The sequence below is a fragment of the Macaca nemestrina genome, chromosome 16 (genome assembly GCF_043159975.1).
Source record: "Macaca nemestrina isolate mMacNem1 chromosome 16, mMacNem.hap1, whole genome shotgun sequence".
NCBI lineage: Eukaryota > Metazoa > Chordata > Mammalia > Primates > Cercopithecidae > Macaca > Macaca nemestrina.
In genome coordinates this window covers 99,143,726-99,287,904 of record NC_092140.1, presented here as the reverse complement: position 1 = coordinate 99,287,904, position 144,179 = coordinate 99,143,726, and the positions used below count along the sequence as shown (strand labels likewise).

The following is a 144,179-nucleotide window of genomic DNA, read 5'->3' as shown; positions in this document are numbered from 1 at the left end:
CAACAAAGCTTAATTGAGCCCAACTGTGCCAGGCTTGGAATCCAGTGAGCCAAACACCAGCCTCAGTTCCCCATCCTGATCCTGTGGTGGAGGTGGGGGTGGGGGCAATGCAGAAAGACACAGCCAAGGTGTGAACCAGGGCAGACACATGAAGATGGAGAAAAGACAGGAGGGGCTGTGGACAGGACTTGCTCCCGTATTGAAGCGAGTGGACTTAAGAATGTCACCAGGTGGGAGACAGAGCCTGAACACAAAGCTTAACCCCGTGCTTCCAGGTTCTCTGACCCAGTTTCCTATGTATAAAACAGAGACCATGGTTGTGATGATTCATTAAAGTGCCAAGACAAGGCTAGCCACCGGAAGTGCTCCAAGAAGTCAAGACATACACAGGAGGCTACTCTGGACCAGCAGGCAAGACCTCCAGGGGCATCGCTGCAGCCCAGAAAAGACCGGAGTCAGCCTGGCAGAGCCGCAGAGGGCGTGTAGGAGGCTCTGCCCCACCCTTGTGCTCCCATCACTGGTCATTTATCAACCCCTCCACTGTATTTTCAGGCTGGAGCACCCTGCTGTCCGGCAGCCTCCCCTCCCCTCTGCCGTGGGTCTGGCTGGGAGAGGTACCTGAACTCCGCTGGCAACCCAGGGCTCAGGTGAGGAGGGGAAGGCGCTGTGATGGAGCAGGAGTTGCTGGGGAGAGCTGGCCCCCGGGGGTGGCCCCCAGAGCAGTGCGGTGGGCTCCTGTCACTGTGGGGCAGAATGCTGGCTGAGCTCATCTTTCTCTGGAGCGCACGTTCCTATCAGTGGGTGGAGGGAGTGGGAGAGGGTCCACTTTCCCTTTTCTACTAACTTAGTCATTGAAGAGGTGGCTCAGTCCTAGCTCTGAGTCCTGCTGCTTGGGGGGGAGCGGTGGGCCACAGAGGCGAGGACAGGACGCGCCCAGGGCTGGCTTCACTGCTGTAGCCCCGGCCTGAGGTCCCACCGCGGCCTCCTTCGCACAAGCAGGCCTCTTTCTCAGGCCCCCTGCCTCTCGTCCCTTTCCAGGGAGCCTGGGAACTGGCAGACACCCACCCCACCGGTGGGGGGTTGAGGGAGGCGCTGTGCCAGTCCCTATCTCAGGCTCATTTACCTGATGCCTCCCTCTGCCGGGGTTCTACTGGGGAGAAGCACTTGGTGCCCTTGGGCTCCGCCTCTCTGCTTAACCGGGTGTCTACTGAGATTTTTATTGTCTGATTCCTTTCACCTGCTCCTTCTCAGAGACCCAGGCAATATCCTAATCATCTCTTTCAGACTTCTCCTTCTTCCTCTACCAGGAGGGATATTTTCCCCCTTTCTAGGAGGTAGTCTCTCTTCTGACTCCTATCCTGCTTCCCTTCTATAACAGGTTTTACGGTAATACTCTATGTTCACACTGGTGAAGTTTGTCCTTGTCCTATAAAGGGAAGCTTTTTATATAAAACTTTTCTCTATCATTGAAGTCTAGCTTTCAATAGTACCGTTTCTTTGTGGCCTGAAGAGTCTCCAAATGGAGATTCAAAATGCATGGTGATTTCTTTCTTCAAGGTAGTATGCACCCTTCCTCTCTACCCCTTCCCCATCACCAGTAAATTCCACTGATTCAATATGTGAGCAGCCACAGAACAATAACTAATTTGTGTGGCATTAAAAATTCATCAGTCAGCCGGGCGCGGTGGCTCACGCCTGTAATCCCAGCACTTTGGGGGGCAGAGGCGGGTGGATCACGAGGTCTGGAGATCGAGACCATCCTGTCCAACATGGTGAAACCCCGTCTCTACTAAAAATACAAAAATTAGCTGGGTATGGTGGTGCATGCTTGCAATCCCAGCTACTTGGGAGGCTGAGGCAGGAGAATCACTTGAACCCAGGAGGCGGGCGTTGCAGTGAGCCGAGATCGCACCACTGCTCTCCAGCCTGGTGACAGAGCGAGACTCCGTCTCAAAAAAAAAACCAAACAACCAAAATTTAAAAACACCAGTCTAATATGGTCCTACACACACTATTCCTATTACACAAACAACTGACACATTATGTGGCAGTTGGAATGACAGGGCCACAGTTTCTAGGTCCTGGTCTTGGTGGGTTAGGGCAGGTGTAACGTAGGGCACGTCCACTGAGCAGCTGAGACAATGGAAATGGAATTCTCACCGTTACGGAAGCTGGGAATCCAAGGTGAAGGCCAGCAGACTCGGCTCCCGGTGAGAGCCTGTTTCCTGGCTTGTAATCTTATCACTGTGACCTCCCATGTTGGAAAAGGACCAGAGAGCTCTGTGGGGTCCTTTTCATAATGGCACTAATCCCATTATCAAGGCTCCACCCTGAGGATCAAATCGCCTCCCAGAGGCCCCACCTCCTCATATCATCACATTGGGATCAGAGATTCGACATAAGAAGTTGGGGAATACAGACATTCAGTCCATAGCAGTCCTAGACCCAAGACAGCAGGCAAAGTCCATTTAGGTAACAGCCTATGGATTGCTTTTCCTTTGTGCTGAGTTTAAGTAGAGCTTAAGCTGCTGTCCCTGCAGTATCTGGGGTCATTGTTGCTGTCAGGAGGGACACAGCCAGAGGTGTGGAGATAATCCAGAGGGAAGTGAGGCCAGCCCTGGGAAGAAGAGCTATCAACAGCATCTATCCCTTAGAAGGGAGGCAGCCCTGGCAGAAATGTTTTCTGCGTGGCTGAGATGGGGCGTTTTCACAGCTTGTTAACAAAGGCTGAATTCTGCTGGGGGAAGGGGGCGGGGACAGAATGAGGACGAGATTAGAAAGGGGTTCAGCCTGTAAACAGAGCCAGACTCAGTCTGCTCTGCTGTCTAAGCTCTGCTTCCCCCTGAGGGCTGAGAGTTCTCTAATGCAGGGGCCCGAGAGGAAGCAGGGCTCATGGATTTCAGCAGATCACAGACAGCGGGACTCTGGGAAGTGTAAGCACAGACAGGTGGCAACACCAGACACAGAACCAGGCGGCAACACTGAGGGCCAGCCAGAGCTGAGGCTGGTCCTGGGCTGTGGGCTGGGGACACAGAGGTCCTTCCACCCCTTCACTCACAGGCTCGCTTCCACCCTGCAGACTCACGAGCCTTCCTCGGAGGGTGACGCCTGGCACAAAGCCTCAGCACCCACAGACCCTGCCGGCCCACTCGCCTCAGCAAGGGGCCACATTCACAGTTTCTAAAGGGCTTCCGCCCCCTTCCTCATTGGGGTCCACGGGGCAGGTATTTTTAAGTCAGTGTAGAGGTGACAGAATTGGGATTCCGAGGGGTTGAGTGGTTCACATGTCCAGCGTGTGGGAGACTCAGGACCCACATTGGCATATCCTCCGGGCACCCTGGCTGTTGCGTGCCCAGGAACCCAGGTATTTGGATGAAGGGTTCAAACCCAGGTTCTGAGTGAAGCCCAGTGCCCGCCCCACCCCTGCCCCAGCGCCTACCCATGGGCCCACACCTCTGCCTCTCTCTAGCTTGCTCCTTCGTCCTCACTCCCAGCATCATGTTAGGCTTGGGTGACTCCTGGCCGGAGGGCTCACTCACAAAGCCCCGCCGATGTTCAGGGCTGCAGAGGCCGCCCTTGGAGGCTCTGGCTGGTGATATTCCTTATCCGGGATCCATTCACATTTTTCTCACCGCAGTCAACCACTGGGTAGGAAGAAAACATATGTAGCTGGGCATTCAGTCAACTCTGTAGAAACGCTGGGGGCAAGGACCACATCTCAATTCTCGTATGCCCAAGTCCTTACCACAAGGCGTGAGCCCTACAAATACCATTACTGCATCAATGTGGCACCAAACCCAAGTTGCTGTGGTGAGGCTGGGTAGGTAATACGGGAACTTCCCACATGTATTCACTTTTAACTGATAGAGATCATGAAATAAAACTACTAAAAGTACAGGACAGCAACTTTGTAAATTGAAACACCAAAGCAAAGATTGTATGGGTTTTGTAACAATGTAAGATTATAATTATTCTGGAACACGAAAAATAAAAATAAAGCTGTGGGTGCTGTGGCATAATTCAGCTGACCTGACATTTCATTTGTACCATCCCAGGAAGAAACCCATCCCCACCGTGGGCTCCAACCTAGTAACTCTTCCCATAAGGGACCCCAAGACATGACATCCTTGGCCCCTGAGACTAAGGATGGAGCTTGGAACCTGGTGTTGGCTCTCCAGGGAGAAGCTGCTGGATTATTTGCTCTCTCCTATCCTTAGCCAGTCAACACTGACCTCGGCAACAGAGACAGGGCTTATTAGGGCTTAGGTTATTCCTCTCCCCAGAGCTTCCTTAGCGCGCTGCTCATCCGTAGACATTCCTCCCTAACACTTTTGAATTTAATTCCATTCTCTTTTCAGAGAGAGAGAGAAACTGTGAGTGAGTGAAAATGTAATTTTAAATAAATTGTGCAATTAGGCAATGCTTGTCTTCATGCAGCATCTGCCTGGACCAGCTGGTTAGCCGTCTGATTGAAGTGACCCAGAAGCATCTCTGTCATTTCTGCAATTTTTATCAACCAAAATTTGGCATCTGGGTTCCTTGCTACAAAGTCTGTAGAGAGAGCACCTAGGGAACCCTGAGTTGGCCCAGGCCTCTCTCTGGCTTGCAGCTCTGCCTCCAGCCTTGCTCATCTGCCGACGCTGAGGAGTTCAGCTTCCAGGCTCAGGGACATACAGGTCCCAGGCTCACTTTTTAGTCTATGAATTTACGTATTCAGCGTGTAACCCATGCAGAACCGATGTGGCTTCTCAGAACACCCCCTTAACAGGTCACCAACCAGGACGGAACCCATCCTTCAGTCCCCTATGACTTGCCTTGCTCAGTTTGCTCCCCTCCCCCGTGAACCCCAAGGTCACAGCACCCCCGGGGTCCTGCCGCCTCCTCTCCTGGCCTCAGCCAGGTCTGCTCACTCATGTCTTTGATCTCCATGAACAAAGCTGGGGAGGCTTCAGATCACCCTAGTGGAAGAGCGAATAAAGCTGACCCTCACTGGTCTGGCCTCAGTGTTAAGCACATACAGGACAATGGAATCTTTTATACCGCCAAGAGTGACTTCTCATATAACTCCCGTGTGTCTTTAGACTAAAAATGTCTCTGTCGCTTTTTGTCCCTTTTAAGTCGTATTACAAAGGACTCCCTCCCTGTGCAGTGCAAAATCAATATCTATCTGCCTCTAGAAGGGGGTTAGTCTATGCTGAGCCACAGGAAGAAGGTAAGCGGGGACAGAAAACCAAACCAAACCGGCCCACCGCACTTACTGGCCCACTGGCCCATCCTGCTGACTCCATCCCCTACATGTTTCTGGAATCCCCTCTCATCTGCCCATCCCCACAGCACCATCCCATTCCAGGCTATGGGGGGACTACGGAGCTACCAAAACCTTGACTGCCAATGCTGCTGCTGCCAGCACCGCTAAGAAAGGCCACCAACTGGTCTACCCTACTACCAGTTTGCCACCATTTAAAGTGCAGGTGTGCCGTGAGCAATTGCGGCTGCCTGCCTGTTGCTCTGGGAACATGAAGCTGAGGCTCTGCGCCTCGGAGAGGCTGCCTCCTGCCTTCTCCTCTCAGGAATTCTGGCTGCCTTTCGGTCCTAGGTCACAACATGCCAGTCCCTCCTTTATAGAGGCTCTGCCTGGAGTCTTCCAGCCCTCCATCTTCGCTGGCTAGATGACCCTTCAATTCTCCCAATCTCTTGCCAGTGCTCTAGGATGAGTTCTCCCACCACCATGCCACAGGATGAGGCTTAGCGTGTAGTCAATGTGCAGTAAAATATTAGTTGAATGAGTAAATTTTTCTGGCACTGTTTCTCCACCAAATTTACAGCTCGGTCATGCCAGTTTGGCTGAGCCCCTGATTCTTAGCTGAGCTTTGGCCCATCCCCCTCCCCAAGGAGCTAAGATCCATCCTTTGTTTCTCTGGGTTCCTGGAATTCACTGTATTTCAGAGGCTCTGGGAGGAACGCATGTAGTCTTCTTACCTTGTAGACTGTCAGTCTCATCACCAAGTTGCCTCTTTCTCTTCACCCCTCCAGGCACTGGCTGGCAAGATGAACTGTCTAAGATGGTTAATGAAGGCAGTGACATACTCCTGGAGAGGTAGGCTTTAACGTTTGATACTAATGACAGGAGTTGTGTGGCTTGGCTGTGTCCGGCCTGAAAGCAAGACTGAGGGAGAGAGGGAGCCTGAGACAGCAAGCTGGAAGTTGGACTCTAGTGCAGGCCAGGACAGAACAGGCTGGGCCCAGCGAGGGCCAGCTGGTGGGACCTTACTGGTGGTGGAGGGTCTGCAAGGCTGCACTGGCACAGTGGCGGTTTTCCCTTCAAAGCCCCGGAATAGAAGGAGGGGTGGGACAGAACATTCCAACACATGGGGAAGAACACAGAGGCAGAACGGCCATCCCAGTGTGGGAGGGCTGAGAGTCTATTATTAGGTTGGTGCAAAAGAAATTGAAAATAATGGCCCAAATCGCAATTACTTTTACACCAATAGAAATGTGTACTTAGAAATGGGTGAAGATGCTCTCAGAGCAGGGGTTTCCACTTTGATTGCACATTGGAATCACCTGAAGAGCTTTAAAAATACTGATACCTGGGTCCCACTCCCAGAAATTCAAATGCAATTGGCCTGGATTGTGACCTGGAGTTGGTATCCTTTTTCTTTCTTTTTTTTTTTTTCTGAGATGGAGTCTCGCTCTGTCGCCCAGGCTGGAATGCTGTGGCGGGATCTCGGCTCACTGCAATCTCCACCTCCCGGGTTCACTCCGTGCTCCTGCATCAGCCTCCCAAATAGCTGGAACTACAGGCACCCACTAGCATGCCCAGCTACTTTTTTGTATTTTTAGTAGAGACGGGGTTTCACCGTCTTTGCCAGGATGGTCTCGATCTCCTGACCTCGTGATCCACCCGCCCCGGCCTCCCAAAGTGCTGGGATTACAGGCGTCAGCCACTGCGCCCGGCCTGGAGTCGGTATTTTTTAAAGCTCCCCTGGTCATTCTAACGTGAGGCCAAGGTTGAGAACCACTGGCTCAGAGGACAAAGGTAATTAAGCCTGGCGTAGACTTGGGGGAAGTGAAAGATAGTGGCAGCTGTGCCAGGAAGATATACCCGAAATGACTGCAGTCTGTGGGTTCTTAAAACATGAATCAGATATTGTCAACAAAATCTTATTTAAATGTCCCTCAGGTATCTTAAAGCAGCCCTGTAGTTGGAAAGAATTGAACACTCCCCTAATTTTCTTATTTAGTAGGCTGAGATTTGTATTGATCAGTCATTCTTTTCTCATGACATACAGATAGAAAGTGATGGACAGCTTAATCCCCCAGGATTTAAGACTGCAGAATCAGACTTCAGCTGAGCACTCATCATTCTTAAACTCATTGCAAAACAAGTTTGTTTGAAATGCCAACTCCCCAAACCCCATGCCTAAAGATTTAAAGACAATGAGTGTGTGTGGGGCCTGGACTAGGCATGTCTAACAAACTCCCCAGGTAATAGTGTGACAAATCTGTGGCCCCACATTGAGAAATGCTGATTTAAGATCTGGGGTGAAGGCTTAATGTATTTGGTTTTCTTAAGAGCATTCTAATCTATCATATAAGCACCCGGTGTAAAGAGTATTTACAATGTAATGGAAGCTGGAGTGAAGAAAATCAATTCTTAGTGCTGTGATGTAAGTGTGTGTCTAGAACGAGCACAGAGGATGTCCTATTAGGTACATCCTCACACATTACCAGACAGATGCTGGCACCTGTGTGCATAGCTCAGGCCTGTCAGGAAGCATTTTACACCCCATAGTTCCAGGTACCCTAATGTCTGCAGTGCTTTCAGAAACACTGGAAGCACCTAAGAGCTTTCCACCTGTGAGGCGAGCATGGAGCAGCTGGCATGCTTCACCTGGGGTCCATGCCATCCGAGAGAGACACTGCATAATTTGGGGTACCCCATGAATACACCCTGATACAGCTTGGCTGTGTCCCCACCCAAATCTCATCTTGAATTCCCACGTGTTGTGGGAGGGACCCAGTGGGAGGTGATTGAATTATGAGGGCCGGTCTTTCCCCTGCTGTTCTCGTGATTGGTATGCACACATCTAAGTGAAGAGACAACCTGAACAGGCTAAGTGTGAGCAATATGGCTGTTTATTTGCTCAGGTGCGAACAGGCTGAGTCCAAAAAGAGTCAGCAAAGGGTGGTGGGAGTGGAACTGGTTTTATGGGCTTGGGGTAGATAGTGGAAAGTTACAGGTCAGGACAGTTTTTTTGGGCAGGGGAAGAATGTCACAAGGCGCATAATCACGAGGTGGGGGGAGGTCACGAGGCATGATATCACAAGGTCGATTGATGAGTTAGGGTAGGGCAGGAACATTTCACGATGGTGGAATGTTGCAAGGTCTGTAAATCAGTTAAGGCAGGAACTAGCTGCTTCTTCTTCTTTAGTGGTTCTCCTGTTGCTCCTGGCTTTGTGACTCCAGGAGGCCTGTATGTGTGGGTCACAGGGTCACAATGGCTCAATCATAGTGTAGCCTGTTGAGAGGATCTTACAGTGATCATGAATTAATCTCATGAGACCTGTTGGTTTTATAAGAAGTTTCCGTGCACGATCTCTCTCTTTGCCTGCTGCCCTCCATGTAAGACATGACTTGCTTCTCCTTGCTTTCCACCATGATTGTGAGGCCTCTCCAACCACATGGAACTGTGACTCCATTAAACCTCTTTCTTTTGTAAATTGCCCAGTCTCGGGTATGTCCTTATCAGTAGCGTGAAAACAAACTAATACACACCCTCATCACACCAAGGTTACCAAGCCAACTAAAATGGTGGGAACCCGTTCATAGTCCCTCCTGTACAGCCCCACAATAAAGTGAAAGCAGTAACAGATCTGCTTCGGGGAAGAATCCCACTCCTGAGGTTTCCCTGTTTCCAGTTAGGGATTTGCTTTCTGCAAATACTGTTTTCACTGGCGATCATTTAGCCCTAAGTATTGGAAGAGAGCACGTATGATGCATGGTCCTGAGCCCAAATGTGTTGGACTAAAGGGAGGGGGAAAAGAACAGTAATGAGATTCAACTGAGGGGCATGGGTGGTCAGCCCCAGTGAGCCCCAGCAAGCGATTTCTCTTGGCACCTCACTATTTTCTCCTGGAAAAGATTCATGCTGCCTGCTGCTGCCTGCCCTGTCCCATCAGGGTTAAGGAGATAACACTGACCAAGTGTCCAGGCTTGATGTCAGAGATAACTCTGTTAACATTTGAGGAATGGCCAACAGTTTTCCAAATGGCCGTATCATTTTTTTTCTTTTGAGACAGGGTTTCACTCTGTCATTGTACAGCAGATCCACCTGACAGTATTCACTTAAGAAACGAGAGCTGCCACATGGAGGTTGCTGGCATTGAGGGTGCTAAGTGAAAATGCCATATAAACTCCATGCTTTTCACAAGCGGTTGCTGTTCTCCTGTCCAGCCTGCCAACACAGATCTGCCCTGTGAATACATTCCCTCAAACAAACCCTACATTTTGTCCACTGGCTGTGGTTCTCTTCTTCAGCCTTGTCAACCTTGTGCCATCCCTACTGAAATTAATAGGAGTCATCAAGACCGTTGCCCAGGCTGGAGCACAGTGGTGCAGTCATGGCTGACTACAGCCTTGAACTCCTCCTGCTTCAACCTCTTGAATAGCTAGGACTACCTTTTTTTTTTTTTTTTTTTTTTTTTTTTTAGAGACAGAGTAATGCTATGTTGCCCAGGCTGCTCTTAAACTCCTAGCCTCAAGCAATCCTCCTGCCTCAGCCTCCCAAAGTGCTGGGATTACAGGCGTGAGCCACTGCACCCAGCCTGGCTGCACCATTTTCTATTCCCAGCAGCTGTAAATGAGGGTTCTGATTTCTCCACGTCCTCACCAGCCCTTATTACTCTGCACTGGAGAGCAGAAGCCTCATGGTGTCCTCCAAGCAACCATTTGCAAAAGTTTTCAGCTGTTGGCTGACTACAGTGGAGACCAGAAAACGAGCTGTACAAAAAAGAAGATCTTTGCTGATGCCAAAACTCTTGTTGAAATATCGAAAGACCATGACAATGCAGAAAAATCTCTTTATGAGCAAACTGCAGCTCTCAAGAGCAGTTCAAGTTATCAGCTTTGAGATTCATAATGAGCAAGTACTGAGAACAAATGTTGAGGGCTAAAGAGTTAGCTAAAAAGAAGGCTGACCTTGGTATAATCATGAAATTTAACAAACAACATTCCAAGGTATTACAAGCCCACGTTGACCTGATAACTGAAATAGCAGCAGTAATGAGGAACGCCACTGAGATTGGTGAGCATCAGGGTTGCATGAGATAGGAAAAAAAAAATTCAGCTTAAACAGAAAATCGATGATTTGAGAGAAATCCTTCAAATAAGGAAGATCATGATCTCAATCAGCCCACATAAATGATGCTCTCAAAAGCTGGTTTTTGAAAATGCATAAACAATGGACATAGAATTTATTCTTATTAAAAGATCATCTAAAAATAATTTAGTAGGTGAGTAGATGAGAAGCTATCACAATGGCATCACAGGGTACCTTCTTCGAAGAAATGTCTGCTCATATCCTTTGCCCATTCTTAGAGTGGCATATGATTTTAAAGAAATTTTAAAGACACAGATTCTGTTATTCCACTCGTTAATTGATTGAGTCGGCCAGCCCAGGCATCTTTTGGAGCTGTGTCACAGAAGTTTCCAGCTCTTCTCAGGCTCAGATCACTTGGGGAAAAAAAAATCTTCTTGTTATTGAGTTGTAACCATTCTTTACATATTCTAGACCCAAATCCCTTATCGGATAGGTGATTTGCAAATCTTTTCTCTGAGTCTGTGTCTTGTCTTGTCACTTTCTTGATGATGTGGTTTCAAGTGGAAATGTTTTTAATTTTGATGAAGTGCAATTTATCCACTTCTTTTGTTGCTTATATGTGTGGTGTTATAGTTAAGACTGACCTGGGATCATTAAGATTTTCATTTATGTTTTACGATTTTAGCTCATACCTTTGGGTCTATGACCTATTTGAGTTAATTTTGTATATGCCATGAGATAAGGGTCTAACTTCATTCTTCTGCATGTGAATATCCAGTTGTTTGAAAAAACTATTCTTTCCTCATTGGATTGTCTTGACATCTTTGTCAAAAATAAATTTCCTGCAAATTTCCAGGATTTATTTTTGAACCTCTGGTTCTAGTCCATTGATAGGTTTATCCTATGCCAAGGCTACATTGTCTTGATTACTATAGCTTTATAGTTTTGAAATCAGGAAGTTTAAGTCCTTTAACTCTGGTCTTCCTCAAGATTGCTTCAGCTATTCAAGGTCCATATGAATTTTAGGATCAGCCTGGCAATTTCTACAGGAATAACCAGCTAGAATTTTGAATCCGCAGATCAATTTGGAGAATATTGCCATTTTACCAGTATTAAGCCTCCGCATCCCAGCTCTGGTAGATTCATTTAATTACATCTATTTATCATCAGTCACCAATTGCCTCAAGGAAGGACACAAAAGTGAAATCCACAGTTTTTACCTTCTCTACATTTAGGTTGCAGCACCAGAAAATGCAAAGGTGTCATTGGATAACATAAACAGATTATGTTGCCTCAGTTTTCTTAAGATATTTGAAAAGATTCTTTGAAAATCGTCAGACTTTTTTTTTTTTTAGATGGAATCTCACTCTGTTGCCCAGACTGGAGTGCACTGGCACAATCTCCACTTGCTGCAATCTCTGCCTCCCAGGTTCAAGCGATTCTCCTTCCTCAGTCTCCCGAATAACTGGGATCACAGGTGCCTGCCACCATGCCCAGCTAATTTTTGTAATTGTTTTAGTAGAGACAGGGTTTCACCATGTTGGCCAGGCTGGTCTCGAACTCCTGACCTCAGGTCATCCACCCGCCGCAGCCTCCCAAAGTGCTGGGATTACAGGCAGGAGCCACCGTGCCCATCCAGACTTTTAATCTTTTCTATCAGTTTGGGAGTTCGTTTGTTTGTTGGCTTTAGTTTCCATCAGTGCCTGCTATTGTGCTAGTTTTCAGTATGAAAGCCTGTTTATACAGACATACTCTGGCTGTCCTCAGCGACTGACAATGGAAAATCACTAGAACTCTAGTAGGACAGTGTCAAAGATCAAAGTGTGTCTATTTTAATTTTTTCTCTAGGCATTGTGGTGCTTGTTACTAGACTGTTACAGGTCAATGTTTGTGGCTCCAAGGAGAAAATTGCTTTCCCTGGAAACTCACTGGCCCTGAACATAAATGGAAGCTTGCTGGAATGAGGCAGATGACTCCAACAGAGGTTGAGAGCATGAGTCCATTTCATAACTGCACTTTGAGGAGCCAGGGAGGTGGTGGGAACTGGCACATAGCACAGTCAAGATCATTGCTCTTTCCTTTGCCTTAGTAAAACAAGACCCTGAGATACAGAAGGTACAAATTTGGTTTAATTTGCTAGAGCCACAGTTACTAACAAACACCATCGGGAGGTGCTGATTTGTGTCTTGACCTTACCAATGTTGGCTCACACAATCATAGACCATCCTCCCTGGGACACTTCCTTCCCAAAAGTAAACCATGTTAGAATTCTTAGAATGGGAACTTCTTACCTGGGCTTTGCTCTGGGAGCCCTCGTCTCCTTCCGTTTCTTAGCCAGGAAGCCCTGGGGCAACACTGCCTGTTGGAGAGAAGCCTCCCTCTGTGGTCCACGGGGAGAGCTTGGCAAAAAGACAGCAAGACGGTGAATTAATAAAGCACTGTAGGCCATGTCTGTGGCCTTTAGAAGGAAGAGAACAGAGCCTCCCAGGGGCAGAGTCTGAGTTCCTTTGTTAAAGATTCTTGGTTCTGCTCCAATCTGAGCAGATTCTAGTCTCAGTCTGAGCTGAATGTTTGGGATCCAGCCACAGACATCTTCTTGAGTATTTTTAAATGTTCGAATCCATCACAGTGACCAGATATGTTGCCGACATAGTGATAGATGACACAGGGTGGTTACTTTCTTTTGCTCTCTGAAAGCAGAATCTAGGAAGAAAGGCTAAGGTGGTCAGGGGAAGTTTGGGGGTCAGAAGGCTGGGGTCTGCCTGCCCATTGCCACCTCAGTTCTACCCATGGCAACTCAACTGCAGTTTCCAAGGAGGGAGCAGCAGCCTACGGAGGAACCGCAGACCCTCCAAAGTTGGCAGGGGTTAGGTGGGCAGGCGTCCCGACAGGGGTGAGAAGTGGAATGGTTTCTAAAAGGAGATCACTTTGAAATTTTACTGGAGTAGAAATATCGATAATAAATACCCTTTCAGCTGCCAACCTGTAATCTGGGCATTAATTGAATCAACTTCCATTTTAATTGCCACCTTCGTTTTCATAAAACCAATAGTTATTTAGAAAGGACCAGATTATTCAATATGTAGTGAGCAATTTCCAGGCACTGAGTAAGAGTGAGGAACAAGAGGAGTAGTCATAGCCCTCAGTAGCTGATATGTGTCTAAGGTAGAGAGGCACTAAAAAACAGAAATGAATAAGGAATGTAAATTTAGGTGGAGATATAAGAAAAAAGGCAGAGGTAGGAAGTCAAGAGCACCACAGCCAGGGTGGTGAAACTAGAAGGGGAAGAACTTGTCTTTACTGAGATCCTCTATTGAGGTGACTTATGTGGAATATGTCATTACATCCCTGTGGACGATGTATTCCTGTCCTCAGAGCACACACAGCAGAACTGAGGCTCTGAGAGGCCAGGGTAACTGCCCAGTAAATTCAGGGTCAGCGGACTCCGAAGCCTGCGTTCTTCCCATAATCCTGCCTCGCAACACCACTCTCTAGCCCCTTTACTCTGTAGGCGGTCCCTGAATGAGCGTGTGGGAAGCAGAAACCCAGAGACCTCCACAGCGCTGTGTGTGGAAAACCCTCTCTGTGTATGTCTTCAATGTGGAAGGAATTGCATGAAGATGGGCTGCAAACCCGGATTCCAAAGGGAAGTGAGGGAGTAAGACCTTGTCCCAAGGCCATGGGCCCAGGGAGACGCCCTGCCTGGTTCTTCAATCCTAGTGGAAGACATTCCTAGCCAAGGAGTTCATGAATTTTTTCTGCAGGTGAAGCTCACCCCCATGGCCTCCCAGCCAGACAGTGGCTCGCAGCCTCCCAGCCGCCACCATCACACCCTGTGAGCTGCTGCTATTTTTAAACTCCTCTTTTCTGTGCCCTTTTCCTCTGACAGGTGAAGAATTGCCATCATTTCAGCACTGAATAACATTCATTATTCGTTATCTGTGATGAAAGACCTTATTTACTACCTGGGTACTCCCTCCTCCAAAACCATGCCGAGGCAACCTTGTTAATACCAAGAAGGAATCAGTGCTGTTTGGTACTTGTAGACACGTGCAAATCAATGAAGAATGGGTTTCTATGTTTAGTCGGGGGGAAGGGCTCTGCTGGGGACATTTTTGAAGCCAGTCCACAGTTTGGGGCTGTGGATCAGTGCACAAGAAAGAATCAGTTTTCAAAATTCTCTAAGCCTGTCACATTAGCAGCTTGGATTGTCCTCAGCGTCTTGAACACAGTTGTCAAGTACAGGCAGTGACTTCACAGGACAATAAATGCTATTTAGCTTCATGTGCAAAGTTTGTTAACTGACTTGTGCAGAAGAAAGTCACATCCCCTGGCTGGGAGCAGTGGCTCACACCTGTAATCCCAGCACTTTGGGAGGCAGAGGCAGGAGGATTGCTTGAGGCCAGGAGCTCAAGGTCAGCCTGAGGAACATAGTGAGACCTCTGTCTCTGGAGAAATAAAAAAAGTAAAAATTAGCAGAGTGTGGTGGCTTGCACCTGTAGTCCCGGCTATGCGGGGGAATCACTTGAGCCCAGAAGTTTGAGGCTGCAGTGAGCTAGGATCTCACCACTGTACTCCAGCCTGCGCAACAGAGTGAGACCCTGTCTCTTAAAAAGAAAATTAAGAAAAAAAGAAAGTTCCATCCCTGAGAGGTCTCCAGCTCCAGCCTCCACTATATATTTGAGCAGTTTCCTCGTGCCCATCACCAGCATGGCACAAACCCAGCTGCCATCCAGTAAGCGTGTGTGAGAGCTTCAAGAGCTCCTGTAGCCAAGACAGAGGGAAGATGTCCACCAGGGAACCGACAGTGCTCTGTGGCCAGCGTGGGCAGCCCTGGAGGCGCCCTTGCTGCGGTCACCTGGGGCCTGATTTGAACACTGGGCCCCACTGCTAAGTCTGGTCTCTGATTAGTTCTCCTTACTGCTCCAGGTGTCCTCTCTCTGCCCAGGATTCGTTTCCATACAAATAAATGGCTGACATCAGCTTTCATCACCCTGGAGCCCAGGGGCACTTGTCTGGGGCTTGGCAGAGCAGCCTGCACTTCCAATAGAGAAGTGTACTCCCAGGCATGGGGTCACAGCAGGGCATGGTAGGGAGTGGTCCCTGAAACTGTGACTACCCTCCTGCCTGGGGACAAGTACAGCTGCGGAGGAGGCTCCGTCCAAGAGGACCCAAACCTGGGGATGTTCCGACTCTGCCTCTTCTCTTCAGCCTGATCTTGCATCTCAAAATAGCACTCTCATCTGCCGGCTTCCCAGGCTTGATCTAACAATGCAGAAACAGATTTGAACTTCACACACTGTGCTTTTGTGTTTGCCAGCTTCAGAAATAGTACAGGCGGGAAACAGCTAGCAGAAAGAGGCCCAGTTCTTCCATAATCCGTGTTTAGTCTCAGCGTCCGTGCTAGCCCTTCCCTTCTCACAGATGACCCTGACGGGGACGTGGCTGCCTTCATCCTCCATGTGCCAAGGGCCGTGGTGAGTGCTGTGGACTGAGAAAGCCTGTTGGGGAGTGTGATGCTGCCCGTTCAGCCCAGCAGCGAGTGGTGAGGGAGAGAGGTGGCTGCCCTGTGAATGCCCTGGGAACCCTGAACCGAATCGAGGACCCAGGGCCCCAGCACAGAGCCAACTGGAGGACTGCAAACACACTGGCAGGTGTGCATAGCACAGAAAAAAGCAAACTGCAAACCATAACTCACCAGGGTGAAACAAAATGTGCCACCTTCATCTCTTCTGCAGACAATGCCCTATAAGGCGAGGGATCGCTTGCCACGGTGTGAAGGTCAAACCTATGCCTGCCACAGTGTGTCCAGGGAAGATAATCTCAAAAGCAGAGGCAGCAAGATGATTTGGGAATCGTGTTCACTTTGCACGTGGATCATGTGTTTCCATAAGATAAAAATGAGCTGAGGCCAGGTGCGGTGGCTCACGCCTGTAATCCGAGCACTTTTGGAGGCCGAGGCGGGCAGATCACTTGAAGTCAGAAGTTCGAGACCAGCCTGGCCAACATGGTGAAACCCCGTCTCTACTAAAAACACAAAAATTAGCTGGGCATGGTGGTGCGCGCCTGTAATCCCAGCTACTTGGGAGGCTGAGGCAGGAGAATTGCTTGAACCTGGGAGGCAGAGGTTGCAGTGAGCCAAGATCACACCCACTGCACTCCAGCCTGGGCAACAGAGCAAGAGTCTGTCTCAAAAAAAGAAAAAAAAAAAGGAATTGTTTGGGCCTGCTCTGTAAAACACTAATGTGATTATTTCCATTTCCATATCCAGAAATACAACCCCAATGTTAATAAATATCTGTTCATTAAGAGTTGTTTTTTAATAACATAACCCCCAAGGTCCTGTTGCTTGTTGCTACACATTTAGGTGCAAACATCTGCTGCTGGCAGGTGTGCCCGGGCCATGCAAATGAGCCATGGTCCTGTGTGTTCTCCTGCTGCCTGAACACGCTGCTGTCTCCAAGGCTGTCACTACTACACCATCAGGATTCTGGGGCTGTTGGTCTCGTGGCGGCATCAGCAGCCTACAGGAGAGGGCAAGAGGACACGCTGAGCCCTGCATTGTTTTCTGGAGGGAAACTGTTCCTGTGTCCTTCTGCTTCATTCCATGGATACTGCCTGCCCTGCTTCTATGGTCCATGTCCGGGAATGGGTGAACACTGGGCATTTGCCCATTTGACTATAGCAGTAACAGCCAATATTTCTAGAGCTCTTATGACTGTTAGTGCCTTTATTAATTCACTTAACCCTCAACACCATTTGTTTTTGTTTTTAGATGAGGAATCTCGCTCTATCACCCAGGCTGGCCACCACACTCAGCTATTTTTTTTTTTTTTTTTTTTGTAGAGACAGGGTCTGACTTTGTTGCCCAGACTAGTCTTGAACTCCTGGGCTCAAGCAATCATCCTGCCTCAGCCTTGCAAAGTGCTGGGATTACAGGAGTGAGCCGCTGTGCCTGGCCCCCTCAACATTATTTCACAGCTGTAATCATCACCTCCATTTTTCAGACAAGGAAACTGAGGCTTAGCGAGGTCAGATGACTTGTCCACAGCGATAAAAAGGGATGGAGCTGGATAGGGCCAAGGCTGCCTGACCCTAAAGCCCACCACATCACCACTGCGCCCTGGCTTTCTGGAGTAGGCGCAGAGAAGAGCAGGAAGTGCTAGTGTATAGGCAAGATGCTCATGAAGCCTTGAACCCTTACCTGGCCCATGGCCTCCTTCAAGGAACGTGACCACAGGTGGTTTTCCTACTCCAAGTTGTTATGGCATGCACTGTGTGTCAATCAAACTGAGTTCTGCTTCCCTGACTGCAGCCAATGGGCCACCAAGCTCTGTGAGGTCAGGACAGTGCCTCTTACCTGTTGGTGAAGCTCCAGTACCTAGCACATAGTAGGTGCTCAATAAATATCTGTTGAATAAATAAATGAATCCGAAATTGGTGCCCATGCCTAAGGCAGTCAAGTCTGGGTTATAAAAATGTGATGCCAACAGTCTCTGTTGTGGCCCAACGCAGAGCTTTACCTAACAGATGCTTTGCACGGGGTGGCAACAAACTGGCCTCATCAGATCTTTGGAAAGTATGGAGGCCACAAAAGCACACTCCATGAAGCCTGTCATGCATCCCGGGCTGGAAACCCAGAGGGACAGTGCAGCTCAGGAGCTGATGCCCTGTGCCACTAGGTTCCTGGAATCTTCACTACACCCCCAGCATCAAAGGTGAGCTGGGCCTTTCTCAGCCTACCATCCCCAAGAACTTACCCCGATCTGTCAGGGAAGGTTTTTTAATTCCAGGTTGCTTTGATTTGAATATCTGAGTCCCTCCAGAATTCGTGTGTTGAAATCCTGACCTCATGAGGTGATGGTGTTGGGAGGTGGAGCCTTTGGGAGGTGATCAAATCATAAAGGTAGAACCCTCATACTTGGGGTTAGTGCCCTCCCTGTAAGAGAGACCCTAGATAGCTCCCTTGCCCCTTCTGCCACATGAGGACACAATGAGAAGATGAACAAATGAAACAGAAATTGGTGTCCAAGCCTAAGGCAGATGAGTCTGGGTTGTAAAAACATAATGCCAACAGTCTCTGTTGTGGCCCAATGCAAAGCTTTACCTAACTCTTCTATCAACCAGAAAGCAGCCTCTCACCATTCTCTCAATCTGCTGGCACCTTGATCTTGAACTTCTCAGACTCCAGAACTGAGCAATTAATTTCTGTTGTTTACACCACCCAGTCTAAGATCTTTTTTGTTATAGCAGCCCGAACAGACTAAGACACAGAAGGACCAAGTGTTCCCACAGAAGAGAGTGGGGAAAGCAGGGTCTTCCTGGTCCACATGCTTCTTTCTTTCTCCAGTTGGTCAAAAGGATCCCGCAGAGGCCTCTTCTGCCCCAGAAGCCCTATGTATGTGGTGAAGTGGGGGTGACTGCCTCTTCTTTGACTCACAGGGAAGCAGGAATGTGGCAGAGAAGCAAGTGACATCTTTAAGGACGAAAGGAGAGAGAGGCATTATAGTTCAAAACATCACTCCATCCTTACCTATGTGGGAAATACCCTCACAGTCACTCACACAGCAAAGCGGGTGTCTCTGTGTTCATGTTCATGTAAGGCCATGTGGTCTCTCAATCTTGAGATGTGGGAACCACAGGAGAAAACCAGGCTATGAAGGCAAAAAAAAAAAAAAAGGTAACATTTAACAAAAATGTTAAATACAAGTTAAGCTAATGCACAATTTGTGACCCACTTAGACATGCTATGACCTAGTGATTTTTTTAAAGCTTTTATCAGAGTTGGCAAATTCCCACAAATATTAGGCTCAGACAATTTAGCTTCATATTTCAGAATAATGCGTCTGTGATTAACACCCTGGACTTCTTCACGTTATTGATTCCCTGGGCCTGATGTGGCCAGCAAGCATACCAGGGATCACAAGGTCATTTTCTAACTTGCCCTGAGCCTATTGTTTTTGTGGTTATTGCCATCTGCTGCTATTGTTATTGCTATTGTTGTTACTGGATCTCACACGCAGTCTGGAGCTAAACGTAAAGTCTCATCCTGCAGGCATCATTTCATGCGACTGCCACAGTCTTCTCCCAAGGATAAGCTGTAATGTCACTTCCCGTGGCCGGCTGGCCTACAAAAGCCTACTGTCATTCTGTCATTGGTTTTGCCCAGGGTCGGCACAGGGGGATGGGTAACACTGCAGCCCAGACATGCAGCAGCTTTGCAGTGTTTCTCCCTCACAGAGCCCAGGCAAATCCCATCAAGAATATGGTTGTGAATGTGCACCCAAATTAAAGGCTGGAGAAATAATTTCGTGTTGTGACTGTAGCATTAGCAGCAAATGAAATAACTACCCTGTGCATGCTCTAATTCTGTTTTTCAAGATGTTGAAGATTTAAGTATAAAAGTGTGGTTGTGCCCGTAGCTGGGAAGGCAGAGGGGTTTAGTCTTCAAGTCAGCTCTGAGATTGAGTGATGGCTGCCTGGAGATCCCATTGAGAGTTATTGTCAGGCTGGGTCCAGAGGTGGCAGCCAAGAGCTCAGGATTGATTAGTCATGTCTGCCATGGGAGCAGGAGTGGGGACAGTGGGATTGATGTGTAATTTATTTTGCCAACTTGGTTTATAATGCAGATTCTATTATGTGCCCTGTGACTTCCTCTCCCCATTCTCTTTATGAAAATGTTTCAAAGACTTTCCTCACTGAATTCTTAGTCACTAATCATTCCCATCATTCCCACAAAGTGAAGAGAAGTCAGCAAAAGGACCAAGGAAAGCTGGCTATATCTGGGATTGAGTGAAATTCCTCAGTGGGCTCATGCTGGTCACACAAAAGGACAGCATGACATGTTGAGACAGCACAAGCTTTACACTTGAATCCTGACATTACTAGCTCAGTGGCCTTGAGAAGGTTACTGAGTCTCAGATTCTTCATCTCTAACATGGAGCCAACAATTCCTACCTTCCTGGATAGTTGTGAAAATAAGAACTCGCCTATATAAAGTTCAGGGAATTATGTTGAGTCCTCTGGAGACAGCAAGACTATGAATGGTTGTAGAATGGGGAGCTCTGGTTCGTAGAAGCTTCTGGTTAAGTGAGTCTCACTGCCATCACTCAATAACATGCCATCATGGGAAGAACCACAGAATAGAGTCAGAAGACATGAGCACACACTACAGCTTAGCTACTTCCCAAGGGGGCACCCTAGGAAACTGACCTCTCTCGGCTCCAGGGTGCACAAGTCTGTGTTCTGTGAAACAAAGTTAATAATAACGCAGCCACCATTAGGGCGATTTTGACCTTAAACCATACTTATGAAAGTGCCTGGCTCACAGTGGTTGCTCAAAAATAATATATCAAATCTTCAATTTCTTTTAACTTTTATTTGGAAAAACAGATTTTTTTTTTAGAACAGTTTCAGGTTTACCAAAAAAATTGAGAAGCTAGTACAGAGAGTTCCCACATACTCCACCCACAGTTTCCCCTGTTATTAACATCTTACACTGGTGTGGTATATCTGTTACAATTAACGATCAAATATTGATACATTATTAACGAAAGCCCATAGTTCATTCAGATTTGTTTTTTTCCTAATGTCCTTCTGTTCTGGGACCTCAGACAAAATCCTACATTACATTTAGTCATTATGTCTCCTTAGGCTCCTCTGGGCTGTGACAGTTTCTCAACATTTCTTTGTTTTTGACAACTTTGAGAGTCTTGAGGAGTTCGGATTAGTGTTTTGTAAGACGTCCCTTTATTAGAATTTGTCTGATTTCTGTTGTGATTAGACTGGGGTTATGGGCTTAGGAGATGAAAACCACAAAGATAAAGTACCATCCTCATCACATCATAGTAAGGATAGATGCATGATTTATCATTATTCATATTGACCTTGATCACCTGACTGAGAGAATATCTTAGTCCATTTGTACTGCTATTAAAAATACCTTAAACGGCCGGGCCCGGTGGCTCACGCCTATAATCCCAGCACTTTGAGAGGCCGAGGCGGGCAGATCACCTGAGGTCTGGAGTTCAAGACCAGCATGATCAACATGGAGAGACCCTGTCTCTACTAAAAATACAAAATTAGCCAGGCATGGTGGCTTATGCCTGTAATCCCAGCTACTCGGGAAGCTGAGGCAGAAGAATCGCTTGAATCTGGGAGACGGAGGTTGTAGTGAGCTGAAATCGTGCCATTGCACTCTAGCCTGGACAACAAGAGCAAAACTCCATCTAAAAATAATAATAAAAATAAAAACTTAGACCGAGTAAATTATAAGAACAGAAATCTGCTTTGCGGTTCTGGAGGCTGAGAAGTCCAAGATCAAGGAGCCAACTGAATCAGTGTCTGGTGAGGGCTGCGCTTGGCTTCCAAGGTAGTGACTGTTGCTGTGTCCTCGCATGGCAGAAGGCGGAAGGGCGAAAGGCACTATGGCACGCCCCCAAACCTCTTTTATAAGAATACATAGTTATACATGTAACAATGGTGGTTTGCTGCACCCGTCAACCCATCATCTAGGTTTTATGCACCACATGCAGTGGGTATTTTTCCTAATGCTCTCCCTCCCCTTTCCCCGCTACCCTTCGACAGGCCTCGGTGTGTGACGTTCCCCTCCCTGTGTCCATGTGTTCTCATTTTTCAACTTCTACTTATGAGTGAGAACATGCGGTGTTTGGTTTTCTGTTCCTGTGTTAGTTTGCTGAGGATGATGGTTTCCAGCTTCATCCATATCCCTGCAAAGGACATGAACTCATTTTTATGGCTGCAACAGGCACCTTTCCTTGGCAGCATCCACCAGGGAAGATATGCCTTGTCCCCGTCTGCATCTCTCTGCAGGCTCTGGGGCTGCCACAGTTCCTTGAGCCTCACTGTCTTCTCCTAGAACAAGGAATATGCACAAATAGACAAGCCATGGGAAAGGACTTTCCACTCTTATCAACTGCGGTGCCAATGCTAGGGGTGTGCCTGTCAAGGAGGGGATACCTGTCCTTCCTTTGTGTGTCATTCTGTGCAGCCGCAGAACCAATCTAGGACCATGGGTCCCCCTTTACGGTCTCTCGTCCCACATACCTGGGTGGGACTCCAGCTCTAAGCTCACTGCGTGATCTCAGACAGGCACTGCAAATTTCTTAAATACCAGTTTCCTCATTTGAAATATTAGAATAGGTCAGTGTTGTCATAAATATTATAAATGTCAGAATGATTCAAGATTAGAAATAGCATTCTACATGTGTGAGACATCTGGCCCCTCACGCACACCTGCTAACTTGTTGCTTTCACTGTTAATATCACCCTGACTCCCAGCTGAGAAGCATGGCTGCTGTTCCGGCCGCCGTAAAAGGGCTGTCCTTTGGAGGGAAGGATTTTCAGGGAAGGCACCTCATCCACATCCCCTGGCAGCCCCCTGAGGAGTGACATTCCCCTGCCTCAATTCACCTGGGCCACCTGCAATTCTGAGCCCTCTCACACACTCTTCCCTTATGGCCATGGTGGACCCAGGACAAGTGTTATTGTTATGATGGGCCGCTTGCTCAGGTGGGGAAATGGGGCCTTCTGCTGACAGTGGCAGAGCCAAGACCCAGACTCCAGAACCTCCGGCTCCCGCCCCGAGACCCTTCCTCTTCTCCAGCCTGGCTCTCCCTGTTTCCATGAGTCATATTTAGTAGCAGCTTTGGGGGTTTGGTTAACAGAATCATGAATCTTACCTCTTCTGTCTATAGTCTCAGAGAGTATAACATAACGAAAGTGGAAAGAAAAGCTGCCAAATCCCAGTGCAGAGAGGGTTTCGTGGCTTCCTTGTGTTGGTTCACTTCTGTGTCACAGCAGCCCTGTGCCTCTTGCCAAGAGTAAGACTGAAATTGATCCAGACACAGCCTAGATGTCAGGTCCCCTGTTCCTGATAGCCAGAGCAATGAGCTTCTGTTTTCCCGGGAGAGCAGCCTCCTAGACCCTGGACACTTAGTCTCTTGTTAGGTGTTGGGATTTGATGTTTTCTCTCCAGCACTTCATGTCTCAGCATCAGCCCCATTGACTCATGCCCCAGGGCTCCCAGTGGAATCATCTGGGTCTGTTCCTGTTAACAGCCCTCTTGAGCAGCGGGGTGTGCAGGAGATGGCCAAAGGGGAACTGCATAGACCCCTGCGAACTAGGAGATACACCACTATAGGGTCAATGTGGTGGCTTTGAAGGACATGGTAGAGACACATCTCCAACCACAGGCCACCCAGAGCAAGACCTGCCCACAAGAAGTTGTGGAGCACTTGCCATGTGCCCCATATGTATTAGATAATTTGCAAGGGGCAAACCTGCCTGCTTTTGTGGGGTAAAACACACTTACTTGAAATTCTGTACAAGTTTAGTGTACAATACATACTAGAAATACATACTTAAAGTTCATTTATAGAGTATAGACCAGAGGGGACTCAAGAATTGTGAAGGGTCTGAGACTTGACCCTGCTTTTCAGCCAATGAGTTAGCCTGCCACCGTTTCATGGATGTCAGTGGAAGACACAAGACTCCTAGGTCAGAGACCATAGACTGTTACCGCAGAGCAAGAAGCACGAGCTTACCGTTTGCATCAGATCCTTTTGCCCCGCAAAGTGCAAAGTTCATGGGGGCGGGGCAGGTGTGGTGTGCACAGAGTGGATCTTTTTCACAGGTCAGGAGCCCTGTGCTTATGGAACCTCCAATCTTATAAGGGGGCTGCAAGCAAACTTGCCTAACTGCCCCAGAAGGAGACTTTATCATACTGGTCACTAAAGAAATCTGCTTTGTGTCGCTATACAAACATCCTTGAAAACGTGTCCAGAACAAAGACCATGAGTGCCCTACTCGTAAGAGACCTATGGAGAATGGCAGAGTTGGGATTACAGATTACAGAATTGCAGAATTATCTCCCAAGGAGATATAAAAATCTTCAAACAAGCAGTTATAAATTGAGGAAGACTTCACCTAACTGAAAGGAGGGAGGCACTTCCAGATTCTTGAGGAGATACGCTGTGATTTCTCTCCCAGCACTTTCCCTTTCTGCATCTGTTTAACTTCATGTCAGGAATCCGTGGGTAGAGATTTCTTGAGCACACAGCCAAGGGAGGAGGTACTGCTCAAAGGATATTGGGTGGAAGAGGGGAATCAGCTGGAAGGCGTCGCTATCTTGAAAGTGATCCGAGAGGTGGCTGGAAAATCTGCTGGGGCAAAGGTCATTAAGGGGTCTCCCGCAGACTTGCTCATGCAGGAAGTGAGGGAGGAATTGAGCCAAGAAATGCCCTTGCAGGAATGGAAGCTCTGTTCCCCATTCCCCCCATTCTGTGGGAAGCCTAGAGTGGTGATGCCAAGGGTCATGATCCCAGTCAGTCATCAGCTGTCTGAACTAACAGAGAGGTGTGAGATCCCGAGGAGAAAACAATTCGAAAGCCCTGCATCTTTAGACTTTAAGAACACTCTGTGATTCCAAGGAAGTTCTGCTTTTTCCATAAGGAGGAGAGAAACCAACAGAGCAGCACGTTCCCTTTGAATTCACAGGATGAGGTGTTTCTGGAGCTTATGTACCCAACATTGTGCCAGGAGGCGCAAGATACTACCAGATAAAAAGGATACATTTCTCTGCAGCATCAACTTTTTATCCACCCACTCATTCGTTTATTCAGCAATGAATGTATTCGTGATTTGACAATCAATTCACTCAACATATGCTAAATTCACATTAATTTTTTTCAAACACTCCTATGGACGTTAAAAATATTTCCCAGTAGTTCATGTCTTCATTTATTTATTTGTTCAGCAAAACTTTTATCAAGCAACTGCTATGCACAAAACGTGGTTCTAGGTAAGCAAAGAAATGAGTAAGATAATTTTAGGAAGGGATAAATGTAAAGAAGATAAAAGTGACCAGGCACGGTGGCTCACACCTGTAATCCCAGCATTTTGGGAGGCTGAGGAGGGTGGATCACCTGAGGTCAGGGGTTCGAGACCAGCCTGGCCAATATGGTGAAACCCTCTCCCTACTAAAAATAAAAATAAATTAGTTGGGCATGGTGGCAGAAGACTGTAATCCCAGCTACTCGGGAGGCTGAGGCAGGAGAATCGCTTGAACCCAACAGGCAGTGGTTGCAGTGGGCCGAGATGGCACCATTGCACTCCAGCCTGGGCAACAAGAGTGAAACTCCGTCTCAAAAAAAAGAAAAGAAAAGAAAAAGAAAAAAGACAAGACTTACCCATCAACCGGCAAATTTCTCCTCTTCCTCTCAGCCCAAACCCAGGACTTTTGATTGGATGCAACATTTTAAATTCACGTGTACCTTTGTACTCAATCTGTCTGCCCAGGCACATGGCAGTTTGGGGGTAAGAGTTAGCAAAGAGCAGAAGGAGAAACCAGCCACACATATCACTGCCAAGGAATACTTGTTGAAACCTACCATGTGCAAAGTGTAAGAGATGAAAGAGAAGCATCTCTTGGAGATGCATCTGACCTCCTGGAACAAGTGGTCTGAGTAGAGACGCAGGGAAGAGGCATCCAAGATGACATCCCGGGCTCCTACAGTCCTCATCCTCCAGGCAATGAGTGCAGCACTGTGGATGGGTGGCCAGGCTGGTGCAAGGCAGCTGAGGGTCAGAATCACAGCAGGGAGTGGACCCACAGCCTGCTTGCCCAGTGAGCACCAACCCCCATGTGGTCACCAGAGCAGACCCATAGAACCCTCCCAGGAGGCGAGGCCTGACTGGAAGGGGTGGACACCACCACCTGCTCCGTGGTGCCAGGCCACAGCTCCAAGCTCACCAGGCCAGCCATGCCAGGTCGAGGCACAGGCCCAGCCTCCATCTGTGTCAACCACATCTACGCATTGTTCGCTCCCTAATTTGTTTCTCATTGTTCTCTCCCTAATGAGTCCTTTCTAGCCTGCTAAAGGGCCTAAATTATTATTTTACTTTTCCAGGAAAATTGCACACAATTTTGTGAGTACACTGAGGCATGTTCGGCATTCCCTTGTAACATTCCCAGGCAAGGAGGCTGAACCATGCTGGGTTTCTGGGTCTGAAACACTCATCTATCAGCTGAGCTTTCAGCAAAGAGTGCGGCAGCCACCTGGCACTCTTGAGTTCTCACCTGCTTGTTCTCTGTGTTAGTCTTGATTTGTGGTTGCAAATAACAAAAACCCACTCTTGTTAGTTTATGCAAAACAGGAATTTATTGGAAGGGTGTCAAGCAACTCACAGAATTGAAAGGGAGTAGCCAGAACCAAGGGAGGCTACGTGGCCACCACAATGGCCAAATTCACACAGGATGCGAGTCTGGCGTGGGCACGATGGCTGCTGCCACTGCTGGGCCTGCCGCTGCCTCCACCACCACTGCCATTGGCACGAATTCCAAGAGGTCCCCTACATCTCTGCATCACTCAGGCCAGATGCAAAGCCCAGGTGGGAGCATGTGGTTGGACAGGAGAGGTTCATGTGATTGTGCTCAGAGTGTCCTACCCCGGACTGCTGTTCCCAAACATCAGAAGGGCTTTGAGACATTGAGCTCCAGAAAATATAACGAATGTCCACTGCAGTCACTGAATGCTGTAGGGATGTTGGGAAAAATCTTTTAACCACTTTGTGCCTCAAGTTTGTCCTCAGCAAAGATTCAATAAATTGAAATGGCATGTTTTGAAAATATAAACCAGTAAGAAACAACCTGATTACAACATGAGGAGAAATTAGCATGGGCTGAAATGACTTGAAACGGCACACGTGGAAAGGTGTGCTAGTGCACCTGGATGGACGGCTACCTCTCAACCTGGGATGGGTCACAGCCACAGGGACGCACTCCGACAACCAGACCACGGACACTGGCCCCCAAGAGATCAGCCAGGTACTGGAGTTACCAGACGCGGATCTTTAAATAACCACGGTTCAAATATTAAAGGAACTCAATGAAATGATGGGAAATTTCAGCAGCAAACTGGCAAGTAATTTTTAAAATGATGACTACAGTAATTGTCATTAAAATTCAATGGCTAGATTTAGCAGGAGATGACATAGTCTTTAAGAATTAGTCGAAAATATCAAAGAAAATATCCAGACTGAAGCATGGAGAGAAAAAAGATAGAAAACAGAGACAAGAACATAAGAGACATATGGGACGCAGCAAAAAAGGTTTAAAATATGCGTAGGTGGAATCCCAGAAGGAGAAGGAAACGTTAACGAAGAAAAGACAATATTTAAAGAGATATTTAAAACAGATTAAAGACATCAAAGCCATAGATTTGGCAATAATAGGAACTTCAAGCAGGAGAAATGTAAAGAAAATGAAATTGAGGCATATTGTAATAAAGGTGCTGAGAACTAAAAATGAATAGAAAATCTTAAAAGGAAACCAGTTGTTGGGGAGAGAGTATATTACAATCAAAAGGAGAACAGTAAGACTGACCACTAACTTTTACCAGAAATAATAAAAGACATGAAATCATATCTTCAAAGTGCTGGAAGAAAATAACTGACAACATTTTACAGCCACCAAAAATATTCTTCAAATATTAAGGTGAACTAAAAATATTTCCAGACAACAAAACCTGAGATAATATGTTACCAGCACACACATACTAAAAAATGTTTTTTAGACAAAAAAAAAAAAATGATCTCAGTGAAAGCATGGAAATGTAGGAAGAAATAAAGAACACTGTAAAGTGTAAATATTATAGTAGATAAATCTAAATTAATACTAAATTAGTGCTGACCGTGTACATAGTAATAATATTAATGTTTTGTAGAGTTTTAAATAGAAAGAGAAGTTATAAAGCAATAATAGTACTTAAGGCAGGAGGAAAGAACTTAAAATGGCATAAAGTCCTTAAATTTCCCGGGAAGTGGTAAAAGACCTAATTTATCTTAGATTGTAATAAGTCAAGGATGCATGCTGTAATCTCTTGGGTTAAAAAATTATCTAACAAGCTAATAGAGAAGTAAAAGAAAGAGCAATTAGAAGACAAGATGTAAAAGAAAAGGAACATAAAACAATCAATAGAAAACAAGTAGTAAGATAGATTTGAGCAAAAATTACCAGTAATTACAATAAATGTAAACAAACTTTATAAAGAGTCCAATTAAAAGATCAATTTTTTTCAAAATGGATTTAAAAAGAAATAACTACATACTGTGTATAAGAGATACTCCTTAAATACAAGGTTGAAGAAAGTTTGAAAGTGGAAGAATGAAAAAAATATAACTGGTAAAATGAACAACAGGAACTTGAAGTCAGATTTAAGGAAGACCTTCCTAACATTAAAGAAAGACATTGGAATGAGCTATTGTGGAATGTTTCTTGGATGTATTTAAGAATAAAAGAAAACTCTCATTCACCTTCCAGAAACAGAAAGCTAGTCTTCCTGTCTGTCCATGTTTCTACACTATGCCTGGGAAGAACATGGTTGGTCAGTAAATAATAAGTAATTCATTATCGGAAATTGATTAGTCATTTGTCATATGCCCGTTCATACTGCATCCCCAAGACGTATAATTAAGAAAATACCACCTGGAAAAGTCCAATTTTCAAGTCAGTCATAGCACCTTTCCTCCCTACCAATATCCGCTGGCCCTTCTAGCCCTGACCTTTTCATTTTTGAAATATTCTACCACCTGACCTGGATTAGTATTAAGGCTGCCTAAATCTCTGGCCAAGAGTGATCTTTTTCTATCTGTGACCCTGTTCCATCCTTGGGTTTCTAGTCCAACAGTGGTTGTCATAGTTATTACCCTCCTCAGTGTCGGGGAAGGTCCCCTCCCATTGCCCACCACCCCCCCCACCCCCCCACCCCCCCACCCCCACCTTTCTCTGGCTTGTGTTTTTCAGCCATTTTATAACCCTGTTCCTTGGCTTGATCCCAGGGCCTTGAGTTGATGAAATTCTGATTTCTCCTTGAGGATCATATCTCAAACTCTGCAAATATGTCAAAGGTCTAACAATTGTTAAATCCAAGTGATGACTAAAAGGGTGCCCATTGTACCCTCTCTACCCTCCCTATTCTCTTCACTTCTCTGTGCGTTTACAATGACTTCAAAGAGCTATGATCAGGCCACAGCACTCCAGCCTGGGTGACCAAGCGAGACCCTGTCTCAAAAACAAAAACAAAACAAAACAGAAGCAGAAGCAGAAGAAGAGCGAAGAGCATCCCCTAACAGGGCTGTTTTGAGAATCAGAGAAGGAATAAAAGCTTCTTACCTCACGGCTCCACCCAAAGTCATTCATTATTGGTCATTAATAATTGTTTCTCAGCTGGGCATGGTGTCAGGTGCACCTGTAGTCCTAGCTACCTGGGAGGCTGAGGCTGGAGGATGCTTCCGCCCATGAGTTCGAGGCCAGCCTGGGCATCATAGAGACACCACATCTCCAAATACAAACATACATACATATACATATGTTGTTTCTCAACTCGTTTCCCAGTCCTTTCACTGAGGGCAGAATATTAACAATTAAAGGGTGAGACTGAGATCAAAGAGTTACAGGCTTTTAAAGTGGGCATAATAGATCAGTGCGGAAGGTTGTATCCCGGAGTCTATTTACTTTTCCTCAAGATCCGGAAGCCTGAGTCCCCGCCCAAGCGGCTAAGAGGCGGGCTTTGGGCGCCCTCTAGCGGTGATCGGTGGTAACCGTTCCCTACTTAGCGGCTGAGCCATAAGTTGAAAATGCATTTATAATGATGGAGGAATGCCCATGATGTCATTTTCCAGAATCGAGGAAGGAGTTTTCGGTTTTGAGGGCCTCCTTCCCGAGAACCGCGGGTACCCTGCCAGCCTTGTGCTGACCACCACTCTGTAGAACAGCTCAGAGCAGCACAGCTTGCAGACAAAAGCCACAGCATGGCTGGGTGGGCAGTAGGCACTTCGGGACCTTATGGGGATTTCCGCTGAAATTACATTCTTTGAAAATGTGATAGTGATGGCAGATGCTGGTCTTTTCTGGAATCTTTTTCATTAGCTCAGGGCAATGAATCTATCCTACATAGACTGGCAAGTTGGCCATAATCCCTGCTAAAAAGGGTGGCACGGGATGCCCACACAGGCTGTTTAGAGCAAGAGACAGTGAGCGAATGCCAATGGGAAATATAATAATAATAATAACAGCAGCAAGTACTGACTCTTCACTGTATGCCATGCCCTGTATTCAGCACTTGATATGGATTTTCTCATTTACTTCTCACAACCACTATATCAGGTCAGCACATTATTAGCCCCACTTTACAGATGAAAACACTGAGGTAGAGAGAGGGCAAGTAACTTGCCCTAAGTCACATGCCTTTAGGTGGCAGGACTGGCACCTGAATCCAGCTCTCCCTGGCTGAAATGCATTGTGGCAATCATTGTGCCTCTTTTAACTGACATTTTTTCTCACTCTCAAATTTCCTATTACAATAATCCCGGAAGAAAGAAAATGTCCATCCTGAAAGGCTCCATGTTGACGGATCTCAATGCCGCGGCTGGGGTGTAGCAGCCAGGAGCTGGCCTTCCACATCAGGATTCCTGAGGTTGGATTCCGGTCAGGTGGCCTGGGGCAAGCAGCCAAGGTTTCTGAACCTCAGTTTGCTTATATATAAAAAGAGGTTGACAATACCTTCCCCAAAGGATTGGTGGGTGGATTCAATGAATTACCATGTGGGGTTCACAGTGCACACTCAGTAATTGGCAGGCATTAGTAACGGCAGTGTCACAAGCAATGCCCTGCAGCCAACACTGCAAAAAGACAAGTTCGGCCGGGTGCAGTAGCTCACGTCTGCAATCCCAGCACTTTGGGAGGCCAAGGCGGATGGATCACTTGAGGTCAGGAGTTCGAGACCAGCTTGGCCAATGTGATGAAACTCTGTCACTATAAAAAGTACAAAAATTAGCTTGAGAGGGTGGCATGCGCCTGTAGTCCCAGCGACTCAGGAGGTTGAGGCAGGAGAATCACTTGAACCCAGAAGGTGGAGGTTGCAGTAAGCTGAGATTGCACCATTGCACTCCAGGCTGGGAGGCGGAGTGAAATTGTGTCAAAAAAAAAAAAAAAAAAAAAAAAAGACAAGTCCGAGTTAACGGTTGAACAACAAGATGCCCTCATATGCAGAGCCAGCTTCCCTCTGTCCTTAAAGAGAGGTTCCCGTTCAGAGATAAACTAACAGGAAGTTGCAGTGGCCCAGTCTCAGCAGGCATGGAAAGAGGCATGAGGCCAGGGGCAAGCGGTGGCCAGCTGTGGAGACCCGTGTCAAATAACCGAAGCAAGGATACATCAGACTCTCATATGCGGTGGCCTGCAATCAAGGGAGCTCCTGTTATAGCCATGGGTCCTGGGGGTCTCAACAGGGCAATGACTGTTGAGGGGTATAAATGTCAAATCTTTTTCCAGGTCAGGGGCCTGGAGCAGCAGTGGCTTACAGAGTTGACATATATAGTTGCACAGTCTGTGCGCTGCAAAGTCACCCAGCTGAGCGGAGACTCAGAGCTGACATTTGGCATATGCCATACTTCAAGCCAGGCCCCCTGGCAGGAGTCAACACTGGACCTGGAGGAAGAGGCCCCTTTATTTAACAGTTCTGACCAAAGGGTCATTAAAATTTGCACAAAAAAAGACAAGTGCTATGAGAGTCCCTGGAGGCCTAACAGACTGGGGTTCTCCCAGACAGTCAGCCACTCTGTGGGGCCTGGCTGTTGAAGGAACATCACCCTTGTGTCCCATGGTGAGAGGGGCTGTACAGGAGATGTGGGCAGAAAGACAGGACCATGAGGACTGTGGGAATCGCAGACTGTGGATGAATAAATGCCTACAAGACAAGAAACGAAAAACTCTACAGAGATCAGTCCCCTCCTCACGAGCAAAGTACAGCTGCAATGTGACAACTCCCATAACAAATAGAAAAATACTGTGCCCAGGAGACCAGGGGGAAGGAAGCAAACTGCCGGCCTGGGTTAGTGCTCCTGAGACCAGCACCAGCTCAGGATGTTTCCTTCCAGAAATGTGCGGCCCCAGCCCTCCTGAGAGCCCCGAGCCATAGGCTAACGTGACCCCAGACCTAGGATTGCTGGCGGAAAAGGAGGCCTACTCCCTGGCAGGCTGGGGCAGGTGACAGCAGGCCTCACTCAGTCACCAGCGGAGGAAAGCAGGGCCATGTGGTCTTGAGGGGGCCACGCTGCCCGGGGCTCAAGACCACACTATGCTGTGGGCCCCACATTCCAGCCTCAGGTTCCTCTTCCACAAACGAAAACAAGGGTGATATCCACTTTAAGGGGGGGTTTTAGAGATTTGACATAAATGTCTAAATTCTGGTGAACACATAGCACATGACAGCCATTGTCCTGCAGGTAGGTGCCCGCCTCGTGCCCATCACCATCTAGTAAAACAGTTCAGAGCAGCACCACCTTGCAGGGAATGGCCACAGCGTGGCTGAGGGGGCAGTGGGCATTTCAGGACCTAACAGGGGTTTCTAATGGAATTACATTCTCTGAAGATGTGGTAGTGATGGCACACGCCACACTCCAAGCCAGGCCCCCAGTCGGAGTCCATGTTCGACCTGGAGGAATGAGCCCTGGGAAGTCAGTATTGGCTTGTGAGACCATGCAGGCCTCTGTACCTAAGCGGGCTTACAAATTGTGAAATATCTGCTTCTGCTCTAGACTGAATGTTTGTGCCCCCACAGATTCACATATCAGAACCTAACCTCAGGCCAGGCGCGGTGGCTCAAGCCTGTAATCCCAGCACTTTGGGAAGCCGAGACGGGCGGATCACGAGGTCACAAGATCAAGACCATCCTAGCTAACATGGTGAAACCCCGTCTCTACTAAAAAAATACAAAAAACTAGCCGGGCAAGGTGGCGGGCGCCTGTAGTCCCACCTACTCCGGAGGCTGAGGCAGGAGAATGGCTTGAACCTGGGAGGCGGAGCTTTCAGTGAGCTGAGATCCGGCCACTGCACTCCAGCCTGGGCCACAGAGTGAGACTCCGTCTCAAAAAAAAAAAAAAAAAAAAAAAAAAGAACCTAACCTCAGTGTGTTGGTGATTGGAAGGTGCAGCCTTTGGGAGGTGATTAGGCCATGAACGTGGAGCCCTCGTGAATGAGACTAGTACCCACATAAAGGAGACCCCAAAGAGCTCCCGCAGCCCTCCCGCCCCGCGAGGACACAGTGAGAAGGCGCCATCTATGAGCCAGAAAACAGCTTCTCCCCAGACGCCGAGTCTGCTGGTACCTTGATCTTGGACTTCCAGCCTCCAGAACTGTGAGGAATAAACGCTCGTTGTTGAGGCCACCTGGTCCACGGCATTTTTGCCGTAGCCCAAATGGACTAAGACACCTTCTTTGGCGTAAACACTGATAAAGCCAGGGCATCACATGAAAAACAAAGCTCAGGCAGCCACGATTTGCCTGTGGACTATGTGAACTTAACAGAGTGCAGATGTTGGGGGGCAGGAGGGTACCCTTGGCATTGAAAGGCCGCTAACACTTGGTACTCAGCATGAACCGCTGACTTCCTTTACGTGTTCCTCCAGGAACCTCGCATTACAAAACGGGGCAGGTATTTCCCTGAAGCCCAAGGGAGGCGGCCAAGTCAGGGGCACAAGAGCAGACAGAGGTAAGAGTTTTGCTGAAGCACGAGACCCTGGGGTCAGCGGCCAGCATAGGCTTGAGATTGGCACAGGACCAGTACTGAACAGGCTAGAGACACTCATGTGTGCCAGCCTGGAGCAAGGCTTGAAAGTCAATTCACTTATTCCCCACTGTGGTGTTGGTCTCTCTGAGCACAGTAACTTGATCTCTTAGATGGTCACATAAAGCTAGAATACAGGCTGGAGGCCGTGTATATGCAAGAGCCAGTGTGGATTTGGCGTGCAAGGGTGCATGAGGGTGTCAGAGCTGCTGAGGCTCCAGTCACAGCCATTTCTGCCCCCACTTCTGGGAGGGACCGTGGCTTAGTGCTGTCGTTTGAATATTTGACCCTCCAAACTTCATGTTGATATTTGATCCCCAGTGTTGAAAGTAGGGCCTGGTGGGAGGTGTTTGGGTCATGAGGGTGGATCTCTCATACATGGCTTAGTGCCGTTCTCTTGGTAATGAGTCAGTTCTCACTCTATTTGCTCCCACAAGAGCTGCTTGTTAAAAAGAGCCTGGCACCTCCCTGCTTCCTCTTGCTGCCTCTGTCTCTATGTGATATTTGTACACGCAGCTCTCCTTCACCTTCTGCCATGAATAGAAGCAGCCTGAGGCCCTCACATTGAAGCAGATGCTTGCGCCATGTTTCTTGTACAGGCTGCAGAACCATATGCCAAATAAACCTCTTTTCTTTATAAATGATCAGTCTTAGGTATTCCTTTATAGCAACACAAACAGACTAAGAGAGAAAATTAGTACCAGGAGTGGGGTGTTGCTATAAAGACACCTGAAAATGTAGAAGTAGTTTTGGAACTGGGTAATGGGCAGAGGTTGGAAGAGTTTGGAGGGCTCAGAAGACAGGAAGACAGAGGAAAGTTTGTAACTTCTTAGGGATTAATTAAGTCATTATGACCAAAATGCTTATAGAAATACAAATAGTAAAGGCCACACTCCAAAATTTTGGGAGGCCAAGGTGGACAGATCCCTTGAGCCCAGGAGTTCAAGACCAGCCTGGGCAACATGGCAAAACCCCATCTCTACCAAAAAAAAAAAAAAAATAGCTGAATGTGGTGGCATGTGCCTGTAGTCCAAGCTAGTTGGAAGGCTGAGGTGGTAGGATTGATTACTTAAGCCTGGGAGACAGAGGTTGCAGTGAGCCAAGATTGTCCACTGCACTCCAGCATGGGTGACAGAATGAGACCTTGTCTCAAAAAAAGTAAAAAATTGGTTGAGCGCAGTGGCTCACGCCTGTAATCCCAGCACTTTGGGAGACTGAGGCGGGCGGATCACTAGGTCAGGAGATTGAGACCATCCTGGCTAATATGGTGAAACACTGACTCTACTAAAAATGCAAAAACTTAGCTGGGCGGGGTGGCACACGTCTATGGTCCCAGCTACTCAGGAAGCTGAGGCAGGAGAATTACTTGAACCCGGGAAGCAGAGGTTGCAGTGAGCTGAGATGGCAGAATTATTTTGGGGGACAGGCCCAGGGTGCTGCTGTCCTGTGCTGCCTTGAGTTACTAATACTGCTCTTCATATCCAGGCCACTCTGGTTCCCATTGTGGCTCAAACAACCTCAGGTTATGTTCTGGCCACCACTCTGAAGGGCACAAGCTGTAAGCCTTGGAAGCTTCCATTGACGTTAGTCTGCAAACTCACAGGATGCACAAATGGTGGAGGCTTGGTGGCTTCTACCTAGATTTCAGAGGATATGTCTGAAAGCCTGGGTACACAAACAGAAGCCTATCGTAGGGAGGGGGCCCCACAGAGAGACTCTACTAGGGCAGTGCTTAGGGAAAATGTGGGGGCAGGTGGAGCCCCCACACAGAGTCCCCACTGGGACACTGCCTAGAGGAACTGTGGGAATGGGGCTGCCAATCTACCATTGTCAGAAGTAACTTGAGGCCCTACCTGGAAATGCTAAAGGCACTCAACTGCAACCCGTGAGAGCAGCCACAGGGCATGTGCCCAGAAAAGCAAGGGGACCAGGCCATGCAAGGCCTTGGGAGCCCACTCCTCACACCACTGTGCCCAGGGGCATGGCGTCAAAGGAGATTATTTTTAAGCTTTAAGGTTGAATGTCTGCCCTGCTGGGTTTCAGACTTGCCTGGGGCCTATTCCCCTTTTCTTTTGGCTGATTTCTCCATTTTGGAATAGGAGTGTCTATCCAACGCCTGCACCACTATTGTGTCTTGGAAGTAAATAACTTGATTTTGATTTAATAGGCTCACAGTTGTAAGGGACTTGCCTTGAGTCTCAGAGGAGGCTTTGAACTTTGACTTTTGAGTTAATGCTGAAATGAACTAAGACTTTGGGGAATATTGGGAAGAAATGATGGTATTGTGCATGTGAGAAGGACATGAGATTTGAGGTGCCAAGGGCAGAATGCTATAGTTTGGATGTTTATCTCTCCAAATCTCACGTTGAAATTTGTTCTCCAATGTTGGAGGTGAGGCCTAATGGGAAGTATTTGGGTCACAGAGACAGATCCCTCATGAATGTCTTGGTGCTGTCCTCACAGTGCTAAGTGAGTTCTTGCTCTATTAACTCCCATGAGAGCTGGTTGTTAAGAGAGCCTGACATGTCCCTGCTCTCTCTCTCTCTCTCTTTCTCTCTCTAGCTTCCTCTCTCACCATGTGATCTCTGCAGACCCCAGTGCTTCCCCTTCCACCGTAAGTGGAGGCATCCTGAGTTCCTCACCAGAGGCAGATACTGGCGCCATGCTTCTTGTACAGCCTGCAGAACTGTGAGCCAAATAAACCCCTTTTCTTTATAAATTATCCAGCCTCAAGTATTCCTTTATAGCAACAAAAATGGACTAAAACACTTAGCAACCAAGACTACTTTTCACTGGGGCTCTTTCAGGTTCTACTCCTGCCTCACCAGGTCCCACTGGGCCTCCTTTAGGAGAAGCTTCTCCCACCAGCTCCCATCCCACTAGGAGTTCAAAAAAATGGCCAAAGCTTTCAGGGGACTCAGGACCTGCAGTATCACACACAAGGCCACTCAATGATCTCTCATCTGAATAGGCCCCAACACAACCAGCTCCCCCCACACCATCACAGGATCCAAGCCTGCCCACTCTGCAAACTTCTTGCTCTCTCTGAGGAGGATGCTGATTGGCCTCTGAGCTGTTTGAGTGTGGAGTCTTATGATTTAGAAGGCAGTTTCTGCTTTATTCCACTGCTGTAGCCTCTGCCAATAATGGGCCACTATTGAGAGATGACAGGCCTCTGACAAGTACCATTGTTTTTTCATATAAGTTCATGTGAAAATAGCTTCATATTCTAAACTGACATAGAGTCACCTTAGGTAACTAAACTAACTTGCTCCGTGAACAGTAACAGTCAGTGCTGGGCTTTTGTTCATTCCGTTGTTCCCTATTGTTCCATGGAAGCAAATGTTGTCCACTAAACCCTTCTCTTCTCCTTGGGCACACAATTGGATTATGTTTCCCAGCCTCCAGTGGTTAGGGTGGTCATGTGACTGGGTTCCAGCCTGGCCCATGAAACCTTCCTGCCTGTGGGTCTCTGTGCTCTTTCCCCTTCTGCCAGCTCATAAAAACGAGCATGAAAATGATGTGCAGAAGATGGGGAAGCCACTAGATTGATGATCCTGGGACCCTGAATCACTACCTGGAAGAGAATCCTTCTCTGATCTGGAAACCAGTTGTAAAGTAGTTCATCATGTACTGGTTACCACCTTGTCTAAGTCCAGTGAGCCAGAACACACACATATGCAACAAGGCACGTGAAGCAGATTTATGACGTGCAGACAGGCAGCAAGGGACAAAAGAGCATAGGATTCATTGTGAGCCAGACCTTATATTAATTAGTCCATCCTCACACTGCTATGAAGAACTACCTAAGACTGGGCAATTTACAAAGAAAAGAGGTTTAATTGACTCAAAGTTCTGCTGCTGTAGAGGAGGCACAGCTGGGGAGGCCTCAGGAGAGAGAGAGAGAGAGGGAAGAGGGAAGTGCCACACACTTTTTTTTAACTTTAGATTCCAGGATACAAGTGCAGAATGCGTAGGTTTGTTGCACAGGTATACGTGTGCCATGGTGGTTTGCTGCATCTATCAACCCATTGTCTAGGTTTTAAGCCCTGCATGCATTAGCTATTTGTCCTAATGCTATCCCTCCCCTTGCCCCCCACCCCCCGACTGGCCCTGGTGTGTTTTGTTCCTCTCCCTGTGTCTGTGTGTTCTCACTGTTCAACTCCCACTTATGAGTGGGAATATGTGGTGTTTGGTTTTCTGTTCCCATGTTAGTTTGCTGAAAATGACGGTTTCCAGCTTCATCTATGTCCCTGCAAAGGACATGAACTAATTCCCTTTCATGTCTGCATAGTATTCCATGGTGTATATGTACCACATTTTCTTTATCTAGTCTATCATTGATGGGCATTTGGGTTGGTTCCATGTCTTTGCTATTGTATATAGTGCTACAGTAAGCATATGTGTGCATGTGTCTTTATAGTAGAATGATTTATAGTCCTTTGGGTACCATTTGACCCAGCAATCCCATTATTGGGTATATAGTCACACACTTTTAAACCATCAGAATTCATGAGACCTCACTCACTATCGCAAGAACAGCAAGGGGGAAATCCACTCCCAGGAAGCAATCACCTCCCACCAGGACCCTCCCCCAACATTGGGAATTACAATTCAACATGAGATTTGGGTGGGGACACAGAGCCAAACCATATCAGGCTTCCAAGGCTCAAGAAAGCTGTCCAAGGTGGATGGATTCTCAACTGTGCATGTCTTACTTGCATCACAGCTGAGGGACCCCCAAAAGGCAGCCTGCCCTGGGTTAAAGAGCTCAGGGGCACATGACCCACTGGGCTAAAACCTTGAGGGGCATCCTGTTTCCAGGGGAGAGAGAATCAAAGCCTTGGCTGCCCCAGGCATTTCCTCTCTAACTCAAGATGTTACATTTTCTAGGAGGAACAGGAACAAGGATCAGGCTGTTTGGGGCAGCCCATCTCAGGATGTTGTATTCTAGGCATATTCTACAGTTATTCTCGAGAACTGCAAGTATGAAAGGGGGAAGAACTGGGTCAGAAATATCCTGCAGCAATTTTGGACCTCAAAAGTCAGAAATACACTTCCAAACTTCCAGCCAGATGTAGTGTCTCACACCTGCAATCCCAGCACTTTTGCAGGCTGAGGCTGAAGGATTGCTTGAGGTCAGGAGTTCGAGATGAGCCTGGTCAACAGAGAAAGACCCCATCTCTACAAAACTTAAAAAAAAAAAAAAAAATTAGCCAAGGCCAGGCGCAGTGACTCATGCCTGTTATCCAAGCACTTTAGGAGCCCAAGATAGGCGGCTCACTTGAGCCAGGTGTTGGATACCAGTCTGGCCAACATAGCAAAACCCCATCTCTACTAAAAATACAAAAATTAGCTGGGCATGGTGACTTGAGCCTGTAGTTCCTGCTACTTGGGAGGCTGAAGCACAAGAATCGCTTGAACCTGGGAGGCAGAGGTTGCAGTGAGCCAAGATCATGCCACTGCACTCCAGCCTGGGGTAACAGAGTGAGATTCTATCCCAAAAATAAAAAATAAAAAATAAATCAGCCAGGAATTGTGGTGCATGCCTATAGTCCCAGCTGCTCAGAAGGCTGAGGCAGGAGGATCGCTTGAACCCAAGAGTTCAAGTCTGCAGCAAGCTATAATCTTGTTACTGCCCTCCAGCCTACCCAGGTGACAGAGCAACACTTCATCTCAAAAAAAAAAAAAAAGAGGAAGAAATTTTTATCACTTTTGAACCATGGCATTTGGGGGGTTATTTCTAATAGTAGTTGGCATTGCTCTTAGTAACACACATATTCAGACAGGAAACATTTGCTGAACACTTGTGTTCCAGGCCCTGGCCTGAGCACAGGAATTAAAAAGTAAATAACACATAATCCCTGTCCTCAAGAAGTTAATGGTCTAGTAGGAAACACAGTCAAGTCAGCATCTCACAGTTCAAATTATTCTGCTGCCGTTACCAAGTAGATTCCATTCTAAATCGTAAGACAACGCTCAGACAGCCCCTCACAGAAAGTGGTCAGAGAACAGTGATTTGCTAGTCTCCTGGCCAATTGCCCAATGCCCAACTTCTCCCCTACAGAAATACTGAGTTCGTCTTATCACTTCTCTGCAGAACTTGCAGAACTTTTCCCCAGTATATGGGACAAACTTTAAAATTCTGAGCCTTGATTTTTCAAGAGCCCACAACATGGGGCTAACCTGTGTGACCCAAATGACAGGCAAAGCCTTCTTGACACTAGACCGAGATGAGATGGGCTCAGACCCCCAATTCCATATTGTGTGGATGTCCAGAGCCCTCCTGGGGATGTCTGTGAGCTCCTAGGCACCCTAGTTCTTAGGGCCACTTCTTCACCCAAGGCTTCAGCTTCCACGGTCTGTCACAGATCCCATTAACCTAGATGGGAACCTAAGCTTCCCCTCAACTCCTGCAAAAACTCCTCTCACGAAGCATCTGGGTTTGGGGTAGAAAGGGACCACAGAAGGACTTGTATCACAGCGATGGAAATCATTCCATACTGAATATCAAATGCCCATTTGGAAATGTCTTTTGCCTGCTGTGTCGCCGGAAAATTCCCACCAGAACTCCCTTTACAACATAGGACCTTGACCTCTGCATTCCCCTGGCCCCTTATGGACTCCAGAATTTATTGTGTTGTCAAAGTACAGGAATCCTCTGTCAAAGACTGGGTAGGGCCTTGAAACTCAAGTTCAGGAAACATGTCCTATTTTTCTGTTTTTCTACCGTGACATACTATGTTTTCTGAGACAAATGAACATAGGAAACGGTTTACTGTGGTACACAAAATAATTGGCTCCCAAAGATGTCCACAACAGAATCCCTGGATCCTATTAATATGCTGCATTACATGGCAAAGGGTAAATGAGATGAGATGAGGGTGTTCTAAAATTGTGATGATGGTTGCACAACTCTGTGAATGTAAGAGCTAAAACCCACTCAACTGTACACTCTAAATGGGTGAATTCAATGGCATATGAATTATATCTCAATGAAGCAGTTATGAAGAAGAGAAAGCAGGAAGAGGAGGAGAAAAGGAAGGAAGGAAAGAAAGGGAGGAAGAAAGAAAGGAGAGAGATTCCTGCCCAAAAGACCTTCTTAAACTAAAGACAATTGGAGAACGCACTCTAGACTTAGATGTGTCTTCACTGTGTCCGTGGGTAGGATGAACAGTAATTAACCCTCCTGCCAATGTCCCCTGCCACAACTTCCTCTGAGCAGCAGGGTCTGGGACGGGCAAAGGGAACAAGGACTGTATCTGCCATGGCCTCTGTCACTTCAAGTCAATTCTGACTCTAGCCCCACAGTAGTATAAAGGACTTTTGATAGAGCGTGACTTTTTACCTGCCATTGACCAGAAATGGATCCCTGTGTAGCCCTGTGTACACAAATTCTTAATCCTAGCTTTAGGATTAAGTTGCTATTGGTACAAATAGCCACAAGATGACAGTGTTGTCCTACCCAAATTCTTAACACACGGCCCTGTCCTCAGCTCCTCTTCACAAGAGGTGTAAATGAAGTGATTCTAGTTTCCTGCCCCTCTGAAAACAGTAGGTTTGAGTTGTATTTGAATCTTTTTTTTTTTTTTTTTTTTTTTTTTGAGAAGGAGTTTCGCTCTTGTTGCCCAGGCTGGAGTGCAATGGCACGAGCTCGGCTCACTGTAACCTCCACCTCCCGGATTCAAGCAACTCTCCTGCCTCAGCCTCCCGAGTAGCTGTGATAATAAGCATGTGCCACCATGCCCAGCTAATTTTTTGTATTTAGTAGAGACAGCGTTTCACCATGTTGGCCAGGCTGGTCTCGAACTCCTGACCTCAGATGATCCACCCGCCTCGGCCTCTCAAAGTGCTGGGATTACAGGCGTGCTCTACCACACCTGGCCATGAATCAATTATTATAAAATAACTATTAAGGTATTAGTTAAATGAGAAGGAATTATGTTCAAGATTAAACAGCCCTTCTTTATTAAATCTTCTTACCAAAAATGTGATGGGAAAACTGTTCAAGAATGAAAGCAAAGATTGCATTTTGATGGTTTCAACAGAAAAATGGATAAGCATGATATGGTTCATACATACAATGGAACATGATTCAGCCTTAAAAAGGAAGGAAATTCTGATACATCCTACAACATGGGTGAACCTTGAGGACATCATGCTAAATTAAATAAGCTAGTGCAAAAGGAAAAATACTGTATGATTCTACTCATATGAGGTATTTACAGTAGCCAAATTCGTAGAGACAGAAAGTAGAATGGCGTTGCCAGGGACTGGGGGAAAGAGTGGGGAGTTGTTTAACAAGGGCTGTTTCAGTTTTGCAAGATGAAAGAGTTCTGTAGATAGTGGTGATGGTGCGAATGTACTGAATGTCACTGATGCACACAAAATGGTTAAAATTGGTAAAGTTTATGTGATGTATATTTTACCACGAATTTTAAAAGTAAGTTACTTTTATAAATTTTCAAAATCACGTTTTGGGGGAGCATTGAAAAGTCCTCAGATGAGATGGTCAGTCCCAGAATGAGGCAGAGGGGAGGAGGGTGTCTGGGGAAGGGGAGCACAAGCCCACCAGCCCAAGACGTGCCTCCCCACCGTCTGCTGACCCTTCTCCTCTCGAAGCCTCTGGCCGCCCCGCTGCTCAGCAGTTCAGATCCCGGTGGCTGAGGGCCACTCTGGGTGAGTACAGGAGTCACCAAAATTCACACTTGGGTAGTGGCTTGAACCAAAAGGTGCTGAGAGCTTCCATTAGGACTGACCTCTGGAATGTGCCCTTCACCAGGCCTGCGTCCACCCCACTGCTGTCCTCCGGATGAAAACTAGCAGTTAGGTCTACGGGGTGAGGCTTCCATCGAGAGCTTTTATTCCCTCTGGCACTGTTGTCAGAACGGACAACACCCCTCGCCCTTACCCTCTGGAAGCTCAGGGTGGTCCCTCCAGTGTCTCTAGGCCCTGGAGTCACACACTGGCCTCTCCAGGCTCAATGGCCCCTGGGGCCCTGTAGAAAGAAGGCAGGCTCTGCAGTCAGGGTGACCTTTCTCAGCTGCAATTTCGATTTCCCCTGAGGAAGGCCCCAAGGAATCCAGGGCTGTGTAAGGAATCTCGGCCCTTCATGCTGGAAGCCAGGATTAAGAATTCCTACACACAGGACTGCCTAGATCCATGTCTAGTCAAGGGCAGGTAGAAAGGCACACTCTATCAAAAGTATCAACCAGGCCCAATGGCACGCGCCTGTACTCCCAGATTCTTAGGAGGCTGAGTTGGGAGGATCACTGAGCCCATGGGGTGAGGCTACTGTGAGCTGTGATCATGCCACTGCACTCCAGCCTGAGTGACAGTGAGACTCCATCTCAAAAAAGAAACAAGTATTTTCATTATTTTGTACTGTGGGGGGCGGGGTGGCAAAGTCTGTGTGTGGTGGTGGTGGATTTGGGACGGCGATTGTCCACAGCAGAGGTGAAGCCACTGTGCAGAGGGAAAGATCTCTGCCAGATGCACCAGCACACAGCACACCACACACTCTCACACTTGCACACATGCACCACTGGTCATTGTTAAATCGATGTGATTAAAATGTGCACGGACAGGCCAGGCGCGGTGGTTCACGTCTGTAATCCCAGCACTTTAGGAGGCCAAGGCGGGCAGATCACAAGGTCAGGAGTTCGAGACCAGCCTGACTAACATGGTGAAACCCCACCTCCACTAAAAATACAAAAATTAGGTGGGTGTAGTGGCGGGCACCTGTAATCCCAGCTACTTGGGAGGCTGAGGCAGGAGAATCACTTGAACCCAGGAGGTGGAGGTTGCAGTGAGCTGAGATCACGCCACTGCACTCCAGCCTGGGCAACAGAGCAAGACTCTGTCTCAAAAAAAAAAAAAAAAAAGTGTGCGCAGACAATATAGAAAGCCCCCGAGGAGCAGATGTTTGCAGCCTCTGTGAAACTATCTGGTATAGAAGCTGTCCTGTTTTTCTCTGGGAACAATGATGTCACAACTCGGCAGAAGCACCTCCAACAGAAGCCGAATCAGAGACCCGGGGAGGCCTGTGCAAAATACTCTTCTCCCAGGCAGGTCCCAGCCCAGGCTACCGTTAATATGTAAACACCGAGAGCTAGAATTACCAGGAGGCAAAGGGAAAGACAGCTAATTAGATAAACCTTCGTGCTTACAACCCCATTAGTTAATTAAATGATCACTTTACTGTGTAGAAAGTGAGCTGTCAGACTAATCCAAGTGTTACCAGCTTTATGGGGTCCGTGGGCCCTTTACAAGCTTCCTCTGCTCCCAAGTGTCAAATTGGGGCTGTATTGATAGATAAAAGGAACATCGAGCTGCTCTGATTGCAGCCTTTCCCTTCGATATCTTTATACTGTGCTATAAAAGCCTATTATACTTCATTTAAATAGTGAAAATTGTTGACATCTCTTTCAATTGCTAATCTTTAGGAAACAATGAATGGAATATTATTTGAAAGGAATAAAGTGCTCACTTTATTGGAGAGTAGTAAAAATCTAATAGTTGGCAAAACAATATGGTGTTTACTCTTCAAGATAGTTGGGTTTATTAGCTTAAGCGATTGAGAGCATTTTACAGTCAGCCTCAGCCCTCTCGTGTTTAGGTTTTACTTGGGTTAGAGCACCCGAGGTTTTATTTGTTGTTGTTGTTTTCCTTTGCTTTCTTTTTTTCTTTGCTCTTTCTTTCTCCCCTCCTCCCACCTGGAAAAAGATCAAAGCTGACACTTTTAAGGAACCCGTTAGCAAATATGCCATATATTCATTGAGCCAAAAAAAGATCCTGCAAGTGAAAAACATGTTTTGTCAGATGCTAAGTCCTTCATGGGCAGAATGTTCTGAAATGAGAACTCACCAGGGCAGGAGGCCAGGAGCTCAGAAGTGTTACGGGGTCTGGGAGCCAGGGCAGTGGATCTGTGAGTACACACTGCCCTGACCCCACCCCACAGCATGCACACGCACACGCACACACCCCACCACTGGAGGGGAGGGCCCGAGGCTGAGTTAGAGCTTCTGTCCAGCCCCAAGAAGGCTCTGGGTCACCTGTGTCCCCCTGCTCAGCACACAGGGCCCACCTGCCTGCGTCCTCCACCTTCTGGCATCCCAGGAGGGCAAGGACTTTAGCACTTGGTACATTATTCAGTTCCGTCCTGGGAGCCCGGGAGGAAGCTTAGCACCCAGGTGTTTAATAAGCACTTCTAGAATGAGGTAGGGAGTAAGGAGACACTGAACCAGAGAAAGCGTGACTTTTCACATCTGAGACTCAAGGTTCTTGGTTTTCACACACAGGGTCAGGTATCAGGGGCTCAGCCAGCAGTCCCCCAATCTGAGCACATGAATGCTGCGGCACACTCCCTGTCTGGGAAGGCCTGGGGAAGGGCTCCAGGAAACACACTTTGTTGTTGTTGTTGTTGTTGTTGAGATAGAGTCTCGCTCTGTTGCCAGGCTGGAGTGCAGTGACGCGACCTTGGCTCACTGCAACCTCCGCCTCCCGGGTTCAAGCGATTCTTTGGCTTCAGCCTCCCAAGTAGCTAGGACTACAGACATGCGCCACCACGCCCAGCTGATTTTTGTGTTTTTAGTAGAGACGAAGTTTCACCACGTTGACCAGGATGGTCTCGATCTCTCGACCTCATGGTTCACCCGCCTCAGCCTCCCAAAGTGCTGGGATTACCGACGTGAACCACCACGCTCAGCCAAAACACACTTTAAACAAGCACACCACCCAGCTGCAAATGCTCAAATAGCTTGGTTTCAGCAGAGGCTACTTTTCTCCCATCGCGAGGTGCAGAAAGGCTGAGGCGCAGCTCCACCTGGGATTTCCTGCCGCCAGGCTGTGGGTTCCAGGAAGGCCTGGCCAGGACCCTAAATCTTTGCCATCTTTGCCTCTAGTGGCCCTGCAGGTCTCGAATCAGGAATAAAGACCACAGCACTACTGCACACAGAGGTGAAGCCCAGGTGACAGGCTGGGCCAGCTCCTGCTCATGCACCCTGTTGCTAGGGATTGTGAAACAGGCAGGGGCGACCGGCCCCATGCCAGCCCAGCGGTCTAAATGTTCCAAAGGTGACAAGGCCCAAGGCAGGGCCTCTTGTATAAGCCCCCATGAATCTGATCACTCACGCCAAGAGAAGCTGCTTATCTCTTGAACTTTCAGCCTGCTAATTCCAACCAAGGTACATATCACTTAGCTTTGGGCAATAAAAAGAAAAAAAAAAAAAGCGTGTTTATCTGCTGTAGCTAAACCCGGTCTCTCCCAGATGACTCTGCTGTAGAGCTATTTCCTTGTTCTCCAAGTTCCAGTTTCTGTAGTCAAGGCCAGCCAAAGAGCATGGCTCACCCAATGGCCTGAGAACTTGACCAGCCCAAAGGCCCTGAGCCCTGTTACCCAGAGGCCCCGTGCAAGATCACAGCCAAGGTCACGAGCTGGTGTTCAGGAGGCCGTTGGCTCCCAGGCCCTCCATCCCATAAATAATGGGTTGCTGGTCAACCAGAATTCAAAAGAGGTTGATGTTATCCAAGTAAACCCCTTCTTGGAGTCAGATAGGGCCTTCGGGGTGTCTGGAAAGACTAGAGCCCAAAGAAGCCTCCGCCTGACCCTGCGTTAGGACCTAGAGTCCCAGTGGCACAGGCCAGTCCTGAACCAGCCCACGACACCCCAGCTGCTACCATCTCTTCCCTGCCCGGGGTCCTGGGATCTGCACCGCCATGCAGGGGAAATGGGTCGGCAACACGCGGAATGTCTGTGCTTCCCCGTGGCCCTGGAGAGAAGGGGTCAGATGGAGAATGAGCCAGCTTTTGGCAGACACAGGGACTCAATGTTCCGGAGCTCTGCCCCTCACCAGGAGTCCATTCCAGGCCCAAGGCAGCTCACCTTGGCTCTCTTTGGTTTTGCCATTGACAGAGGCTTGGATCAGCTGTGGACATGTGGGAAGAGTGGGGTAGGGACAAGGGCATCGCACTGGCTATTCCTTAGCACAGCAACCCCAGAGGTGCGTCCTCAGAGAGGAGGTGCCCCCACGGCCGCACCATCCAAGGGACAACCCTCTCCGCTCAGCCCTCGTGCCAACTCTCACCTTGGTCATAGGCGGACAAGGTCCCCGCAGATCCTTGTGTGTGAAGCGAGTCTCGTTGCTGGGATGGAGCTGCTCAGATACAGGCTACCACCCAGAGTCCCCCCTTGCAGTGTGGCACCGACCACAGTCATCTTTTAGGAACATGTCAGTGCTTGAGGTGCCTCTGCTGAACCGTGGTTTGGCAGTTTTACTTTCTCTAGAAGCAGCATGATTGGGCAACAGGTGAGACTGTCTGCAGAAAGCCGAGGCCCTACCAGGGCATCTAGAAAAAAGGGTTGGTTTTCAGAGCACCCGAAACAGCAGGCTTTAGGTGCCCAGGGCCCCGACCCTAGAGAGATCTGGGGACTAGAATGGGTGATGGGCTGGGAATGCGGCCCGGGGCTACCTGTCCCTGTTCCCACCCCCGGGCACCAGGCGGTCCCAGCATGTGGACTCCCACCTGACTGTGCCCTGCCGTAAGGAGAAGGGAAGGGAGGGGGGCCTCCCGCACAGATTTCTTTGGCCCAGTGGCACATCTCATTGTCTCCTCACTCAGCATCCACTGAAGGCTCAGATACTGCGGGGCATTAATGATGCTGTAAGGTAATAAGGCCAGACGCTGCTCGCTGCTCCTGCGAGAGCAAGCACTTGATAAAAGGGAGATTTACAGCCACATCCATCAACTTAATTATCTTTTACTAGAGTTTAAACTTAGTAGTAATCCTAATCTCTATTTAGTACGGTTTACAGGATCTATGGACACTTTACAATCTTCCTCTATTGGCAAGTGTCAAATTATGGCAATATTGATAAAACGGTGAAGTAAATGGGAGGTGAGACAACTCCAGAACCAGCTAATATGCATTTTACTGCACTGTAAAAGCCTATGACTCTCCGATTTCAGATGAAAATTTGTAGCCAATAATCAGAGCTGATAATGTTTCGGAAACAATTCTATGGGTCATAAAAGTCCCTTTCGTGGCGTTCTACAACACGGACCTGACCGTGAGTAGTGGGGAGCGTGGGGCCTGAGCAGGCTCCCTCCTGATGGCCTGCTGCCCCGGCCAAGGGCAGGGCTCGGGGACTTTGATGCCCTTCCACAGGAAAGGGTGCTGGGCCACCCCGACCCCGAGCCACCCCACTGACCTGCTTCTAGCCACCTGTGTGGGTTCCTCTTGGGAAGAGATGGTTTTCCAGAGGACCTCACAGGAAATGGCCTGCTACACTTTCCAGGGGATAGCAGAAAGGAGCAGCTGGACCGGTTGCCTCTGGACTGTCTCCGGCCAGCTAGGTAGCCACCGAGAGGGGATCTTAGGGCTCTAATATTATGGCTTTGAGCCCAGTATACCCAAAAAGAACCAGTGCCTTCACAGAAGTCACTCTATTCCTTTCTAAGCCACTAACCTTTTGCAGTTGGCCCTATCCATTTTCCCTAACACCGTTTGACTGGTGTTCAGTTCAGACTTTCTCTATCTGGAAAACAGTGTCAAAATCGTTGATGCTTCCTGACTTGAGTTACTTGGTACTAAGACCATGGTGCACACCAAGGCAAATGTGCGGTTTTCAAACAGACGTTCCCTCTGGGACTGAGGGGCTGTCCTCAGAGACCTTTGCTGGTTCTGGGGGAAGGAGCCTGTGGTGGTGCCTCCCTCTCAGCCCCTAGGACCTCTCCAGGGCCATGTCACTTGGAGGTTCTGGGACTGACTCAGCCTCCAGGGCCTCAGCACTGGGGGCAGGGCTGCCTCGAGCCCACGTGGTGACTTGGTAGCTCTAGGAAAACGTCCCTTTTCTTGAGGTGGATGTTGCCTGTGGCCACACACGCCTTGATCACCTGGGCTGGAGGGCAGGCCTCCCTCGCACCACCCTTGGCGGAAGCTCTGGCTCCAGCCTCTCTCCAGACGCCGAGTGTCTCAGTGCAGAAAGTCTGGCTTGGAGTCTAGTCCAGAGCCCCCAGCATGGCTGTTGGCTCCCTGGGTCTGTTTTTCCTTTTCTTTTCCAAAATGCTGCTTTTTCCAGGTATCTTCTCCTCTCTAAAGCTTTCCAAGCCTGATCCAGTCCGAAGCTGGTCCTTCAGTCCCTGTGACAACCCCCACAGCAGCACTGGGAAGCATTTACAGAACAAGGGTGCGCTTTCACCTTCCCACACAGAGTTAGAAAATGGAGCCCTGGCCCCCAGCCATGCCTGGAGCTGGGAGACGGGGTGTGTTTCTAAGCCCCAGATTGTCACTATTTGTGCACTCGTGGCTGGATTCAGGTGCTGGAGCCTGAGGTCAAAGAGGCATCTGGGGAGACAATGGCATTTTACAGAGCAAGGGTCCAGATTAGAGCACGGGGTGGGGAGCACGTGGCATGATCCCTGACTCATGGCTCCAGAGCCACCACTACCACGCAATCCGTCCATTTGAGGGAGGGGAGCAATGCCAAATCAATTAGAGTGCTATCTGGTATTCTCACCTGAATGGGGATTAGTTTATCAACTGGCTTTCCAAGAGGCCCCAGGGCACATGGCAGGTGCATTAAAGGGAGATGAATGGAGGGGAAAAGAGCCTGCCTTGCCAAAGAAGGCCGCCCTGGTGGAAGGCGGGGTAGGTAGGGGGAGGTACGCGAGCACCACCACAGAGAAAACTCAGGATGCTCAGGGAAAGGGGAGACCCTCCGAAAATGGGGAGAAGGAGCTCTGAGAGGCAGAAACACAGGCTAAGGAGGCAGAACCATATTCGCAAATGTCCTTGGGATCTGCTTTACAATCTGCCCAGGACAACAGGGGGGACTATAAAGTAGCTCCTTAATATTTTATTTTGCTGAGGACAGATTCCGGCAGTGTCACGAGTTGCCTGGATGCATGCATTATCACTGCCAGAATATTTCTGATATCCTCAAAGTCATTCCTGAAACAGGTGGAGGCCTCAGGGTCCATCCATCTGGCCTGACACCGACTGGGTGGCAAGGAAGGCCAGGGGCCAGGTGAGTTGCAGAGAAAGCTCCGGCAAAGTGAAGGATTTCTGGAAAGTCAGAGAAACTTCTTTTAACTCACGAGAGAATCTTTCCCTTTGTCTCTCTGTCTCTAAAAAAAAAAAGAAAAAAAAAGCATTTTAGTGATAAGAAAGTTTCCAATTTCCACTCAACATGAGACATATTAAAAGAACATTCTCAAAGATTGTCAAGTCAATTGTAGTTAAAAGTCAACAATGGCTGGAAATAAAGTCAATATAATTTCTCTACCTGAAAATATAAGTGTTCTAGAGATGATTTATTTGATTTATTTGGCCATAAATTATTTCCATGCACAGGTATTTCCTTATTTTCATTGTATGTATTTTAAAATTAGTGTCATTTGTATGAACAGAATAGGTGTTGAAGTGCTTATTTTCAGAACTTAAATATATACATTTAAAACATATATATGTTTAAAAATCAGGGTACCCAGGGAAAAGGAAGACCCTCTGAATGGGGAGAAGGGAGCTTTGAGAGGCAGAAACACAGAGGGAAGGAAGCAGTGTCCTTGTCTTCCCAAGTGTCCTTGGCGTCTGCTTGACAACCTGATCCCGAGGAAGTATGTCCCATTATCAGTGGAAACTGGATACTTTCTTATCACTTAGAATCCTTTTTTTAAAAAGAGACAAATCATTTTTATAAATGTACAATGTACATAAAAAAATAAGCATCTAAAACTGCCACCATGAGGGTGGGCTAGCCGTTGGCTTCAGGGGCAGGGATAGCTCAGGAGCCCCAGTTGGTTTCACAAATGATACAAGGAACAAAGGGCTCCTGGCATGGGGAGAAAAAGGCGTCCATCAAGCCAATTTGTTTGCCTGTGTGCAAGGAGGCAAGAAGTCATTTGGGGATTCCGCCCTATCTTATCCACCCTATCTTATCAGGTGGTAAATCTGTCCTTTGATCTTGTCAACAATGTGGAAAGTTGGAGACAGCTGCCACCACCCCTGGTCAGCAGTGCCTCACCAACCCTCATAAAACATTTATGAAACCTGTAATAAACGGGCTGATAAGGAAGAGGGCTCAAGATTTCAAAAGTCAGCAGCTCCACAGAAAATGCCCTTCTCTACCGTCAAGGTTTCTCTATTTGAAGAGCAAACACAAACCATCAATTCCCACTGGCCATAAAGTTTCTGAGCAAAGAGTTTCACCAAACCTTGAGATTAGCAGAATTTGTTTGGAGTCTTACCCATGTTCAGAAACAACCTTCCCTCCCCTTCCCGAAATTCTCCACGTGGAAAAGGGCATAGAGGGCTGGGATGAGAAGAATGCAGTCAGGGAGAAATAAAGAGCCATTTGATGCCCCAAAGTAAACGACTATTCTATGATTGAGTCTGGAAAAGAGAAGAAGACATGGCATTTTAGTAGCACATTGTAAAATATAACTTTGGACTTATTTAAACTTCTGCTTTGTTTTCTGGGAAAATCAACTGAGCTCTCTGAGTTTAGCAGAAGTAGACAGAGGCCTAACCATGTCCCCACTCTCTGGGAATTTTCTCAGTTGACCTTCCGGGACAAGTGTCAGAGGAGTCGAGCGGCTTAAACCAGAGGCCTTAGAAAATGGGGAAATAAGGAAAGCCTTGAGAGCAGGGTGACCGGACAGCCTTCAGGGAAATGCTAATATGCTTCAGGGCAGTGAATGTGGCTGCTGGCAGACCACAGTAGAAGGAGGTGCACTACACGCATCTGTTGCATGAGGAATAGGTGAGCCAGAGAAAGTATGGATGACGCTACAGGCAAGCAAGCAAAGATAAACAGTGCATGCGCTGAGGGAGAGAAACCAGAGGAAATGTACATTCCATACCAGCACACTTTGATCTAGTACCTTGCTTTCAAGATGATAAAAGGCAACAAAAGCAAAGGATCATAGAACTGATTGGGGGAAAAAATTCCAGGTCTTTCATCTCTTCTGCCCCCAGCAAACCAGTAGCCAATTAAAGAAAAAGAAAGACAAGCACCCTCAAGGCAGCCTAATGAGCAAACCCTAGAGGCCGAGCAGCTCCCCTGCGTAGAAAGCCTCTCTCCTGAACATGCCCATGCTAGCAAATGTTTTCCTGCATCCTTCTCAGAGAGCACCTTCAGGGATGCTCATCTCCTCTCTCTCTCTGTCCTCCACACTTGCCTCATTGCCCAAAAAAAAGGAAATCCTCATGAACCCTTACACACCGGCCCCTGAGCTGTGTGGAGTGCCCTGTGTTTCTCTGTGTGTTTTCCATGTCAATTTTTCTGTGTTCGGGAGGGTGACTGACCCTGTAAGGTGGCTGCCTGAGCACCCTTTGGGCACCTGGAGCTGATGAGAAGGGTGGTCCAGGGAATAGTGCTAAAAGGTGGGGACTGGGGGAGCTCCTGCCTGCATGATCAGGTCATGCACTTGCCCAGCAATGCCCACGAGAGAGCTCCAAGGACAGGTGGGTGGAGGGAGACTCTATGGATAGGTAAGGTGGGCTCCATGGACAGGTGAGATCCATGGGCGGGGAGTGCTCCATGGGGAGTGGGGGGTGCTCCATGGGTGGGGGTGTGCTCCATGGGGAGGTGGGGGTGCTCCATAGGGAGGTGGGGGGGTGCTCCATGGGGAGTGGGGGGTGCTCCATTGGTGGGGTGATGCTCCGTGGGGAGTGGGGGGTGCTCCACAGGTGGGGGTGTGCTCTATGGGGAGATGAGGGGTGCTCCATGGGCAGGCGGTTGGGTTCCATGAGCAGGTGGGGGGTGCTCCATGGACATATGGGGCAGGCTCCGTGGGTGGGTGGGCTCCATGGGCAGATAAGCTCCATGGCTAAGTGGGTTGGGCTCCATAGGTAGGTGGGCTCCATGAGCCGGTGGGCAGATGGGCAAGTGGGCAGGTCGGGAGGGCTCCATGGGCAGGCGAGATCCAGCGGGCCTCAGTGTTGAGGTCACTGGGGCTGAGGATGCACCTGGGCAAGTAGAAACAGCAGACATGAGGCTCAACTGTCACTGGGGACCAAGGACAAGCAGCTGGGGGTGTTGAAGGTGTCCCAAAGTGCTGGTCTTCAGCGTCAGCCAACAGTGGTTTGGCAAAGAGCCTCCAAGTTAGGGGACAGGCATGGACTCAACCTACAAGATGTAGGACCCCTTTAATTAATAGGCCATGTTATTTAGGTTTGTATCTGAAGTGTATCTAAGAACCCAAGTGGTTCTTAGACCAGGGACTGGAGCCTGTTTTCATGGGGAATCCAGCCCAAGGAAGCATCAGTGTTTCAGGAAACACCATCAGGTGGGCCATTTCCTGTCCACCGCGGCCTCTGGGCCAGGACTCCAGTGCTGTGAGCTACCACCCTGAGGAGAGGGCGGTGCTGGTCCCTCAGAAAGGGCTGTAGGGGAGACAAGATGAGAAGTTCTGGGCACAGCAGCCCCTGCAGCACAGGCACACAGTCTCCTGTTACCCAGGGCAGGGCCCCAGCGTCCTCCACAAGTCAAGAGGCCACGAAGCATGGAGTTCCAAAGCACAAGCCTCTATCAACTGCCTGGATTCTACACCCAGCTCTTGCACTTACGACCTTGAACATTCAATTCTGCACCCCAGTTCTCTCATCTGTAAATTGAGGGTCATGATGTATGTGTGACATTTAGAGATTCCACAGTGGTTAGCCGTCGTCATTATTGTCACGGGGTGGCACCAGCACTTTTGCTGTATTACTGCTCTGAATAAATAGCTGGTGATTTTCATGTGCTTTGCATGTTCACAGACTATTCCGTGTGAAGCCTGGTTTTTGCCCTGAAGTCTGGCGTTTCCTGTTGCTTCTCTTCCACGCTTATATTTTCAGCCTAGATCTCTTACACACAGCAACTTGCTTTCCTGTGGTCTTCACATTCAACAATCACAAAACACACATGAAGTGGGTGTGGTTATTATTCCCATCTGATGGGCAAGGCTGCCGAGGTGTGCGGTGTCCAGCATTTCAGGGCACGGCTAGTCAAGGGTGGGACCCTGAGCCTGATCTCTGAGGCTCTGACTGCTGACTCCACTCTGACCTGACCGAATGGGACGCTCAGAGGAGAGGCTGGGTAGGGGGAGACCCAAAGGCAGGGATGGTGGTGAGAGGGAGAGCAGGTGCTGTTACAGCAGGTGTAAACTGGAACAAAGGACACCTTAGTTAAGAGTAACAAGACCCAAGACTGAATCGCAGACCAAGGCCAAGGGCGGCAAAATTGCCATGAGGTTATGGCTGGATCCTCTTTGCAGTCAGGGCAGGGCTGGTCAGCATGAGCCTCCAGAGGCCGAGCCACGTCACGTCACTCCTCTTCTGTGTCCCATCCTCACCCAGACATTTCTGTCCCCAACTCACCACCCAGCCCCAGCATGGCACCCTGCCTTCCTTCCACACCAGTGTGGGAGTCCATACTCAGGCATGCCTTGTGGGCTTCCAAAAGTGACATTGGCCATCTGCACACCTGTGTTTTCAGCAGCATTATGTCCAATAGCGGAGCAGGAGAAGTAACCCAAGTGCCCATCAAAGGACGAATGAATCAACAGAATGTGGGACATGCACACAGTGGGATGTCATTTCTTAAAAAGGAAGGAAATCCTGGCAGATACTACTGCATGGATGAAATCTGAGAACATTATGCTAAGTGAAATAAGCCAGCCACAGAAAGACAAATATTGTATAATTTCATTTATATGAGGACCCTAGACTAGTCACATTCACTCACACAGAAAGTAGAGTGCTCTTTGCCAGGGCCTGGAAGAGAGAGGGATGGGAAGTCATTGTTTAATGGGAACAGAGTTCCAGTGGTGTAAGATAGAGCTCTGGAGATGATGATTGTAATGGTTGCACAACAATGTGAATGTACTTAATGCCACTGAGCTGCACACTTAAAAGGATTAAGGTTGTAAGTTTCACATTATGTGTATTTTATCACAATTTTTAAGAAAAATGTTTGGATGTTGGGTCCCGACCCCTTTAAACACAGCAGGCTCCACTGTCTGCCCTCTGGGGAAGATTGGCAGCAGGTCTCTCCCAGGACCCTGAAGGCACCCCGTCTCCCTTCACAGCCACCTGCTTGCCAAGGTCAGCATGCTGGCGCAGGGCTGCTTCTCCCCCAAGGAAGGGCATCCTTTCCTGGTTGGTGCAAAGATGCCACCTGTGCCCCCAGTCCCTTGCCCATGGGCAGCCTGCCCGGAAGGGAGCCTTCGTCAATTCCCATGAGGGCGGGCCTGCACGTCTGCTTCCTCCCTACTCGGCTGGGAGCCGCCCAGAGCAAGCGCCATTCTCGTTTCCCTCTGTATCCCCAGCTGCTCCCGCAGAGCCTTGCACACAGCTCATGCTTAAAAGACCCTTGTGGAAGGAAGAAGAGAAGGAAGCCAGGGAATGAGGGAGGGAGAGAGAGGAATGGAGAGGTCGGTAGAAAGGATGGATGGAGGGGAGATACAACAATAGCAACGGGTATCAATCTCCACTTTACGTGCATAGACACGGCCTGAGAACGGGCCGGCCATGAAAGCTGGGGTTTTATTTTAGGACTTCATGTCTCCTTTCCGTTATCTCACTACCCAGAATCCCAAAAGCTGTGATGGACTAGGAGGGTGCCCAGATCCCCAGGTGCCTGTCCTGACGTGGTGGCCTCAGGGCGCGGCTGCCCCTCTGTGGCCAATGACCCTGGCAAATATCCCAGTGGCGTATTGGGAGGTTTAGACCTTCCAAATACCTTTGCTACCCGCCAGTGCCCACTGGGGCCTGCAGAGAGGCCACTCCCCTCTGCCCCTCAATTGCTTCTTGACATTGTATTTATTTATTTACTTATTTATTTTATATTTTTAAAAATTTTTTGTAGAGACAGGATCTTGCTGTATTGCCCAGGCTGGTCTTGAACTCCTGGCCTCACCCGATCTTCCCACCTCAGCCTCCCAAAGTATTGGGATTCCAGGTGGGAGCCACCATGCTTGGGCTATTTTTTGTTTGTTTGTTTTTTAATTTTTTGTGTCTTGACATCTTAGGCAAGAAATTCAGAAGCCCCTCTCAGAGGCCAAGGTAGACAAAGTGTGCTCCCCTCCCTTGCTGCTTCCCTGCACCTCCCCACTCCCAGGGAGCCTCTTGGGGCCACCCTCCCACCCCACATTGGTTCCTGCTATCTACGGACTGCTCCTAGGCAATACTGCGGCTCGGGTCAGGCCGAGGGGAGCTGTGTGGACCTGCTGGGGAGCAGGGAGTTTCCAAGCTCAGTGCCCCTGCTGTTTGCTCACCTGTCATTTCAGCTTTGTGACAAGCCTGACATGAAAAGGGGAGAGGGCACATTTTTGGCAGGAGAGGTAATTCATCGGAAGGCTGCTGGTGATAAACATGCCCGTTGGGTGTTCGCTTGCAGCCCTGGGCCTGCCACGTGGCCAGTCCCCTGTTAATGCATAACCAGTGAGTGCCACTCTTGGACAGGTGCACAGACCTGGCTATACCCCAGGCCCTTGCTTCCCACTCCTGATGAGAGCTTTGGAGTAGAATTAGGTAAGAAGAGGTTATTAGCCATACAGACACAGGCCTGGAAGTGCTCGAAGGCTGTGCGTGTCCCAGAGAGCAGTCTTGGGAAGAGTTGAAGAATAGTAGCTCATTCAGACAACAGGTAATTGGTTGAAATAAGTTTCTAAATGGCACCAAACCCAGAGTGAACTTGATGGCTGGAGGGGGTGGGAGCAGGTTTTCTCCAGAAAACCTTTTCTTGAAATATACATACAGAAAAGTACACAAATCACAAGTGTACGGCTTGATAAATTCCCACCAAGTGAACCTGCCCATGTAACCTGTACCTGTTTTTAGATTTAAAAACAGAGGGCTGGGTGCAGTGGCTCATACCTGTAATCCCAGCACTTTGGGAGGCCGAGGTGGGCGGATCACAAGGTCAGGAGATCAAGACCATCCTGGCTAACACGGTGAAACGTCATCTCTACTAAAAATACAAAAAAATTAGCCAGGCATGGTGGCAGGCGCCTGTAGTCCCAGCTGCTGGGGAGGCTGAGGCAGCAGAATGGCGTGAACCTCGGAGGCGGAGCTTGCCGTGAGCTGAGATCGCGCCACTGCTCTCCAGCCTGGGTGACAGAGCGAGACTCCATCTCAAAAAACAACAACAAAAAAAAAACAGAGCATGGCCAACACCCCAGAAACCCCTTTCTACCCAACTCAGGTAACACCATCCTGACTCCAAAAACCACAGTTAAGCGTTGCCTGTTTTGAGATTTCATGTAAACAGCGTCGTATAGCAAGTTCTCTTTTGTGTCCGCTGCTCTTGTTCAGCGTGATGCAGGAGGGGCTCGTCCGTGTGGCTGCTCATGGTTGTAGCTCATTCACTCTCACTGCTGAGTGGTATTCCAGAGAGAGAGACAGAGAGAGAGACAGAGAGAGAGAGAGAGAGAGAGTCTCACTCTCACTCTGTTGCCCAGGCTGGAGTGAGTGTAGTGGCACAATCACAGCTCACTGCCACTCTTTCTAACTCCTGTGCTCAAGCAATCCTCCCACCTCAGTCCCCAGAGTAACTGGGTCTACAGGTGCACCCCACCACACTTGGCTACTTTTTTTTTATTTTTTTGTAGAGACAGGGTCTTGTTATATTGCCCAGGGAGGTGAGCTCTCAAACCACTGGGCTCAAGTAATCCTCCCACCTCAGCCTCCCAAAGTGCTGGGATTACAGGCATGAACTACTGTACCTGGACTGCCCACTCTACTATTAATGGATGTGTAGGTGGCTTACAATGAGTAAAATACACGTGCATGTACTTTTAGTACATACTTAGTTTTCATTTACCACAGAGTGTGAACGGCCTTCTGGAACTTCTCACAGGGCGGGGAAATCTTGAACCACAACACAGCTTGCTATGCACACGTCACACTGGGAATCAGCTGGTTTCGCGTTCCCTGGTCTGATGCTTAGATTGGTCTGGGCAGGGAAACCCAGGCAATACACATGGACTGGGCCAACTGCAACGCACGCATTTCTGTTGTATGCACACTGGGATTTGGGACAGGCTGGACACGATGGGGTCTGCAAGGTTCTTTTTCTCGCTGAGTTAGGCAAGCCATGAATACGAAAAGGGAATGCTTGTATAGTATCGACTTTTCCTTAATGAAAATAGATATAAACGCAGGGAGAGAAAGAGATAACATGCTACTAAAATGCAGGCCAATGGCTCTTAAAAATATCACAGCTCCCAGCAAGTGGGTCGTAAATGTGGCTGGCAGAGACGACGTGCGTAGGGGGGCAGGTGGAATGCAGGGTTTGGGAGAGTGTTCAATGCAAGCAGGATGGTTGGGAGAAGGGTGCAGGCACTGGTGTTGCTGGGCTGAGCTGAGTCACTCGTTCCCCAAGGACCCTGTCTGCCAGCAGGAAGTGCCAGATGGGGAGGCACTCAGCAAGTGATTGAGGACAAGCAGAGCACCACCGCCAGCCCCTCTGCAGCATGACTGCACCCCAAAGGGTGCTGCTAGAGGCTGAGGAGGGTTCACCTGAGCCTCCATCTCTCCATCTCTGGAACCTCCCTCACCTTTCCATGCAATAAGCAGAGTGACTTCCCCATTCCACATGCGTTGCCTCGCTCTTCTGGCCCAGCCCAACCTCTAAGCCTTGGACCAGGAAATGTGAAACCAGTTGATGTGCACCTATAAAGTTGTGTTATGGTTCAAGACTTCCTCACTTCACGAAAAGTTCCATAAAGGCCCTCCTCATTCCATGTTAAATGAAAAATGAGCAAGTGCCCACGAGGAAGGGTGCCTCTTTTTAAAAATATTACCATGATAGCTGGGCAAGGTGGCATGCTCCTGTAGTCCCAGTTATTCGGGAGGCTGAGGTGGGAGGATGGCTTGACGACAGGAGTTTGAGTCTGCAGTGTGCTATAACAGCGTCTGTGAATGGCCACTGCACTCCAACCAGGGCAGCATAGCAAGACCCCATCACACACACACACACACACACACACACACAAACACACACACACACAGATACACACACACACAGATGTGTCTCACCCTCAGCTAAATCCAAATACTCATGGCGATGTTAGTATCACTCAAAGCAGCCCAGAAAAGGGGAAACAGCAGCTCCCTGGAAGGTTAGCTGTTCTACTAAGAAGCCGCCAACTTTCCTCATATCCATCTTAACCTTTCACTTTGCTTTTCTAAATGAGAACGGGCCTTGTGGCCACTGGGAAAAGCAGAAAAGCCCAGGAAATTAATATCACCATGAATATCTGGATTTCGCTGAAGGTCAGAAGAAATGGGTGGCAGAAGAAAGAGAAAAAGAAACACTGACAGATGGAATCCCTTCAGAGGCGGAATCCCTGCCAGGCCACTTTAAGTATTAAGAAAAGTGATCAGGTGGCAGAGCAATCCATGGAGGCTTCAGACTGATGCCCAGTGACAGCTGACTGCAAGCAAAGTCAAAGTGGTTGAGGCCGCTTTAATATACTCCGGATTCACGAGTCCAGTTTAAATACTCCCTATTCACATCCAATTTAAACCTGCATCCCCTGCGTGGGCAATGGATGTAAACGCTGAGAGAGCCAAAGCTAAGTGTGGCCCCCTGCCAGGCCAGCTGCTCCCTCTGTTCTCAGCAGCTTTCACTGGCCCTGGGAAGGTTCCAATCTCGGCTCCCACTGGCGGGGAAAGACCGCCCCACTCCTGGCATGGGGGAGGCCCTGGAGCTCTCCTTTCCTCCTGAAGGCCCACGCAGCGCAGCCACTGGGGAAGGCAGGGAAGCCCAAGAAAAGCCCATTCTGGTCGAGAAAAGCAAAGTGAAAGGTTAAGGTGGATATGAGGCAAGCTGGCGGCTTCTTGGTAGAACCTAATCTCCGGGGAGGTGCTGTTTCCCCTTTCTGGGCTGCCTTGAGTGCGATTGACAAGTCAACTTGGCCCCATCCGCTCCCTGACTGAATTTACCCTGATTCTCTCCGGAACGCAGGACCCAGCACCTCTACAGATGCATCTCCCCTGACAGCTCCATCTGCACCCGAGCCCTTTGACTGTCAGTTAAGTGAGTCCCAGGAGCTCTAACTGGATGCACGCTGCTGTGAAGCACTGCGCATGTCTGCCGCAGGATACGGACCACCCTCATAAACATCCGAGGCAGTGCTGAGGTACTAATGAGCCTGCACTTGTGCCCTACACCTCTTTAGGGAGAAAAAAGACATCTAACTCATCCAAGTGGGCCTCCCAGCAATAGCTCACCCAGTTATTTTTTTATGAGACTGTTATCACCGGCAGCCCCAAGATTAATAAAAATGGAGAGTAATAAAAGAAATCACAGAGGAAACTGATGCTATCAACTGTGTAATAAAAGAGAGAAAGCAGGCTTCGTTTGTAATGACAAATTCTCCCTGTCTCGCCAAGCTCAGAAATAAAGCCCCGAAGGAAGGGTGTAGTAGGGTGTAGTACATGGTTTCGGATGTGTAGACCACACTAGCGCCAGGTAAGTCTCTCTCAGTGGCATTCTCTGCTCTATGCAAACCAGAGAGCTCCCTTCCACGTGAATTCGAGGGTAGTAGAAGGAAGACATCTTCTGTCTCGTCTATGTCTAAACTTCCCACCCACCCCTAGACAAGGGTGCTACCCTCCTCATCACCACCCTCTCCTTAGCTTAGGGCAGCCGCAGCCAAGGCCCCGTAAGTGCCTGTCTAAGGTCAGCTCCATGACCTTGGTGCTACTGGGGACTAATGCCTGGGGTCCTGCAGCTGGCCTTTTCTGCACTTGACCCCAGCCACTCTTTCTCCTATCTCCCTAAGGAAGCCAGCAGAGCCTCAGCCAAATCCAAGTCCACAAAGCCACCTCGGAAGCAACGCGCCCGCATCCTGTGCTGCCTCCAGGCTCTCTGGGCGGGTTCTCCCTGAGCCCTTCCAGATGGCTTCTGTTTGCTCCTCTCTTCACCAGATCTGCACATGTGGCCATCAGAAGGCAGCCGGGCTGGCGCTGGGTGAGGCCGAAGGGCAGTGGGATGGGGGAAGAGGGAGGGGAGGATGTGTGAGGAGACTCCCGGGACCCAGCCCTGTTCCCATCTCCTGCCTGGGACCCCGAGCTCCACAGCTGGGGTTTGTAGCCGAGAGCTTGCTCTCCACTGCAGAGCGAGAGGCTCACAGACGAGCCACGACGAGGACTCCAGTGCATGGTGCGGTCTCTGTGTCTCCCTCACTGAGCACAGGAAGGAAACAGAGGAGAATCACCTTTCTCCTTTTGTACTCCACAAATGCTGACCCCAATCCTAACCTGGTTTTCCCAGCAACACAGATGTGATGAGGGATTGCTTTGAGCTTGGGGTCATCCCTGCATTTTGGAAAGAGCCCTGTGCCACCTGCAGTGATAAAAAGGACCAGGGAGATGTAGCCCCAGTCAAGGGGGCCAAACTTCAAAGAGAATATGGAAACAACTCAGATCCAAATAAATGTAGCCACCGCAGGGCTGCCTCCAGCTCTGAGCCCGTGGGCATGTGTGCTGAGGGTGCAGGAGAGAGCAGAGATGGGGCCCATGCAGCGGGGCCCGAAGCACACGACACTCCTTTGTCACCCAGCTTTGAGGAAAGGAAGGCCAGTCTAGATCAGGAGAATGGTCACAAGGGCAAGGTCTAGGAGGTGGTCGATTAGTGAGGAGGAGGGAAAGCAACAGTGGTGTGGGACAGGCAGGGTGCCTGTGGGAACGGGCGTGATGTGAGATGCAGCTCAGAGCGCTGGAAAAGCAAGGGGACAAAGCACATTCGGGATGCAGGGACTTTGTGGGGGCCAGGGCTTTCCCGTGAAACCTGGGAAGTTGAGAGGGCATCATCCAGGATTACCAAGACCCTTCCCCAACTTTAATTACGGAGGACTTTCCCATGGTTAGCAAGCAAGCTAGGTGAGGCTGCTGGGGGCAGCCATTTTGCTTCCTCTACAGATGCAGCAAACAGCTCTTGCTCATCTCTGCTCCTGTGCAGACACATAGTGGGAGAAAGAGCGAGAACACATGGCAAAGGGAGAATTTCAGAGCAGGATGCATCCCTAAGCCCCAGCTGCCAGGACTGAGACCAGGAGTCCCCAAGGACTGCAGCCGTGACTGATCCAGGCCTCGGTACCCTCCCATCTCTGAGGTTTTCTGCTGTGGCTCTGGGGCTCCTGTGCCCAGTGTCGCTTCAGGGCATTCTCCTGGTGGAGACTTGGGACGCTCAGTGTCAGAGCCTCCCAGCAGCATGAGGAAGGGGGTGCAAACAACGTAGAAGACCCAGCTCCCCGAGAGGGGCCTGACTCCTGCATCCAGTGAGGGCTGAGCCAGAGCCAAGCAGAGCCTATCAGTGCACAATCCAAACACCAGCCAAGGCCCCGTGGCCAGGCCAGTCATAAACCCATGGCCGCAAAAACAGGCCAGAGAGCCCAGGAATACAGCCCTGCCTGGGTAATGATTAACAGGCAGCCAGGGGTCCTGGAGGTCAGAGCGATAATGAGAAAGTTTCCCTGAACTCTCTCAAGTGCAGAGGGCCTGGGGAGGGGCCCTGCTGGTGCCGACTCCTGGGCAAACACTTCCTGCCCCTCTCTTTTCAACGACCAAACAGCCTCAGCCCCTCTCACCTCCTTCCTGAGGGCTGGGGAACTACATCACAACCGCGGGGCCTCAGGGCCCTGGTAAAATCCACCGGGAAGAGCCAATGAGGGCATCTTCCCAGGAGGCTGAATTTCCTGATAAGCCCTTCCAAGAAGACAGGGCTTCGTGCTTATCTTTATGGCCTGACATGTCCTAAGACAGTGGGAGCCACTCTGCTTGAGTGAAACTAGCATATTATGTTCAGCGAGACTTTCTGCTTTCTGATTTTTCTGGTGCTTTTGTATCTTGCAGTGGAATTCTCCAGCAACTTTCTTCTGAAATTCCCAAACAACTTCCAGGGCACAACTCCTGCCTCGGTTTAAGTTAAGGAAGGTTGCTAAGGCCCCACCGTGTGTCCAGTTGGGGTGCTTTGCACACGGTGAAAAATCGTTCCCTCACTGGGAAGGCAAAATTAACCTAGAGGAAAACATAACAATGGAAAAAACTTTAAGGTGAAGGGCCTCTGAAGTCTCCCTGTGTTCTAGGAAATCATCATGTCAGCTGAGGATTAAAGAGGTCTGTCCCCTCAACTCACAGAGATCATCGAAATGACCTGACCAGGCACGGCGGCTCATGCTTGCAATCCCAGCACTTTGGGAGGCCAAGGCAGGAAGATTACTCAGACCAGCCTGAGCGACATAGATAGACCTCATCTCCACAAAAGAAACAAATGAACAAAACATTAGCCAGGTGCGGTGGCACATGTCTGTGGTCCCAGCTACTCAGGAGGCTGAGGTGGGAAGAGCACTTGAGCCCAAACAGTCGAGGCTGCAGTGAGCCACGATTGCACCCCTGTACTCCAGCCTGAGTGACAGAACAAAAACACCGTCTCAGAAAATAAAATAAAATAAGTGTCAAAAAATTAAAAAGAAATGATTCACTTGAGCACATATGGTTGTCAATGATCAGGATGGCGCCATGTTAAGGCTGGGCACAGTGGCTCACACCTGTGATCCTAGCACTTTGGGAGGCCGAGGAGGGTAAATCACTTGAGTCCAGGAGTTCAAGACCAGCCTTGGCAATAGGGCTAAACCCGATTGCTACAAAAAAAAAAAAAAAAAAAATAGCTGGGAGTGGTTGGTGTGTGCCTGTAGTCCCAACTACTCAGGAAGCTGAAGTTGAGAGAATTGCTTGAGTCTGGGGAGCAGAGGTTGCAGTGAGCTGAGGTCATGCCACTGCACTCCAGCCTGACACAGCAAGACCCTGTCTCAAAAAAAAAAAAGGCAAGCACCTTGAGCAACTCTCCCGAGGCTGGCTCCTGCACATGTCTTCCCATCCACCAACAGAGTCTCAGTCATAGCCGTTGTCACACCATCTGTCACTCCACTGTCCTGTCTTCCTCTCAACGGAGGGTGATGTTTAGAAGCGTGATTCCTATCTAATACTGAAGCCAGAGGCTCTTCCAACACTTCCCGGAGTCTTCTTGTAGAAAAGGAGCTATGGATGTTTCCTTGAAAATCAGCCTTGATTCCTGTGACACACCCATCACATGCTGCTCAAAGCTATCCCAGGATATTACCAAATATTGACACCCTGTCCTGAGTGAGCAGGTAGCAGTGCCGAGGTAAGACGAGTTCCCAGCTCTGGAGTCTTCCTACTCCAGGAGGCCAGTCCTGAGCAGTGTGATTCCTGTGTTATCTAATTCATCAACTAACTTCCATTAAGACACCACCGCGGAGTAAGCCATTTTCATTTCCAGTGTCTGTTGGGCGAGTCGGTTTTCACATTGTTCAGATGTGTGTGACAACACTGGTCTACTTTTAAATATGTTAAATATTAAAGTGTCCACAACATTGTGTGCTCCTGATGGAAATAACACCACCATCTGTAAAGTAAGTATTCTTGACAGGAAAAAAAATATATATCAAACCCAATCCAGCTACTAGATCTAACTACTAGTTGACAGGAAATAGAAGACTAGGGACAAAATGTTAAAGGGCACCCAGGGCTACAATCGGCAGAATCCAGAACGTGGAAACTCCCCATCAGCTGACACCTGTCATGGCTGGATGATAGAACATGGGGGGTTGTTGTATCATTTGCTCTACTTTTGTGAAATGTTTTATAATAATGGGTTAAAAATACTTAAAAGTGTTTATATATACTCGGCCACAAATCCAAAATAACATCCAATCAGACGCCTCTCCATAACCCACTGTGATGGGTGACAGTGACAACAGATATCTGAAAAAGGATCAAAATCTCTTCATCCTGCCTCACCTCCCTGCTGACCTGAAGCTGATGCAGACCCAGGTGAACTGGTCAGGGGCCATCGCAAGCCCTTCTTTCCCCGAGGGTCATGAACTAGCACAGCTCCTGGGGCTGGGGATGAGGAGCCTGCAGAGGCTCTGCCATCCTCGTACAGACCCATCGGACTCTGAATCAGAGTCAGTACCACGGCTCCAAGGACACTGAATGTGGGTGTGGAGGGTGATGCTGGCCTGAGTTCTCAGGCCTGGGCTCCAGATCTGACTCTGCCGCTTACTACCTGAATGACTTCAGGTAAATCACTTAACTTCTCTGAGGGTCCATGTTTTTCTCTACCAAAAAAGGAGATTCAGGCCAGGCGCGGTGGTTCATGCCTGTAATCCCAGCACTTTGGGAGGCCGAGGCAGGCGGATCACTTGAGCTCACAAGCTCAAGTCCAGCCTGGCCAAGGTGGCAAAACCCCATCTCTACAAAAATACAAAAATTTGCCAAGTATGGTGGTGCGTACCTATACTCTGGAGGCTGAGGGGGAAGGACGGCTTGAGCCCAGGAGGCAGAGGTTGCAGTGAGCCGAGATCGCACCACTACACTCCAGCTTGGGTAATAGAGCCAGACTTTGTCTCAAAAAAAATAAAAAGAGACTCATTCACTCAATAAACACTTGTGAAGGATGTGAAAATGAGGTAGACAACAATCCCTGTAGTCAGGGAGCAAGGATTGTGCACACAGAATACTGTTACACAGGGCAGGGCTGGTTGGGAGACGGGCCATTGGGGAGGTGAACATCACTGAGTGGTCCCAGCGGAACAGGTTCACTTCTCTCTGCATATCAGGGAAGGCTCCCTGGAGCAGGTGGCATTTCAGCTGGACCCTGACAGATGGCTCTCAGCAGGTGGATGTGGAAGAGGAGGGCATGCCGGTAGAGGGAGTGCTGAGCCTACAGCAGGTTCCGGGTTTTGCTGGAGCCCAGAGCCTAAGAAGGAAGCTGTGAATGATCAGGCAGGTGAGGCCAGCAGCGAAGGCCCTGAAAACTGCCCAGGGTCCAGGGATTTGGAAGGCCATGGGAGGCCATTTGGAAACTTTTGAGAAGGGTCCTTTAACCAGGACTGTTCTTTAAGAGTATTATAAAGAGGATGGACTGGAGAGAAAGGCTTCATCCTAGTTACCCTCTAGGAAGAGAAGAGCCCATTTCGCTTCTCCATGAACTGTTTCTGATAGAAACGACGCAGACACGTCGGCCTGTGCAGCAGGGCTTCCTTCCCCGGGAGAAAGACTGCACACACACATACTCACACGACACACACCACACACACACACCTCACAAACACAACACACACCACACACCACACACATACAACACAAACACACCACACACACAGCACAAACACACCACACACACTTCACAAACACAACACACACCACACACACATACAACACAAACACACCACACACACAACACAAACACACCACACACACCTCACAACACATACATGATACATACACACCACACACACCACACACACACAACACACACCTCACAAACACAACACACATACACCACACACACACAACACAAACACACCACACACACAGCACAAACACACCACACACACCTCACAAACACAACACACATACACCACACACCACACACACATAACACAAACACACCACACACACAACACAAACACACCACACACACCTCACAAACACAACACACATACACCACACACCACACACACAACACAAACACCACACACACCTCACAAACACAACACACACCACACACCACACACATACAACACAAACACACCACACACACAGCACAAACACACCACACACACCTCACAAACACAACACACATACACCACACACCACACAAACAAACACCACACACACCTCACAACACATACATGATACATACACACCACACACACCACACACATACAACACACACCTCACAACACACACAGGACACATACACAACACACACACCACACACACACCACACACACCACACGTACACAACACACACACCACACACAACACACACAACAGAAACACACCACACACACAACACAAACACACCACACACACCTCACACCACACACACACACCACACACACGACACATACACAACATACACACCACACATACACAACACGCCCACCACACATGACACACACAACAGAAACACACCACACACACTTCAATTCTCACCACACACACACCACACACATGACACATACACAACATACACACCACACATACACAACACACACACCACACATGACACACACAACACAGACATACCACACACACCACACACCACACACAACACAAACACCACACACAACACGCACAACACACCACACACAACACAAATGCACCACACACCACACACATACCCCACACACACCACACACCACACACACACAACACATACATAACACACATGACACACATACAACACAAACATACCACACACACCACACACCACACACACAACACAAACACACCACACACAGCACACAACACACAACACACATACACAACACACTCCCCACACCCACACTACACATGATACGCACACAAAACAAACACACCACACACACCACACACCACATACACACACACACGATACATACACAACACACACACTACACAACACACACACTACACACACACCACACATGACACACACACAACACGTACCACACACACCACACACACAACACAAACACCACACACAACACACATAGCACACACAACAGAAACACACCACACATACCACACACATATCCCCCACACACCACATGCACATCATACACTATACACAACACACACACACCGCACACACACCACACATGACACACACAACACAAACATACCACACACACCACACGCACATCATACACCACACACACCACACACAACACACATGCATGCCACACACACCACACACCACATACCACACACCACACGCACATCACATACCACACACACAACACACGCACACCACACTCACACCACATGCAACATACACACCACACATAATGCACAACACACACAACACACACCACACACAACACACAATACGCGCACACCACACACATCACACATCACACACAACACACCACAGACAACACACAACACATGACACATGCACACCACACACACACACCACTCCACAACCACACGACACACACAAACACAGTTTTGTGAATCAGGAGGTATTGGGCAGGAGTCTATGAACCACATAGGAGAGAAAGCACAGCTGGAAATATGTCAGCCTCTAAGATGCAGACACCGTTAAGGGCGAAACCCTGAGACACGGGGAAAATGATGTCTCCTCTTTTCTCCCATTTCAGAGAGGAGACTCCTCTTTGCATCTTGCCTTGGTTCATTCTGGAACCAAATTCTCCAGGACTCAGAGGATGGGAGCATACAGCTGATGGGGGCTGGCCCTTTCTGTCCTCTCTACAGAAGTAAACAACATTACAAAGGCAAAATGCATGCAAGTAAAAAAAAAAAGTTTCATAGAGGTGTGCTGGGGAGTTGATTCATAACCACATACATTTTCTATTTGTGGTATTTGTCAGCTTTTTAAATTTGTAATTTACAATTGTACAGGAGGTTCGCTTGGGATCACAAGTTCAAGACCAGCCTGGGCAACATAATAAGACCCTGTCTCTGCAAAAGAAACCATCAATCAAAATATTGTCTGGGCGTGGTGGTGCCCGCCTGCGGTCCTGCTACTCGGGAGTCTGAGGTGGGAGGATCGCTTGACCCCAAAAGTTCAAGGTGCAGTGAGCTGTGATGGTGCCGCTGCACTCCAGCCTCAGTGACAGAGCAAGATACTGTCTCAAAAAAGAATAATAATAAAATTAAATTTAAAACAATAAAAAAGAAATGACTCACTGCAGGACATGTGGTTGTCAACTATCAAATCCTATGATCCCCATTGTGAGAGACATTGTGATGAGATTTTCCTCTGCTCATTTTTTGCAACAATTCACTGTAGTAACCTTTGCATTCTTTCTCTTAAAGAGACCCCACAAATCGTATAAGCTTTGGACCCCCCAAACTGTCATCTCAAGACCTCAGAATAGAAAGCACCCCTGCATTCACACTTCCCTTTTGCTGGTAGGGAAGGGGTGAGTGGGGGATATAGCCCCTTAAATGGGTAGGAGTCTGCTTCTCAGTCCTTTTGATAAAAGTGTGGATTCAGCTTATCTGACCAGCTAGGCAGGATTAGTATGTCCTTCTCATAGATGGAGAGTTAAGTGATTTGTCCACAGTCACACCCTGACAACCTAGCTGAGACCCCAGGCCCCAGGCTCCAGGCCACCTCACTTTCCCAGGACACGGAGAAACCGGGAATGCACCTGCCATCCGTAGCATCCTCCCTTCCTGGTTTTGATAAATCAGACTAATCCCTCTCCGCTTCTCCACTTCTCACTTCACCCCCTTTGTGGTCCCAATGAGAGATCACACAGCATATTTCATTTGTTGCAAAACCTTGTAATCACTTGGGCCAGGAACTGGCAAAAATCAGTTCCCGATGGCAATGCTTGCTGGGGATCCCGAGGCCAAGGAAAAAGGAAAGACCCAGGAGTGCAGGGACTCGACCCTGCGGGGATCCTGTGCCTGGTGATGCCAAATCACCACGTTCTGCCTGAGCCCGGAGGCCGCCTGCTGAGCCCCGAGGGAGGCAGCAGGACTGAGGATCATGGAGGGCTTTTTTCACTTTGTTGAGAGCTGGACTTGGTATTGATGGGCAGGATTTAGAAATAGCAGCATAAAGAAGTGTGGGATTATGGCTGAATCTAATGTTGTTGAGAAGCATTTCTTTATTTTTAATGTTTTAATTTTTTTATTTTCATACGTTATTGGGGAACAGGTGGTGTTTGGTTACATGTGTAAGTTTTTTGGTGGTGATTTGTGAGATGTTGGTGCACCCATCACCTGAGAAGTACGCCCTGTACCCAATTTGTGGTCTTTTGACCCTTATCCCCTTCCCTCCTTTTCCCTCTGAGTCCCCAGAGTCCACTGTGTCATTCTGTTTGTTTGTTTGTTTTTGAGACAAAGTCTCACTCTGTTGCCCAGGCTGGAGTGCAGTGGTGCGATCTCAGCTCACAGTAACCTCCGCCTCCCAAGTTCAAGCGATTCTTGTGCCTCAATCTCCCAAGAAGCTAGGATTACAGGCGCCAGCCACTACGCCCAGATAATTTTTGTATTTTAGTAGAGATGTGTTTTCACCATGTTGGCCAGACTAGTCTCAAACTTCTGACCTCAGGTGATCCACCCACCTCGGCGTCCCAAAATGCTGGAATTACAGGCATTAGCCACTATGCCCGGCCCACTGTGTCATTCTTATGCTTTTGCATCCTCATAGCTTAGCTCCCACATACGAGTGAGAACATGCAATGTTTGGTTTTCCATTCCTGAGTTACTTCACTTGGAATAACAGTCTCCACACCCAGTTAATTTTTGTACTTTTTGTAGAGATGGGGTTTCACCATGTTGCCCAATCTGGTCTCAAACTCCTGCACTCAAGCGATCCACCCCCCCTCGGCCTCCCAAAGTGCTAGGGTTACAGGTTCATGCCACCGCGCCTGGCTTCACTATTTATTTACACAAATATTCCACATCCACGATTCTCTCCAGTCAAAAGTTCTTTTTGGGGTGATGCTGTTGGCTTTGGCCAATCAGAGAATGAAATACCCTGCCCGACACCCACCCCACACACACCTACACACACTTGCTGGCTGATAACTGAAATCCCTGCAGCAGGGACAGAGATTTGGTCCCCACCCTTAAATGGAGGCTTGAGACCAAGACTCCCCACCCTACCCACCAATAGAAGGGGCCAGCGAATCCCTACTTGGTTACGGTTGAGTCCTATCCCTCATCCTTCAAATTCATTCATCCTCAAGTTAAAGAAACCAGGTGGGATACCAAAATGCAGGGAGTTTTGAGCCACTGGAGCGAGCCTGCTTCTTCTACTATAGGGGGTGGACAATGGGGCAGGGGCTGCAGGGTCACCCCAGGTCGGCCTTCCCCCATCCCTGGTCATTTGCTGGAGTCTGTACCTGGTGCTGGACTGCCGCTCTGCACTGCTGCATCATCAGTGACATTAAAGAACCCCGTCCAATTGGTCAGCTGGTCACCACTCTGCCAACCAAACTGGAGGCCTCTGGCAAGAAAACGAGGCAGTTGGTACTCATGCCCATTTGCTGGGTCAAGCCTGTCTACCAGAGAGTTACATTCTGTCACAGTGCCCAAATGACATGTTGCCTTGGTCATACAGTTAAAGGAAATGATGGTCATGACTCCCACCAGAAGAATGGCAATCATAAACCACAGCCCTCGGCAGTGCTCGAGGCTCTTCTACACCCATCCCCTCCTTCCATCTGTACCAGCAGGACTGAGAGCACACATTTCCCACACAGGGACATTGAGGCTCCACAAGATGAAGGTCCCAGAGCTCTTCTTCCTCCTATATGATGCCATCCCCCAGTTCCTGCCTCTAGGTAAGCCAGAAGAGCTCCAGCACCAGCACTGTGTCCTCCTCGGAAGCCAGACACACTTCAGAGCTTTTAATGAAATCTACAGTTTTCCAGCACACAAGGATGCCGCTTCTGGTTTGAGATGATAAACTCAACACGTGTTTATCTCCACTCCTTCCCCAACCCTCACTAAAATGACAGCAAAGGAATAAATCCAGACATGCACGTGCAGAGAAGGCCATGGAAGGGCCCAGCCACAACATGCTGGAAGACACAGAGCACAAGGTCACAGATGTCAGCCAGGGAGAGTGGACACCTGGCTGCCTGCAGGAAGCAGATCTACTCACAGTGAACAGCTCAGGAAGGCTCAGGAATGGAAGGTCCCCAGGGTCAGAGAAGGTGGGAGTACAAAACAGAGCTAAGAACAGGAGGATTGTTTGAATTCTGCATAAGGAGCAGCTAGATGACCCTCCTTCCAATGTCCCACACATTCCCACACTAGGTCCTCTTCCCAAGCCCAGGCCTGGTCACTCCACCTGCCCACCTCACACATGTCAGGAGGTTGTTTTCAGGGCAAATGGACCCAGAGAAGCTCTGCACTGTTTTCCTGATATCAGAGACTCCACACTGAAAACAGTGGGTGTGCCTGAAAGTCTACTTACTGAGTGCACCTGGCTTCCGAATGCTGGGGCCACACACTCTGCCTTCCAAGTTTGGTGAGGGATGGGCTCCTCGGGATGGAAACCGACCCACTCAAAAGAAGCAGATATGAAGGACAGGGCTGGTGCTCACCTGATCCCCCCAGGGCAGGCTTTCTCAGCCCGGCACTATGCATCTGGGGCTGGCGACTCCTTTGTTGTGGGATTGTCCTGTGCATTCTAGGACGCTGAGCAACATCCCTGGTCTCTACCACTAGATGCCGGCAGCACTTTGACTGTTGTGACAATCAAAAATGTCTCCAGACATTGCCAAATGCCTCCCAGGGGCAAAATCACCCCAGCTGAGCACAACTGTCCACAACAATGCCCAGAGCTTCCAGTAAACCTTCTAGTGACTGTCCGGCCATTAAATATAAACAGGCTGTTAGAGACCGCCAACATGTGAAGCAAGCTTTAACAGTCAGAGAACAAAACAAAACAGCTTTCTCTGCTCGTGCCTAGTGTGGCCTCAATACACAGAACAATGCCAGTGAGTTTGTGGACCTGTACACCCCGTGGATACGCTCCACCAGCAATCACGTCATTGGTGCCAAGGACCACGCATCCATGCAGATGAACATGGCGAGGTTTACCAGGTTAAGGGTAGGTTTAATGACCCGTTTAAAACCTGTTATCCACAGGGCCATGGGCAGGATAGGTGAGTCAGAGAAGCATTTGAGTTTGCTTGTTTCAAAATCAGAATCATGCATTAATCCCCAGGAAGCTTCATTGGCAGCTCACTTCCTGCTGTCCCACACTTTGGCTCCCCGGCTGCTGCTGTTGGGGACCACCCCTTTCTCCCCAGCATCTCCCTGGAGGTTCTCCTTCTACTCCCTGTTTCTGGGCCTCTGGACCAGACCTGAGCCAGTAAAAGGCGGTTGGGTGGCAGAGTCTTGCCAATTGTTGAATCTGGGTGATGGGTGTAAGAATATTCCTTGTACACATCTGGCTTGACTTTTTTTTTTTTTTTTTTTTGGTGATAAGGTCTCACTCTGTTGCCCAGGCTGGAGTGCATTGGTGTGATCCTAGCCCACTGCAGCCTCGAACTTCTGGGCTCAATGATCCTCCCACACCTCAGTCTCTGGAGTAGCTAAGGCCACAGGTGTACACCACCATACTTGGCTAATTAAAACATTTATTGTAGAGACAGGGGCTTGGTTGCTCTCCAACTCCTGACCTCAAGCAATCCTCTCACCTCGGCTTCTAAAAGTGTTGGGATTACAGGCATGAGCCACTGTGCCCAGCCTATGCTTGAATTTTTAACGATGAAAAAAATCCAAAAATCAAAAGGGGCGTTGGTGGATCCGGGAGCTGACAGGATTTGTTTGCTGGTCACATAATATGGGTGAAGCTTATATCTGGCATTTTACACACTTTATTTAATTACCACCATGGACCCAGTGACCACAGCCTCAGAGGGCTCCTTGCCCTGAACAATTACCTGGAACATTCTTTCCCTTCTCCTCATCCTGATAGGCACTTCATTGAAGGCCCAGCTGAAGCATGATCTAAGGTGAAGGCCTCGTCAGGAAGCCACGGTGCCTGAGCCGGGAGGTGCGAGTGGTTATCTGAGGAGTCTGGGCTGGATGGGCTGGCCTGTCTCTCTCAGCACCCAGGGAATGCGGAATTCCTGAGGGTCGGGTCTGGGAATGTGTTTTACAAGCTCTCCAAGTGATGCTCACGAGCACTAAAGTTTGTGCACCATGCCTAGTTGTTTAAATTGCATTTCTGAATGGCCTGGGAGGCCACCTCTCCCTGGTTCTTTACTTGCTGTCAAAATACAAATGTGTGTGCACAGGAAAAAGACTGGGGGTGGGATAGACACTGAAAATATGAGCAGTGGTTATCTCTGGAAGGCGAGGTGACAGGTGACTGTTATTTATTTTCACATTATTGTCTGTTTCATCTACAATAGTGTTTGGCACTTGAATTAACTCCCAAAGACCCTGAGTCTTTATGGTCTTTCGCTTGCAGAGGATGAAGGAAGCAGAAGGAAGATCACACTGGAAGGACCTTCATTAAATAGGGCATGACAGTCAGTGGGGACAGTTTCTGGGTTGAGAGGGCCCCATGGACGTGCCAGGGAAAGAACTCTAGCCTCATTTATTCAGGACCATGTAAAACAATTTTGCAGGTGCAAAGCCAGGTTTGAGTACATTGGTGGATGCCTGAAGTTTCTAACAACATATTTTAAAATAGAAGATGGTTGGTGGTTTCTGCTGCCTCCAGAGGGCTGGGTTCTAATCAAGAGATACTGAGCTTTGTGACAGGGTGTCCATGCTCCTTCTTCTCTTTCCCATGACTCGTGCCACCAGTGTGGTAGAGCCCCGAGTGTCGCCCCAAGCTGCCACCGCCTTCTGCCAGTGGAAGCTCCCCACAGGTGGGCTGTTGGCTATGGGCCGGGTCAATGTCCACATTATTGGTCGGGCTGTCACAAAGTGCAGTTGCTTGACACCGGCTCTCTGCAGACGGCACGTCGTGCGCCATCCTCTGACCTGGCACTGGGAAGACTGTGCCAGTCTCTGAGCCACACTAGCCCTAAGTCTCCCTTTCAGGATCCTGTAACTGTGATCCAATCCCTATGACATGGGAGTGGCAGAGGCTGAAGAAATAGCGCTCTCTCCAAGACTTGGGGCCGAACTCCTCCCGACCAGAAGCAGTGAATGTTGGCTCACCGAGGGATGAGCAGAGCCAGTCCGACATCCAGGAAGGCCCTGTCCCCAGCCAGGCAACGGCCAGCAGTCCCTGCAGGGCTCTGTCACAGTTGGGAGCAGCTTTCGGAGTGTGCTCTGCAGAGGACGCCACGACCCATTCACCCATCTCCCAGACTGCCTGGGCTTGCTCATTTTTCTGACCAGCAGCCACGTTCCCGTTAGGAAGGCAGCCTTCTAGAACTTTCTCCTTCTCTTCCATCTCTAGTCCCTCCCCCATGCCTCACCCCAGGCACTTGAGAAAGGGGAGAAAACAAAGACAGAGGCGGGCGATTCGGGTCCCCTCATCAGCCTTCTTATTTTCTCTCTAGAAGCCATCAGCAGCATCCTTTCTTGAGCAATCAGAAGTGGGGCAGGCGATGACTGGGAAGAGGTGACCAGCAGGGCGGTGAGACAGGAGAGATCGGAACTCAGGTGTCTGAGTCCCGGGCCCCCCCGCTGCGTGGTTGGTGCTCCTTCTCTGTTGCTCTCAGCTGCTCCAGCTGCTACTGCTGGCCATCCCCAGTGTCTGGAAGGTGGCATGCCGAGGGATATTGCAGAGTCCTTTCTAGGAGGGAGTCCACACAGGCCACCTCTGGGGCAGGAACAACAAATCCTGCAGCAGCGGTGGTCGGCACTCGATTTATAAGCACAGTTTTTTCTGCAAAGATCTCCTCTCCGCCCAGCTTCTAATTTAAATTGTGTTCAAGGGAAACAAGCTGAGTGTTCTAAAACCCAAAGATAGTCATAACATGGAATGCGATAAAAGTCTGGAGGAAAAGTGGTTTACTCTGATGTGTTTTTCACCTCACAAACTGCTAAATAAACAGAACACACATAGCCCCAGAAGTGTTTTATTGCACCTCCTGTGTGTATTTCCTGAAGATGTTTCTCTGCATATCTCAGCCTCCATAATTTAGCTAAAGCTGCAGAGGTGGAAAGCCGCTCAGCCATCTGTCCCTGCATCAACCTGGCAGTCACATGACTATGTTACCTGTGCTTCTGGGAGTCGTAGCCCTTCAGGGGTGGCAAGGGGACTCTGGGGCCAGCAGGCGGTCATGTCACAAGCAGCTCTCCTCCCTGGTTGGTAGGGCGCTGCTTGGCCTTGTTCCAGCAACTTAGACTGCATTGTTTATGTTTTATATCTGTTGGTTTGCACAAAACACACTCACACGCCATCCAGTCGGTTTTGTTGTTGTTGTTGAGAGAAGGTCTTTCTCTGTCACCCAGGCTGCAGTGCAGTGGTGTGATCATAGTCCACTGCAGCCTCAACCTTCTGGCCTCAAGTGATCCTCCTGTCCCAGCCTCCTGAGTAGCTGGGACAACAGGCATGCACCACCATAACATGCCTGCCTAATTTTTGTATTTTTTATAGGGACAGGGTTTTGCCATGTTGCCCAGGCTGGTCTCAAACTCCTGGGCTCGAGGGATCCACCCACCTTAGCCTCCCAAAGTGCTGGGATTACAAACATGAGCCACAGTGCCTGGCCCTCTCCGCCATCTTAAGTAAAATGGAGGAACCCAAAAGGGTCCAACTATGCAGACCTTCTACAGTGCCTGGAAGTGTGCTGTGGAATCTGGTTTTCAGGGAGACGCCTGAAGAAGCAGAAATGCCATCAGGAAATGGTCTGGTGGTAGAGGTACAAAGGAAGCGTGAGTAGGTAGGTTTTATCCCCACCCCCACACTTGCTGGCTGAGGTGGTCTGTGATAGGAGCCACCCAGGCTCTGTGTCTGGTATTTGATGGGGAAGGGGACAGAGGTTTTCATATAAGAAAAGGATACTGACTGTCTACAGAGCTCGAATCAGTCTTGTTGATGGCATCAAAAAATGTAAAGTTTCCAAAGGTGTCGTTAGTAGCCTATATTCAAAGCCCTCCCTTTGTGGTGACATCATGCGCACAGTTAACCTATGGGGGACTGAAGTCCTCACTCCTCACAATAACAAATCTATTATCAAGTGTTAAAGTTATACAAGTTGGCCAGGTGTGGTGGCTCGTGCCTGTAATCCCAGCATTTTGGGAGGCTGAGGTGGGCAGATCCCCTGATGTCAGGATTTCGAGACCAGCCTGGCCAACACGGTGTAATCGTCTCTACTAAAAAAAAAAAAAATACAAAAATTAGCCGGGTGTTGTGGTACACGCTTTTAATCCCAGCTACTCAGGAGGCTGAGGCAGGAGAATTGCTTGAATCCAGGAGTTGGAGGTTGCAGTGAGCCAAGATTATGCCACTGCATTACAGCCTGGGCAACAGAACAAGACCCTGTCTAAAATAATTAAGTAAATAAATAAATAAATAAAGTTATAGAAATTGACTCTTATAAGATGGGGAGGTCTCTATTGACGAAAAGGGATATTTTAGAATTCTTCACCTCCATCCTATGCACAACTAGAGATTGACAGTTTTCTTATATAAGGCCCCAATATCGCCATACAAAATATCTTTCCCTAGAGTTTAGTGGTTGCCAAACTTACATGTACAGAATTATTCTGCAGAATTGTTTACCCAAAACCATCTCACTGTGCTTCACGGGGGATTTAAGGGAATTTTAGAGGTAATTGAAATGAGGACGTGATTTTTGCCTTTCACACTGATGTCAGGGCCTAAGCTGCGTGTAGACGCCATGCACAGCGTCAGTGGAAAATAGATGCGTGCATGCCGGCCCTCCTTGGGCTCTTCTCCCGGGATTGTCTTCCCAAAACCTGGACTGTTCCTCTTGTGACTTTTTTCTGTTGTTGCCACTTTGGGCCTCAAATATAAAGAAGAAAAAAGCACAAAGAAAAGAGAAAGGGGCAGCATGTCAGTAGGGTTCATTACCCTTGGATTCAGGGAATTGTTGTTCTAGACCTTACATAAACATATTCAGGTCAAAAAATAATATGTCATCCCACGGTGAAGAAAAAAAAAGAAAGAAAGAAAACACACAACACGTGCAATACGTCCCGGGCGCCACTCAGTCTGAAGCCGGCCCAAGTTTATCTCTGACTGTCCACTGGCAGTTTGAAACATTGCAGCTCGCTGATAACTCGAAATGAGTAAGCACTATGGCCGTTCAGCATGTCACGCTGGAGCACCAATAAAAAGCTCATAACTTTCGCAACAGCAGAGTTATGTGGCCAGCACGCCGGGGAAGGGACGTTTACACTACCCATCTGCAGGTTACAAATGACTGTTTAATCAGCGTCTTCCTTACCTAACTTGGCCTGCTTGGCCCTCAGGCCTGGGCAGCCCAAGAGCATTCCACAGCAGCTGCAAGGCCTTCCAATCCCCGGAAAGCAGAATGCAGCCAACTGAAAATTCCTGGGGCCAGTTTTCTCAGAGATCCACATGAAACCAGAAGCTATGTCACTGGAGTCTGGGAGGATCTCAGGTTCTGAGCAGAGCTTTCTCGTCCCCCTCCTGCTGTGAATGTGGGTCAAGGTGCTTCCTGAAGGTGAGGCCCCTCCAGGGAGCTTGACTGCCATGGAGGTAGAAAACCCTGAAACCGGAAGGCAGTCACATGCTGGCTGATACGATTATTGTCATTTAAAAAGTGATGACTGTGAGAAAACATTATAATTGATTTAAAAGTAAAGGACTAGAATGAGATGGCTTGATAACTGTCCCCCTCCCCACCTCCCATCCACCCAAACTCCAGCCCAGCCCTCGTGCATATGGGATCAGCCCAACTGGCCTTCCAGCAGAGTTCAGCTTCCAGGGTGTGCCGGTCACTTTGCCCCGTGCTCTCAGCAAATGGTCAGGCAATGATGATTTTTGGTGATGATGATGACTTTGGGTTTTGGTTTTATTCTTTTTTAAATTTTTGGTGTAATTTATACATAATAAAGTGCATAAACCTTAAGAGAATGTTACTATCTGCACACATCAGTGTGACCAGCAGCCAGGTCACAATATAGGCATTTCCAGTTCCCTAGGGGTCCCCTCATGCTCTCTCCCTGTGTCCAGTCAACCCCATCCTCTGCCACTTGACTGGAAGACGTGGCACCATCCTGACTCCCTCCACGGGTTTGTGCTACCTGGTTTTGAACTTTATACCAATGGAATCACACACCAGTTACTCTTATGCGTCTCGCCTTTCCCACTGCACCTTTTGTCTGCGACAGTCATCCATAATGGTGTGTGAAGCTACGATTTATTCTCTTCCTTGACAGCTGATGAGTTTTAATGGTGAGGGCCGGTCCTTGTGTAGTCTCACTCTTGTTGTCCTGTTCCCCCAACTCCTTCTCCATTCAAATCAACGTGGGAACTTGCCCTCACTCTGTGATTTGCTGAAGATGGGAACGTTGGTTCCACTCATCCATGCTGCTCTGGAGGAAATCAGTGCGTCCACCCTCCCTGCACATGGATGGTGCTCCCACTACCCAAAGGCTCTGGTGAGGATCCTGTTTAAAATAAGGCTTGGCCACCCCTCCAGGAATGTGAGACATTGCCACAGGCTCCTGGAAGCCTTTTTGGAAATGCCCTCCCTGAAGGAGCTTCGTCACTGGCAAGAAACCAAATGGGCTCTAGAGTCTGATGGAAACATCGTATTCGGGCCTTAGATGGTGTCAAGACTCTGCTCTGTTCTGGGCTGGTAACCAGCATGGAGAAGTGCCACCATTGGACACTGGCTAGGAAATGAGTTCAAGAGATAATAAAGTACAAAAAAAAAAGTGAAAAGATGTTTCTTTTAAAAAATATTTATTTATCTGTAGAGATGAGGTCTCACTATATGGCCCAGGCTGGTCACAAACTCCTGGGCCCAAGCAATCCTCCCACCTCGGCCTCCCAAAGTGCTGGGATTACAGGCGTGAACCACATGCCCGGCCTTTTTTTTTTTTTTTTTTTGAGATAGGGTCTGGCTCTGTCACCTAGGCTGGAATCCAGTGGCTCAATCTCAGCTCACTGCAGCCTCCACTCCCAGACTGAAGCCATCCTCGAGTAGCTGGGAGTACAGATGTATGCCACCACACCCAGCTAATTTGGTTATTTTTTTTCTTTTTTTATTTTTTGTAGTGACAGGTTTTGCCATGTTGCCCGGGCTGGTGTTGAATTCCTGAGCTCAAGCAACCCACCCACCTCAGCCTCCCAAAATGCTGGAATTACAGGTGTAAGCCACTGCGCCCAACTGAAAAGATGTTTCACAGGCTGAAAAGGAAGACCAGTGGTAAGTAAGGAGAAGAGAGGAGAGGGTGAGTCTTCCTAATTGTCAGAATCCAAGGAAGAGAATGCTTAGACATAAGAGTAGAATCTTATGTCAGGGGAGAATCGCAACTTTTAATATCAAAAACAATTGTGGACGCTGTGGGTGTTTCAAGTTAGACAACATGTAATGGACATGTAGCTACCAGTCTGACCAGTAGATGTCAGGCGAAGACAACCTATCTCTGTGAGGCACCACCGCCCAGCTGGTGAATAGCCTCTCTGAGCCAAAATTCAATAAGAAACATGGAACTCAGAGAAGGTGTGGCAGCATCGTCAAATTAGGCACATCTCTGTTGTTACTCCAACAGTCGAATGAGCAAAAAGTCTTGTAGGAATCACAGCTCTTTTTCTCAACTTTTTTCTTTTTCTCTCTTAACCCCAGGCTATCTATCTTACATAGATATTAGAACTCAAGAAAGATAGGCTTCTTTTCTGATTTCCAGTTATTTATTTCAATATAGGTACTTCTTTCTGCTAAGTTGGAAAAATTGCGTAGCTTGGGATGTGATGCGTTTGAGCCTTTTTAATTTTTTAAAACATTTTTTCTTTTTTTTTTTCTTTTTTTCTTTTTTTTTTTTTTTGAGACAGTCTTGCTTTGTCACCCAGACTAGAGTACAGGGGTGCAGTCTCGGCTCACTGCAACCTCCGCCTCCCAGGTTCAAGCGATTCTCCTGCCCCAGCCTTCCAAGTAGCTGGGATTATAGGCACCCACTACCATGCACAGCTAATTTTTGTATTTTTAGGAGAGACAGGGTTTCGCTATGTTGGCCAGGCTGGTCTCGAACTCCTGACCTCAGGTGATCCGCCCGCCTCAGCTTCCCAAAATGCTGGTATTACAGGGATGAGCCACCATGCCCGGCCACTTCTGAGGCCTTTTGCAATGAGAGATACCCAAACTCACTGAGGCACTGCCTTCACTGTAGCGTCAGAAAATATTTATTGAGGTTCTATACTCCGGACTGTGGCTTGGTGTTGGAAAGTATGACGTGCCCCTGATTCAGGGTCTCTGCCTTCTAGCTCTGAATTCCCTACTCACCTATAATTTCCTTGAGCACCAAGACCAAACCTTATAGACTACCGGGTCTCCTGCATGGATGGCTGTGCTTGGCACACAGAAGAATTTCAACAAATACCCGCTGCTTCTGTTGTCTTCCACATGTACCAGCAAGCTAACATGTAAGGGATACCACTCAAAATCCGACACTACACAATTAACTGCTACATGGGCAGTTGAGACACCAAAGCGTTTTAGGTTTTGTTTCTCCATTTTCCCCAGCTCCTTGCACAGCGAGGACCAGGATCCTGTGATCTGTGTTTCCTTAGCCGTCATCATTACTAGAGAGCACATACTGAACATGTCCTCGTGCCTGGCCCTGGGAGAAGCGCGGTATGCATTCTCTCTTAATTTTCACAACTCCATGAGGCAGGTATTATAATTATTCCCATTTTACAGATTAAAAACCTGAGGCTTAAAGAGGTTCAATTTACTCACAGTTACAGCACATCGAGTCTGTCTAGTAACTATGGCGATGGGAGCAGGAATTGTCTAGCAAGGCATAAGACACAGGGGTCCATGGTGGTTGGTGGCCTAAGCCCGTCACCTAGCACCGCAGCCTGTCTATGTTTTCAGTGAAGATCCCACGTGGTTTGAAAGTGCACCAACCGCAAAAAGCAGACTGCATCCTGTGGGGGCGAGCCCCTGGGTCTAACTTGCCCAAGCCTGGATGTGTGGACTCACTGTTGGCATGGCCGTGAAAAGCAGTCATCCACTTCTTAATTGATAGTGCACTGGTTCCATCTCAAGGATTCCCAGAGAGGATTAAGAAAAAGGATGTTATTCAACCAAAACGCTAATCAAATTAAATATTCAGATCTGAGGTAGGTCACTTAAGATCTCAGCTCAAGGCTGCAATATTTATAAGGAAGATCCTTTCCTATTTTCCTCTTCAAAGCTCACGTGTCTGTGCTCAGCCCACCTCCCACTTCCAACCCTTTTCCCTTTCTTCCTTCACACTTTGCCTCTTCAGAGCAAATACACTTAGCAAACCCTTGGATATCCCTAACAAGTCAGTCCAGGGACACAGCTCATCCTCGACTTCCTAAGAACTCACGATGCTGATGCCCAGGCCATGAAACCCAGACCCAGGGGGCAGCAGCTTTACCCGTGAGGCTCATTCAGCACCTATGACATGCTGCAGGGTAAGTCCAGGAGAACCGGCCTTCATTCCCTCTCCCTGTGGGTCCTGCCTGGTCCTTGAAATAAGTTTGCAGTTAGAGACTAGTTCTCTGTAGGGCAGATGACACCTCTAAGGCAGCAAGTTCCTGTTTCATTATCAGCTGCTGCGACCAGGGAAACACAGATTCCAGAGACAGGCGATCTCTCTGAGCAAAGTATCACAGTTACAAGCAGAGACTCCAACGCCAGAATTATGGGCTCCCTGCCCGGTTCTGCCACTTCAAGCTGTGTGGCCTTGGGCAAGTGACTCAGCCTCACTGTAGGTCTCAGTTTTTTCATCTGCGAAAGGGGATGACAATGCTGCTGCTGATGATGATGAAACAGCTACTATTTGTAAAGAACTTAGAACAGTGCAAAACACAATCCACTCATGAATTTTTAACCAACATCTAACGTTATTAAAAACCTTATTACAATTTTTAACCAACATGAAACCTTACTAAAAACCATATTAAAACATCTCAGCCTCTGCTCTTGGTCCTGAGCTCACGAACTGTGGTTGCCACCAGAGTGACTGTTAATGGAAACACAAATTTCAGATGCAGATTAAATATGGAGCTGAACCCACCTCCACTAATTCGACAAATTAGGCCTTCTTTGCCTTACTCCCGAAGAAAGTTTCGATCTTCTGTCCTCTTGGTACCTTGTCAGGCCTCTGATCCCGATCCTCTCTGCTCCTCCCAACTGCTCATCAGATACCAGGTCACTGCCTCTTTGGCCCCGTTTCTGATGGCCTTTGGGTTCTAGCTGCTGTTAACATCTGCCAGTAAAAATCTTGGCTTCTATTACAACTTCAATGTAGTTCAAGTCAGTGATCATGTATTAAGCACCTACTAGCCCAAAGCACTTAAAGAGATGCGAAGATATTCCCATCCACACCCTCGGGTGGGGTGTGTGCATGGCTCATTGAGTTATCACACGAAATGGAACGAGCCTTCTGGCTGAGACCCAAAGGGCTGCGGGCAGAGTCACGTGCAGGGGCAGAATGGGAGGCAGCCTCAGAGAAGGGGCGACCTTTGACCTTAAAAGATGAGAGTTCAGTAAGGAGAGTATGGGTGCAGAGCTTTGAAAGCACAAGGTGTTTATTTAGGCATCCATTCACTCAACAAGCATTTACTGAGCACGTGCCATGTGCCAAGCACTGGGTTTGAATTCCTGCTCTGCCACCGTATGATCCTGGTGTATGATCTTGGATGCTGTAACCTCTCTGTGCCCCAGTTCCCTCAAGTGTAAAACCATAACACTGGCTATCCTACAGATCCGAGTGCTGTTCCGACAGTGCCTGCTACATACGAAGTACTCCGTGAAGGCTTACCGATACTATTGTTGTCGTTATAAGGGGGACAAATGGTTGCCTTAAATGCTGTTATCTGCCATCAAAAAGCTCATACATATTGCTAGAGCAGTGGATATAAAAAGGAATAATAACACTTCTGTGTACTTTCCTAGGAGAGGTATCCTGTGAGGTGTTTGTATGTGAACCACATCCCTTTCCAAATTCTTGCAAATGAAAATGTCTGTGTGTGTTCCTGGCTTTCTCACAAATTCCACTCACGGCATCTGTACTCTCCGTTCAGAACTTCACATCAGTCTGCGCTTCATTTACCAAAACGCTCTTGATTCCATTTCTGCCACCCTGGATTATCATTGCCTTTGGGCTCTGCCTCGCTTGTCCTCGGTTCTCTGATGTTTTTTACAAATATGGGGCGTACCGTGCTGGGAGCTGGGGCACACAGTGTGTGGAGAATGAATGAGCCAATGGAGTAAGTGACCCAGATCTCTGAAGGGAGCACCACAGGTGGGCCTGGCCACCCCAGAGAGCCTCCATCGGATAGTGGCCCCAGCGTGCCCTGAGTGAGGCTTGGCAGACTCAGCGGAAGAGGAGGCGGTGCAGACAGGAGGCGGTGCACCCGGGAGCTTGCGCTCCAATCTGCAGACCTTGAGGAACCACCAACGATTCTGAGCCGGGGAGTAACAGGATGCAGACTGTTTCCAGAAGACAGAGTGGCAGCAACAGAAGCCTGGGCGAGGAGCAGGATCAGGAGCGGGGAAGAAAGGTCATCCTCTCTCTCCATTCCATGTCAGCAGGTCTCAGCCAGGAGCAATTTTGCTCCTCCTCCCCCCAGGACATTTGGCAATGTCTGGAGACATTTTTGGTTGTCACCAGTTGGGGGTAGGGGTGCTACTGGCATCAAGTGGGCCAAGGCCAGGGAGGCTGCTGAACATCCCACAAAGCTCAGGACAGCCCCCCAAACAAACAATCCAACTCTGAGAGTCAACAGTGCGAGACTGAGAGCTCTGGCCCGGAGCACCTCGTCAATAACGCTCCACTCCCAGAGTTGAGTCTCCAGGCTTGACACGTGAGGCTCCTTCCACGCCCACACTGTGAAGGGTCTGCAAACCAGGAGGACCCCGCTTCTTGCTGGGGCAGACTGTCCCCTTCCCTCTCCCTGTGCATCCCACGTTGTCTTGGAAATGAGCTTGCAATGGAAAGACTCGCTCTGTGGCAGGCTGCTGGGATCTCTAAGGCACCGGATTTACATTCCTTATCAACCACTGTAACAAGGAAAGCATGGATTCGATTTGGGCAGTAAGCCAGCTCAGAGGCTTCTGCACAACTCCAGAGACCCCGCCGTTATTGCTGGGAACACACATGGCAGGAGGGGCACGACGGGACCAGGAGAACACGGCACGGGCCCCCCACCCCAGCCGTGAGCCCCTGCAGCTTCCTGGAGCCACTCGTCTCTCACCAGCCCCCAGCCACTTCTCTGGAACGAACGTCAGCCCCACCTGGCTCCTCTTCTCTTGTCTTCTACTCACCTCACCTGACCTCATCCATCCCACATCGCTTCAGTTCTCAATAACTGGAAAATTCGTACCTGCAGTCCAGACCTATCTGTTAAGCTTCCACACCCCGCAGGGTCTCCATGGGAATGTGAGAACCACCGCAGCCGCCACACTCCCGATGAACTCACAGTCACTCCGCGCCCCGGCTCCTGCTCTGCTGCTCCCAATTGTCCAAGCTGGAAAACTCTAAGCATCCTCCTTGTCTCCTCCAGCCCCTGCCTCTGCCAGCAGCCAACCACCACCAATCCTCCACACAGGCCTCCGTGTGTCCCTGTCCCTGTCCCCTCCCACCACACCCTCACACGCCGGTCACTCCACCTTCTGTGCAGGGCCATGGGCAGCACTCCTGGCCACCAACCTCACCACATCCCATCACATTTTCCTGCTCACGTTTTCCATGACTCCAGTGGTTTTTTGTTTGTTTGTTTTTAAGACGGAGTCTCGTTCTGTGGCCCAGGCTGGAGTGAGTGGTGCCATCTTGGCTCACTGCAAGCTCCGCCTCCCGGGTTCACGCCATTCTTCTGCCTCAGCCTCCCAAGTAGCTGAGACTACAGGCACCCGCCACAAAGACCGGCTAAATTTTTTTGTATTTTTAGTAGAGACGGGTTTTCACCGTGTTAGCCAGAATGGTCTCGATCTCCTGACCTCATGATCCGCTCACCTCAGCCTCCCAAAGTGCTGGGATTACAGGCGTGAGCACCGCGCCCAGCCGACTCCAATGTTCTTATTTGTTTGTTTACCTTTTGGATCCTGTTTGTATTTCTGTCAGTGACTTTGGGGACGATGTAGATAAATAAATGCATAAGAGAGCACTTGTCCACTCATAATGACCCTTGGTCTTCACCACTGTCCTGTGAGACAGTAAGACAATTGGTAGTGGCATCCTTTCACAGGTGTGGAAACTGAGGCCAGTAGATGGAAGAACCAGCCTATTGGTGCTTCAGTAACTGGGCAGAGCTCCATCCTGGGGTCTCCTGGGACCCTGTCCCACTATGGTGTACCCAGCCCTTTCTGGAGAAATGTCACGTAGGAGCACAAGTTTACAATCCACTGGGTCCAAGAGAGGAGGAAGTCACTCCGTTTTCTCCTGTAATGTAGGCAGGGCCAGAGTGAAACCGGCACCAAAGTGAATGGAAAAGGCCTGGAAACACGCCAGCCCCGGCAGCCTCCTCCCCACTCCCAGCTCCTCCACAACACTGGAGCGTTAATTTGCACAATTACTCTCCCCAGCCTTGAACCTTGTTTCTATTCTAATTTCCACATTCCTCTAAAGTCATTCCCCTTTTTGCTAGATGACAAAGTTAGAGTGAGAGGAAAGAAACCAGGGCCAGTGGTTTTGTCAAACCAGCCTAGCTCAGCCCAGGCCATCGTCCACTGAGTTACATAAACAAGACCTCAAGCGGACGAGCCAGGGTCTCCTTCCCTTCTGCCCTGCCCCAGCCCCTCTCCAGCCTCCCATCCCCCAACCTCTGTCCAGTTGACCAAGATCCCTCTGGATAGCAAGGACCTAGCTCCGGCAAAGCGCTCTGAACCCAGTCATGCTGTTGAGTCAGGAGACCTGGTTAGGCCTGGTCACAGCTCTTTGCTCATTGCGCAAGTCAAAGACCGGGCACAGGATCAATCCCCTCCTCCTCTGGTCGTGGAATCTTCACTTGTACTCTGCAAGGATGGACTGATGTTTCAAGGACCAGGAGGCACGAGTGATCCTATGAAATGGGTACCCTGCCTGTAAGAGCCTGATGACGCACAGGACCCCAGTTACCTCTGCACTGTGGCTCTCCCTAGGCAAGACGGGGAGCAGAGCACAGGCTAGCAGTGCCGTCCCTGGACCCTGTCTCCTTGGATGGGGCAGCAGAAACAAATGCCAATCCTATTTCCACTTCTCTGAGAAATCTCCATACTGTTTTCCATAAATATGGGGCCTCCGTTACTGCTGTTTCTCTGCAATATTATAATGGTTCCATAATATCTTTAAGTCCTTGTGTTTTAAGAACAGACCAGGGTGTCTCTCAGAATGCCAAAGGGGATGCAGTGGTGATCCACACCTGCCCAGGAAAGGGTAAGTCCCTGGGTGATGCTAGTTCATCCACTGAGGCCAGAGAGACAGGAGGGGCCCAGACACAGCCACCTGCTTCACCCCCGCATGAGGTTTCTCTCTCCTGACGGCCTCTGCTTTCGGGTCCATGGCCCAGGTAAAAAGACAGGAGGAGGTATTGACTTCTCTTTGCTCCAGCCAGCCTCAGCATACTCTTTGAAAACAACAGCCAGGCCAGGTGCGGTGGAGCACCCCAAAGTGCTCATCCCAGCACTTTGGGAGGCTGAGGTGGGCGGATCACCTGAGGTCAGGAGTTTAAGACCAGCCTGACCAACATGGTGAAACCCCATCTCTACTAAAAATACAAAAATTAGCCAGGCATGGTGGCACATGCCTGTAGTCCCAGCTACTCGGGAGGCTGAGGCAGGAGAATCACTTGAACCTGGAAGGCAGTGGTTGCAGTGAGCCAAGATCGTGCCACTGCACTCCAGTCTGGAAAGAGAGAGAGAGAGAGAGAGAGAGAGAGCGCAACAACCAGTAGAAAAGTGTTCTGTCTATATCCAGATACACGGCTTGCTGTCTTTAAAAAGGTAAAATAGGCAAGGCAGGCTTCCTTTGGCAGAGCAAACATGTCCACAATCCCACAGAGTATCCTTCAATTCGTGGAAAAGCCTCCCAAGGCCAGGGCTGCCTAATGCAGCTCTTGCTAGGAGTCCTCCCAGCCACAGAGCCTTGTTGGTGATCCCGACATGCAGGGAGGGATTGGGGGTGCAAACAACTCACATGGAGACTACTCTGTTCCAAAGCAGCACCTACATGCTTGGGAAAGCGCCTGGGATAAGTCGTTGGTCCCTCGGCAGGGACATTTTTTCCTCAGCAGACAGGGGTTCTGATGACCAGGTATGTGGGAGCAGGTGCAGGTGTGTGACTGGGGCAGGGCAGGGACCAGGAAGGTAGGAGATCAAAATCTATCCCAGGGCTTTCCAGCCAAGACTGCCTTTAAGCTAATGGTTTTCAAAATGAGATATTGATTTTGAATCCCACTTCTTTCAAAAGCCTGCATCGCCAAGCCCTGTGCCAGTGCTTGTGATTTAATAACCCAGAATGAGAGTCTCCTCTTGGGGCTGAAGGGGCAGGGCTGATTGTTAATGTTCTGAGCATGCCAGGGGATGAAGGCCTCTGTCGGAGAAGCTCAGGTAAGCATTTCCCTACTGGTCCTCCTGTACCTGCACCCCCTGGCTAAAGCTGTCCCTGCAGGCCTGTTCAGTCACAGCCTCACCTCTCTGCCCAGTTCTTCCCTCTATTTTCCACTTAGACCAGTGGCGATGTTTGCTCACCTGCCCGCCAGGTGAGGTGCCTTTACCCACCTAAGACAGCACCTGGGACTGAGACAGCACTTGAGCCTAAGACAGCATGGCCGAGGGGCATGACTTTGGTGCCAAAAAGACTTGGAGTGGTGCCATCATTTGCTAGCTTTGGAAATATCATTTAATTTTTCCAGGCCTCAGTTTCATCATCTATAAAATGGGTACAGCCACTTCAGTCACAGACTCTTGGTTAAAAGTAACAGAAACCCAGCTGGGCACGGTGGCTCATGCCTGTCATCCCAGCACTTTGGGAGGTCAGGATGGGAAGGTCACTTGAGTTCAGGAGTTCAGGAACAGCCTGGGCAATATGACGAGACCTCATCTCTACAATTTTTTTAAATTAGCTGAGTGTGGTGGCACACACGTGTGGTCCCAACTACTCAGGAGGCTGAGGCAGGAGGATCACTTGGGTCTAGGAGGTGGAGGCTGCAGTGAGCCGTGACTGCACCACTGCACTCCAGCCTGGGTGGCAGAGTGAGAAGTGAGACCCTGCCTCAAAACAAACAAACAAAAGTAACAGAAACCCATTTGAACTGGCTTGAGCCAAAAAAAAAAAGTGATTTATCAAGAGGATTCTGTGGTATGTCATGAAATCCAAGGAGGAACTGAGCTGAAGAAGGCTCAGCAATCCACAACACCACCTCCTGAGAACGAGGGAAGGTAGGGGAGCTACACAGAACGGGCTTATCTCAGGGCCTGGCACACAGTCGGTCCTTACATGTTGGCTGGTATGATTTATAAGCGACTTGCACCCCACCCCAGTGTCTCTGAAAAGCAAGGTTTCAGATCTAAATACAAAGAATGTCACCACATTTGTGAACTTTATGTCTATGTCTGCTCTGTTAGCATCCTTAGCATTTCGAATTAGCCAGTGGAATTTTCCAGGCGTACTTAGGGATTCGTTCTATCTCACTTGCTTAATTTTTCCAGCCAGAGTCTAATTTCTTTCTGCCTTGCTCTGCAGCAGAAGCAGAGGCACTGGGGCTGGGCTGCACACACGAGCCAGGGCCGGGGGTCCCCTTCCGCTCGCTCCCCTCTGGGGTCATGGAGCAATGCAGATGTGAGCCCATGCTCATCATTATCACCATCTCCGTGCTCACCTCACATCTCATCATACCCATGGTTTCTGTCTGGAGCTCCTCAGGCTCTTCCTGGAGGTCCCCTGCTGTCTTTCTGCATGGAGCATCACCCGTATCTGTAGGTGGCTGCTTTCCAGGGACCGCAGGGCCACGTGCCACACACACAGCCGCTCGGTGGCAAAATATTCAATCAAGCCGCCTGTGAGCCACACAAACAGACACAATGCACTGTGTGTCCAGCATAGCTTTGGAATCGGAAAAACCTGACTTTAAATCCTAACTCCATTGTTAACTAGTCCATGACAGAGCAAATCCTGTACTATCCGTATTTTCCCCCACTTCTTATTTTGAAAAAAAATATATATTACATAAAAGTTATCGTCTCACCCACTGTTAAGTGGACAGTTCTATGGCGTTAAGTACGTTCGCATTGTTGTGCAACCATCACTACCACCCATCTCCAGAACTCTCCCCACTTTGCAGAACTAAAACTCCGCAGCCATTAAACCACTCCTCAGCCTCTCCTCCCTCCAGCCCTGGCAGCCTCCATTCTATTCTCTCTTCTATGAATCTGACTACTCAAGGTTCTTCACACAAGTGGAGTCGTTCAGTCTTTGTCCTTTCTTGACTGGCTTATTTCACTTACCATAATGTCCTCAGGGTTCATCATGTTGTAGCCTATGCCAGAATTTCTTTCCTTTTAGGTCTGAGTAATATTTCATTGTATGCATACACCACATTTTGAATTTTGAATGAGTTTTATCCATTCATTCATTGTTGAGCACTTGGATTGGTTGCGTCCATGTTTTAGGTATTGTGAACAACGCTGCTACGAACATGGGTGTACAAATATCTCTTTAAGACCCTGCTTTGAAAATATACCCAGAAGTAGGATTTCTGAATCATATAGTGGTTCTATTTTTCATTGTTTGAGAAACCTCCATACCGTTTTCCATAGCAGCTGCACCCTTTTCCGTTCCCACCAACAGTGTACAAAGGTTCCAAGTTCTCCAAATGCTCACCAACACTTGCTATTTTCTGTTTTTTTTTTTTGTTTTTTGTTTTTGTTGTTGTTGTTGTTAGTAGCCATCCCAACAGGTGTGTGGTTTTATGTCATTATCATTTTTATTTCCATTCTTCTTATGATTAGAGGTATTGAACATCTTTTCATGTGCTTATTGGCCATCTGTATATCTTCTTTAGTGAAATATCTATTCAAGTCCTTTACACATTTTTGAATTGGGTTGTCGAATTTTTTTGTTGTTGAGTTTTAGGAGTTCTCTATATATTCTGGATATTAATTCCTTATCAGGTATATAATCTGCAAATATTTTCTCCCACTCTGTAAGTTGTTGCTTTACACTATTTATAGTATCTTTTGATGCACAAAAGTATTTCATGGTCATGAAGTCCAACGTGTTTATTTTTTTTAACCTGTGCCTTTGGTGTTACACAAAGGAAATCATTACCAAATCCAATATCATGAAGTTTTTCCCTATGTTTTCTTATAAGAGTTTTATAGTAATAGCTCTTATGTTTAGGTCTTTGATTCATTTTGAGTTAATTTTTGTATATGATGTTAAGTAATGCTGCAACATTATTCTTTTGCATGTGAATATCTAGTTTCCCCAGCACCGTTTGTTGAAAAGACTTCCCTTTCCCCACTGGATGGTCTTGACACCCTTGTTGAAATCAATCAACCATATATGGCAAGTAAACCAAAAATGGTTTATTGGGCTCTCTATTTCATTCCATCGGTCTATATGCTTGTCTTTATGCCAGTTCCACACAGTTTTGATTAGTGTAGCTCTGTAATAAGTTTTGAAATCAGGAAGCATGTGTCCTCCAACTTTGTTCTTTTTCAAGATTTTCTTGGCTGTGTGGTATTTTTAGCTTTAATTTCACCATTTGCCAAATGGGGATAATATTTGCACCTGCTTCACTGGATCACGTGTGTGTGTGTGTGTGTGTGTGTGTATTAAATGAGGTAAGATGTGCAAAGTGCTTAGCATTTTGCCTGGAATATAGTAAGTTATACATTTAAAATATTTAAAATTTCTATTAACGTAAAATGATACCAAAATTCTTTCAGGATTTATTGCTTCTTCCAAATTGTGGAATTCCAACAACTGTGATGTATCTTTTGTGACAGGCACATCTCTGAGAAGACTCATTTAGAATCTAGTACTAAATACTAGGGTATAGGTCAGCTTCTCCCTGTTTACCGGTCCCATCTCAGCACGAACAACTCTAGACTAGGGAGGTCACACCAGTGTTCGAACCAAGCTTTGCCACATCATAACCATGCCCCAGGATGAGACAGTCTCTCTGTGCTTTTGGTCTTTTTATATTTTTTAAGTGGATATAATAATACTGTCTTCAGAGTCTTTTGGGGTGGGGGCAGGTGCGGGTGAGTTTGTGTAATGTGTATGGAAAGCCCTAGCTCTGTGTCTTGCACAGTGAGCACAAAATAAACTCCTCCTGCCTGCCCATCTCTCCCTGTCCCCTTTCAATTCTGCTTCAGACAGCTTGTTTCATAGCTTTTCTGCATCTCCCATGAAAGAGGCACATGCCACGGTCTCTGACATGAGAGAATTCACTATCTCTTTAAAGAAACAAGAATAACCTCCTAAAACAGAAGCAAAACAACCCCCACATCCTGCTCTTGAGGAAGCGCCACGTCCCTAAGGGTTTGAGGAGTTGACCACTGGTTCAGCAGTCACCAGGCCCTGCTCAGCCGGGCATCTGAAGACCGTGGTGTTCGATGTTCTAAAATACGTCCCAGGGACTCATTTACATATTCATCAGGAAGTAGCAATTGAGGGTCTGCCACCTAGATTTGGGCCCACCTGTCCCCCTGTCTCATGGGAAGGCAGATCAGCACAAAAATACAATCCAGAGCGATGAGTTCAGTGGGGATAGAGCTGAATCTCACACCAGCCTCCATCTGCTTCTGTTTCCTGAGCTTCTTCAAGGAAAAAAAAAAAAAAACTAGAAACACAGATTTTTCTCTCTCTTTTTTTTTTCCCCAAGACAGAGTCTCTCTGTGGCCCTGGCTGGAGTGCGGTGGCGCGATCTCGGCTCACTGCAACCTCCGTCTCCTGGGTTCAAGTGATTCTCCTGCCTCAGCCTCCCTAGTAGCAGGGACTATAGGCATGCGCCACCACACCCAGCTAATTTTTGTATTCTTGCAGAGATGGGGTTTCACCATGTTGGCGAGGCTGATCTCAAACTCCTAACCTCAAGTGATCCACTCACCTCAGCCTCTCCAAGTGCTGGGATAACAGGCGTGAACCACCAGGCCCAGCCAAAACACAGATTTTTCCTAGTGAGTTACGTCCAAGTGACAGAGCAACCCACAAGGTTGCCAGGCACCGTGTTATTATTGTGTGGATGCCCCCAGCTTGAGATGCAGATTGTCTGGGAAAGCCCTGAACCTTCTCCCCTCAGGGACGGGCATGAGGCTACCTGAGGAGGGACCTGAGCGGTGGGCCAGCAGTTCCCTCCTCTCTGCTGCCCGGAAGTTCGACAGGAAAAGCAACATCCTAAGGCACCAGCGATCGTGCAGGAACAAAGCTTCAAGCTCAAGGTTCTTTGCACTTCCTCTTCCCTTGCTCCACCTCAGTCTTCGTCTCTGTGGAGTGATGTGCAGTTGCTGTGCTTGGAAACAAATTTCCTGCCTCTGACATAAAAGGACGTGCTTTGCGCCTTGCTTAGTTTCAAAGGTGAAGTCAATAAAACATCGATGATGCATGCACCATGGACGGGAATAATGCCCCCCAGGGCCCCCTTCTAATTACTGGCTGTAAAATTTTGTATTCTACCTTGAAAGAATGTGAACGGTTACTCTGTTAAACGAATGGAAAAACTGTCCAAAGTATGAGATAATTAATAGTTTCTCTTCTATAATATTCTATAATACAGGACAATGAGACGATTGAAAAAAATAATAACTTCAAATTTAAAAAGTAACGGCAAATGTCCTCACCATGGAGGTTCGTGAACTGGGCGTCCTTGTTCACCTCCACCGCGGTGGGATTCATTATTCCCTGGGACTGTGACACGAGGTCCTCCCAGGACAGGACATGCCGTTACCAGAGAGGAAGCCAGGAAAACAGAAAGAGCAGGGAAGAGTTCATTTGGGCAGGGGGAAAATACAGCCTGGAAGCGTTTATTAAAACCTGGGCTTTATGTTATTCCAAATTTGAGAGGAGAAAAGATATTTACAGACTCTGCAGCAACCACTATTTTTCATCAGACACCTCAAAGTATTATTCAGATGTTTCAGATGTACTGAGGTAACACAGTTCTCAAAGATATAATTTTTTTACTCACCAAACATGAAACAATGTTTATTGATCATTCAGAAATTTTGAGGACACACAAGGACTATGGGTTTACAACAAAATATGGAGACTACAATTTACTAAATTGCTAGTAAAGCGCACACACACACACTGTCTCTCACACACACAGAGAACCCACACCCCATACCAACACCACTGCCCCTTAAAAGATGTTTAATCCGTGTTCTTAACCATGTTATACAGTTTCACAAACTTGGTCACAGCTCTGAATAACGGAAATAACTCCAATAACCTTTGGAAGCTTTAGATAATTCTGCAAACATGGTGGGATTTTAACTCCAGTAAGCGCAGGACAGCCCTGGCTCTGTTGTTTTGCTACTTACATGGCAGCTTCCACCCAACCAGAATGCCACACGTGGCCCATCCAGTCTCCCCAGCACACGCGGTGGTGAACTCGGTCTTCCTGACAAACAGAGGCAGCCGGCTCACAGAGCAGCAGGCAGCGTGACCCAGTCGGGGACCCAGGGCCTGCTCACTCTGCCCTTGAGAAGACGGCCAGGCCCCTTCCTGTATCTCAGCTGCTTCTCTCAGACCTTAGGTTGATGACTCTGCATCTGAGTCACCGCTTGGGTAAAAAAAAAGCAGGACTAGGGGGGCATAGGGACCACACCACCAGATATGGGCAACAAATATCTTAAAATGTAAAAGCAGTTTGCGGTCTCATGGAGTGCGGGTTCATTTCTGTATAATGCTTGTGTGTGTGTGTGTTATACATATCTGTGTATTTAGAATAAATTCTGGAGGAGCATTACCAAAATGTAATTAATGGTTATGGCTTTGAGGCACAATTTTAGGTTGCTTTATGTTTTTGTTTTACTTTGATATTTAACTTTTTAATGAGCATGCATTAGTTCTGAAGTAAGAAAAATGTTTTTTAAAAATTTTAAAGAGCAAATACACAAAATAAGAAGTTCAAACACATTGTTTTTACGTAAGACCAGACGTGGTTTTACTAATGGCAAAGCAAGTTACTAAAAATAAGATTTGCCCAAAGAAGTAGAAATGAGGCCCTGTGTATTTCCTGCCATCCCATCTTTTACTCCAAAATGAATAAAGGATAGTTCATATGACTCCAATTTTTAGGGATGCTAATTTTTCTTTAGCTTTGACATGAAGTTGTTTATTTAATGAATGAGAAGAACTAATACATTTAATGTGGAAAATCTGATCACAATTTATATATATATTTTTTTGTGAGTTCAACACTGGACTCTCATTTTTCTGTTCTTTCTTCATGTAATATTCCATAAATGGTTGTATTCTACCATGTCATTCAATGTCAAACCATAAGCATTTTCCCACATCGTCACAAAGTCTTCAGAAACATTTTAACAGCTGTGTGATCAACAACTGTGTCTTGGGTGATTTGGCCACTTGCTTCTCATTGGCCTTTTAGGTCTTTCATCAGCTATTAGAAATAATTATTCATTCCTCAACTCATTCATCCACAAATCCAATGAATACCTCTTCAGCACTTGCTCTGCCTCAGGCCCTGTGCTAAGCACTGGGGGACCATCCAACAGTCTCCCCTGCTGAGGACAAATGTTAACCCACCAGCAGCTGCACCGTCACACAGAGTTGACTGCTTTGACGAAGGAGCAGAGTTTGAGGAGAAGTTAGACATTGAGAACCTGGCTGTTAGAGGATGAATTGTGTCCATCCTCCCAAATTCACAGGGTGAAGTCCTAACCCCCGGTACCTGCCAGTGGAATTGGAATTGTAAGTAGGATCATGGCAGATTGACTCAGTTAAATGAAGTCATCAGGGTGGGCCCTAATCCAGTAACACTGGTGTCCTTATAAAACGGGGAAATTTGGACACACACAGAAAGAAAGCCGTGTGGACCTGAAGTTGGCCTTCTAAAAGCCCAGGAGAGTGGCCAGGAATAGATCTTTCCCTAAGAGGCTCAGAAGGAACCACCCTGCTGACAGTACCTTGGACTTCCAGCCTCTGGAACTGGGAGAAAACTCACACCTGTCGTTGGTGCCACGCAGTCTGTGGGGCTTGGTTTTGGCAACTGAAGAATGAGGCTTCTCTGGGGAAGTGACATTAGGCTGTGACCAGGATGATGAGGGGGAGTCATCAGAAGAGAAAAGGGAGTGATATGTGCCCGAAGGAGGCAAGGGCCTAAGTCATCCAGGGACGATAGGCGCATGAAGGATGTTGGGTGTTATTCTATGGTCAATGAGCCAGAAAGTGACTAGATCAGGGTGGCCTTTTGTATTCACAGTTCAACAAAACATGAAAGAAATCACTCTGGCTTTTTTGAGAAGAAAGGCAGCTAACACAGAATTATCTGCTCACATGTCATTAGATGGGCTGGAGGAGCAGGCCATGGCCTGGGTCTCAAGGAGGGATTCGTAGAACATCACCGCCGAGCTCACTCACCAGGGGAGCCGTTACCTCTGCTTCAGTGAGGAAGCTGGGAAATCAGAAGATGAGCTGCACGTGCTGGCCTCAGAACACAACGCACAGGCAGCAGTCCAGTGTCCACAGGCCACAGCTGCAACTACAACTGCAGAGCTGCACTGCACCTGCTAAACACATACCTGCTGGAGCCACACCTGTTAGACCCACACCTGCTGGAGCTACATCTGCCAGACCCACACCTGCTGAAGCCACACCTCCTAGACTCACGTCTACTGGAGCCAAACTCGTTAGACCAACACCTGCTAGAGCCACAACCCCTAGACCCACACCTGCTGGACCCACCTGCAGAAGCGAACGCCTGCCCCCTGCCAGCACTCTCCCTGCCTCACTGCACTAGCTCAGGTCACCTACATTTGACTTAAGCAGAGCCTAAGTTGGAATCTACATTTCATGGAGTCTAGGAAATACAGTCCTCACCTTCCCAGCCTCTGCAGGAGAGAAAGGCACACTAGGAGGAAGTTGGAAAAGATGTTGAATACACCAAAGTACTGCATCCTCTTCAAAAGATCACTTTGGTTTTTCTATGGAAACTGGATCAGAGGAGGCAGAGGTGGAGGAGGGAGTCTGGGTAGAAGATAGCTGCAATAGTCCAAGTCAGAGATGGTGGCTGGTCGGGCTGAAAGGGCAGAAGGGAGATGGAGATGAGAGATTAAAGCTTACGTTCTGAAGGTAACATCCAAAGTCCTTGCTCGGGTCTCCCAGGCCCTAGGAGACTCCCCTCCTACCTTCTCTGGCCTCTTCTCACTCTCCCCTGTGAGCTCCAGACACATTCACCCTCTTCCTGTTATTTGAACGACACACGCTCGTTCCTACTTTAGAGCTTTTGCCCAAGCTGTTTCCCCAATCTTGGCTGCACTGCCTGGAAACTTTTGCATGACTGATTCCTTCTTATCAAATCCCAGATTAAATGTTACATCCTCAAAGAGGCTTCCTCTGACCACACAATGTAAAGTAACCTCCAGCAAGTCTATACATCACACTGCCTGTTTTTTTTAAGAGCACTGCATAGTAAGTGATATTATCTTATTTGCCCTTGGAGCAGAGACCCCAGATATCTGTTCATCTCCATGTCTTCTGAGCCTAGACAAGTGCCTGGCACACAGTAGACACTCAGTAAATATGCACAGATGGCTACAGGGTGTGGGAGGTTAGAGAGGAGGTGCCAAAGATGACACTCAAGTTGCTGGGCTGGACAACGGTGTGGATGATGAGGCCACAGAAATTCCATGGAAAATGGAGACAAATAGTGTTTGGGGAGGACAGGAATAAGGGATGTAAGCTTTTGACAAGTTAAGTTTGAAATACGTGTGCAGTAGTTGGAATACTGGCCCCCAAAGATGTCCCCCTCCCACTCTCCGGAACCTGTGAATATGTTGCCTTACATGGCAAAGGGGACTCTGCAGATGTGATTGAGTTTAGGTCCTTGACGTGGGGCATTATCCAGGTGAGCCTGATGTAACCACAGTCCTTACATGAGGAGGCAGGAGACTCAGAAATAGAGAAAAGAGACGTGATGGAAGCAGGGTTGGGAGTGATTCGAGGAAGGGGCCACAAGCCAACGAATGTGGGCAGCTGCTGTCTCCTGTGTTTTTACCAAAGCCTCAGAATCCTCCTCAACTTAGTTGTGTCCCAGGACATGTGCCCAGGAATGCATGCCCATATCACAGCTGCAAGGGAAGCTCTGTGAGTTCCCAGCATTTCCCTGCCTCTATTTTGGGAGCAGCCTCTCCCAGCCTGGAAGAGGTGTTCCCATACATCCTGTGCGCAGGTCCTGCTGTAGCCTCAGTATTTTTCTTACCTGTTCACATGAGCTTTATAGAGTAAGGATACTAACTCTTCATCTGTCATTGTGTGGCAAGTATTGTTTCATTTTTTGCTTTTTCATTTTCTTTATGGTCATTTTTGCCTTTTCTGCTTTTAAGGTGCTAAATGGATTCAGTGATTCCTTAGGAGATTGAAAAAAAGCTCGTCTGCTCCTTCTTCTCCTCTCAGAAAACCCTGAGAAAAATCCACCTTAGGACAGGATGGGCACCTGTGCTGCACTATACGGTACCATCCCATACTAGCGCACAACTCTACAGGAGCTGTTACTATCCTCCAAGGTCTTAAAGGCTTGAGCCCATCTGGGTAAGGAGACCTAACCTCCGCTCTTGAGACACTACTCCGGGGGAGGAACATGGTGCTGAGAAGGACAGGAGCACATCAGAAGGTGGAGTACTCTGCTCTGGGGCTTAGCCCTTTCCAGTTGCCTTCTCCGCACCACCCAAGGGGATCTGCCCTCACTTCACATGACTTTGACCTTGACAGCTATGGCTTGAATCTTTCGATTCAAGTGTTCATTCTGCCTCAGAAGTATCTGAAGGATCTTCGCATATGCCTGGTCACCTCCGTAGTCTGGAAGCTCTTGGGGATAAGGATCACATCTTCTCCCTTGGGATTTCTCAAGCACCTGACAACTATGAGGCTCTCCTGCAATGGCCCTTTCACTACTGCAATAAAATCTCATGATCACCTCCCCTGCAACACACACACACACACACACACGCGTGCGCGCACACACACACACGCGCATGCGCATGTTCTTTAATCTTTCACTTGTCAGGACCTGGATGTGGGATCCAAGGGCTCTCCCTACACCTAATCGCCGTTTCAGAGCCAGACAATTCTCACGGCCCTTTCAGAACTGGCCCAGAACAGAAACCCCGCCTTTCGGGCCCACTTCTGCTCCCTGGTCCTCAACCAGCCCACAGATGCTCTCTTCTGTCCATCTGTCATTTTTGACCTGTCTGAACTTTGAATGTCTGTGATTCCAGAATATTGGATGCCTGCCCGATCAATCTCAGATTTCAAATCAAAACCCATTTTTAAATGCCTCATCACAGTTGTTCCACTTCTAAACCCAAGCTTTCCCAGGTCCTTTGACATGGGAGGTGGTAACTTTTCTTAAGGAATGCGGACAAACAGCATCTTTGAGTTCCCTAAGGGGAGATCTTGACATATAAAAGGTGTTTGTTCTTTATCACGTGGTTGTTTGCAGTTAGACCTTTGGTTAAATTTTTGAGAGTTGTTTGACAATAACCAATTACAAAAGATAAATGAGGTTAGCACTGTTATATAAAAGGATAAGTCTCACACAGAACTCAAATCCTCTACTGCAATCTGCTTTTCTGAGCCCTGGATTCAAAGATCTGAAAGTTTTGTGGATCCCATCATGAGGATGGGATGTTACAAGTCAGTCAGCCCAGCTGGTCCCATCTCAGTGAGCCGCCACCACCAATGCACTGGCTCACTAAACTCCGCCTCCTCCCCATCACCCCACCTTCTCATTAAACCAGCACCTCACCTGCACCATCGTGTCTCCTCTGCCCCATTCCCACCAATCGTGCCTCAGTTCCTTCTCTTCCTGTCACACTGGGATTAACGACAAAGGGGCCCTGTCTCTCTCTCTCTCTGTCTCTCTCTCTCATCTGTGTGTGTTTTTCCCGGTGGATTGCGCTACAACACAAACCTGCTTCACATCCTCAGGAGCCCCCTAAGCACCTCCAGGATGCAAGACCAATCCGGGGACCCCACTGGCCTCTGCCCACCCTCCCAGGTCCCCACCTCACAAACAGCTCACAGGATGTGCACGACTCGCTCCTGTTGGAGCTACACCGGCGACTCCCTCTGCCTGTGTTTTAAAATATAGGTCATCCTATTTTTCAGGTATGGTGAGGCCATTAGATCAGGAGACGACTGCTACTGAAAAGATAGCTGTGACAGATCCCGGCGGGGTGGGGGTTGGGCACGCCATGCCACACAGGAAGCACCGGGGTTGCCTGGTGGCAGAGGCAGCAGGGAATACGTGGGCAAGAGCCTTTCCTGTGGTTTCCATGGGAAGGAATGGGTGAGGGGGAGTAAGCAGGCTCAGGATTGGCTGGCTTGAGTGGTTGCAGTGAGCTCTGGGGCACAGGCACTGTCCCCAGCCACTCGGTGCCTGGCTCTGGGGTGATCAGGGCAGGAGACTAGGGCCTGGAATGGGAAAGCTCGCACTTGCTCCTGGCTGCATCATTTGCTTTCTCTAGGAATCAGCTAACCCTGGCAGGAGCAGTCCCTTCCAGGTCAGCAAGTCCCCAGATGTCGAAGCATCCAATACAGAGATTAGAAACAGTTCACACAGCCTGGAGCATCTTTCCTTCGGCCCTGGCAAGGGGTGGGCGGTGTGGAACAGCGGAGGCTCGGGCGGCTCCAGTGGCAGGCCAGCTAGGTACCCTCTCTGAACTTTGGTTCCCTGTCTATAGAGGAGGTCATGAAACAAGAGGGGGACGCGCCCAGCACAGTGCTTGGCACATGGCACTGAGTGAGTGTCAGTGTCCCCCCTTCCACCTGAGCCCTTTTGAGAAACAGCAGAGCTGCTCCTTCCCTGGGATGTGCTTCTGCCCGTCAGTCTGGGTTCTTTGATCCCCTCAGGCCCGGCGTTTGCCTCTATTGCAGACTGAGTGTGGCTGTGTGTCTGTCTATCTCCCTCGCTGGACAAAGAGAGAGCAGGAACTGGTCATCCAGATCTGAATCCCAAGGGCCCATCATGGAACCTGGCTCCTGGTTAAAGAGGTTTGCTCAGCTAACATTTGCAAATTTTCACTGTCTCCCAAAAGAATGTTCCCTGTGGGTCCCCCTGGGGACAGGCTCCTGTTTCCTCCTCCCTAGTCCTCACTACTTTCCTCTGCGTGAAGTCAGACCAAGCCATTAGCACCGCTGCGCCTCCCGGGGCCGGCACCAGCTGGAAAGGCCGCCTCTCAGCTCAGGAATTGATTTCCCAAGCACATCCCAGCATGTGTGCACACCAGAGACGCCTGGAGTGCTCCTGCTAATGAGGAAAGCCGCCGTGCCGCACCTGCTGGGAAACGAGGACCTTTCTTCTCACCTCCGCCTCCCCTAGCAGAATCCCAGGCGCAGACCTGGACAGCTGGCTCCCGCGCCCGCCCTGGGAGTGCTCCCCCCAGCAACGGCCCATGCTTTTCCAGAATGAAGCCAACCAGGTTTCACTGACGATCTCAGTGCGTAGAAACGGATGGCATAGCACCTAGCCAGGAAGAACCACCCACTTTTTAATAACTGCTTAATGAGAAAGTGCCATTAACTGCACATAGGCTCCGTTGGCATAACCAGCCCAGTGCTGAGTGCCGAGTGCTGAGTGCCGCCCAGCCCCGCCCTCCTTAGGCTTTCTTACCACTCCCCGCTGCCCCACCCCGTGGCCAGCGCCTGGGCTGCTCTGGGGGCATTCGCAGGTGGGCGCCGGTTACGGAGAGGGCTGGTGCGGGGCTTTCAACTCCAGGGACTTGCAGTTGTGGGGTCTTCTCTTTGCCACAGATTTCCTCCTCCGCTGTTGTGGGGCTTGTGACATTTATTCATGGGAAAGAGAGAGGAGAGAGGAGGAAGTGGGGAGGCAGCACCCTGCAGCTGCTTCTGAAATGTGTGCTCTCTGGAGGGCAAGGGGCTGGGAGGAGAGAGAGACGGGCCGGACCAGCAGGCTTTCTAATTCCCTGATCCCACACCTGGCTTCCTGCCACATCAGTGCCTCCTGGGCCTGGAGCCCGGTCGGGGAGGCCACGGCAGCAAGGAGCAGGTTGGCAAAGCGACATTCATTCTGTCTTCTAAAAACACTGGTTCAGCTCTTTACATGGGCCGGACAGTGATTAGGTGTAGAGGATACAGAGAGTAAAACTTGATTTTCCTCACTGCACTTGGGTGCTAGCTGAAAAGTCAAATAAGTAATGATGCAAATAAAATGTGACACGGCACACCTGATTCAACCTGGAGGGGACAGGGAGGCTTCCTGATGGAGGTGATGCCTCACCTGAGTCTTGAAGGAGACGTGTGTTAGCCACATGAAAAAGAGAGAGGAAGGAGAGAACTGACCATCCAAAGGAACAAGACAAAAGGATATTGCATAGCAAGAAAACTACTATACCTACGCCGAATATTTACAAAGCTTAGTCTGTAGCTCCAAAGCAGGTCACATCAATTATATTACGGTGTTCCCCAATGCGAAAAACAGAAGGCCCAGCTAAAAGGCACTCAAACTGGTGCTTTTCAAACTTCAGTGTGCATGCAAATCACCAGAATCTTGTTGAAGTAAAGACTCTGATTGGGAAGACCAGGGGTGGAGCCTGAGATTTTGCACAAGCTTGTTAGAAATGCAGAATCTAATTAATAACACAATTGGCCAATACGACTGATAATATGATGGATGTGAGCTGTGGACCACACTTTGGGAAGCAAGGATCAAACATCAAGAAGTCTGATCTCTGGCCTGGCATGGTGGCTCATGCCTGTAATCCCAGCATTTTGGGAAGCCTAGGAGGGGGGATCACCTTAGATCAGGAGTCTGAGACCACCCTGGTCAACATGGGGAAACCCCGTCTCTACTAAAAATACGAAAATAAACCAAGCACGCTGGCGCGCACCTGTGATCCCAGCTACTCAGGAGGCTGAGGCACGAGAATTGCTTGAACCAGGGAAAAGGATGTTGCAGTGAGCTGAGATCACACCACTGCACCCCAGCCTGGGTGACAGAGTGAGACTTTGTCTCCAAATAAATAAATAAATAAATAAAGTCTGTTCAAGACCAGCCTGGCCAACAAGGTGACACCCTGTCTTGAACCCCTGACCTCAAGTGACCTGCCCACCTCAGCCTCCCAAAGTGCTGGGATTGCAGGCGTGAGCCACCACACCCGGTCTCAATAATACTATTTAAAATCTTCAAGTTAAACATGTTTAGCAAGAGTACTTCAGAGGCGATACATTGCTTCACACCAGCAGGTACGTAATATCAGGTTGCCCCGGTTTCAGTGATGCTAAGTTTTGATAACTTGGTAAAGTGGCGACTACCAGAACTTTCCATTATAAAAATACATTTTTCCTTTTGCAATTAGTGAGCAATTTACAGGGTGATACATTGGCGTCATACAAATATCCTCTTCTTTTCACCACATGGTTTATAGCAGGGGTCAGTAAAGTATTTTTGTAACATTCCAGATACTAAATAATTTAGACTTTGTGGCCCATTGTCGTCTCCAGCTCAGTCACTCAAAGCCGCCATTGCAGCACAAACACAGCCATAGATAATTCGTACATGAATGAGCATGGCTGTGTTCCAATAAAACCTATTTGTGACACTGAAATCTGAATTTTATATAAATATCACAGGTCATGAAATATTGTGCTCCTTTTGATTTTTCCAACTACTTAAAGATATTTTTAACAATTTAGCTTATGGAATATACAAAAACAGACAATGGGCTGGATTTGACTCGAGGGCTATACTTGGTAAGCTCCTGGTTTATAGAATCATTTATGCTACTTGCCTGAATCAACTGTTTTACTGAGGTTTGCAAAATGGTAATTTTCTACTTCTACCAATCTTTCCGTAGATATTAGCTGACATTCTTCTGTAGAGAGGTGTTCTCATCAATTAGGAAAAAAGCTGCACTTTCTCCTTAAAAGGCAGGGGAAAGGCCTGATTCTGTTTAACTGCAAAAATTCAGAGACAAATTAGCATAACTCATATCTCGTTATGGTAGATGATTTTTTCTTTGTCTCTCAATAAAACTATGGATCCATGGATTTTTTACTTAATTATTTGTAGTCAATTATAATCACTTTAATGCTTGAATTATCCCAAATATGGCCAGTAGGAGACTCGTCAAGTTGGCTCTGTATCTTTTTTTTTTTTTTTTTTTTTTTTTTTGAGACAGTCACCCAGGCTGGAGTGCAGTGGCACAACCTCAGCTCACTGCAACTTCCACCTCCCAGGTTCAAGTGATCGTCCACCTCAGCCTCCCGAGGAGCTAGAATTACAGGCATGTGCCACCATGCCTGGCTAATTTTTGTATTTTTGCTAGAGATGGGGTTCACCATGTAGGCCAGGCTGGTCTCAAACTCCTGGCCCGCCTCAGCCTCCCAAAGTGCTGGGATTACAGGCATGAGCCACTGCGCTGGCCGGCTCTGTCTTTTTTATGCAGCTCATTGATCTCTGACAGCTTCCTTGCTTTCTGGCCCATGAAACCAGACTCACTTTATACTTTCTCTGGCTAGATCTGTAGACAGCCATTTCTCCAAAAGCCCTGGTTCCTTGGTGAGGAACAACAATATTACACTTACCTATACAAAATCGCTGACATTCAACCATCTTTGACATACAAAAATAGTAATCTTTGTAGTAATGTTTCAACCTAAAACAAGAAACCAAGGCCCAGATTCTAAGCATGCTCCTTACCACAGTCATGTCACTGTGTCTAGCTCTTTCAGTGGACGGAGCTAGGAAATACAAGTTTTTAATTTTTATTTATTTATTTTTGAGGTGGAGTCTCACTCTGTCGCCCAGGCTGGAGTACAGTGTTGTGATCTCGGCTCACTGCAACCTCCACCTCCTGGGTTTGAGTGATTCTCATGCCTCAGCCTCCCAAGTAGCTGGGACTACAGGCCACTACACCTGGCTAATTTTTTAATTTTTTGTAGAGCCAAGATCTCACTGTGTTGCCCTGGCTGGTCTTGAACTCCTGAACTCAAGTGATTCACCTATCTTGGTCTCCCAAAGTTCTGGGATTATAGGTGTGAGCCACTGTGACCAGCCAGAAATACTTTTTTTTTTTTTAAATCATACTTGACATCAGTATTATCAACTCAACATAAAAGGTTTGTTTCCTTCTTTAATATTATATTTATATCTTGTTTTTCTTACCTTGAAAACCTTGGTTCATATTGTATCAACAAATTTACCTATTTATTTTATCCTATAATATACATTCATCTCAAAATTACTATAATATTACTACAATTAATAAAACTGAACAAAATTTAAAATTTCTGTGCTGTTATTTTTGATCTTAGGATATATCCCACAGTTGTGGTTTTTGTTTTGTTTTGCTCAAAGTCACTTGAAGTAAATCTTTTTATGTGTGCAGTTATGTTTGTAGCTGGATTTGGAGGTGGGAGAGGAATTCTACATACTCACTCTGAAATTTATATGAAAGAATAAGGGTGTGCAAGTAGCAAGTTACATTTGAAAACAAAGAGAGAGACAGAGAGTATATTAATATATCCGCTTTTCCAGTTACTATTCCTGTGTAAAGAATTACCCAAAGGCTTTCCTGTGTGAAATACAAGGTAGAAAAGTTCAGTTTGTATTCATCAGTGGCTTATAATAAAGACGTGTCTGATAGACGAGTTAGCTTGCTTGTTTCAAAGAGTAGATAGGAGATAATTATTCTATCGTATGAAATGTTGGAGGGGAAGTGATAGGGAAAGTTTGCGTTATCACACAATCCTCCTAACAATTTGATGAGGTAGGTACATTTATCTCTAGTTTACAGAAGGAGAAACTGGGAGAGATTAAGGACCTTGATCACAATTCAGACTCTTGGCCTGGGTGGTTCCAGTGCCAAATAATGCGTATTTTACCCCAAACAAGGCAATCTACATCCCTGCATTGACCGTTCAATGCATTGACCTTTCAACCGGCCCCACTCTGCTGTCAGGTGCACTGGGTTGTGAGCTGAACTAGGCACGCTCAGGGACTGGGCTATTACCCCTCAGGGCTTCTGTGTCTTTCTAGCCATCCTGTATACTGGCGTCCACAAGTTTGACAAGCAGCGAGCAGAAATGAGTGCACCACGCAGCAAACCCACACTGGTCTCTCTGTAGTTAAAGGACCCAGGAACCAGAGAACCACCACCTGCACTTGTGCCTTGGAGGAAGGTGGCTGATGAGTGACAAGGCACGGCTGAGCCAGCTTCCCTGGTGGAGAGGAGGACAGGAGTAATCGCTGCTCTACCAACCACATACCTGGGGGAAATGCAGCATTTCCAGCCATGAGATACCAGCCTCACTCAATCTTTAAGGCTGAAGGAGAGTGATTGGAGGTGGAAACACACTAGAGGAAAGTTTGCTTTCTGTCTTCTCTTAGTTGAGAAGGTACTAGCTGCTGGCTTTCCTATTGCAATTGACTATACGATGCTTTGACTGAATTATTTTTATTTTTATTTTTATTTTTGAGATGGTGTCTCGCTCTGTCGCCCAGGCTGGAGTGCAGCGGCGCGATCTCGGCTCACTGCAAGCTCCGCCTCCCGGGTTCACGCCATTCTCCTGCCTCAGCCTCCCAAATAGCTGGGACTACAGGTGCCCGCCACCGCGTCTGGCTAATTTTTTGTATTTTTAGTAGAGACAGAGTTTCACCATGGTCTCGATCCCCTGACCTCGTGATCCACCCACCTCAGCCTCTCAAAGTGCTGGGATTACAGGTGTGAGCCACTGCACCTGGCCTGACTGAATTTTTTTAATGCACACACCAAAGATGTGTTCACTCAATACACATGTATTGAGTCTACTTCCTATTAGTCAAAAGAGAAAAAAAAATTACCTGAAACACAGTGGTAATGAACTCCCACGTTCATTGCAACCATATTCACAATAGCCAAGATATGGAATCAACCTGTGTTGATGAATGACTAAAGAGATTTTTGTATAAATACAATAGAATACTACTCAGCCGTGAAAAAGAATGGAATCCTATCATTTCCAGGAAAAAAGGATTCCTATCATCCTTTTTTGTTTAGAAACAAAAAAGATGAACCCAGAGGACATTGTGCTAAGTGAAATAAGCCAGACATAGAAAGACAAGTACTGCATAATCTCACTTATATGTGGAATCTTAAAAAAAAAAAAAAAAAAATAGAAGCAGAGAATAGAATCGTGGTTACCAAGAATGGGGGAATCGGCAAGAAGTAGGTCAAAGAATCCTAAGTTATAGCTTACGTAGGATGAGTCATTCTAGAGGTCTAAAGCACAGCATGAGGACTATGGTTAATTTGCATTGTAGACTGAAAATCTGCAGAGAGAAGATTTTAGGTACTCTTACTACCAATAAAAAAAAAAGGTAACTATGTGATGGATATGTTAATTGCTTGACTGTCATCATTTCAATGTGCATATTAAACATCATGTTGTACACCTTAAATTTATACGATAAAAAGATAAAGGGCAAAAATGGTAAATAAATAGGTGAAAGGCTCCTCAAAATCTTGGAACAGGCGCAAACTCCCCTGTTCCTATCCCTTCCCCACACCTCATGAGTCACTCAGGGCCATGTGGCAAGATTACTAAGCCTAATTAAGTAATGCAGCTGACAAACCATTTCCAAATACAAATGTGACGTATGTGTGCCTAAAAATTCCACACACCACAAAATCACTCAGTAAGCAGCACGGGCTTCTGGGAGTAAGTGGGGTTGGGGGAAAAATTCTAACCATCACCAGCGACACATTAAAAATGAATAAAGACAGTAGTACAGTTTTGCACATGTTACATGGTTAAGAAATACAAAAATACTACAATGCATATGGCACTGTGCCCTGAAAAAGCCTGCAGTTTGCTTGTGGAGGGGGGCTGGGAAGCACTGGGGATGGTGTGCCATTGTAAATGGTGGGAAGAGCATGATCTGAAATCATACAGAAAGTTGTAACGCCTGCATGGATGGATGGGGCTTATTGCTGTTGGTTTGCGTTGGTGCTGAACATCACAGGGGAGCAATCTTTTACACCCTTAAATCCTAGACCATCCTTTCCTGCCTTTGAGATGTAGGTCCTTCGAGACATGTGTTGATTAAAAAGTTTAAAATGGCCGGGTGCGGTGGCTCACACCTGTAATCCCAGCCCTTTGGGAGGCCAAGGCGGGCAGATCACTTGAGGTCAGGAGTTCAAGACCAGCCTGGCCAACATGGTGAAACCCCATCTCTACTAAAAATACAAAATTTAGCCAGGTGTGGTGTTGTGCGCATGTAATTCCAGCTACTTGTGAGGCTGAGGCAGGAGAATCACTTGAACCTGGGAGGTGGAGCTTGCAGTGAGCCGAGATCATGCCACTGCACTCCAGCCTGGACGACAAGAGAGAAACTCCGTCTCAAAAAAAAAAAAAAAAAAAAAAAGGAAAAGTTGAAAATGTGATCAAATATATAGACTTCTTAATTCTGCATCACTTCTAGAAATACATTTGGACTTTCTCATCTACACGTACGGCTTTGGAAATCGCAGCAATGCTAAACCAGTCATTCCTGGTACTGAGAGGAGTCGGTTCTGCAGGATTTGGCAGCTTCCGTTTAAGGTCTTCGCACAGAGATAATGCTTTCTTCATTAAACCCATTCTTTGGCATTTTGAACCAGGAGGATTAGATGTGTTTGGGATATTGAATAACTGGGTTTTTAATATAGAAAAGCTCATATGTGCAAAGGCATAGCAAAACATAGCCGTCTGGGATAACGTACGAGGTGAACCGAGGTAGCTGGTAAATGTTTGAGGTGTGCATTGCGCGCGTGTCTTAGCACATCAGAGCCTAATGCCAGGGAATTGACAGGAGCTTGAAAAATGCTTCTTAATATCAAAAGAACACGATAAGAATATTAAAGACTGCATTGCTGGTATCTGGATTCCATTCTTTTCCATGAAACTAAATATTCTTCTAAAGTCATATTCAATTTCAGCCCTAAAAGTTACCACCTCAACAATGCTAGGAAGTCAAGACAAAATCGCGGTGGCTCCAGATAAAAACCACCCGCCCAGGACGGAATACAGCATGTGGGAAATGCGGGCTGGTTTGTGCGGCAGCCACACGTGGAGGCTGAGAGCTCCATCTACCACCACACCGCGGGCGCACAGATGCGGGCCGCACTCTCAGCTTCTCTCCCAAAGCTTCCTTGCGCCAAGGACAGCACCTGCTGCCTTCAGAGTGCGCCAGGACAGAGGGCAAGGCTGAGGACCTCTTCTTCCATGAGGAGCCTTCCCCACTGACTCACTTCCCATAACCAGCCCCCGTAGGAAAGCACTTCCAAACGGCCATTTGAATTAGGGCAGTTCTACACACTGCCCATCTGAGGATAGAGAAAAAAGTCAGTGTGGATGGATTGGTCTCCAGAGCCCCATGACGGTCACAGCAGCAAGGAGGGCAACAGAGAGGGAGACAGAGCAAGAGGGAGAGTAGCACCGGCCTAGGGAGAGAGTCGGAGACATCGGGAGAGGGAAGAGAGGGAGAACCCACGTGCACCGAGTGCCCTCTGCTTGCAGGCCGCTCCCCTCCCAGCGTGGGAGCCTCCCCCACGGGCCCTGCCCTGGCCACGAAAGCCCGGGAAACACAAGTGAGGGGATGGAGCAGATGAGGGAGGGATTCCTGGACCTCAGCAAAGTGGGCTGGGCCAGAGTTGTGTGGGAGTCTCGTTCCTACTCCAGGCCCCCCAGCGAGGCTCTGCAGAAAGGGGACTTGAGGTGGAAACAAGGTGGGCCCTTTCTCACCTCCGCCGCTCTGCTCCCCATTTTCAGAATTCACAGATCTGCCGCTTTGGTGGTCCGGGGACTGTCACTACGAAATCTCCGAGTGCCCCTGCCAGCTCCAGGACTTGCTGGAAGGAGCCGGGGAGCCTGCGCGAAGAGGCCCCAGCAGAGGGAAACCACTCGCAATACAGGGACCTGATGACCAGCTAGGGCTGGCCACTCACCTCCACACCATGCCGCGGGCACTAACGGACCTTACGGACGTTGTGGAGCAGGGGGAGGGTTGGTTGGTTTGTTTTGTTTTGTTCTGAGACACAGTCTGCTCTGTTGGCCAGGCTGGAGTGCAGTGGCAAGGTATCAGCTCACTGCAACCTCTCTCTCCTGGGCTCAAGCAATTTTCCTGCCTCTGCCTCCCAAGTAGCTGGGATTACAGGTGCGTGTCCCCACGCCCGGCTAATTTTTGTATTTTTGGTAGAGACCAGTTTTCACCACGTTGGCCAGGCTGGTCTCAAACTCCTGACCTCAGGTAATTCGCCCATGTCGGCCTCCCAAAGCGTGAGCCACCAAGCCCGGCTGGGAGGTTTTATGATGTAACATTTAGAGGTCAACATATAAAATCATATGATAGTCACATTCACACATAAATATAAACAAGAAAAGTCGTTTTCTTTGTGTAGTGACTTTTTAAAAATGTGTTTTCTATAATTTACATGTGATTTGTATGATGTGATAAAAATGTTAATATCTATATATATATCAACTATATTAAAATATAGACCTCAAAATGATTAGAAAAAAAGTATAAAATGTAAACAATGACTGCCTCTGGATGGGGGAGTTAAAGGTATTTTTCATTTCTTGCTGTATAATCTTCATTTTTCAAATTTTCTAAGGTAATATTAATAACAGCAATATTAATAGCAACCTCCCATTGAACATTTGCTATGTGCCAGCCACTACCTAAACACTTAAAAGACAGTAATTAACTCTAACCAAAAATCACCCTAAAAGGTGTTCACTAAAAAAGAAAAATCACAAGATTGGGGCAGGGCTCGGTGGCTCATGCCTGTAATCCCAACACTGTAGGAGGCCGAGGCGGGTGGATTGCCTGAGTTCAGGAGTTCAAGACCAGCCCGGGCAACACAGTGAAATCCTGTCTCTATTAGAATACAAAAAATTAACCCGGTATGGTGGCGTGTGCCTGTAGTTCCAGCTACTTGGGAGACAGAGGCAGGAGAATCATTTAAACACGGGAGGCAGAGGTTGCAGCAAATACAGCAAAGTCTCGTGCCCTTGCAAAGTCAACACACAAAAATCAGTTGTATTTCTATACACCAGCAGTGAAAAAAAAAAAAAAAAAATTGGAAAGCAAGTTGAATCCCATCAGCATCTAAAAGAATTAAATGGGGCCAGGTGTGGTGGTTGACGCCTGCAATCCCAGCACTTTGGGAGGCTGAGGTAGGTGAATCACTTGAGGCCAGGAGTTTGAGACCAGCCTGGCCAACATGGTGAAACCCTGTCTCTACTGAAAATACAAAAATTAGCTAGGTATGGTGGTGTGCGCCTGTAGTCCCAGCTACTTGGGTGGTTGAGGCACAAGAATCGCTTGAACCCAGGAGGAGGAGGTTGCAGTGCGCAGCCTCCCTAAACCGGCCAGAACCAGTCCACGGTCAGTGATCTTATCAGGAGAAGTTACAGAAGTTAGTCTCTTGTCCAATCAAAGCTGTAGTTATGGCTGGTGGCACAGGGGCTGAGGGTCAGTTTGTCAGCATCTGATGACTGGTAGGCTGAAAACTGTTTTATTATTGCTTATCTCAAGACCAGCACTTAAACAAGCTGCTAGAGAAAAATAAAAAGCTTGTGGCAGCAAGGGCATAGTTTATTCCTGAAGCACAGGCGTGTGCGGCTTAACCCTTTCCTGGCATGGCTTTAGGTCCTATTTATAGTCTGGTATCTTATTGCCACAGTCTGTTCTGTCAGCCTTATGATCTTTACTTTAACATGAATGCCCATCAGTTGTGTCTAAACTGCAAAAGGGAGCAGGTATAATGAGGCGTGTCTGACCTCTCATCCCATCATGGCTGGGAACTCAGTTTTTAAGCTTTTTCTGGGGTCCCCTGGGCTAAGAGGGGGTCTATTCACCCAGTGTGGGGGGTGGGAGGGCTTAGGATTTTATGTTTAGTTTACAAAGGTAAGGGTGCTCAGATCCCCATTTCACAGTTGAGGAAACAAAATTACGGAAAAGTGAAGTAACTTGTCTGGTGCCACAGACCGGTAAAGTGGCTGAGTCTATTCTTTTTTTAAAAAACTAGGAATCAATTTATTAAAATAGTTGACTTAAGCATCTGCAATGATGGCGTCAACCTCAACTCCTGGCTCAATACTGATGGAAGTAATCTGCTTAACAAGCTCAGAAAGGCTGTGCAAGTCAGTGAGTCACTTGTGGATTCTCATCCGAAAACAATCCCACGTCTTAGAACCTTGATCACAAGGAGCTTTTTGTGTAGTGATTCTCAACGTTTTGGTAGGCATCCGAACCAGTCCTTTCACTTCGGGATTCTTTTCCTTTGCTCCTCTGACCAAGTCAGCACACATCTTCTCTGGGGATTTTATGTGGCGACTCGTTAGAGTAAAGTTAGATCACTTTAGAGTGATCTTAAAGTAAAGATCATAAGGCTGACAGAACAGACTGTGGCAATAAGATACCAGACTATAAATAGGACCTAAAGCCATGCCAGGAAAGGGTTAAGCCACACATGCCTGCGCTTCAGGAATAAACTATGCCCTTGCTGCCACAAGCTTTTTATTTTTCTCTAGCAGCTTGATTAGAATTCAGTGAATCACCACCTCCAGCTCCACAGGTGTTTTTCTGGGTCTTTAAAAGCCATGGCCGCAGCGTGGCTCCTGATGGACTCGTGCCTTGGTGAGAGCCAACAGTGGTGAATTGGGAGCAGGAGCAGGTGGACCACAGCTCCACAGCACCTGCTACTGTGTCTTCCTCAAAAAGCTGTTCTTAAGATTTTTTAGGGCCGGGCGCAGTGGCTCACGCCTGTAATCCCAGCACTTTGGGAGGCCAAGGAGGGTGGATCACAAGGTCAGGAGATTGAGACCATCCTGGCTAACACAGTGAAACGCCATCTCTACTAAAAATACAAAAAATTAGCCGTGCGTGGTGGTGGGCGCCTGTAGTCCCAGCTACTCAGGAGGCTGAGGCAGGAGAATGGCGTGAACCTGGGAGGCGGAGCTTGCAGTGAGCCGAGATCGAGCCACTGCACTCTAGCCTGGGTGACAGAGCAAAACTCTGTCTCAAAAAAAAAAAAAAAAAGATTAAAAAAAATCTTTAAAATAAGACGTGGGTGTGAGGATTGGTCATGATAATTAACTGTGAAGGTCAAGTTTCTGCCCACCAGTCTGATTTCATCAACTAAGCCCAGATGAGTGGCCTTGGGCAAGTTATTTAACCTCTCTGAGACCTGTTTCATGATCTGTGAAAATCACAAGAAAACCAACATTGGGTTGTTGAGGAGATTAAACGAAGTAAAGCTCTTCTCCCAGTGCCTGCTTCAAAGTGAACGCTGGGTAAATGGCAGCTACGGGGCATTACTGTTGCCCTGGTCATGCTATGGCTTCTGCTGCAGTGGGGAGGTGTGGGGAGTGTTTGGCATTCACCAGAGAGTTGGGAACACCATTGCATGAGCAGAAGTTGGCAAACTACCAGGTGAAACTTAGCTGTGACTTGTTTTGTAAATAAAGTTTTCCCGGAACACAGCCAGGCCCATTGGTTTATGTACAGTCGGTCTGGCTGCCTCTGCATCAAACAGCCATGAAGCAATTGTGACAGAGGTCGTATGGCCCGCAAAGCCTGAAATATTTACTATCTAGCTCTTTACTGAAAATATCTGCAGACCCTGCAAATACAGAGTGGCCAGGCCAGGCCTCACCCAATACACGAAGGAGAACAGGGTGGTCAGCATTCTGCAGACCATTCCAAAGAAGCACCTGTTTCCCTAGGTCCAGGAAAATTCTCCCACCCCACGATCCCCTCTAGGACTCTTCCGGCTGCCTGGGGTGCAGCGGGGCCTCCCTCCCTCCCTCCCTCCTTCCCTTCCTCCCTCCCTCCTTCCCTTCCTCCCTTCCTCCGTTCCTCCCTTCCTTCCTTCCTTCCTGTCTCTTTTTTTTTCTTTTGACGGAGTTCTGCTTTTGTTGCCCAGGCTGGAGTGCAATAGCGCAATCTCGGCTCACTGCAATCCCCACCTCCAGGGTTCAAGTGATTCTCCTGCCTCAGCCTCCTGAGTAGCTGGGATTACAGGCATGCGCCACCACGCCCGGCTATTTTTTTAAATTTTTTTTTAGTAGAGGCGGGGTTTCTCCATGTTGGTCAGGCTGGTCTTGAACTCCCAACCTCAGGTGATCTGCCCACCTTGACCTCCCAAAGTGCTAGGATTACAGGCATGAGCCACTGAGCCTGGGCAGCAGGACCTTCCTTTCTAACAGACTCTGGCTCAAGATTCTCTTCCTCACCAAGGTTTTCCAAGCACCCCTCAAATCCCACTACCTTCCACCTGCCCCATTCCCCAAATTCTGTAGGCACCACTTCCACCTGCACACCCAGTATCTCAAAAATAGCTACAAACCTGAAAGCACAGAAGAAAACCTTCCCAGGTAAGTAGCCATGATGCACCTGTATACACCTGTGCACATCTCAAGGTTGAGGGAGGCATGAGAATGTGGGTCAATTTGCCAAGCAGGAAACAACGAGAAAGCTACTATTGACAGAGCGTGGCTGTCTGGGCCAAGCTTTTCTAACATAAAAGCCATCAAGCATAGCAGCGGTAAGGCTAGATGACTTTAGAGACTCTGTCTCAAAAGTAAAATAAAATAAAATAAGAACATGATCTATAAATCGTAAACTATAAAGTGCAAAATAAATATACAGTCATATTAAGGCCAATGATTATTGTGAATTCTTTTCAAGACATCTGAGTCATTCATCCATTTACTCATTTTTAAACATCGATTAGGCTTTTGGCGTTAGGGACACAAGAACATGGTTTCTGCCCTCAAGGAGCTCACAGTCTGACGAGAGAGACAGGAAGGCTAACAGGCAATTATTACACGGCTGGCATGCACCAACAGGAATCAGGTAAGAATGAGTTCTTACACTTCAGATGTAGAGAAACCTAAGTGCTCCCTTTTGCCAACCATAGTTCTCTGCTTTGTACTCAGTAGGTGCTCTACCCAGTGGCTCTGGTCACCTCAGGCCGGGCTAAAGGTTCAGGGCATTTGGACATCTAGGAGCTGTGAGGAGGCAGCCACTGGCCAGCTCTACAGATAGCACCTGCAGTAGAGAGTCGGTAGCTGCCACGCAGGCTGGGCCTGGCTCCGTGCACAGTGCCATGGGCTCTGCCTGCCACAGCAGCAGTGCTTAGGGAGGATTCATTTTGCCAGCCGGAGACCCAGTTGGTGAGGGGTCTGCACGGGAAAGCAGTGAAGACATCCTCTTACGCCGAGGTCCTGTTTACACTTCAGTCTCCACTCTCCCACGCTGCTCTGAGCTGAGCTCTCTTGCCCTGGGCCCTGACCAGCACTTGTCAGGAGGGGAGGGAGTGTGTTTGAACATCCACAGATGTGTTTACATTTTGGAGACATTTACCAGCAGAAACAAGCCTCTGTACTCTGCCCAAGTGCCATGCGTTGACAGTAGCAACCACACAAGTGTTGCTTTCAAAGGGCTTACTGTTCCTGGTGATTATACTAACAGTGGCAGCCCTCTCGTTTGGGGCACGTCCTGTGTGTTAGGGTCAGAGATAAGGGTCTTACCACAACCCCATGAACCAAGTGTTACTATCATCCTGACTCAACAGATAAACAAACATAGAAACTTGGAACGATTAATTACATTACTCGCCTGAAGACACACAGTAGGTGGTAGAGTTGAGGGATTTTTTTAGTTTGTTTTCTTGAGACAGAGTCTTGTTCTGTCAGCAGGCTAGAGTGCAGTGGCACGATCATAGCTCACTGAAGCCTCAAACTCTGGGCTCAAGCAATCCTCCCACATTTTTAAAATTTATGTCTATTTTTTGTAGAGATGAGGTCTTGGTCTGTTGCCCAGGCTGGTCTCTAACTCCTGGCCTCAAGTGATTCTCCCACCTCAGCCTCCCAAAATACTGGGATTATAGGCATGAGCTACTCTGCCTGGCCAAAACTGGGCTTTGATGCCATAACTAGTGGGTTTAATCCACCTTCTATGTCAATGCCAGACCCTGTCCTTTATAAACTAAATAGTCACAATGATGCACCTGTTGCTTGCTGCACCCTCTGTCTAGAATGCTCTCCCTCCAATATCTGCACAGCTCCCTCTGGTGCCTTACCTGAAATGGCACCTCTTGTCTAGCCTCCTTTGTCCCTTTTCATGCTTTACATTTATTCACAGAACTTACCCTTCGCTGACATCACCTTATGTATCTATTATTTGTTTATTTTCAGTCTCTCCATTAGACTATAAAGTTCTTGGGGGTGAGGGCTTTGTTTTGTTCACTGCTGAATCTCCAGGGCCTACAAAATAGGGTCTGGGGCCCAGAAGTTGCTGCAAAAAGATTGGATGACTAAAAGGATACATTTCATGCTAATGTGAATCATGCAAAGTTGAGATGGTGCCACATAAAATATGAATAAAGCCTCACTTGGTTTGCAAAATCTGGTAATTCAAATGTTTCCAGGTTGTAAGAATTCATCAAAATCACACCATTTCAAAGCTGGTGGGAGGGGGTGATTATAAGTGGTGCATATGCTGCTTTCCAGGGTGGCCCCGTTTTAGCTGAAATCCCTGGGCTTATCACACCCTGAGCCAGGCTGTGCTTAAAACTTAGAAGCCCTTAGAGGGATCTGGTTGATGAGTGGGCTATTATTTTGTCATTCACTAACATTACAATTTAAAGTATTTTCAGAACCTATAAAAATGTCATCCAAGTGTTCACTATGTGCAAGTGGTATAAACTTTGCTTTGGAATCATTAACTTTGGAGCAGAAATTAGATGTGACCAAATATGCTATAAAAGAAGAACTTGAAACCTCACCCTGTTAATTTTGGAAAGAGGACTCTGCAAACTGTAAGGCAAAATACACAATAATGGTTAAAGATGTATGTGTTTTAAGAAATCATTGCCTTGATGCTTTGTATTTATTTCTATGTTTTGATTTACTTCATATATAATATGAATTCTGAGAGTCAAACATCACCTCTAGAACATGACCACCTTATACTACTGGGTTCGAGGCCCTCCCTTGTTTGAAGTTTCTGACTCTCCCACTAGCAGGTTTGCTGCTGGAAGGTAAACCCAGCCCAGACAGTCATAAGGAAGGTTCTCTGGCCCGTCAGCCCAGAGATCCAGTAGGCTGTTCCCCAGCCATCCATTGCCAGCCCCTCGCTTTGTGTTTATTCTCACCGTGGCTGCTGGGGCTCCCATCAGCTACCCAGTCTAAGCTCAGCAGACCTCTTGGGCAAAGACCTGCCCTCATACAAATAAATGTCTATCCTACGCAACAGAACCATACATCGGGCCGGAAGTGCTGAGCAGACCATGTCTTCTTCCTTTGTTCTGAAACTGCCTGTCATAGGCTTGTGCTAACCTTTAGCTACCTCTTTTCAACACAGAACAAACTGCCGCCCGATATGGAACAGCAGCTGACACACATGCTAACTTCCCTACCATCTGGGGCCTCGGCAGAGGTCTGCGTGGAAGAAACCAAAGTGAGGTTTGAAACCTGGAGTTGGGTCTGTTCTGTGTTCACCAGAAGGCCACGGGTCCTGAGGCCCGTTCCCCCTCCTTCTGTAAGTCCTGCGGTGGTCCTGGAAGATTTCATCTGCCACTTGGGTGGCCCATCTCCCAGGCTGGCTCCAGAGCTCTTTACCCCCTTTCTTCTCAGCCACGGACACCACAAACAGACCCAGGCCCCTGGCTCCTCACCCCGAGCTCTGGCAATTCTGGAATTTTAACTCTGTCATTCCAGTGACAGCCACCATACTTGCTCTTTGACAGCTCTGAGATGGCCAATCCCTTAGTCAGTCCAGACTCCTCCCTATATTTCCCACTGTCCTGTGCAGCCTAAACCATTTCTGTGCCATCATTTAAACCGCACTTGCTCCAGCACCCTTGATCCCGCCGTATCCTCCCTGCAAACCTGCTCTGCTAAACCGGCACTATTCTGAGTCAGCCTCTGCCTTATGTTCACACGCACATGCACACCCAGGCTGCTTCAACTGTCAGAGAATGTCTCCCTAGCATGGGTCTGGTGCCACCACCAATCCATGGCCTCCCGCTACAAGTGGCCCTCGCAGTGCCTGGAAGTTCTCCTCCCTATCTCCAGTCACTTCTAATTCTCTCAGTTATTTCATGGCCGGGCACGGTGGCTCACGCCTGTAATCCTAACACTTTGGGAGGCTGAAGCAGGCAGATCACCTGAGGTCAGGAGTGCAAGACCAGCCTGGCCAACTTGGTGAAACCCCATCTCTACTAAAAAAATACAATATTTATCTGAGCGCAGTGGCGTGTGCCTGTAATCCCAGCTACTCGGGAGGCTGAGGCTGGAGAATCGCTTGAACCCGGGAGGCGGAGGTTGCCGTGAGCCAAGATCTTGCCACTGCACTCCAGCCTGGGCGACGGAGTAAGACTCTGTGTCCAAAAAAAAAAAGTGATTTCACACAGTCTTCAATCTTCTTCTGAGCCCTTTCCTACCAGTTCTCCCCGCCAACTCTGCACCCCCAGCTCCTGCTCCGAACTTGTCTGCATTTCCACCCATCCTTGCAGCTCCTCCTCTAACAGTGGACAGGGCCCCTCCTCCTGCCCAGCTGCACGCTTCCACCCACAGGAGGATCCCACCCCGTGCCTCCTATTCTTCACAGATGGTAACAGACTGAATAACAGCCCCCAGGACTGCGGGTCCAAATCGCGGGAAGCTTTAAATGTTACCTTACTTGGAGAAAAGTTCTTTGCAGGTGTGTGATTCAGTTAAGGACCTTGCGATGAGATCATCCTGGGTTATGCGGGCGGGCCCTAAATGTCATCACAAGCGTCCTTATAAGAAGGAGGTTACCAGATGTGGTGGTCTCCACTCAGGAGGCTGAGGCAGGAGGATCACTTGAGTCCAGGAGTTCGAGACCAGCCATGGCAACACAGCGAAATCCCGTCTCTAAAAAAAGAAAAAGTGAGGTACAGGGAGAGTTAACAGAGAAGAGGAGAAGGTGATGTGTCCACAGAGGCAGCCCTTCAGAGGGAGTGCAGCCAACCGACACCTCGAATGCAGACTTCTGGCCTCCAGCACTGCAAGCAAAGATGTTTCTGCTGTTTTGTGGTCGTTTGTTACAACAGCCACAAGAAACTAATGCGGCACATTCATTTCACCAAGGAGCCCTCCTCCTCTACACTTCAGTCTCCACTACGATATCTTTTCTCTGCCACCTTTTAAATGTGGTCAAATCTCCCACTGTTAATAACAACGAAAGCAGTAACAGCTTTAATAGATCACTGCTTTCACTTCCCCTGCCTCTGGCTCCCCTCCACAAGCTCTCCAACCCCTGCCTCGGTGCCAAACTCATCAACAGCTGTGCCCACCGCCACTGCCTTCATGCCCATCTGCCCCTGCCTCCTGGTCCTCTGCAAGACCACCCACCCTCACCTGCCACCAGTGACCATGGCACCGCTGAAACAAGGGACACTTTCCATCCTTCTCCTACTGTTTGTCTTGGCAAGAAAAGAACCAAGATTTAATCAACTGTAATTGAATAGCCCAGGAGCTCCTGAAGACAAGAACTGTTTCCCATGCACAGTTGCATTCCCAGGGCTTTGCCTACTGCTGGGCATGGGGTACTTTCTGAGTGCTCACTGTCCTCAGGGTCATGGTCTAGTAGTGGGAGATGCAGAGAGGAAATGTGGTGTGGTCTGCGCAGTCTGCATCAGGGCACTGGAGCACAGAGGGCTTGCAACCCAGATGTGCGGCTGGGAGGGCAGGAGAGATTTCAGATGCCTTCAAAGACTGGCAGTCAGAGAGAGTGCAGAGTACTGAAGAAAGCCAGGCAGGGTACTATGAAGCAAGGTCAGGAGCTGGGAGGTGGGCAGAAGGACTGTCGGGAATGGTGTGAGCTGAGGAAGGAGGAAGGCTCTGTCATACTGAGTGCTTACAGTATCCCAGCTGGGGCTCAACCCTGAATGCAAAGACAATGACATGCAGACTCTGCCAACCAGCAGAGCCACGGTGCAGGTGCAGACAGGCGGTGAGGGAGAGGTCGAAGGCTCCTAAGCGGACCTGAAAGTGCAGGAGCATTTGGCAGGTGTTCCAGGACTTCCAAGAAAGCAAAGTCTCCAAGCAAACGAGAGTCTCCTCTTGATAGTTTGAGGGTAACACCGTGAAAAAGACAAAAACAGTCATGAAAAAGATGTTGGGTGGAGTTGTGGAGCAACCACCTGTCTTGAGCCAGAAATACCAGGGCTAACTCTGTAGCACGGGGCCTTGGCAGAATTCTTTAGGCGCACATTTCCTTAGCCATAAAAAGGATCTGCTTGATTAGGAGCGAGCCTCATGTGCAAAGAGCCTGATTCTGAAGAGACACACGCTGAGGGGAGCTGTCACAAGAGTCGTGGAGACACGAGTTCTGCTTCTGCGTAGCTCAAAAGGGACGATGAGCACTCCCCGAACTCATCGACGTCACACTTAAAAAGGATCCGATGTCAACGCCTCCTTGGCATTATTTCCAGCAAAGATGTGCTCAACTTGCTCAGTCACATAGGTGAGAACTCAGAAGAAATCCCAAGCAGACAGTAGAGGTTTGGACTGTGGGCATTTTCCCTTTTATCCTTAGAGTTCCTCTCAAAATTAAAGAAAGAATTTCACTCTTATATATGCCTCGTGGAGTTGTGTCACTCTGATTAGCACCAATATGCATCACAGCCATTTTCAATGTGATCATTGAGCTGTGGGCAGTGTCTTGCACTTAATGATGCTTAATAAGGGTTTCTGGGGAAAGAAGGGTATGTTCTACACACTGTTCTTTGGAAGTAGTTGCCTACTAGAACCGGTGCTCCTGCATTTCTGAAAAAGCAGGAACTGCTGCTACCGATGCAGGGTTATGCCACAGACGGCCGTCCTGGAGGCCAGACCTGGCACCTCCCTGCGGTCCTTCCACAGCCGCCTTGTGTCCCAGGTGAAGCACAGGGCCCGTGGAGGAAAACCTAGTTCTATGTCCCTGGGAGAACAACACAAGGAATGAGATGAAATGTTCTACTTAATCGGCCTATGAACTCTCACAGCCTGTTTTTCTGTTCTTTTCTTTTTTATAAGCGTCTGTCAAAACTGTCTCCGGCTGTCACCACCAGCAGCCGTCAGGCCTGGACATGCCTTCCAACACTCCCACGGCCCTGTTTATAAAGGCTCCTGCAGACTGAGCTCGGTTCACCCAAAAAGCTAAAACAGGTTGTTGTTTTATGTCCGCCTGAGGGAATTTAGAGACTTTATCTACAAATTCAAGACAGAATAAAGCCTAGGGCTCACTGTTAACCTGTCACATAATTTATAACGAGAGGAAAGAGACATCCGGGTTTATTCTCTTTCCTAGTAATTCTACCCTTCAAATATCAGTCAGTGACAGCAAGGGAAAGGATGGAGACAGAGGGAAATCAAGACACAGTGGACGCGGTGAAAGGGAATCCAGGTCCTTGGGTGGAGATGTGGTTTTGAAGTTGGGTCTGTAAGCTTAGGAGGATAATCTATGTTTACTCCCTTCTTTCTCAAAGTTAGTTTACTGAACCGACAAGAATTGGGACCTGAGCACAGGAGACCTACCTGAAGTAGTGCATTTGAGGGGTTTAGGCTCCATACTAGATTTAAGACATGTGATGATTAAAAGCAGTCAATGACAGTAAGACAGTGTTGGCTGATCTCACACTGAGCAAACTTATTACCGAAGAGGGAACAATGATTCAATTGACTGGATTTCTCATTAAAAAACCACGAGAGCAAAAAGGGATGTGTATATCTTCAAAGCGCTGAAAGGAAAACCAGCGTCAACCCATGATTCTGTATTTACTGAAAATATCCATCAGTAAGAAAGTAAAATAAAGACAGTCTCAGATAAAGAAAAAATAAGAGAATTCATTGCCAGCAGACACGTTCTAGAATAATTGCTAAAGGGAGTTCAGCAGACGGAAGGGAAGTGATTCCACGAGGAAGCCTGAAACATCAGGAATGAAGGACGCAACGGAAATGGTACATATCTAGGTCAATATAAAAGACTTTTCTGTTCCTATTGAGTTATTTAACCTGCATTTGACAGTTAAAAGACAAAATTATAACATTGTCTGATGGAATTTTCAATGTATATCGATGTAAGACAAGAGTAATAAGAGGCGTGGGGTGGGTAAAGATTCCAATATGGTGGTAAGATTTCCACACTCCACTTAAGTAGTAAAATACTGATTTTAAGTAAAGTGTGAGAAGTTAAGCCTCTACATTGTAATCCCTAGAGCAATAAGTAGAAACCACACAAGGAGATAAATAATAATTAAAGGGACTAAAAATAATCAAATAACCTAACAAAAGGCAAGAATGAGGAAACAAAAGAATGAAACAAGAATGAGAAAAGAAATAGAATTCAAATAATAAAATGGTAGGACTAAATCTAAAATACCACTAATTACATTAAATATAAATATTCTATATTATGATATTAGTAAAAATAAAAAGACGAAATACGTTACACAAACACAAACCAAAGAAAGCTAAGTGTCAATATCAGAGTAGATTTTACAGCAAAGAAAATAGTCAGAAATAAAGAAAAACTATGTAATGATAAAAGGGTCAGTAAATCAAGAAGCCAAAACAATCCTATATGTATATGCACCTAAAATTAGAGCTTCAAAATACAAGAAGCATGCCACGTGGGAGGACTGCTTGAGCCCGGGAGTTACAGACCAGCCTGGGCAACATAGCAAGACCCCTTATCTGCAAAAAATTTAAAAATTAGCTGGGTGTGGTGGTACATGCCTATAGCCCTCACTACTTGGGAGGCTGAGGCAGAGGCAGGAGAATCCCTTGAGTCCAGCAGTTCAGGCTGCAGTGAGCTGTGATTGCACCACTATACTGTAGCCTGGGCAACAGAGCGAGACCTCATCTCTTTGAAAAAACAAAAAACAACAAGCAAAAACTGGCAAAACTAAATGGAAGAATAAACAAATCCACAAATCTAGTTAGATTTTCCACAGTCATCTCTTGTTCATAAATAGAATGAGTAGAAAACCAGCTGGGATGTAGATGAAATGAACAATACCATATATCAACTGTATCCAATTGACATTTATAAAACAGTATACAAAACGACAGCAAACTATAAGTACTTTTAAAGTGCAAATATAACATTCACCAAGATAGATTACACACTAGATCATAAAACAAACCGTAACAAAAGTAAAAGAATTAAAATCATACCAAGTATGGAATATAATGGAATTAAACTATAAATAACAGAAAGATAACAATCTCCAAATTTGTGAAAATGAAGCAACATATTTCTAAATAATGGTTCCAAAAAGAAGTTTCAGGGGAAATTAGAAAGTATTTTGAATTGAAAAAAACATGAAAATACAACATATCAAAATGTGTGGGGAGGCCGGGTGTGGTGGCTCATGCCCGTAATCCCAGTACTTTGGGAGGCCAAGGCAGGCCGATCACCTGAGGTCAGGAGTTCAAGACCACCCTGGCCAACATGGCGAAACCCTGTCTCTACCAAAAATATAAAAATTAGCTGGGCATGGTGGCACGGACCTGTAATCCCAGCTACTTGCGAGGCTGAGACAGGAGGATTGCTTGAACCCAGGAGGCGGAGGTTGCAGTGAGGTGAGATCATGCCACTGCACTTCAGCCTAGGCGACAGAGTAAGACTCCATCTAAAAAAAAATATGTGTGGGATGCAGCTAAAGCAGTGCTGAGCATTAAAATGCTTAGACTAGAAGAGAAGAAAGTTCTCAGCCAAATAATCTAAGCTGAACCCTTAAAAAACTAGAAAAAGAAGAGGAAAATAAACCCAAAGCAAGAAGAAGGGAGGAAATAGAAAAACAATATGATTATAAATGTAGAAGAAAATGGACAACATTCAACATCCACTCATGATAACAACTCTCAGCAAACTAGGAACAGAAAGAAACTAGCTCAGCCTGATACAGAGTATCTACAAAAATCCTACAACTAACATCATCTAAAGGAAAAACTGAATATTTGCCTCCTAACATGGCAAATAGGTAAGGACTTCACCTTCCCCACTCCTACTTAATATCACACTAGAAATCCTAGCCAGTGCAATAGCACAAGAACAAAAAACAGACAGGAAGAAGCGAAACTGTCAACCTTTGAAGACAACATGCAAATCGCAAGGAATTTTGAAAATAAAATAAAAAATGTAAAGCCTCTTAGAACCAATAAGTAAATTCAGAAATATCACAGGCTACATGGTCAACACACAAAAATTAAGCATATTTGCCTATACCAATAATGGACAATTAAAAACCAAAATTTTAAAAAATACCATTTGTCATAGCTTCCCCCAAAATGAAATAATTAATATTACCAGATTTAGTAAATAAAAGTGTAAGATACCTAATTAAATTCAAATTTCAGATAAAGAATGACTAATTTTTTAGTGTAAGCATGTCCCAAGTATTGCATGGGACGTACTTATTCTAAAAAAAGTCCTCATTCTTTTTTTTTTCTTTTTAATTGACATCGAGTCTCACCATGTTGCCCAGGCTGGGCTCAAAGCATATCTAAGGAGATGAAAAACGGTCATGCTTATGAACTACAAGACACAACATAGTAGAGTTGTCCATTCTCCCAAAATTGATGTATAGATTTTATACCATTCCAGTAGATACATTCCAGCAGACTTTTAAAAATAGAGATAGACAAGCTGATTTTAAAATCTGGCAAAGCAAAGGAACTAAAATAGCTAAAGCAATTTTGAAAAAGAAGAATGAAGTTGGAGGAATCCAAATCCAAATTCAAATCCAAAAACACTGCCTGATTCAAAGACTTATAAAGCTACAGTAAACACGCAATCCGGTACTGGTGAAGGGACAGACACTTAGATCAATGGAACAGAACAGAGCATTCAGAAACAGACCCACACAAATGGCCAACTGACTTTTTTAAAAGGTGCAAAAGCAATTCAGTGGAGAAGGCAGTCTTTTCAGCAAACAGAACAGTTGGCCATCCATATGCAAAATAAATGAACCTTAACCTACACTTCATACTTTACACAAAAATTAACTCAAAAACGATGAGGACCATTCCATGGGAAGCACTCCATGGTGACTATAATGGTCTACCAATCATAACTTTATATTTTCTAGTTCTTGAATTATATACATCCTAAAAGTCAACCATCAAGAAAATGGCAGAGTAACATGAATGAAAAGAGATTTACTCTGTGTGTTCAAGTTTGTAGTTTATTCATTCACTTGTTAAAACACTTTCTGAGCACCTATTATGGGTCAGGTTGAATAAGACACAATCTGTACCCTCAAATTTTCCTACAGATGTCTTGCCATGAGGCATTGCCCATCTGAACACTAAGAAGAGCGCACAGAGGGGTTTCGAGACCAGAGGGAAGACCTTAGAGTCAGACAACCTAGAGAAATAAGACAGCTCTGTCTTGTCCAGGTCGGAATATTACACATAGTCACAACAACAGCAAATAAAGAAATATTCATATGGTGATATTTATTCAATAAATATGTATTGGGTCAAGTTGTGTCCTAGGTGCTATGGACATAGTTATTGGCAAGACAAAGTACATATCTTAAGGGTTTACATTCTGGGGCAGGGGCAGGCTGGGCAGTCCAGACAGAGACAAACATTGGCCCACAATTAATAAAGAAAACAAACGGGGGAAATAGAGAGGGACTGAGGCAGGAGACTGGAAGGAAACTACTTTAAGCAGTATGGTAAGGTAAGGCACCTCTTATCTCATCTTACCAGTGTGATGGTAAAGTCCTGAGGCTCAAGGCCTGCGGTAGCCAAATGGAAAAAATGCCAAATGCAAATAAATAACAACAACAACAACAACAACAACAAACAGGCACAAACAGAAGAAATGCCAGTTCAACCAGCTTGGAGTCACTATAGCATGGGGGACTAAGCCCATTTCCTGCAGTGTAATGGGTAAGAAAAATTGAGCACTGGTCTTTCTGAGCAGAGAGAAGAGATTCCATTTTAGCAGTGTGATGCAATGCAGAGACAAAAATGGATGAAAGATTTTTAAAAATAACCACAGCAGGGGAGGTAAAAGCCTTAACTTTAGGGTCAGAGGAAGTCCGAGGGGCCCAGGGCACACCCCTGCTGTGATGATCTGAGGATGTGAGCAGGACTCATGGTGATGGGTGCAGAGGACCAGAAAGGGGATTTTATTTTATTTTATTTATTTTTTATTTTTATCTTTTTTTTTTTTTTTTTTGAGAGACAGGTGTTTCACTCTGTTGCCCAGGCTAGAATGCAATGGCACGATCATAGCCCACTGGAGCCCCAAACTCTTGGGCTCAAGCAAATTCTTCTGCTTCAGCCTCCCCAATAGCTGGGACCACAGATGTGTGTCACCACAGATGGCTAATGTTTTAAATTGTTTTGTAGAGATGAGATATGTTGCCCAGGCTGGTCGTGAACTTGTGGCCTCAAGTGATGCTCCCACCTCTCTCTCCCAAAGTGCTGAGATTACGGTGTAATAGTCTAGTCTCCAGGGAGGGGATCTTTAGCTTTCTGCATCTGGATGGCAGTCCCCATCGCTAAAATGAGGAGGACATGGACGGTGGATGACAATCACTCATGGTCATATGTATTATGCTTGGTTCTCTGTGTCTTCAAGTTTGTAGTTTGTTCATTCATTTGTTCAAACACCTGCTGAGCACCTATTATGGATTCGGTAGACGAATAAGATGCAATCTGTGCCCTCAAGGGTCTTACTGACAATGTGACACAAATTCTGTTGTCACAGACATGAGGTTACAGGAGCAAGGAGAAGCGAAGAGTGCTCAGGGACACCAGCACTGTGGAAGGGTGCATTACTCAGGCTTATCCAGAGAAAGAACCCATAGACTATATATAAATACCTATATAAAGAGATTTATTATAAGGAATTGGCTCACACAGTCATGAAGACTGAAGTCCCAAGATCTGCCATCAGCAAGCTGGAGAGCCAGTTCCAGTCTGAGTCCAAAGGACTGGAAAGCAAGAGAGCTGATGGTGTAAGTTCTAGCCTGAGTCCGACAGCGGGAGACTGCGGCTCCTCCGGCTCCAGGAGCCTGGCAGACAGGGTGAATTCTCCCTTCCCTCGCGGTGTGTTCTATTCAGGCCGGCAGCAGATTGGCTGAGGCCCACACACACACTGGGGAGGGCCATCTGCCTTGCTCCACCCACCCATTCAAATGCTTCTGGTCCAAAAGCACCCTCATAGACAAACCCAGGGTACGTGGGCACCCCGAGCCCCAGTCAAGCTGACACCTAAAATTCAGCCTCACGAGTAGGCAGGAAGAGGAGCATCTGTAAAGCAAACTGGGAAGGAGCGGCTCGGGGGAAGAGAGGGAGAATCAGGAGGAGGTGTCGTGAGGAAAGGCAGAGAGAGGGAGCGCTGCAGCCAGGAACGACTGGTCGCTCACGAGTCCTCCGAGAAGGCGAGTGGGACAGGGACAGAGGCAGACGCTGGGGTCAGTTATGAGCTGATGGGTGACCAGGCCGTGCTGATGGGGGCAGAATGCAGATGGCAGCGGGCTGTGAAGTGGACGCAGAGAACTCACCCAAGTTCTTGCTAGAAATTTAGTGGCAGAGGAAGGAAGCACAGAGAAGGGGGAGGAAGCCCCCCAGGAAGAGAGCTTTTGTCTGGTTCTTTTTCATGGCAGACGTGAGACATTAAGTGCTGATGGGAGGACCCAATGGGGAATGAGAAAAGCTGGAGCAGAGAGAGAAGGTCCCCTCAGGACGCCCAAGCCTTGGACAGGCAGGGCCACCTCTGCCTTCCTCACGATTTAGAAAGGGGAAAGGATAGAGAGAAACACAGGGGAAGTTGTGGGATTTGGGAGTGGGAGCCCAAGGACATTCTTGTGTGGCCAATTGTCATTGTCCCTGTGTCCCACATGAACCAGGGCAGCTCCCACACTGGCGCCACTTCCCAGCAGTGCGATGTCAGGCAAGCAACTCAGCCTCTCTCTGCCTCTGTTTCCCCACCTCAAATATGGAGATAATGATATCAACCTCAGAGGGTCCTTGTGAGGATTAGTTGAAATGCTGCATTTAAGAAATTTACTACTGCATCTAGTAATTATTATCGTTAGCACTATTATTTGTTTAATTATCTTTCCTTATTAAGAATCAATTATAAACCGTTCTTTCAGTCTTCCTGTTTTGTTTTTTTTTTTCTTTTGTAGAACAAAAAAGGCATGGAAAATCTTTCCCGGTTGTCATCGCCTCAGGCCGGAGGGTCAGCCAATGCCTGGCCGTTCCTGCAGGGCAGCTCCCTCTCCCTAGGAGGAGAATTCTGGGTTTTGCATCTGGTAAGTCTCAGAAGGTGGGACATTTGCTGGAAGCAGAAAGCTGAGCAGATCTCAGCCCAAGCACACAGAGGGCTACACACGTGGTATCTCGGCAGTAAGGCTTGAGGGCAAGGCAAGGGGGGACAGGTGGGAGGTGAGTCATGATCCTGCGTGTGCTTTGGTGCTCATTCTGCCCCACGCGCAGAGATGGAAGCTGTGACACAGGAGGCTGTGTCAGTGCCATCCTAGCCCTGCAATTATATCCAAATTCCAGGTTCCTGCCTCACCTCTCTGGTCTACCTGAGAGCTCACAGTGCAGTTATAGTGCTCTGGGTTCCTGCCTACTTCATGGTGCCAGCCCCTGCCCCTCTGTGATCCACACACGTCCGGGACCTCATGCCCAGCCTCCAGGACGTCCAGTGCAGAGGCACAGCCAATGAATCACCCTGCTATCATACCTGCCTTCCCATTTTCAAAGGTCCTCTTCTAAAAATACTATCAATGAATGCACCGTGGCCTGGAAACAGGAGACAGCAGACTTAAAAACTGAATCTCCGGGCTTGGAACTTCCCCTAAATCGTATTTTGGCAAAACATCTACAAAGCCCAAACTCATTCTTGACCTTTGAAGGAAATGTCAGTGTGGAGCAAAGGCCCGTGTTCTGACCCCACCAAGCAGCAAGAATTTCCTCCCTCCTGCCTGCACATCTTCAAAGAGTCCCTGAGATTCCAGGCTGGTGGCTCCTTCCCCAGGGGAGCACGGCACGCATCTTTTCCACGTCCTGGAGGTCCAGAGTGGCTTTATAAAGTAGCCCCAACCCAGCAGTGTCAGGGCTGTGCTCCTGCTCCGTGCTCTAGGGGAAATGGAAGGAGCAGTCAGATTTGTCTCGGAGGATGCCTGTTAGTCAGCAGGAGTTCTGAGTTACATTCCGAAAAGCAGACTACATTTTTTTTTTTTTCATTGCAGATTGCTTCTGAAAAACACCATTCTAGAAAGGGTGATCATATATCCCAGTTTGCCTAAGACAGTTCTGGTTTACAGCTGTTATTCTTTTATATGTATTAATAGCACCTCTTTAACTCTCAAAAGCATCCCACTTTGGCAATACAATTCCACTTCCCAATCCTAGTCTTCCCTTGACTGGATGGTGGCTGTTAAAGCCTTGGCCTCTAGAAGCCCCCCGGCAACTGGCAGTTAGCTTAGCCCCGAATTGTCTGCCGGAGTGAAGTTTAATTAAGATCTTGTTAGTTTGGGGAGAAAGAATCAGGGGCATTCGGCGGCACACTCCTCACTTTATGTCGCCCCTAAGTGAGATCCCCAGCCAGCTTCAGGGGGGCATTTTCCTGTCACCAGCCTTCTCGGTTCTCAGGAGTAGAGTTACCCTGTAGCAAGAAATGTTCACATCAGAGGTTCCAACTTGCAAAGAGAAGAGTCCAAGGAAGTGGGGAAACCCACTTGCTCGCCCTCCCCTACTAACTGGCCAAAGCCTTCCTGGCCACCACAGGACCTCAGAGTGCATCTCTGGCCTTTCAAAGACAATGTTGTCTAGTGTCCCTAAACAGTGACCAGGAAACTCAAAAGGAAGAATCGGAACAGCCCAATGCCTGTACTCAATTAGCATTTGTTGACTGATTGATTAATACATACATGAATGAAAGAACAACAAAATTGACAAATATCTGGCCCTCTGTGTGAGCTGAGAGGAAGCACATCATTGTAATACAGTACCTGAGAGCATCCTCGCACCCAGAGCTAAAGGAAAATCAACATGCAAGAAAAAAATTCAGGAAGGGAGGCGCCAGCCACCAACTCCCCTGGGGTGGTGGGTGAGCATGTGGAGAGGCCATGGCTGTGTGCAAATGGGTCTCTGTTGCTCGGCTTCCGGGAACCGGCAGGTGCACATGGCTGTCCTCAAGTTTTTGCTCCACCTCCTCTGCCTCATTCCAGTTCCCCTGAGGGAGAGAACTGAGGACACTTCTTCATCCCTGAGCCTGGAGGAATTATAATAAGATGCCATCTCCGAAGAGAAGGGAGAGGGGCCAAGACCCTCACTGGGGAGCAACCTTGCTCCTGTCTCCAACCTTCTATGGCTCACACTTACCAACTTTGCTCTCTTGTGGTCTCTTTTTCCAAGATCCTGAGGCAACAAGGTTACAAGTTCAACCTAGGTTTAAAAGCAAAAGGCATTAGCAGAGATCATTTGGGTCACTTCTTAATGATACAAAGACACCATTTGGTGAGTTTTCTACGCGGGGCTGTTGCTCAGTGTTGGCAGTACACAGTGCTCTCACGGACATTTTTGAATGTAAGCCAAAAGTGTTTTTGAATACGCTCAATTCACCAAAAGATATAATTTTATGTATTAATAACATAGCTTCGAAACATACAATGCAAAAAAATAACAAAACTAAAATAATAAATAGACAAACCCATGAAGATTTGGACAACCCAATTATCCCTTTGGAAAAGAGTTGCTTTATGTTTAAAATTATGGATATGGAAATCCAGAACTTCCAATTCTAGGTGCAGACTATGGAGAAACTTGAGCACGTGTGCACAGTGACTCACCCTCGGAAATATTCATCACAGCCTTGTCCACTGCTAACAACCCATTCCACAGCCAATTTTCCATTTACAGGGAAGTGAATAAGTAGTTGTGGCAGATTCACACAAGAAAATTCTATACCGCAATGAAAACTCAGTGAACTTAAGCCACACATACCTCAATAGATGCATCTCAAAAAGCAATGTCGAAGGAAAGAAGCAAGATAAAAGAATACAGGCTAGGCATGGTGGCTCATGCCTGTAATCCCAACACTTTGGGAGACCAAGGTGGGTGGATTATTTGAGGTCAGGAGTTCAAGATCAGCCTGGCCAACACGGTGAAACCCCACCTCTACTAAAAATACAAAAATTAGCCGGGCATGGTGGTGGGCGTCTGTAATCCCAGCTTCTCGGGAGTCTGAGGCAGGAGAATTGCTTGAACCCAGGAGGTGAAGGTTATAATGAGCCAAGATTGCACACTGCACTCCAGCCTGCGAGACAGAGTGAGACTCTGTCTCAAAAAAAAAAAAAAAAGAATCCATACAGTATGATTCCATTTCTATCAAGCTGAAAAACAGCCAAAGCTAAAGTGTGTTGTTTAAGAATACATACATAAGCGATCAGATTATAAAGGAAAGAAAAGAGATGACCATCCTAAAAGCTAGGAGGATGGTGACCCTGCCAGGAGGAAGGGTTTGGCCAGGGAGACACATACAGGGGCTTCCAGGCTGCAAGTTCTAGTCTAGTCCCTGACCTAAGGAGTATTACCCAGGTGTCCACGTCATAATTCTTCATTCAACTGGACACACACTTTTATGCAAGTTTATGTACGTTAGGTGTATTTACCAATGAAAACAATGTTTCCAAAAATGTGAGAAAGGCTGGGGCCGATGGGGTTGAGTGCCTCTGGCTGGGACAGTCCTGCCCAGAGAAGATCTGCCTCTCTTCTCTCCCTTCACCTGCTGAGAGGCAAGGGAGCCTCCAGTCTCACCATCTATGGAGGTCTCTCCCACCCGCAGGTGGTCGGGCAGCAGCTGGTCCAGACCCGCCATGTCTCCGGTCCTGGGGTGAAGGCTCCCAGCCCCTGGCTCTCCCTGGTGGGCAGCTGCTTCCCAGATAGGCTTTTCCTGCCATGGAAAGATGCATGTGTGGGCTTGGGGGAACAGCCACGTGACCTGATCCTGGTCCCCCAACCTGCCCAGTAAAGAGGCATTCTCCACAGGGCCCACATTAGCTTATTAGAATCCAAAGCAGACATTTGTCTTGTCCTCCATGTCTTGAGGACATCAAGGGGACAGAGGGCTGTATCAGGACAAGATTCAGACACCCAGGCTCTTCAACCCTGTGGCATCATTTGTTCCCAAAGCCCAGTCCCAAAGGTGGAGGCAAACAGGGCAGAATATTAGAGTCAGGCCTTTGGGGTAAAATACCCCGACCATGTTCCTTCCATTCCTCAACCAGAACTATCTGGTCCTTACTAAAAGTGAGCTGGAGCTGAGGCATTTCCCGTCCTCCCTGGGGTCCCAGCCAGGTCCCTAGGCTTCCAGGGACCACTTTTTCTCCAGATATATTGCCGACACCTGTACATAAAATAGACTCCCATAAACAGGCATTTTCCAAAAGCTTTTAAACCACAGAGCATTTACTTAAAGCCTGAGAAATGTAAGCCTTAGGCTCATTTTCCCCCAACAAGGAGCTCAGCTGCGGCATTCCCCAACAGTGACTGCCAAACGTGGGCAGGAAAGCCCCAGGGCAGCAGGCCTGCGCTCCCCGACGCTCCGCAGGCCCCGCCACAGGCTCCTCAGAGCTCCCCTGCCACAGAGACTAGGTCAGGTCTGCCACAGAGACTAACGAAAAGCAGGCTTCGGCCGGGCACAGTGGCTCACGCCTGTAACCCTAGCACTTTGCGAGCTACTCAGGAGGCTGAGGCAGAAAAATTGCTTGAACCCAGGAGGCAGAGGTTGCAGTAAGCCAAGATCGCGCCACTGCACTCCAGCCTGGGCGACACAGTGAGGCTCCATTTCCAGGGGGGAAAAAAAAAAAAAAAAGCAGGCTTTGTCATCTCCTTACTCTGCCGTCTTCATTAGAGGGGAAAGAAAGCCACAGGGCAGAAGACAGGAAGGAGACAGCGCCCAAGAATTCTCAAGTCAGGAAAATGGCTTTTAACAGTGAAATCAACTTCTGCTTTGCCTTGTGGCAGCAAGTGGAGATAACTCCACCTTCAGTTTCCGTGTGGGAGACGTGGCCAGGCCTGTGCCCAGCGGGGTGCCGTTAGCTGGGCCCAATAGCAGGGAGGCGGGTCCCTCTCCCCAGTCACCACTAGGGCCTCCCTCCTCCCTGCTAACATCCTCCCTGCGCCCCATTTCGTCCCTCCTGCCTTTCCATTCCAGCTACTGCAGCGGGCAGGACTGTGGGTCTCACCTCCTTTCCTTCCCGCCTCCTTCCGCCTGCATGGTGCTTGGAAGCTTCTGCCTCCAGGGCACCTTTTGGGGTTGGATGCTCCCACCCACAGTCCACACCTGGACAGTCTCCAACTGTCCTTTCCAGGAGGTCCTGGACCCTACACTCGTCCTTCTCTGTTCCCTTTGTGACTTTTTGCTTCCACTGTTGCCCTGCTCCAGCCAGTTCTCCATACAGCATCCTGGTGACCTTTGAAAATAAAGCTGACCTGACCTGGCCAGTCTCCTCCTCAGAACACTGCAGGGCTCTCCGTGTCTTTCAGGATGACAGCCAAAGTCCTCACCAGGATCCCCAAGGCCTGAGCCATCTGCCCTGCAGTCTCCCTGCTCTCAACCCTGCTCTTGACCTCCCATCGGCCCCTCCAGGCAGGCTGCCCCCTCCTCTTCCTGAAATGCATCAGCCCAGGCCCAGTTCGGGGCTTCCCCTCAGAGGTCCTTCTGCCCCATATCTCGGCCTGGCTCCCAGCCCTCACTTGATTTCCGTCTCTGCTCCAATGCTGCCTCATTAGAGAGATGGTCACATCAGTCTCTTCACCCGTCACTGCCTCTCCACCCCTGCACAGGGCATCCACGTGCACGATCCACGTGCATCACATAGGATGTGGTACACATTTGTCTGCTGCGGGCTCCTTCCCTAGAATGGAAATCCTAAGAAGGCAGGAGCCTTGTTGATTTCATTCATTTCAGCGTTCCCAGAATGTAGAATACCAATGCATAGCAGACACACAGGAAAATAGGCATCAGATGAATGAATCAATGATAAAAAATTATATAAATACTTTAAACATTTTATCTTAAAACACACATATGGAAATTCACTTGCCAATATTTTGAGCAGGGCCAAAGCCTTTCTTTGAGTGTGGTGCCTCCGCTAGGCAGCTTGCCTCCTTTCTTGCTCAAATTCCACCTAGAAAGCATTCGCCACAATTTCAAATGTTAATGTCTTTTTTTCTTTTTTTTTTGATATGGAGTCTCACTCTGTTGACCAGGCTAGAGTGCAGTGGTGTGATCTTGGCTCACTGCAACTTCCACCTCCTGGGTTCAAGCAATTCTCCTGCCTCAGCCTCCTGAGTAGCTGGGACTGCAGGCACGCACCACTACACCAGGCTAATTTTTGTATTTTTAGTAGAGACAGGGTTCCACTATGTCTCGAACTCCTGACCTTAGGTGATCCGCACACTTCAAGCTTCCAAAGTGCTGGGATTACAGGCGTGTACCACTGCCAAATGTTAATTTCTTTCTTTCTTTTTTTTTTTGAGATGGAGTCTTGCTCTGTCACCCAGGCTGTAGTGCAGTGGCACGATCTTGGCTCACTGCAGCCTCCACCTCCTGGGTTCAAGCGATTCTCCTGCCTCAGCCTCCCGAGTAGCTGGGACTACAGGCAAGCACCACTACACCTGGCTAATTTTTGTATTTTTAGTGGAGACGGGGTTCCACCATGCCTCAAATTCCTGACCTTAGGTGATCCGCACACCTCAGCCTCCCAAAGTGCTGGGATTACAGGCATGAAGGCATGAACCACTGCCAAATGTTAATTTCTTTTTCTTTTCTTTTCTTTTTTTATTTTGAGATGGAGTCTTGCTCTGTTGCCCAGGCTGTAGTGCAGTGGCACAATCTCGGCTCACTGCAACCTCCGCCTCCCGGGTTCAAGCAATACTTTTGCCTCAGCCTCCCAAGCAGTTGGGATCACAGGTGCATGCCACCACGCCCAGCTAAGTTTTGTATTTTTAGTAGAGATGGGGTTTCACCATATTGGCCAGACTGGTTTCAAACTCCTGACCTTGTGATCCGCCTGCCTCGGCCTCCAAGGGCTGGGATTACAGGCGTGAGCCACTGCGCCTGGCCCAAGTGTTAATTTCTTTAAAGAAGCAGCGAAAGATCTTAAAGACTCATGAAAAGCAATTTCAGCACAGAGGCCTTCCTTATTTTTATTATATTCCCCTAATCTTCCCTACACTTAATTGAAAGCAAATGTTTAAGTTAACTTGCCCTTAGTGAGTCTTTCCAAATCATTCAACTTAGCCTTCAAGAAACAACTCTCTCTTTTCGTGCTCATTATATTGGTTTACATAATTTGCTTACATAGTCTGTAATTAAATTACTGAATCACAATAACATGTATTACAGGCGTAAGCTGATGTAGGGACAAACACCACTCAACTCAAAGGCGTGTGGCTGAGCAGGAAAACTGCCCGTGGTCACTGGGCCATGGGCATCTGCTGGCACATTTGCTCCATGAGTCAGCTTGGAAGAGGTGAGATGACACAGCTGGTTCTGTAGTATGCAAATCCTGGATGCAGGCACACGCTCATTCTGATGCGGACTGGTATGCTAACCACAGAAGAGAATAGGAAAAGCAAAATTAGAGCACAAAATGTGACAAGGATCCAAACAAGAAATTTCCCTTAGCCTTTCCGAGCCAAGGAAATTTCCTTCATGAGAAGGAACTGAAGTAAATATAAGGAAGGAAGGAACTGAAGTAAATATAAGGAAGGAAGGAACTGAAGTAAATATGAGGAAGGAAGGAGCTGAAGTAAATATAAGGAAGGAAGGAACTGAAGTGAATATAAGGAAGGAAGGAACTGAAGTAAATATGAGGAAGGAAGGAGCTGAAGTAAATATAAGGAAGGAAGGAACTGAAGTAAATATAAGGAAGGAAGGAATTGAAGTAAATATGAGGAAGGAAGGAACTGAAGTAAATATAAGGAAGGAACTGAAGTAAATATAAGGAAGGAACTGAATAAACATAAGGAAGGAAGGAGCTGAAGTAAATATGAGGAAGGAAGGAACTGAAGTAAATATAAGGAAGGAAGGAACTGAAGTAAACATGAGGAAGGAAGGAACTGAAGTAAATATAAGGAAGGAAAGAACTGAAGTAAATATAAGGAAAGAAACTGAAGTAAACATAAGGAAGGTACTGAAGTAAATATAAGAGCCACAGTGAATGTTGGGTTTCTAGACATAGAATTGGCCTGTATCATTAGTTAAGCTGAACTTGGTTTTCATTTTTTTTTTTTTGTTGCCCAGGCTGGAGTGCAGCGACATGATCTCGGCTCACTGCAGCCTCTGCTTCCTGGGTTCATGCAATTTTCCTGCCTCAGCCTCCCAAGTAGCTGAGATTACAGGCATGCACCACCACGCCTGGGTAATTTTTGTATTTTTAGTACAGATGGGGTTTCGCCATGTTGCCCAGGCTGGGCTGGAACTGCTGACCTCAGGTGATCCACCCACCTCAGCCTCCCAAAGTGCTAGGATTACAGGTGTGAGCCACCGCACCTGGCCTGGTTTTCATTCTTCAGTAAGAAGGACTGTAATGTCATTCTCAATTCCTTTGTGGTCCTTTCAATCCTGCTTAAGTTAATACCTCCAGGTATTTTTACAAACAGGCTTCTGAACCCAAAGTGAGTCCTCACTTTTAATTCTTGCTTTCCTGGCTTAGTAACTTTATCCAGCCCAGGCGTCACCATCATGGGTTCTTCTGTTCATTTGTCCATCAGACCCCCTGGAGAACACTGGCCCAACTGTGGATCTCAACAACGCTTCCTCCTGTCTCTCAAGGAGACCCTCTTCTAAGGTCTTCACTGCTGGGGTCCTGACCTTCACACACACATTTGCCACAGGGAATTGTCATTGTCATCATCACCCTCCCTCCATCCCTCCCAGATGCACGGGCTCAGGAAGCCCGGCAGCTCCTCCCTGCTGCACCCTGGTCAGACAGGCAAGGGCAGGATCAGGTCGCAGGCACTAAAGGCAAAGCCAGATGGTCACGATCCTGCAGGCATTTTAGTTCCAGCTTTCAATGCCACAAATGCCCCCTGGAATGAAAAGGATGACGGTCAAGGCCAAGTCCCTTCCTCTTGGGCATGCACATGAACACCTGTGACACCTGCCTTTCATCCAAGCCCAGCTAAGGCTCACAGCACCCCTCTTTCTGGCACACTAGCAAGTTTTGTAAGATGCAGATTTGGGCGGGGCCTACTGTTGGGACTCACAGTATGGGATCTGTTTCTAAATGGCCTGATGATAGCAGTCTGCAAGGAGCAGAACCACAAAACCAAGAGTGAAGGGATCACAGGAGAGCGTCAATCACTCTAAGGGGGAAAAGGTTTTCCAGGCCTGAGAGTTGTGGCTGACTTGAATGAAGCTCCTGACACGACATGACGTGACCATGGTGGACAGAAAGGGGGATGGACAGGGAGACCCGGAGCACATGGAAAGGGTTGTCCTAGCAGCAAACTCCGGACCTGCCCATGTGGACTCCGTTCATGGGTGAGAAGGGACCCCGTGGGAGCAAAGGAGCACCCAGCCTGCCTGAAGGGCACATCCCCTTTATGGGCCATCAAACCAGATGCCAGGTAACATGCAAACCATACAACCACTTCCTCTGCTCTGTCATTGCGATCATCTGTTCTCCTCTGGAGTCTGCTTAAAGGGAGAATATGCCATTCAGGCCAATGCAAATACTTAGTCTGTGGGACAGCTATATTTTTCATGATAAATTACCAAGATGACATTGACTCCCAGCAGGAACCACCCCGAGGGCTCTGACAAGATGCTTTCTGGACTAGGCAGTGCGAGAGCCGGACCCCAGACCTTTGTAACCCCCAGCCCCAGGGTAAATACCTCTTCATGAAGACTTCACGAAGGCTGGCCAGCCAGTCCCCGCTGAGGATCCGCGGCAGGGCTGCTCAGCCCTGGCTGTGCACAACATCCGTGCGTAAGAGGATGTGGACACCCAGCCTCACCCCAGGCCAGTTAAAATTGGAATCTTTAAGAAGTGAGGCCAGAACAATGGCTTTTCTTAAAAGCTTCCCAGGAGATTCTAGTGAGTAGCAAAAGTCGAGAACCATGGGCTTAGTGTACCTAACTCACCGAGCCCTCATGCTGAAACCTGTGTGAACGGTCTTCGGTTTTGTATTCGGCTAAGCACTTGTAACATTATTAGTTACCATATACTGAGGGCCTAGTATGTGCTAAGCACTGTTATATACTTCCACATTCAGTATGCGGAGACATAAAAACAACCCTGGACAGTGGCTATTGTTACCCCATTTCAAAATGTTTTATTATAAGAAAACAGGCTCAGAAAGATTAACTTGAAACAAAATTTGCACGGCTGATTAAGCAGAGAAATTAGTATGTAAATCCAGCCTCTGATTCCAAAAGTCTAAGCTTTTCCATTATGCGTGTTGTCTTTTAGCCTTTAATAACTGCAGACACTGTGAGTGAGGTGTCGGGATCAGTACTACGTCTTGCTAAACTTTCATCCGTAGGAAATCCGGGTCGGGAAGCTGCTCCTCCAGAGGCTATCAGCGCCCGGACACCTGCCTGCGCTCAAGAGGTCCGATTATTTATTATCGTAATCTAATTTTGTAGAACACCAAACTAGAGAATAATTTTGGGCTAAATTGCATGTGTGTTTTAATCAAGAGGCTGACATTATTGATTATGTAATAACCCATTCTCTCTGTTTATTTTCATCCTTAAGAAAACAATAACTTCTTCATTAAACTCACTCTGACCCTGATTTTGGAGACTTATTGCTGTGCCTGAATCCAACAAGACTCATGCATAGAAAAGCGGAATTAGATGCATAAAATAGTGAGAGAGAGAGAGAGAGAGAGAGAGCGCCTCTAATTGCAAAAGTAACTCCTGAGGTACAAAGAATCCATGGCATCACCCCGAAAGCGCTTGTGGGGAGAGGCCTCCCTTCTCCTCCCTTCACCCCCAAGTGGATGACCCTGTGACTGAGTCATTAGAGGGCTGGTCAAGTGAGCTACTGGTTCCATCACTGCTGGAGACTGAAGAGGTTGGCTGAATTATCCAGACACGCCTCGTGTGGAACCCTGCGAAAGTCCTACATTGCTTATGAAGTTAGTATCCTGCTATAAACCGCAGAAGGCACCCTCAGCAGTCAATGATGAACAGTGTTGAGGGAAGCTGTCATCTGTCGGATCAGTGCAATGAGAGTCCTCATAAAAACACAGATGGACATTTTCCTCAGCTTTACAAATCATCTGTCCACTGCGGTGCTCTTGGGGTTCTCCTAGACTGAAATGCTATTCCCTGGGAGCAACTGAGAAATCCAATGTTCAGCACTGTTTTTCAAGAGTCATAGGAGGTTCATAAAGATATGTTGAACTAAGGAGATGGGGGAAGGAAGTGCTATAACCCCAGCACCTTGGTAGGGACTTTTTATACCGTCAGTGCATTCATCTTATGTAAATCTCACAATTCCCAAACGAGGAAATTGAGCTCCAGAGCGTACACAGCTAGTAAGTGATGTGGCCGATTTTCAGTTCAGCTCTAACCTCAGCCTCATATGGTTTCTCTGTACCACTTAAGAGTATCCCAAGAGAGGACCTCTTGTCTCTCCATAATGACAGGCCCAACCTTGGACCACCCCCTCCCTGTGTAAGGTCTTGGGTTTGGCCCCTCTAGAGTCAATTTGACATTCAGCAAAGATCCGTTCTGTCATAGGGCACTGTGCCACATATCTCCGGGGCTGCCAGAGATACGCCCCAGCGTGGCCCCACCCTCAAGGAGGCTGAGCTCCACAGAGCAGCCCGGCTAGCCAAGCACCAAGCCCAGCAGGTCATGGGAGAGGGAAGAAAGCAACAGCTGCATCTCTGGCATGCCAGAGACGCCTCGAAGTATGCATAGAACCCTAATTCATGGAAACGAGGGCAGGGAAATGGCACGCTCTAAGGCTTGGCAAGCAGAAGAGCTTGGGCAGTCTGTGCGGGCTCTGCACTCTGAGCCTGGGTTCTCCTGGGTCCAGTCCTAGCTTCACCACTTTGTTAGCAGAGGGACTCTGCCAACGAGTAAGTTAACCCCTCCACACCTTATGGCCTCACCCATGAAATGAGAACCGATTCTGTCGAACTGCAAGGTGCAGGCCCTTTCCTCTATACCGCTTACGAAAGCCTGGAGTTAAGGTGTTCCCGCGAGAGCGCGCACTGTTGTTGTGAGGGTAAGACAAGATCATTCATGTTCAGTGACAAGCCTGATTCCTGGCACACAGAAAGCTCTCCATCAATATGCTATTATTTTGATTATTTGGGGGTACATCAAGCAGTCCAATTTGACCGGAAGATAGAACACACGTAGAAGTAACTTCCCATCCCCAGCATGTAGCATGTCACTTGGTACATGTTGGGCGCTGGCTGTAACACAGTCCCTTAACCTCTGGAGGAAGGGTTAAGTGAGACGATGCACTCGAAAGCATCTGGCATGATGCATGGCACGTGGTGGGTGGTCAGTAAATGCTCTGTGAATCTGAGTTCCTCCAGGGTCAACCCCAGGCCTTCTAGTCTTTTGGAAGCAAAACGGTACAAGTTTAGTGTTTCCAAACTGGAATCTAACAAACATGTATGTTCCCTGGGATGCTACTAGTGTTCCATAACAACAACAACAACAACAAATCAGTGCCTAAATATACTCCCTTCTGAAATGTAATATCAGTAATCCAAGAAAACACTCAACATGCCTACATAGTCATCCTTATTACTTTTCAATAAGATGTAGTTAAGACATGAAAGATCACAGTGGATCAAATAGTATGGTCCCAAGAACAGGACCAGACAGACCGATAAAACGGAAGAGAGGACCGGGCGCAGTGGCTCACGCTTGTAATCCCAGCACCTTGGGAGGCCTAGGCAGGCAGATCAGCTGAAGTTAGAAGTTTGAGACCAGCCTGACCAATGTGGAGAAATCCCATCTCTACTAAAAATATACAAAATTAGTCGGGCATGGTGGTGCATGCCTGCAATCTCAGCTACTCAGGAGGCTGAGGCAGGAGAATCACTTGAACCCGGGAGGTGAAGGTTGCAGTGAGCTGAGATCGCACCATTGCACTCCAGCCTGAGCAACAAGAGCGAAACACCATCTAAAACAAACAAACAAACAAACAAACTGAAGAGAGAGCCTGGTCGTTACAAGTGCATATGGGATTTTAGTATATGACAGAGATGGCATTTCACACCCACGGTGGGGAGGTTTTATTTGATGAATGACATTGGAACAACTGGCTAGCTGTTTGATTTCCTCTTTCACTCCTTTCATCAAATTTTCTGTGGTGTGCACACAAAACAGATGTAATAATTTTTAAGTCACTTAAAAAACAAACTCACCCAATGACTATTCAATTTTGCATTCGAGAAAAAACTCGTGATGTTGAAGTCGCAGAAGCAAAGCGCTCGTGTTTGGGATTCCCAGTGAAGCGGTCCCCGCCGCATTCTCCGCCTCCAACTCATTCCCACCTCAGGGCTTCTCCACCTCCAACTCATTCCCACTTCAGGGCTTGTGCATTTGCCCCTGTGCCCAGGACAATCCCTGCCTAGCTCCTGCACACTCATGCCTTCTCATCCTGCAAGTCCCAGCCAAGGGTTGCCTCTTCACAGAGGCCTTCCCTGGCCACCCAGTCTATAGCAGGCCTGCCCAGCATGGCCATCCTAGCACGTGGCCTTGTTCGTTCCCTTCATACCTACCACACCACCTAGTAAATTTGTCATTTGCCCCAGTAGGTCAGTTCCACGAGGGCAGGTATCTCATTCGCTTCCTTACTGCCTGCAATAATGCTGAGCACAAAGTAGGTGCCCAACAAATATTTATTCAATGAATCAATGAATGAATGGCCTTCTTATTTTAAATACCTGCCCTGAATATGACACTCTTTTTCAAGGAAGCTGACTTTTTTTTTCTTTTAAACACAACAGAAGGCTCATGGATAATTCTATTTTCAAATATCTACCCACCTGTGCTTGGTTTCTCTCTTTTATATCTTTTTTTTTTTTTTTTTTTTTTTGAGACAAAGTCTCCTCCGTTGCCCAGGCTGGAGTGCAGTGGTGCGATCTCGGCTCACTGCAACCTCCGCCTCCCGGGTTCAAGCAATTCTCCTGCTTCAGCCTCCAGAGTAGCTGGGATTACAGGCGCCCACCACCATGCCTGGCTAATTTTTGTATTTTTCATAGAGACGGCGTTTCACTGTGTTGTCCAGGCTGGTCTCAAACTCCTGACCTCGTGAGCTGCCCACCTCAGCCTCCCAAAGTGCTGGGATTACAAGCGTGAGCCACCGCACCCAGCCTTTTATATCTTAAGTTAAAAAAATTTTACTGGAGCACTACATCCATGTCTCTTTGGCAATGCACTGATTTGTAACTTCAGCAACTAATATGTTGGCTGATTCTATTTAATACTTTGACACCAAAAGATGACAGACACTGCTTCCAAACCACACTTTCTTTACTGACTCTCATGCATCCCTAACCTGCTGGTCCCACATTCAGGAGCTTATGGTGAAAGCCACAGGCAAGAGCTTTCTGTCTAGAACTCAGAGTTCTGTCTAGAAAAGTTGCAGTGCTTACTTGTGCATGTGTGCACGTATGTGTGTGTGTGTGTTGCTTACTACACCCTTTCCCTGCTTCTATTTTCTGTGCCCATTGCAGCATCAGACCCACAGACACTACCTGCAGGTAGAATAATGGCATGTGACCGTGAAACATCCTTACGCAATATGACCAAGGCCAGCATCTAAACCTGCTCCCAACACCTTTGACTGGTGGCACCTCCAGAGCCTGGAATCCCTTCCCCGGTGTTTACTTCTTTCCTCAGTGCATTCTGTCCTGGCCTTTTCTGTAACAGACATGCCCGAAAAGCTTTTACTAAATAAATATCCTCACGTGCTCTTTAGATGACAGGTCTCCTCCACGAGGTCAACTAGAGAAGAAATGTGGCACTGAGTGTGGCAGCAGCAATCTTTCTTCCAGGCCACCTGTTCTTGCAGGGACCCTGACATCCCTTCCACCATGTCATGGCATTACTTGTCCACTTCCCTTAGGCCTGGGCAGAACTTTGGGGCTGCCTTGACCACCCTACTGTGACAGATGTAATGCTCTGTGACTTCAGAGGGGAGATCGTAAAAGTGCCTTGCGTTTCTGCCTTGCTCGTGCAGGATTCCAGCCGCCATACTGTGAGGAAGCCCAAGTTATCCCGTGTGGACAGATCACATGGAGAGGTATGTGTGAGACCTCAGGTATAGGTAGTCTAGCCAACAACTCAGACGAGATCCCAGCTGACAGTCCACATCAACCTTCAGATGACCTGGACCCTAGCTATCAGCTGTTCCCAGCCTTCGAGTCTTCTTACTCAGGGCCATGGATACTGGGGAGCAGAGACAAGCTGTTTCTGCTGTGTCTTGAACCAGAAAATTTACAAACATAGTAAAATGGTTATACACCATTAAATTTCAGTTTTTTAGGCAGCAATATTATATGGAAAAATGATTTCTGTTCACAATCCCAGTACCTAATTTCAAGATGCAGTCTAGATGTCCTATGAATCATCATGCTTTAATTTTTTTCTTTTAAATATTTATTTTTATTTTTCCATAAGTTATTGGGGTACAGGTGGTATTTGATTACATGAGTAAGTTCTTTAGTGGTGATTTGTGAGATTTTGGTGCACCCATCACCTGAGCAGTATACACTGCACTGTATTTGTAGTCTTTTATCCCTTGCCTCCCTCTCACCCTTCCCCCAAAGTCCCCATAGTCCATTGTGTCATTCTTATGCCTTTGCATCCTCATAGCTTAGCTCCCACATATCAGTGAGAACATAGGACATTTGGTTTTCCATTCCTGAGTTACTTCACTTAGATTAATAGTCTCCAGTCTCATCCAGGTCACTGTAGATGCTGTTAATTCATTCCTTTTTATGGCTAAGTAGTATTCCATCATATATATATATGGATATATATGGATATATATGGATATATATGGATATATATGAATATATATGGATATATATGGATATATATGGATATATATGGATATATGGATATGTATATGGATATATATATGGATATATATATATGGATATATATGGATGAGATTGGAGACTATTATTCTAAGTGAAGTAACTCAGGAATGGAAGACCAAATGTTCTATGTTCTCACTGATATGTGGGAGCTAAGCTATGCATAAGAATGACACAATGGACTTTGGGGACTTGTGGGGAAGAGTGGGAGGCGAGTGAGGGATAAAAGACTACAAATATGGTGCAGTGTATACTGCACGGGTGATGGGTACACACACACACACATATATATATATA

General features: G+C 47.8%; 1 long non-coding RNA gene across 1 annotated transcript; it reads right to left on the bottom strand.

Annotated features, from left to right (window-relative positions):
* Nucleotides 1-95,981: 95,981 nt before the first annotated feature.
* Nucleotides 95,982-143,845, bottom strand: LOC139359148 (uncharacterized). Its single transcript, XR_011614947.1, has 4 exons — nt 142,749-143,845; nt 130,167-130,229; nt 118,475-118,694; nt 95,982-96,822 (listed from the first exon to the last, which is right to left on the bottom strand). It is a non-coding gene; the product is annotated as an uncharacterized lncRNA (long non-coding RNA).
* Nucleotides 143,846-144,179: the final 334 nt, after the last annotated feature.